Source organism: Microtus pennsylvanicus, chromosome 20 (genome assembly GCF_037038515.1).
Source record: "Microtus pennsylvanicus isolate mMicPen1 chromosome 20, mMicPen1.hap1, whole genome shotgun sequence".
Taxonomy (NCBI): Eukaryota; Metazoa; Chordata; class Mammalia; order Rodentia; family Cricetidae; genus Microtus; species Microtus pennsylvanicus.
In genome coordinates, this window is record NC_134598.1 from 30,722,784 (window position 1) to 30,849,409 (window position 126,626).

Consider the following 126,626-nt stretch of genomic DNA (forward strand, 5'->3'; position numbering starts at 1 on the left):
GACCAAATCAGACCGCATAAAAGATGCCCATGTTTAATCCAGTACTCCTGGGTGGCACCGGGAAAGCATAGTGAGGGGAAGAGAGAGAAGGAAAGACCAGTAAAATCCAGAGACTATGTGTTTATTCTGGGAGTGGGGACACAGCCTAAGTAGCCTGTGGGAGTGGTCCTGACCCTCCCTGGGGAGGGGTCACCGCTTGGTAGGCTTTCCCAGAGGTGGAGTCTGGACCAAGGCAACTCCCAGGGGAGGAGGCTTGGGTGCCAGGGGCTGGGATGAGGCCCCCCCACCTGAATATAATATGCACTGATCTCAGAGGCCAGGAGAAGGTATGTGGGTCCCCAGGAGCTTGATTTACAAGGGTTTGCGAGCCACCCAACATGGATGCCTGAATCTGCACTTGGATCTTCTGGAAGAACCAGAAGTGCTTGCAACCAATGAATGAGTCATCTCTCTGCTCCCAAATTATAATTTTTAAATTTGGTTGCACAATTTCCCACACAGCTTTTTTTTTTATATACCCTGCCTCTTTTAGTCGACCGTACCCAACTCCCCCTTCTCCCCATTTCCCTCCCGCACAACTAACCCTCTTCTTAAACCTTTCCATCTTCACTATCCCCTGCTCTGCTTTCAGATCACCTATATCCTGTGACCCTCTTCCCATAAGATAGCCCCTCTTGCAGCCTTCTTCTAGCTCCCCGGCTCTTTCTGGAACCCCAAGTTGAATGCACAAAATTAGCAACGAGCAGCTAGGACGCACAGAGGAAGGCGAGCGCACAGCCTTTGTTTTTCTGTTCCTGGGCTACCTCACTCAATATATTTGTTCCATTTCCACCCATATCCTTCAAATTTCATCATTTCATCTACCGTCACAGATGTATGTGTCAGATCTACGTTATCCATTTATCAGTGGATGGACGGATGGGCTGGTTCTGCTTCCTGGCTATTGTGGGTCGAATGGCAGTGGAGACAGGTGAGTATCTCTGCAGTAGGCTGTACGGGCCTCTGGGTTTATGCCCAGGAGTGGAATAGCTGGGTCATACGGTAGCTCTATTTCTGGCTGTTTGAGGTATTGCCACACTGATTTCCATAGTGGGTGCACCAGTTTAAACTCCCACCGACAGTGAGAAAGCATTTATCTCCGTTCGATTTCTCAATGATAGTCATTCTGACAGGGGTGAAATGGAATCTCAAGACAGTTTTAATTTGCATTTTCTTGGTGGCTAAGAATGTTGAACGATTTTTAGAAGTGTTTATTAACTGTTCTCATTTTTTTTCTTCTGAGAATTTTCGGTTCAGTTCTATAGCTCTTTTGGCGGGGGTGTTTGTTCTCTTGATGTTTGTGGGGTTTTTAGTTCTTTGTGTGTTCTTGATTTCAGTTCTCTGTTAGATGTATACCTAGCACAGGCTTTCTGTAGGTTGCCTCTTCTCTTCATTTGATTGGCAGTTTCCTTCGCTGCACATAAGATTTATAGTTTCACGAGGTCTCGTTTGTCAATTGTTGGCCTTATTTCCAGGGTTCCGTAGAAAGTCATTATCTATGCCCGTATGTTAAAGCCTACCCATACTTTCTCTCCCAACAGTTCCAGAATATCAGGTTTTACGCTGAGGTTTTCAATCCATTTGGAGTTGATTTGGTGTAGGACGAGAGCCAAGGGGCTGGTTTCACTCCATGTGAATATCTAGTTTCCCCAAAACCATTTGTCGAAGATGTTGCCCTTCCTCCAATGGGTGTTTCTGGTATCTTTATCTGGTGGCTGTAATCGCACGCTCTTAAATCCTCCTCGGTGAGGTTTGTGCCTCGGCTTTTGTTTTGTTTTTAGGCTGTTGTGGATGGGATTGCTCACCCGATTTCTTTCTCAGTGTGTTTGATGTCGGTGTATGTCTTAGTTAGGGCTTTTATCGCTGCGAAGAGATGCCATGACCACGGCAGCTCTTGTAAGGAAAACATTTCATTGGAGTGGAGGCTTACAGTGTCAGAGGTTCAGTCCATTATCATCATGATGGGGACCGTGGTGGCGTGCGGGCAGACATGGTGCTAGGGTTGAGAGCGCTACATCTTGCATTTACCAGGAAGTCAGCTGAGACACTGGGCAGTATCCCTAAGCATAGGAAACCTCTCAAAGCCCACCCCCACAGTGACACACTTCCTCCAACAAGGCCATGCCCACTCCAACACCTCCTAATAATGCCATTCTCTATGAGATTATGGGGGCCAATTACATTCAGACTACCACCGTATATAGAAAGGTAAATATTTTTTTAATTTTTTTTTTTTGCTAATTTTGAATCTAGCTAGTTTGTTGGAAGTGTTGATTAGTTCTAGGAGTTTTCTGGTAGAGTTTTTTTTTTTGTTTGTTTGTTTGTTTGAAGGAGGCAGGTTTTGAGATAGGGTTTCTCTATGTAGCCCTGGAACTCGCTCTGTAGACCAGGCTGGTCTTGAACTCATAGAACTCATACAACTCTGTAGAACGTATAGAACTCTATAGACCAGGTTGGTCTTGAACTCACAGCCTGCCTCTGTCTCCCAAGTGCTGGTATTAACGGCGTGGGCCACCACTGCCTGGCTCCAGGGGAGTTTTAAAGTCTCCTACTTGTAGTATTCCATCATCTGCAAACACAGATGCTTTGATTCTGCCCTGCTTTTAACCCTTTCATTCGCGTGTCTTATTGCCGTAACTAAGACTTTGAACACTGTATTTAACGGCAGTGGAGGCAGTGGACCGCCATTCCTGACCCGCTTTTTACTCAAATGGGATTTCTTTGAGTTTTCTCCACTTGGTGTGGTTTTTTTGCTCGGCCATTGTCACTTGTTTTTATTGGTTTGTTTGGACTGTAGCCATTGGATCCCAGAGTTTAATCTCCTTGAGGTTTTTTGTTGTTGTTGTTCTTGCATTTCTTTTGCTGATGATTTCAAACCTTAATCCATTGTTGCTAGAAAGAATATATGGAGTTCTTTCAATTTTCCTAAAGTTGTTGAGATTTGCTTTGTGCCCCATTCTGAGGTTTGTTTTAGAGAAACTCCCATGGACTGCTGAGAAGAACGTCTGTGCCGCATCACTTGGACACAATGGTCTCTAGCTATCTGTTAGGTCCATTTGCTCTACAACGTGCATTGGGTCCAACATTTCTGATCATTTTTTTGTCTGTTCTGGTGGAAGCTCCACCCCAGCCCCTGGTGTCCCAAGAGTCTGGAACGTTCTGGTGGAAGCTCCACCCCAATCCCCTTCCCCCCATCTCTCTCTCCTTAAACCCTGTCTCATCTCAGAAAACCCACCAAAACACGCTTGATATAGGAAGTCCTTCTGTCTGTCTGTTGCTTTTATTGGTTAGTGAATCAAGAAACTAGCTTGGCCTGATAGGGCACAGTAGTGCTACTAATCTGAATGCTGGGAGGAGGAAGGCGGAGTCAGGAGATGCCATGGAGTGGCTGCTGGGAATAGATGAGCTGGAACCTTGCCAGGTAGGCCACAAGCCTCGTGGTAAAATATAAAATAATAGAAATGGGTTAATTTAATATGTAACAGCTTACTAGGAATATGCTATAGTGATTGGCCAAGCAGTGATTTAATTAATAATACAGTTTTGTGTATTTATTTGGGGAGCCTGAGCAGCCGACCTTGTATAACACATACTCCTCCCCCAGAGACACTTAAGACCACTCCCACAGCGTATTTAAACTGCCCTCCCCCGAGACACATGGTTTTTCCGTCTCTCTTCCCTGTCTCCTCTCCGGGATCACTTTACCCATTAAACCTAGACTTTTTTTTGATTAGGTTTGGCTTGGCCTGATTTGGACTGCTGTGTCAGCAGAGAGGTTAATCAGGGCGCAAAAACTTTTTACTGTTCATTGGGGAAAGTTAGGCATTGAAGTCATCTACTGTTATCGTGGAGTATATAATCCGTGGCTTGATGTCTTCTAGTTCTATTTACGAAATTGGGTGTACTTGAGTCTGGTGTGTATATTTTGAATTGTCCTCTTCAGGGATTATTTCCTTCACCAAAATGAAGGGACTTTATCTTTTCTGATTAATTTTGGCATGAAGTCTGTTTAGTCAGATAGAACTGTGGTCCTGCTGGTGTCCTGGTCCCATTAATTTAGAATACCTTTCTCCATCCCTTTAGGGCAATGTATGTCCTTGAAGGTGAGGCGTTTGGACAACAAAAAGATGGGTCCTGTTTTGATGGAGGAAGGTCAATTGGTTAAATAAAAAGAAACTGCTTGGTCCTCATTGGTTAGAAGATAGGTGGGAGGAGTAAACAGAACAGAACGCTGGGAGGAAGAGGAAGTGAGCTCAGACTCCACAGCTCTCCTCTCCGGAGCAGATGCCTCAGAGAGACACCATGCTCCCAGCTCCGACCCAGAAAGGACTTAGGCTAGAATCTTCCCGGTAAGACCGGTGCTCACAGATTATTAGAGATGGGTTGATTGGGATATCAGAATTAGCCAGTAAGGGCTAGAGCTAAAGCGCCAAGCAGTGATTAAAAGAATACAGTGTCCGTGTAATTATTTCGGGGCATAAGCTAGCCGAGCAGGCGGCTGGGGTGTTGGGGACGCAGCCCCGCTGCCGCTCATATTACTACACTGTTTTCTAATCCGTTCAGATAGTCTGTGTTTTTTGAAGAGAGAAATGAGGGGCTTAATATTTAATTCCCGACATTTTAGGGTTTTGTAGTGTTCATTCTTAGTCCCAATTCACATAGCTGCCATTTTTCTTGTCATTTACGTCCCCCTTGGGTGTGCTTGCCCTTCTTCACCCGAAGTATTCCTTCTAGTATTTTCTGAAGGGCCAGTTTGGCTTGACTTAGTCTGAACTTTATCATGGAAGGTTTTGGTTTCTCTTCCCATTAGATGAGTAGTTTTTCCAGGCAAAGTAGTTTTTAGGTTGACAGCCATGTTCTCTTGGGACTTGAAGCACCTTGCTCCCAGTCCTTCTGGCTTTCAGACACCAAGAGAGAAGCTGCCTTTGTGTGTGACTTAGGCCTTCTCAAGTGCAGTTCTCAATACCCTCGCTTCGCTTTAATGTTTGACTAGGATATGGTGTGTGAGTTTCTTCCCTAATCTGTGTGGCATCCTATGTGCCTTTTATATGGGAACTAGCATCGTTTCCTCTAAAAGTGGGAAGATTTCTTTGACGCTTTTATTGAAGTTATATTCTATGCCTTTGATCTGAATTCATCTCCCTCTTTTAGGTTGTATGATATGTAGATTTTGTCTTTTCATGGTATAGTAGAGTTCCTGCATACTCCATTCATGGGTTTTTAAAACTTCTTATTATTTTCTTCAATTGAAAAATGATCCAATTCTAGCTTGTCTTCAAATCCAAATCACCTGCTTTCTACACAACCCATCCTGTTAGTCAGGCTTTCCACTAAATTTGCTTGCTTTGTTTTCTAGTTAGAATTCTCGAAGCGTTCATCTCTAGTTTTGTTTCGCGTTGGGTATTCTCCAGTGTTTTTATTTCCTTATTGAATTCAATTTCCTAAATTGTCCTCATTATTCCATTCAGCCAGTTCTTATTTATGTGTGTTGTTGGACTTCACTTGAGAGTTTAATCCTGTCTTCTCTAAGTTAATCCAAGCGCTTATTCACGGCTCCTTTGAATAACTCTTTGAACATGTTTACAATTGTTCTTCTAAATTCTGTCTTGTATAAGTGATTCTCACAGGAGACAAACACGGGGTTGATGTTCTTTGTGGGAGGGGCATATCGTCTTGGTTTTTCATATTGCTTGCATGCTGTGATGGGGAGCTGGGCATCTAGAGTCAGAATATTGTTGTGTATTTTAATGCAGTTTTTTTATTCCAATGGGCCTGAATTCCAAGGTGAGGTAACAGGCTGGGCAATTTTGGAAGAGTCTCAAGGGGATGGAGCTGAGGAGACAGGGTCTCTTACCAGAACCCCATGCGTGACTAGAGGGACTACTGAGGCAGGGCAGCAGGCCAGGTATCTTGGGAAAGTCTGGAGTGGGCAGGGCTCTTACTGGGGCGAGCCATGAGCTGCGTGCCTGAGGATGTCCCAGGATGAACCACGTCAAGGCCCTTGAAACATGCCCGAGATCTTGTGAGTGGCCAGGGAAAGGGAGCTGGGTAAATCTAGCAGGTACCTGGAGCTCAGGAGGGTAGAGACCAAAGGCATGGAGCGGGTAACCACCGCAGGCCCTTGCTTTCTGCCTCTGCAGAATCTCACCATAGTGTTCCTTATCCTCCTGTCCCTCCCATGGGTCCCTAACAGGCACCTGGTATGCTCAGTTGCCTTCCTTCATGCTTGTGCCTTGATTGCCTGAAATGGCCTTGGGACAGAGAAGAAACAATTGCCTCTTGCCAAGACGACTACTGGACATGTATGACCAGCAGACATGTATGTGGATGTGTGGACCTAAGGTGGATAAATAACATGGTTTCCATTCCAGGATCCACAGCATCCCTTAAGGGAGAGCCTAGATGGCCCTCTGTAGACATGGAGAAAGGAGGCAGAGAGATGAGTAACTTAACCCAAGTCACACAGATAAGAGGCTGGATGCCATCGGGTCCAGGTAGCTTAAAGTTTAAAGGCCTAACCACTAGTCTACACTACCACTTCCACCTTTTTTTTTTTTTTTTTTGGTTTTTCGAGACAGGGTTTCTCTGTGGTTTTGGTTCCTGTCCTGGAACTAGCTCTTGTAGACTAGGCTGGTCTCGAACTCACAGAGATCCTCCTGCCTCTGCCTCCCGGACTTCCACCCTTCAAATCCTTCATGGTCACACTGGTCACCTGAGGATCTCACCTTATACCCCACTTCCATTCCCAGACTTCTTGGCATGGCTCAGGAGGTTACTGAGAGTTGTCCCAAACCCTGTCCAGTCACCTTCCCACTCTGCTGCCATCTCTACTGTTTACAGACTGTGGAACTTTATAGCACAACTTAGCCCGTTTCCCATCAGGACCCTCGACGGTCTCATGGCTTCACTCAATTCTCACTAGGACCTGGCCATCAGAGACCAGCGCTCAGAATGTAATAAAACGCAGCGTTTTCCTGTAAAGCCAGATGGTAAAGAACCTTTGGCTTGATGGGCCAAAGTCTCTCTCCCAGACAATCAGCAGTTAGAACCTGAATGTTTGAACCTCCCAGAAAAAGCTCAGCCTTTATCCCCAAGGTATTGGGTGGTGGTGGTGGGGTATTAGTGCACACGGGTAGAACTCTTACAAAAGGGACCCTGGAGAGTCGTAACCAATTCCAACTTGTTAGGACACACTGAAAAGACACCATAGGCACGAATCTGAGAACCCTTACCAAACACCTAGCACGGGTTCTTTGAACACCCCAGCTCCCCAAAATGTGAGGAATAACTTTCTGCTGTTTGTAAGCAATTCATAGTAGGGTATTTTGTTGTAGCAGCCCAGGGGGGCTAAGCTAGGCAGCCGCACACAACACAAAGAAAAATGGACATGGCGGATCTCTGTGAGTTCGAGGCCAGCCTGGTCTACAAGAGCTAGTTCCAGGACAGGCTCCAAAACCACAGAGAAACCCTGTCTCGAAACCCCCCCCCCCCCAAAAAAAAGAACATGGCTGGCCGCCAGTAAGATTTTATTACGGCCACAGAAATTTGCATTTTAAGTAATTTCCATGTGTCATGAAATTGTTTAATCTTTTGTTGTTGTAAACATTTAAAAATGCAAAAAAAACTTTCTTAGCTCCCGGGTCGTCTGTATAAAAACAGGGGCTGGACTCGATCTGGTGAGCAGGCTGCAGGGGGCCGACTCCGGGTTTAGGGTGCCACCCGGCACAGAGGAAAGGCTTCACCAACCTAAGAGGAGCAGTCACGAGAGAGCAGATGTGTAGGGGCCGTGAGGGGCGAGCACCTGGGCTGCCATAGGATGTGTGAGCCGAACAGACGTGTCCAATAGAAGATGGGCCGAGAACCCAATACCCTCTGAGCATTGGCTGTGGGCACCGCTAGGTGTCTCTCCCTCAGGCTATGGGCTCTCCATAGACTGAGACTGCATGTCCCATTTGTCCCTAGGTTGAGTAGGGCTCAGAGAGGTTAAGGCACCCGTCCAGGCAACACTGCACAGCTTCTATGTGGCGGAGTGGGGATGTGAACCCGCCTATTACAGGATATAAAAGACTATACTTTTCCCACAGCCGCCATTGACTGGGAATCTTCACTGAAAACCCACTATGTGAATGATGCCACGTTGGTGGGCTAAACCACTTACCTTTGACCTTGTCAAGTGTAGCGTTGTCTAGTAGGAAACCAGATACTCCATTGAACAATTACAGCTGGGATTGAGACCTCCTACCCCCAGAACCCTTGGGAAGGGCCCCGAGTTTACAATCCTAGCCCGTCTTGGGGAACTTGGAGGAAGTAATGTCTAAACTGAGACTGAGGCGTGCCAGAGAAGGAAGGGCTGGGGAAAGCAGGAAGCAGGATCACCACACTAACCCACAGTTTTGCCTGTGTGACCAGGAGGCTAGCCTGTGCCCCAGTATTCCTGAAATAGGTTGTGCGGTTTGTGGCCTTTGTTGCTGAGTCCCCTTCCCAGGTCAGTCCCTGTGGTGCCCTTGGCTGCTACCCTCCCTCCTCCTGAATGGCTTCCACATTTCTGTGTCCCAGCCCCCTGGAGACAGAAATCAGTCCGGTCTCGGACTTTATCATCGCGGACTTGAAGTTATTCTATTAACTGGAGAACTGATTGTGGCGGAGGGAGGGGGCGTCCTAGGGAGGGGTGCTATCTGGAGTTGGGTTTCCTGCCCTTCCAGGCTCCTTACTTCCTCCCTGGAGCTGCAGGCAAAAATCCTTCCTTTGTCTTGCTTGGAGAGTCCTGCCCACCTCCACAGAGGCGGTGCTGTCTTCCCAAGGGATGCTGGGAATGTTCTCTCAGCACCTCAAGCTGTTCTCCCTGCCCTCCACGCCAACCTCCATGACAGCCATTCCTAGTTTACAAATGAGAAAACAGAGTAACTCATCCAAGCCATGATGCTGGGAATCAGAGGCAGGCCCGTCTAAACCGCAAATCAGTTACTCCATTCTGAGCTGGGGACAGGAGGTGGAAGTTAAACGTCCCCAGCAGCTGGGTCCATAGAAGAGAGTCAACCTCAGCAGAGGCAACCCTTTCTGGTTACCTCTCCTCATCTGAGGGTGTATGCTTCTTGTGTGTTCTTCCAGAGTGAGAGAATTAGACAAGATTGGCTATGTCCATACATACCCCAGGCACCCTCAAATACACAAGGGTCCTTCATGAGAGAAACATAGGAGACCAAAAGGCCAGGGTTACTGTGCTTGGTAAAAGATATGGGACCCCACTAGGGTCTACTAGAATAGAGGACACAGACTTGGGGCCCCACCCACTGCTTGACCTGTGATAGATCTAGGAGAAAGCCCTGGATTGCGCTCTCTCTCTCTCTCTCTCTCTCTCTCTCTCTCTCTCTCTCTCTCTCTCTCTCTCTGGATTTCTTTGATAACTGAGCAGGCTCTTAGGAGAGAAGAGACAGAAGCAGCAACTGAGGACAAAGGAAAAGAGATGTTCTGTGTTGGAAAACAGCGACGTTTAAGTCAAAGTGAATTTTGTTCACTAAGCAAGATAACTTCCCAAGAGGTGTCGGCTTAGCCCTTTGGAGTGCCTGCTCCTGCCGTCAGGGAAATTAAGTACCTGGGTATTCAGTGTCTCTCTGTAATCAAGGCCTTGTTTTCTGAGTCCAGAATCCAGGGACAGAACCATTACAGGGAGTCTTTGGTTCTGCAACCCCTGACCCTCCTCCATGGGTGGATATACAAGCGAGCACGCTGACCTGCTGACTCGCACCCAGAGGAAAGCAAAGGACCGGAGCCCCGCCTTCAGGAAGCCCTGAGCCCAGAGCAGCAAAACCGTGCTTCCTCTTCCCTTCACTCCCTGTGCCCCAAAGGTCACTGTGGGCTGGCATGCCCTGCCCCCACCCCAGCAAGGGCCCAGAGCAGCTCCTATCCCCCCCCCCCCTCCAGCCAACAGCCCCCAGCTGCGACACAGCCACCTCTCTAACCCACCTGTTCCCAGTGGACTCGTTACTCTGGGCACTTCTGCTCTTAGAGACAAAGAAAACAACAACAACAATAAAATCCATGGTCCAAGGGTCAGATGCTGCCCGGCCCGGAAGTGCGCTTCTGGTCCAGGGGACGACAGTGGGTAGTGCAGTGGGCAGCCCTGGAAAGAGGAAATCCTCTTTGGCGTCCAAAGCACAGATTGTGAAGAACAAGCGTCCACCCTATGGTGATGACTGGACGTCAGGAAGCTGTGGTTGCCTCGCCGAGGCCCAGCTTCTGGGTGTGCTGGAAAGAACGAATGGGGTGGGAATGGATGGAGGCTGGGAAGGTTCAGCGGCAGAGTGGACTAGATGGCGCAGGTGTAGCGCCCATAGGATTCCAGTTAACAAGGCTCCCGCGGGAAAAGATGGAGCAGGTGGAACGGATTGGACCTTCAGTGGGTCCAGGCCAAGACGTTAGGGAGTTACATGGCTGGGTTTTAACGTTTGTCTTTCTTAGATTTAGACTTGATACTATACACTCTAAACCTAGCATTTGGGTTCCTGGTCCCACCCTTCTGCCACCCCCATGTTCCCCAGTCCCTGCCACTCCCATGCCCACATTATACAAATCCTAAAATTCTGTGCATCTTGGCCTTTCATGTAGTTGGTAACGAATTAGCATACCCTGGGAATAGTCACCTCCGTTGGTGAGAAGTTTGGAAATGTGACAAGTGTTTTTTTTTTGTTTGTTTTTTGTTCTGTTTTGTTTTGTTTTAAAGTGGGACCAGCCAGCTAATTGCACAAGCTATACAAAAGGCAAAGTGTCTGATTTCTCACCTCCAGGACTGTCAGGTCCTGTTCTGTTTGGCTGGAGACTGAATTCATGCTGCCAGGGTTGCCATGGAAGAGTCCGCATGCCGCTCTAATTTGAGCGCCTGTGGGTCCCACTTTTCCTAATCCTAATGACTCTTAATTAGGGTCAAATTTACCCCTGCAAAGACATTTGGAGATGCCTAGAGACAGCGCTGATTGTCACCATTTGGGGCGAGGAAGCACTCCTGACATCTACCGAGTGGGTAGAGATCAGAAGTGTGGCTAAATCAGCATCTGTGTGTAAAGTCGGCCAGCCCCATGGTGGAAGCGCTGAGACTGGAAACTCTAGACTAGACCAAGACCTGAACCAAGAAGAGAAAACGCAGTGAACTGTGAGGAGAGGTTAGGAAGATCTGCGGGAGGCAGCTGCTCTCAGGAGCAGTCGGTGTCAGGAAGAAACCCGGGATTTTCACGAGTTTGCCGATTTTAATTAGCTCCCGATGGTGAGTTAGCATTGCCGTGTTTTGCTCCTAATGATAAATCCGTCAACCCAAAACTCATCACCAGAAGCCTGGACTTGTCTAGGTTCTGACGAGAGTGCCTGTGTTCATCAGTTCAGAAAGGCCCCTGACTTATTTATTACCTTGCAGCCCTGATGGTTGAAATTGAAATTTTGATTTTTCAAGAACAATGATAAACGGTAATAGAATCTTGGGAGGAGTACCGATTATCTTTACAAAAATTCATAGACATAGTTGTGGAGCATAGAGTTTTGAACCTATTAACATATACACAATGTAAGTGTGTGATTGGGCATGTGCGTGCATGTGTGTGTGTGTTCTCTCACAAGGTAGCCCAGGCTACCCTCAGACTCCCCGTCCTCTGCCTCCGTAATGCTGGGATAGCAAGAGCACACCACCGCTCTTAATTTTATTAGCTTTACAGGAATGTCTGAAATACTCAGGAGTTTTCAGTTAGTTAATTTGTAGTCGGCCAATTAGTGCAGAAGGTAAGATCCCAAACCAGGACCCTGGAGCCCAAGTTTTACAGCTTCAAACTTAGTTCTGATATTATTAGCTAAACAGCCCGTTGAGAATTATCCTTGGTGCCTCAGTTTCCCTGGGAGCAAATCGGAGATAACAGACTGGAACGTGAGGTAGGCCTGCCCTGAGAATTAAATGGTTAACTGTGGAAATTGTTGAGGGCGGTGTCTGAACACCATAGGGGCTGTGTTGGCTAGCAAATCTATCAAAACTACCAAATCTATCACAAAAACAAACAAAACAACAAAACAAATGTGAAGTTGGTAAGTCTGGTGGAACCAGCCAGAAACGAGCCTCCCATTGCCCCATATTAAGATTCTATAAGAAGCACAAGGGTCATAAAAAGCAACTCCAGACCCTAAAAGGTACAACAAGGATTTCAAACCGTCTACTCCAATAAACTGAATACTGCCTTTAAAATGGGGTGTTCCAAAGCAGCTTTTTTTTTTTTGCATCCCAGTGCTGCCCCCCCCCCCCCGGCAAATTAAAAAACTCTCAAAGGCCAAGTTCATTTGCAAGGAAATCCCCCCCCCCCCCCCCCCCCCCCGTCTTTTAGCTTGCTGGGGCTTTAGAGGGGGCGGAGGAGGAGGTGGGGGAAGTCACAACAAGCTCACCTCTTGTGCGACTCTCGCCTCAACCCCAAATCCTAGCAGCTCCACTCACTCAGATTTTCATATTGGCTTTCAACCCAAGATTACAAATTCTGGGGACTTGGTGGTCCAGTAAGGCTTCGAAACATTTTTATTTGAACGATTGTATGACTTCTTTAAGGTGTTTGAGAGCCCCAAGAATCATTACATTATCAGAAAACTTGTTTTATTCTGATAAGGTCTCACTGGGTACCCCAGGCTGTCTTCAAACTCATAACCTCTCTGTTTCAACCTCCCACGGGCTGGGATTACAGACGTGGCCCGCTGTTGACAGACATTCTTTATTAGTGCATGTCCATTACACAAACAATGAATTTTATTATAATATTTTGTCACATGTGTGCTTTTACAATGCGCTTTGATCATAGTCACGCACCAATGCCCGCCCCCCTGCATGTCTCTTTTCTCTAACGCTCACAGTATGACACTCCTCAGAAGACAGTCATAAAACGCTTGACCTATGAATCACACTGTTGAGACTCTGCAGCAGACCCAAGTGCCAGACTAGGACGGGCTTTCTCATCCCACCCACGGGGTTGCAGACCAAAGGGCAACCCCTCATCTCAGCAGCAAGGGGAAGTCGGTGCAAGAGCGAAGCCATAGCTCCTGAGCAGCCCTCTCTGAGCTGGAGAAGAAGCTCCTTGATCCTCTGATTCGGTGCTAAATTCTCATCCATTCCTGAACTTTCTGTTCCAAAGAGCAAGGTGGGTCATTTGGAGTAGCCAGAGGGGCTGAGAAATGGCTCCGTGGTTCAGGGCACTTGCTGCTCTTGCAGAGGACCGGTGTTCGGTTCCCAGTACTCATGGAGGATCGCTCACAATAGCCTGAATCTCTAGTTCCAGGGGATCTGTCATCCTCTTCTGGACTCGGTTGTCGCCTGCAAGCATGCAGTGTGCATGCAGACATGCAGCCGTATATATCTTACATATATAAATGTAAAATCGGCAAATCTTTAAGAAACACACTAAAAGACCAGTTTTCTTGAATAGGTTTCACAACACTGAGAATATACTAAAACTCACGGAACTGCGTACTTTATATAGATAAATTCTATAGCATACAAATACATCTTAATAAAGCTAATATATAGCCGGGCGATGGTGGCGCATGCCTTTAATCCCAGCACTCGGGAGGCAGAGGCAGGCGGATCTCTGTGAGTTCGAGACCAGCCTGGTCTACAGAGCTAGTTCCAGGACAGGCTCCAAAGCCACAAAGAAACCCTGTCTTGAAAAACAAAAAACAAGAAACAAAAAAAAAATAAAGCTAATATATGAAGAGACGGCACGGAAGGAGAAAGGGGAGGGCGAGGGAGAAAGGAAGGAGGGAGGCGAGGGGAAAGGATGGTAGAGACATGACTAAAACACAGGGCTGTCATGGACAGTGCCGTCAGGTGCTGAAGCAGCAGCCTGGGTGTGGATGGCTTTGGAGGCCACAAGAATGTGACTCACATTCACGGACTGGGCCCATTGGAGGATCCTAAGCAGAAGGCTGATGCAGTCTGATTACCAAGACAACTTTGCCTTGCACGGAGTCTGGCGAGGGCGCAATTCTAGACTGGAGGACTCAGGTTTCCCAAAGGTTCTCTAAGAGGTGAAAGCAGGGAAGACTACCTTCCCATCTGCAGCCTCATCCCTCTGCCTGTAGGCCTCCCTCACTTCTCAGCGTTCTTCAGCTTTGTACCTAAGGGAAGGAGATCTGAAAACACTAGCCAAGATCACCACCAGATGGCTATCTAGCCCATTCTCTCTGCTTGGTTTGGAAATGGGACAACTCAGTAGGTGGAACACGTACTTGCCTGGTGAGCACAAGAACGCGAGTGGACGCCCCTGACCCCACTGAAATAAAAGCCAGACATGACGGGGTGTACTTGTAATCCCAGCCCCTGGGAGGCAGAGACAGGTAGATCTGTGAAGCTTGCTGGCTGGCCAGCCTTGTCTACTTAATGAATTCCAGGCTAGGGAGAGACCCTGTCTCACAAAAAAGGTGAATGGTGCCGGGCAGTGGTGGCGCAGGCCTTTAATTCTAGCCCTTGGGGGGGCAGAGGCAGGCAGATCCCTGTGAATTTGAGGCCATCTTGGTCTACAGAGTGAGTTCCAGCACTGTTTCACAGAGAAACCCTGTCTCGGAGAACAGCAACAACACCAAAGAAGACAAAAGGCACCTGAAATTGTCTTCTGGCCTCCACATGAAGACTCCCCCCACCCCACACCTTTGAGTCTCCCCCTCCCCCCAAACATATACACACACAAAAAGAAACAAGGCAACTCGGCTTTATTCACCGCCTAATTTTTGTGGCACAAATCACTCGGGAAAGGGGCTTATGCTACAGATGCGAATCTGAGTTTCTGGGTGGAGCCAGAGACTGGAGAAATCTACATCAATATTAACATGTAAAAGAAGCCAGTTGGTACAGGCAGGACAGAAATCCTTCCCCACCAGGGCTACATTCAAAGTCTAGAGCATGGAGACATACCTGTGACATGCAAATGGGGGGCAGATTAATATTACAGAGATGACCTATGGTCAGGAGCCTCGAGGGCCAGAGGTTTTTTAAGCTGTTTCTTCCAGTCACAAGCTTACTCCCTTTCTAGGGATCGCTTTCCCTTCCTTAATAACTTGTCTCGATTTCCATGTCTAACCATGTGTTCCTTGTCCAATTCTGTGGCCTAGGACCCAAGAGCCTGGAAAGTTTCAGACAGGCTGGCACTCAGCTACTAGGTAACAGTTAGTAGCAGAGGTAACAGCTAGGAAGCAGAGGTAACAGCTAGGAAGCAGAGGTAACAGCTAGGTAGCAGAGGTAACTTTCCAGGCAACTGCCTCAGCCATGAGTGCAGCCAGAGCCCCCACCCCAGCAAGCTTTGGAGGCCGGAAAGGCCAACAGTGAAAAATGATTTTCTTCATGACTAGTTAGTCACGGCGACACAGGAAGTAAGCATGCACATTCATGAAATCGAGAAAGCAAACCTCTGGAAGGAAGTGCGCGTGGCTCATGCCCATCACGCCCTGAAGATTAGTCATTCTCTCGGTGCTGCTCCACAGGGACAGAGGCCCTCCCTGCTGATGAACCAAGTGGGCCCGTTGTGCCGCTCAACATGACCAGGTGTCTCCATCTAAAAGTCGAACCGAGACGTGTCCCACTCACTGGCACAAGTATCAACTCTATTCTGGGGGAAGATGTCTTGAGTCCTGTTGTTCATCCAACTGAGGAGACCCTTTAAGGGAAAGAGTAAACAATTGCGGGGGTTTGGGTAGGAAATGAGTATTCCTAGAATTTAAATAGCTGACCAATAGCACAAGTGCCCCCAAAACCCATTAAAATGACACAGGGTTTTTTTTTTTGCTAATTAGTTACCTGACACCCACCCCCAATGTTGTGATTGCCTTCTTCTCTGAATGACATCAAAACTGGTTATTCGTGGGGAGGGGAGGGAAGACAATCTGACTTTCCCTTCGGATGACTTCTTCCTGTCAATGTCAATAGCTCAGAGACGTCTCTTCATGCTCTAGATCCCCTCAGGGGCCATGTTTCATCAGCAGGATCCAATACAACTTCTCTCTGAGTGTCTTGACAGCAGCTGGTCCAGCTGGCCAGCTCTGTGTCCCTGCCAGTCTAGAACCCAGGTGTCACTGTCCCTGAGCAGGGAGCAGAGCTGCTTCCCATTCAAATTCTTCCTCTTAGGATCAAAGTCAAAACAGAATGTTCTAGAAGGCACCAGCCCAAGCAGGGGATTAAGGTAGGGTGTCTAAGAATTTGATAAGAACCGACTTTATACGTGGGACTGAGTGGCTTCTATTCAAGCCTAGAACCCATAGGATCTCATTTCCTTTTCTAAGCCCCCATTGCTCTGTTTAAACTGTTTGCCTTCAAATTGAGAGAATATGCACACTCTGGGTACAAAGCACACCCTTGGAGCAAATCCAAAGCCCTGGGCCACTTCTTCACCTTGTTTGCTGTGGTCTGAATGGCTAGTTCAGATGACATCGTGTGTGTGTGTGTGTGTGTGTGTGTGTGTGTGTGTGTGTGTGCTGGTATCGGTCCGCTCATAAAATGGGCTGTTTCACAGTATGATCAATACAAGGCCTACTTGGTGGCCCACAAACATAACATAATTGATAGGTTCATGGCCATGCTCCATGGAGAAAAACGAAGGCTATGAAATTACAGGCTATGTCAACATGACTCCGAAGCCACCAATCAATCTAATAAACAACAAGATGAAAATCCATCAAACGGGGTATTTAGGGAACTCACTTGTGTAGACCATACTGCAAAACAACCCACTCCTCCAGTCGTCTACTAACTAGCCAGGCCGTGTGAAGGCATCCGCGAAGGGAGCTATAAAACAGGGGTTTGACGGTGAGAAGCCATCATGCCTCCTCCCCTGTCTGTGGTCAGGTCAATTCTTGGTGTATTTTTAGCAAACAGAAATTGAACGGCCTTTCTCTGAAGTCTGTCCCAGGGTCCAATTAGAAATGCCTTTGTGTTCATAACCACCCTTGTGTGGCAATCTCAGCCCATTTCCTATAATTTGCTCGTCCATGAAGATGGAAAACAGCTGGGCATTTGTGTTAATCATTCTTATGTTCAGATACAGGCACACCGTGCCATCGTCTTTCCATGTTGAAGGACCCTAGCCCCCTAGCTGGTTTTCCCAGGATGTCTTTTTTTTTATTCTTAAGCTCTTAGTGTGGCTTTCCATAGCCTATGGACTTCATTGTTTTTCTAATGCAAAGCTCCACATCGAGTTATTTAATATGGTTTTGCTCAGCCTCAGGAAAGCTAAAAGACCCCTTCTCAGTCTTCAGACTGTCCAGTCTTGACCACAGGCTGGATTTAAAAGTCCACTTTGGTGGTCATGGAGGCATTTCCCTGACCCCTCAGTCTTACCTGCTGTAGGACTATGGTTTGTACCCTGTCAGTTGTATTTTAATAAAACACTGATTGGTTAGTAGCCAGGCAGAAAGTATAGGTGGGACAACCAGGCAGGAAGTAGAGACGGGGCGACAAGAACAGGAGGATTCTGGGAAGAGGAAAGCTTGGTTGGTAGTTGTGACCCAGCCACAGAAGAAGTAAGATGTGACTGCCTCTCTGACAAAGGTACCAAGCCACGTGGCTAGCATAGACATAAATAATGGGCTAATATAAGTTATAAGAGTTAATAAGAAGCCTGAGTTAATGGGCCAATCAGTTTATAACTAATGTAGACCTTCTGTGTGATTTCTTTGGGACTTAAATGATTGCGGGAACTGGGCAGGACAGAAACCCTGACAACACTTACCACTTTTTCTTCAATAAAGATTTTTCTTCCTGATGTTTTTGGTAAACTACTTCATTGGAGAGTTTTAGGGTATCACTTCCTCTGCCAATACAGTAACACATCCCCCCAAGCCTGGCACCCCTGTGACTAACAAGCATATTCTAGCCCCAGAGAAAGACTATTGACAGCCCTAAACCAATACCTGAGCCTCTTGCCAGCATTTTCCCTTCCCAGCTGCATCAGACCCAGAAGCACTCCACACACACAGCAGGGCTAGCCTGATGTATTGATACACAATACACAAAAAATGACAAAGACTCAGATTTGGATCATGTCAGAATTCCTCAGTCTTGGCACTGGTAAAATGAAACCTGACAACCTTTAAAAATATATACATATATGTATATGAGTATGTGTGTGTGTCTCTCTCTGTGTATGTGTGTGTGTGTGTGTGTGTGTGTGTGTATGAGTATTTTGCCTGCATGTGTCTGCAGAGACCAGAAGAGGGCATTAGATCCCCTGAAACTGGTGTCATGCATGGGTACTGGGAACCAAACTCTGGTCCCCTCTGCAAGAGCAACAAGTGCTCCTAACTGCTGAACCATCCCTCCAACTCTGGCTTTCCCATATGCTGAAGGACAATTGACAGCTATGGGTTCTGCCCTCTAAATGCCAGCAGAGCCCCCCCCCCTCTCTCTCTCATTTGTTTTGTTTTTAAGACAGGTTTTTTTTTTTTTTTTCCCCCTCTGGAACGGCTGTTCCAGAACTCGCTTTTTAGACCAGGCAGGCCTTGAAGTCCTGTCTTTTGCTTTCCAAATGATTGGGATTAAAAAAGCGTGAGTCACCACTGCCTGATTCTAGCAGTATTTCTGTCTCCAACTGTGCCAAATAAAAACACCTCCATAAAAACACCTCCAGACTCTACCAAGGACCCCCAGCTGTGACCTACTGTTCTGATTAAGCCCTTCCTCTAGGCTAGTCTCTCTCTCTCTCCCCTTTCTCTCTTTGCTTGTTTTTTTTTTTTTTTTTTAGACAGCATTTGGATGAAGCTTTGGAGCCTGTCCTGGAACTCGCTCTGTAGACCAGGTTGGCCTTGAACTCAGAGATCTGAGTGCTGGGATTAAAGACATGCGCTACCACCGCTGGGCTAGTCTCTTAAGACACAGATTATATTGGTTCAAAATGAAGATGCTCATGGCGGACCCTCACTCTTCATTCACCGTCTGGAATCCGACGGACTGATGAGATTTGCCCAGCGATGGGATCTAATGTCATTCTTGGAGATCAACATGATCATAGCCACCTTCAGTGGTCTCCGTGTGACCGTGCATGGTCTTCAGTATCACAGAGCTACCCAGGGGCCTGTCCTATAGGCCTGAGATCTCCCTCTCCACGTGCAGCAGCCTCTTCTCTAGAGAGGCACAGGACCGGTAATGTCTCATCACCCTCTTCATTTACAGGGTGGAGAGTTCACCTTGTAAGAACACTCAGGGCTGGGGATGGAAGCCCAAGGGCTTGCCCTTGCTAGCTAGGCAAGTGCTCTCCCACTGAGCGACACCTCCAACACCCTTCTGTTGTTTGTTTGCTTGATTGACCCTATTATCCTTCTGTCTCTACCTCCACCTAGAGCTGGGGTCAGCAGTAGGCACCACTGTGCCAGCTGAGGACTTTATAATCTTGAAATAAAATCTTAACCATTGCAGGCAGAACTGTATACACAATAAATAAACCTGAAAAATAAAATCTTAACCTCTGTTCTACTGAGGCAGCTGAGAGGAAAGCCCCTGGTTCAGAATCCCCAGCCCAGCACTGACCTTAAAACATCTCATTCATGCGGATGGCAGTTCCCCGTGTGTCTTTATTAAGCTGCTCCTCACCCTCCCCGTTCTTTGGAGTTTCACTTCCCCGGGTATCATCTGTCCTTGCAATGCTCTCATACCCCTGATGTCCTCTTAATTTTCTCTCTCCGAGCTCTGACCCACGTGGCCCTCTGGAGTCTGGTCCAGTGGCCTGCTGGAGTCTCCTTTCCCTTACTCTGTCCACTGTTAACCGTGGTGGCCTGGTCAGTCCCGAGGCCCCTCCCCGAGGCCCTTCCTGTGTGATTCCCATCAACCTACCAGGGAGCCTGGGTGGTAGGATTATGGAAAAAGAGAAAATGGGGCTGCCAAGAAACTGTCCGCTTCCCAGTGAGAAGCAGATGAGGAAGGCCGGAAGATTGCTGGCCTCCCTCTCCTTCACAGCTCTATTAAACGGACACCTACTTTGTTCCCATGCGTTAGGTGTCTTCTTGTAAAGAGTATCCTTTGGCTTCACTGTTTCTGTTAGGGCCGGGTCCCTCTTTTCTTTATCTGACAGACTGGAGTGTCCCCCCCGCTATATTGTTGCTATGTAAATGTTTGCTAATAGCATCCTTTTCTTCCTCCTCATCTTTGAGTCTACTCCTATAGACCCCTTTGATTTTTTTTTTTTTTCAGTGCAAATGCTATCTCCGGCCAGACAGGTCAGCTCTTGCTTTCTACCCAACTATTGAAGTCACTGGGGACCACCCCACCTTAGCTTCGTATAAGCATTTCCTGAAGCCCCCTCAAGTCTCTCTCTATCTGTCCCACCTCTGACGTGGGAAGAACTGGAAGCCACCTTGCATCTGCGTTAAGTGGTCCTGCCCACAAGGGCACCAGAGGAGTTTCACTTCCATCGGGGGAGGAAAGGACATCCTGTCCCTGCGGACCCTTAATCCCCCCCACTGCTCTCCAATAGGCTTTTTCTGGCCAAGATCTTGAGCAGTTGGAAATGTGCCTTCCTGCAGCTCTCCGGCTTTATCTGGCTGACTGCTTCCCTTCCTTCCTCAGCACCCTGAATGTTATCATGTGGCCACTGCCACCCAGTCCTCGGGTTCTTTTCTTAAAAGATGGGAGACGTGTGGACATGCCTAAGGTCTGAGTCAGACTCAGGAGAGAGGCAAGAGTTGGCGACGATCGGAGAGATGAAGCCCTAGAGGAGATAAGAGAACATGGTTCCTGAGAGTAGGAACAGGGTCTTCAGAGGTGCGAAGGACAGGAAGGAGGTGGGTGTGATCTGGACAAGCTGGTGACAGAGGGGCAAGACTGTTCTAAGGTCCTCATCTAGTGCAGTAGGAGGCAGAATGACGAGGTGCACTGGGTCAAACATTGGCTGGCTCAGTGGTACCTGGTGACCCAGAGTTGGGTGGAGGCACTGCTGTTGGAGGAGCCAAGTTTGGGGGCTTGGAGATCATGAGTTTGGGAAACAGAGTGAAGCCCAAACCATCAAGCAGTGGGCAGGAGGGAAGGCAAGCAAATGAGATTAGGAGACATGGCTTGAGTGTTTTACAAGAAAACCAAAAAAGGCTAAACATTTGTGGTCTCAAGATTTAAGGTCGGATTAAGATTCCTAGTTTTCGCATCGGATGAGTAAAACCTTCCTTTACAAGCCCCACCCCAAGAATAAGTCTTGGGTGACCTGGGTGGTAATTTGCTCCATATCCCATCTCCAAGGGCCCTGCCAGGCACTGAGCTCCCAACTTCACTTGCCTTTATTTCTCTCTCTTGGCATCTTGATTGTTTTGTTCCACAGCCAGGTAATGACGTCTGTCTTTCCATCCTTCTATGACATCTTCAGATGCTTCAGGTTGGTCCTACACAGCATCCTCCTTCCTCAGCGTAGACGATTGTCACCCAGCTGACTTTGGTCTTAAGAGCTTGTTTGGAGGTCCTAGCAGGGAAGTGTAGCTACTCGAACACCCTCGACCGAAGACCGGTCCTCCTCTATTTGGGGAAGGTTGCCCTCATCAACCAAGTGTGCAGCTTCGGGAAGGACACACATGGAGCGGTGAGGGAGGAAGGGGAAGCCCACCTAGCCATCCAGATCAGCCGAATCAGCCCTGGGGATCAATGGGGTGACAGATGTCGCAGCCAGATCGCCCTCACATCCGTGATTTTGGTCTTGAATGAGAGATGCAGGAGCCCTACATGAAATTGTGTAAAGCAGCGGCTCTCAACCTGTGGGTGACAATCCTTTGGGGGGGGTCGAATGACCCTATCACAGGGTTCACATAAGACCATTGGGAGACACAGATATTTACATTATGGTTCATAACAGTAGGAACATTATAGTTATAAAGTAGCAATGAAATAATTTTACAGTCGGAGGTCACGACAACGTGAAGAACGGTGTGAAAGGGTCTCAGCATGAGGAAGGCTGAGAACCACTGACATCAAAGATGTCAGCCATTGGGATGACTAGGACAGGAAGGCGGGTCTGAAGTGACTTTGGGAACTGAGGAGAGCGCCTTCTCTTCCTGGACTAGGACTTCCCGTAAACCAGGCAGTGGCAGCCAGCACCGCTTACCGTCAGCTGGTGGTTTAACTGTTGTCTCTTAGGAAGAAAGACATCCCCACGTGTGAGCGTGCATTTGCAAACCACGCAGAATTGCTTATTTTTGTGTGGTAGTCTGGAAGTTCAACAGTTTGCACCCAAGAAGTCTAATCTAACACAAACGAGGACCTCTGACTGCCCCTTCACCCTCTGTTCATCTCCTCTCCCATCTGTTCATTCAATACTTTTTAATTCCGCACATAATATCCCACCTATTACACATGGAGTATTATACTGATTCCCCTGTTGGTACTATTTCTTTCTTCATTTTAACCCATCCTACTTACTTTATTATAAAAGGGGGCAGGTAAAGACTGAGTTCCTACCATGCTCTGGGCATTAGGTTAAACGCTGTTCAGAGCAAGTCCGCATCTCATTCAATTTTCACAACCGCCTCCTCAGTCAGGAGCTGGGACTAGCTTAGACACGGAAACCATGAGGACAGAAAGGCTAAGTTGCTCACTCAGTGTCACACAGCAAGGAAGAAGAGGAGCCAGGCATCGAACCCTGGTGTGTCTGTTTCTCAGACTTTGTGTCTTTAAGTGCTACACTTTACTACTCATTGGCCAACATAGTAAGGAACGAACCGGACTCTTTTGTCCTGGTCCTCAGAGCAGGCATTGACATCCTTCAGACCCATAACTGCCTCGTTTCTCCTTCTGGCTCTGTTGCTTTTGGCTGAATACCATGGCAACCTGAAGTAACCCAGGGTCCTCTGGCCCACATTCTTGCCAGGCTTGCCAGACCACTGTGTGTCACTTACACATTACATCACTGTCCTGGTCCCGAGTGGAGAAGCCAGAAAGCCTCTCTTCACGTTTACGTATAGACCTTTCAGTCTGTCCATCTGTCAACATGAGGTTTCCTTGAACTGTCTTCTACCTCTTCTCCATTCAGATTCCTGTTCTGACTTTCTGTGTCTCTTCTGGACCGTGGCTTCCCTCTGAACTTGGAAAACCCAAGGCTGCCTTGGGCTTGACAACCATCATGCCCTGCCTCACTGGGTCCTTCAGCCCATCCCTGAAGACACTCTTCCCTTTCTCTGGGATACGGGATCCTTTTTCAGAGATCACCTGCCTATTGAGAAATTGGAAATATTCTCTGATCACACATCCAGGGAGACACAGAGGCCATTTCGTTTCCCTCCCTCCCACCCTTTCTCCCTTCCTTCTCAAAGATCTAAAATTCTTCCCAGTGGGTTTGGTCTAGTGAAGTCTGAGCAGGCTCACACAGGCAACTGAGGGAAAGAGGCAGTTAGTGCACTCAGTTAGCGCATGCTCAGGATGAGGAGAGGACGTCTGTGGGTACCACTTTGTGGATCCTCCGTGTGATGGTTGGCCATTTCCTCCCCCAGATCTCCAGTGTTCTTCCGTTCCTCTTCTCTGGTAGGAGAGAGCTTATGATCTAAAAAAAGGTTCCCTCCACGCAGAGAAGCCCTTCTCAGCCACGCTGTTCCTCTTCTAAACCAAGAACCACCGGTGCAGTGGGAAGGGAAGCGATCAGGAGACCAAGTTTGTGAATGTGGCTTCGCTGCCTAGCTGCATGTTTTCTGTGTGCAGTCTCTCTGAGCCTGGGCTTCTCAAGCTAAATGTAAGAGACCATCCAACATTGTAAGGCAAAGTGTCTTAGCACTGGATTTCTCTGGATTTTTCTAAGCCCCCAGTCTCGAAGACAATGGCACGAAGAAGCCTTTCCGGTGGATACCTTGACTCCTAAAGGGGATGCTAAGACACACAAGCAGGCTGGTTTCCAGAAAGAAGCAACTTCAGTGAGAAGGTGGAGGTAGGGATATGGGACTGCCTGGCTCCCCCTCCGTCCCATGGGGATGGTTGCATATGTCACAACCTTCAGCGCACAATGCAAATGCCATTCAACGCCTCACGTCCACTTCCCACTCGGTTGCCACTTTTAACTCCCTTCTGGGTAGAAATTCTAAAATCACACCAGGCTGTAACTGAGCAGTTTTAAAGTCAAATGATATATTTGTTAACAAAGATATACAAAACATTTATATTTATAGTATTCTTCCACACATTCAAAATGACCTCTGGGGTTGTGTTAAATGTTAATTTGCTACAAGCTAGAATTACCAGAGAAGGTGATTGAGGACCTTGTTCTCAATTGAGGAACTATCTAGAACAGGTTGGACCATGAGCATTTTGGGGCAGGGGTTGTTTTGAATGTTGACCAGGGTGGGAAGATCCACCCTGAGTGAGGGAGGCACGATTTCCTAGGGTGGACCTGTGTAGGAGCCAGGAAAGCTAGCGGAGCAGCAGCAGGAGGTAGCAAGGCTGTATTCACTTCTCTTTGCTCCTCTGTTGGAGGTCCTGTGACTGACCGCTCGGGTCCCCAGTGATGGACTGGAATCCGGAATTGCAAACTCAATAAAGCTCCGTATCTCCCAAGTTTCTTTTGGTTAGGTTGTTTCTATCATAGCAACAGAAGTGAAGCTAAGGCGATCTCTTTATAAAAAGGAGACATTAATAAAAGGGTGTTGATAATGGTTCTCAGCAGATATCTCTTTCTTTCTAGAGCTTTGCTTACATAGGCAAGTCGAGGGCTAAGGGTGAGTAAGGAGGGCTTGAGGGAGGGACTTTTGACTACAGTAGCACAGTCAAGCAATATGGATACTTCTCCTTGATTCCAGAGTCCAGAGTTGATTTGCAGGCTGCAGAACGTCATCATGGACTCAACTCTTCTTCTCTCTCCCAGCCACCTTCTCCATGCTGCCTTTCTTCTTATATGCATTACCTCGTGTCTGTAATATGATTGTTCCAGCTGCATATCCTCACGTGTAAGGAACCCAGTGAGAAGGGAAAACGAATAAAAGACACATTCCCTCTCTTTCCCCCATAGGACTTTCTTATCAAAGAAGGAAATCCTCACGGAAGCGCCTTGTAAGCTTTGTGTTGCGTTTGCTAGTCTAGAAGTGAGTGTATGTTGTCTCTAGTTGAATCATAAGTAAAGGGGCCGGAGATGCCCATTAGGGTTCGTTCCCCAGAGCTAAGCAGATTGCAGCCCTTGGTGGCGACTGGGTAGAGAACAATACCAGCCACAACAGTGTGATCCCAAGTCTGGTTTGCCCAAAACAAAGACCGGGTTAAGTGAAAACATACATGCTTCCAATGTAAAGTAGACATATGTTTTATGCATGAGCTAGGAAATAAGAAACAAATGGACGGAGATAAACTCGGGAGGCATGCATAGATAGCTCAAGCTGGCAGGCCCCGAGCGTCTACTTAGAGCAAGTGAGACGTTCAATCGTGAAAACAAGAAAACTGGCCACAGGTGGACAGAGCTTGTGAGGATTCTGCTAGTGAGCAGAATGACCATGATCACGAAGGTGGAGAGGTAGAAAGATGGGGGTATCTGCTTGGCACCCATTCTTAGGGATGCGCCCTCTTTCCTTTTGCCTGCATAAAGCTCTGTTTTTGTCAGTCCTATGCCTTCAAGGTTATAGCTTCTGTCACCCTCCTCTACGTGAGCCTGGAGCAGAAGCAGATTAATGGATCAGAGTTCATCCACAGCCATGCCTACACAAAGAACCGTTACAAGTTTTGCCACGCACCGCGCCCCCGTGTCTGCGCTCTGTGCGCTGGCACCCAGTTCATGAGCTTTGGGCAAGGGGGCTGGAGGTTAAAATACACAGACAGAGAGATAGCGACACGGGTCATCCTTGAATTCCCCAAGAATGCACCCTTTATTGTGTTCAGGGGCAGATTATATAGAGATAGCCACGCCCCAGCCAAACCCACCAGAAACCACTCTCCTGCCATCAGGAACTCCTGAAGGTCTCGTGCTCAGAGCAGCTGTAGGCACTCAGATCAGGGGATTACAAGAAATTCAGGATCTGGGGTCTCACTACTCCCAACAAAGTTTTTGCTAGTGAACGTCTGTATCTGTGCTCAGTCCCAGGGCCTATATTTTCAACTCTTCTTTTTTATTCATTGATGTAACCCATAAATCCCCCTGAGAGTATTAGGTGAGCCGGGAACTACTGAAATTTTGGAGATGGAAGAACAAACAGAACTAACAATGTCCCTGGCGCCAAGGAGAACACAGTCTAGTGAGGAAGACCCTGATGATGAAAAAGTCAATAAGGTAATTACAGGTGAGTAACAATGTCTCCAGGCAGAAACGTTAGGGAGAACTCTAAGTTAGCATAGCATGGTCCTTCCAGGAATCTTTCCGTCTCACTTTTTTTTTCTTTGTTTTGTTTTGTTTTGTTTTTCAAGACAGGGTTTCTCTGTCACTTTGGAGCCTGTCCTGGAACTAGCTCTTGTAGGCCAGGCTGGCCACGAACTCACTGAGACCCGCCTGCCTCTGCCTCCTGAGTGCTGGGATGAAAGGCAAGCGCCACTACCCCTCAGTTTCCTTATCACTTTTTAAAAGCCAGAGCCAAAGTCAGTTTCTGCTGCATTCAATCCATGCCTTCTAACAGTCACGTGGGACAAAAGAAAACCATCAGGAAGCATCAGCCTCCCAATCACAAGCCTTTCTTATCCCAAATCCATGTGCCCCATCTCTTGATAACTAATGTGATTTACTGAGGATGTACTAATAGACGTGGACCACTGATCTAAGGAAAAGGTGTATTGGGCGAAGATGGGAGTTATCTGTCTTGTCATGGCCGACTAAATAACAGAGCTTTCCCGTATTAAATCTGACTTGTCCTAGGCAGGGCAGCGTGAGTCATTTCTCCAGGATCTGACGTCATCCCTGGATGAGCTGATGACTCCAGACAGACACAGACAGAGCTTGGGCTGAAGCAATGTAGCCTCGTACCAGCCCCTGGAATAGCTGACCTGAGAAGTCTGTGTATCTTAGCCATCATCTTTCAATGCTGGAGGCTACATATGAAGTCATGAAAATCTCATCGCAGTAACAAGAAAAGCGAGGCCTCAGGAAGGTGTGACCCAAGAGCCTGGCCAGAAGTTACACAGCCTGTTGGTATTTGGTACCTGCCTAAGACTCAGATTGGCAACTCCGACCCAGCCTGGGTGAAGAGCTCATCTGTGCATTTTCTTTGGGGCCTTGGCAATGAACCCAGCTACCACCATGGGGCAAAACACCTTAAGACAAAGTGTTTTGTTCATTCAATCCTCCGTGGCTGGTCCCTAGCACTCTGGAGTAGATAGATGGGGCAGGAGGGGTGGGTTTGAATGGCATGGCGAAGAGCTTGGCTTCTTGTAAGCGTGGAAAGTGCCTCAGTGTGGGACTGCAAGGAAGGGGCTGTCAACCTTTCTTTCTGCCTGTCTCCGAGAAATGTTTGCCTCAATCCTGTGTGAGTGGAGTGGTTTTGACAAGAAGCCTGACAAGATGGAGGCAATAAGATTCTCACTTTGAAAGGGAGAGGGAGAGAGAAAGAGGGAGGGAGGGAGGGAGGGAGAGAGAGAGAGAGAGAGAGAGAGAGAGAGAGAGAGAGATTCCACCTTCAAACTATCTGTGGGCTAGCCTGAAAGGTGTGCACAAATCAAACCCCCTCCAGGCATTTTTCTTTATTGTCCTCCTCATCATCTTCCTTTCTGTTTCCCAGGCCAATGGGCAGAACTTCCTGTTGGTGTCTCAAGGCCTCTGTCACCTTGACTTTGTTCCTGGCTCCGTAGAGACTTGGAAAAACAATAGTGATTTGTGAACTGCCACCAGCCGGTTGGAAACCGCTGAGCAACTTGGGATAGAGGACTCTCAACTGCTCTGAAACCTCATTTTCTAACTAAATTCATGAAAGTAAAACAAAACAAAATTTAAATAGAAAAACCCGTCTAGTCAGACAAGGAAGCAAAATTTCCAAAGAGAGAAAGTGTATCACCAAGACCCAAGCATCGAAATGTATTTGAAAAATTGTATGTATATTCTCTTTTCAGCCTGCTGACTGTCGCTTTGACGATTACTGGATTCCTACAAGCTGACTCCTCTTTGGCTTCGGGGCTGTCTAGGTTAGCTGAGACACCAGGCCGTGCAGGTACACGGCATGCCCTGCCTTGTGTATGATCTCTGCATGAAAAATCACTTTTATTTCTCCTCTCCTGGTGTGTAAGTTGCTGTGGAACAATGCAAGCATGTTCCGAATCCATGAAAGGGGCAATGTGTTCAGATTCTATTCTCAGGACACAGTTTGCTTCTCTCAATGGGAGGATTGATGCACAATAAGAAACAGCCCCGTTGAACCGGCTCCTGTATGCCTTTTGCTAGCTCCGCAGCAATTATTCTGTGGCTACTATAGAGTTCTCCTCTTCTTTGTTCCTGCCCCAAGCAAATACAAAGTGTTATATTCATCACCAACAACAGGTATTTGCCTTTTGCATGCCACCCAGCGGCACCAGCCATCGGCATGAAGTTATTTCCCACAATCATTAACCTTTGTGAGACCCAGGTTTCCAATCTCAAAACTGAGAATAACAAAGTACACATGACTGCCTGTGGATTTTGGTGGGGTGGAGCCGGGAGCACGATGCCTCCTGAGAGATTGCCTCTGGCTGGAGGTTGCCCATCCAGATGCCTCCCAGCCTGGATGGGCCACCCTTGCTCTGGTGGCTCTCCACCAGGGATGACAACAGCCAGAGCTGCTGCATCAGCCTCAGGAGGAACTCCTACACCCTCCATCTGAGCTGTAGCCCATGACACCAGGAGCCCCATCAGACATTTTATGCTCTCACCGGAATGCCTTTCAGTGGAAAGAGAAGCTAGATTCAAAAATGCTCAAAGTGTAAAACCATTACTGCCTAACAGTTGACAGACTGGTCCCGGTTCTCCCTGCATTGGTGAGTTTTTCCATCAGTACTAACAGTGTGGCCGTATATCGGAGATGACAAGGGCATCGCTTGTCACCAATGAATAAGGCCTCAAAAGAGAACAAGACTTAAATTTGTTTTCACAAACATCTATTCATTTTTATAAAGCCGTTCGTGCCCTAAAATGGAATTTACATATAAAAAAATGTTCTCACTGCCTAATGGCTTAAAAATCATTTCGATGCCAGAAAAGGGCTTAAAAAGTCTAGTTTCCAGGGTCCGATAGACTGAGTGTGAATCCTGTGCTCCATTTCGAGCTGTGTGAGTCGGATGTACTGCACGCCTCTTTGAGTCCCAGCTTCCTCATCTGTGAACTGGGGAAACAATATTTACATTGCAAAGTCACCAGGAGAACTCGAGAAGGGGCTTGTAAAAGATGCAGCAAGATGACTAACCAGCGCTGAATAAATAATAACCGTTTCCATCTTTGGCTCGGCTTCCTCTAAACAGCCCTAATTAGGTCTGAGCTGTCTCTGCTAGGGTTCCACCACCAGTCATTCATCACTATGTTTTGTCGCACAGCACAACCTTTTCCTGCACTTGAGCAACGCCTTTGGTGTACTTTTTTTTTTTAAAGAAAAATAAATAAATAAAATCATGTTAAGGGCAGATTTAAATGGTATATTGCTCCAAATTATTTAATCAGAGAATTACAGTTAAACTTTTCTGTAACTATAAAACCCTACTCTGAATGTTTAACAGGACAAGCTGGACTTGCACAGTTCAGCCTAAGGGCACAGGGGTGTGAGCTGGGATTGACCCTGACCACAAGGAGATGATCACGCTGACCTTCTCGGTGGCTGCTCTTTGGCGTGTGACCCTCTAGTTTTCTTGTTACTCTGTGATGTCACTTGGCTCTCAGAGGCATCACTTATGAGTCACTTAGGAGTGAAATCTATCCATATCCCTTTCACACAAGCCTTCGATGGCGGCAGTAGCACCATTTTGTTCCAATAGGATGATGAATCCAAACACAGACATGACCATGAAAATCTCTCACTGTCTCTGTCCACGGGATAGGCAATGGCCTAGTTGGCTTTCCATTGCTGTGATAAAAATAACTTGGGGAGGAAAGGGATTATTTAGCTTACAGATCACAATCCGTCATGAAGAAAGCGTAAGGCAAGAACCTGGAAGCAGGAGCTGAAGCAGAGGCCATGAAGGGACGCTGCTTATTGGCGTGGTCCCCATGGCCTACTCAGTCTGCTTTCTTAGACAGCCCAGTACCACCAGACATGTCATTGAGGGACAATGCCAATCTGAGGGAGGCATTTTCTCAGCTGAGGTCCCCTTTACCCAAGTGACCCTACTTTCTGTCATGCAGGCAAACAGTCAAACCAGCAAAGATGATTTCAAATGATACAGACTAGACTAGTAGAACCTCTTAACACCATTGCCAGACTGTAAACATGCACGCGTGCCTGTGTGCGCACATGCGCACAAACACACACACACAAGCTTTAACTTTTAGATCTACGAGGATCTGTAGACTCGGTTTAGGAAAATGGGTGTGTTTGTCAGGCCTGTGAGCTTTGGCATTAAGAAGTCTGGATTTAAAGCTATTGCGTGGTGGAGGAATTCACTCACTCCATAAACGCATCATGAACAGTTACTTTTTCAGGTACTGTGGATCTAGGGGGAGACAGAGGCTGCAAGGTGACTGTTCTCTTGGGGCTTCGGTTCTAATGTCCAGCGAGACAATGCAATTAAACTTCTCCCCAAATCTATGCTGCTGTATAAATAAAAGTATAAGCATACTAATTGACTGGATGGGTTTGCTTTGGATCAGTTGAGCAGGAAATGTCCCTGCCTCCATGTAATAGATCAGCCAGCATTCATCTAATAGGATAACCAACCCACCACACAGGCCTACTGAGCACCTGAAAAGTAGCAAATGCAGCTGAGAAACAGAAATTCTTAAGTCTTAGTTAACTTTAACACAAATACATTTAAGTAGAAATATAGCTACTTCAAAGACCACCAGGCAACACAGTTTTAGTGGATATTTTGTAACAGCGATAGAGATGGGGTGTATTCATTCTAAATAGTCCAGCAGTTCCCACTAATTACCCAACCCTGGCCTGTGGCTGGTTTTGCTCAGCCACCCTGGACGAAGCAGGGCTTGCACCTTTCCAGTATATGGGCTAATCAAAAGCCTAGCCTGTGGGATGCTTGGGTGTATTTTCACTTCGTCATTCCCAGCTTTCTGCATGGGAGAGACATCACAAAGTGAAGCTGTCCCCTTATAAATGTATTACGGTACCAGAATGAATTTTTTTTTATGCACTGGTGCAGAGATCCACGCCACCCTCCATAAGCCCATTAAGAGGCTGCCAGGCACCCTGCATGCAGAAAGTCTGGGAACTGCACATTCCATCTCTCCTTCGAGCTGCCAAGCCCTATGGAAGCCCAACCAGGACAATTAAGGGTTTTTTACTAGCGATGCCTTAATGGTATGCCCAGTGGAAATATGTATCTTGGCACAGCCGAGCCTCCTGTCTCCCATCACCTTCTTACTGCAGCTGGAATTGGCATGGCAGCCGTGGAAAACGGGCACCAATTGCCTTTACATTCCTCATGAATCGCCGGTTCTGTCCAGGAGCGTAGCTCACCTCTGAAGTCTGCAGACATAACGGACGGTGTCTTTCCCATGTCCATTTTTCCCCAGCGGCTAAAAGAGGGCTAGAAATTCTCCCTGGGGCTGCTGTGAGGTTTCTCTCTTTTCTCCTCTTTCTCTGCCCTCTCCAAACATATAACTTCCCGGGAGTAACACACTTTCAAAAGTCTCTCACATAGCTTCCCAAAAACTCACAGCAAATATGCACGCATCTTGATGGTGATTCTGGCCCACACGGGGGAGTTAATGAAATCAGGTGTGTGTGTCTTAAACACTTGCCTGAGTCCCCTGGCACTCACAGAGTCTAGTGAACTAGGCCTTTCGTGGTCTGGGTCCTGCCTGTACCGACACTTTTGTCACTGTCTCCACCCCCATTGCTGTGCCCAACAGTACCAACTTGCTGAGAACACACGCAACTTGCACCTTTGCTTTTTGCCTGTGTTGTTGCCCACCCAGAAGGCTCTTCTGTCTTGTGTGCCTTCCGGTACAGTTCCTCCCAAACATCCAGGACAGCGGGCATCTGATGCAGGTAGCTTTCTCTTCACTCCAAGAATGACTCCGCCCGGTGCTCTTGCCGTGCCCTCTACCCTATCTATGTATCTCACTTGTCTTCCTTTGTTGCATTTCTTTGCCTTGCCCGTCTTTCCTCTCTTGGTCTGTGGGAACGGACACAGACGAGCCCGTTCCACCTTGAACTGGAGGTCAGAGAGTTTGAGCTTGCTTTTGCCTCTCTCACCATTGTTGACAGCAGGGGTGGCTACAATGGAGAGATTCTGACCTAGGGTGTGGCTAATAAGCATTTTGTCTGCTCCGCGTGGGCCGAGGTTTGGAGAATCCAAGCCTATTCCCTGTGTCATGTTCATGACATCTGTTGCCTCCCCCTTCCCGACGTCTGGCCCTTCCAAGAGGCTTCCACGCTGTCTACTGTAAGTGAAGCCCCTGCAGCGTTGCTAACCATCATCCCTCCTGTCTTGTTGGCTTCCTGACTCCTTTTAGGACCTGATACCCTAAGAGCCAGGACAGCAAGATGCTTGATCTCTCCTGCTTTCCCCCTCCTCTTCCTTTAAGGAAAAGGAATGGCTGGATGTGTTTACAAACAGTATTTATGCATTCCCATACCATCCATCAGGAGATGGTCAATGGTTTCTAAGATCTTGACGTACCTGGGGTGAGCCAACTCATCATGAGTTTCTTTGAAGTAGCAATGAGTCAGAGGGTGTGCGAGCAAGCCCATCCTCGGATCCATATCAAAGGCAGCAGCATTTAACGAAGATTTCAAATGGAAGACGCTGAGGCACAAGGGATGTGGCGGGTGGTGACAGCATTTCCTGGCGACCATACCTAGGTTTTCCCTCTCTTCAGCTCTGACTCCCTAAAAAACTGCTAAAAGCATATCTAGTCTTGTTGGGAGGAGGAGAGGGTTATTGTTAGGGGGAGGGACACAGGAGAAGGTAAGAGAGGATGAATATAAAAATACATTATATAAATGTAGGGAAATCCCATAATAAAACCCATTTATATTAGCGCATAAATATATGCTAATAGAACATTTTAGAATCGCCTGTCTACCTACTGTACATGGTAAAAAGATGGGTGGAATTTCTTGAAACACTGAGCCTCATACAAGCAAAATAGAACACAGATGTTGGTTTCGAATAACATTGTCGACGGGATCTGGAATTTTCTTCAGCTGTAGAAAGAGAACCGGACTCAGAACCAGAGTCCTAGGTATGAGCCTGGACTCTAAAGCTGAAAGGTGACTTTGGGCAGGAATTCCAAACGTCATCTAATCTGCTTTGGTCCTTCTTGTTAAAGAGATGCTATTCTACCCACAGCTCCCAACCGGTGGGGCGCGACGCCCCTGGAGGTCGCATATCAGATACCCTGCATACCAGATAGTTACATACAATTCATAACAGTAGCAAAATTGCAGCTATGAAGTAGCAACAAAATAATTTTATAGTGGGAAGGTCACCACAAGAGGAGGAACAGTATTAAGGGGCTGCAGCATTGGAAGGTCGAGAACCACTGACCTAGAGTCTCAGTGGCTCCTCAGGAAGGCATCAGACTGTAAGGTACCAGGTGTAATGGTTTGTTACTGCAAACGCCATTGAGATCCACTCTCTATAGCATAAAAGGACAACAGGAAGTCAAATGCCATTAATACCCTTGCACACTGTGTGTGCGGGGGGGGGCATGTGCATCTGTGTGCGCATACACATGTGTGAGCATGCATGCGATTGTGTGTGTGTGTGGTGCATGCTTGCCCATGCATACATATGTGTGCATGCACATGAGTGTGTGCATGTGCACACATATGTGTATGCGTGTAGATGGGTGGGTGATCATGCATGTGTGTATGTATGCATGTATGTGTGTGTGTGTAATGTTATACGTGTTATGGGTTCCTTGCTTTCATTTTTTTTCCCATGAGAAGAGAACCCAACTGGGTAAAAGCTAACTGTTGAATGAAGGACCAGACGAGTCCTTGAACAAAATGCTGTGGAAATTTGGAGCAGTGACCTGGAATGTTGCAACACTTTTTTTGACCTTCAGGCCTCCCCCTCCCCAAATCATCTCCTACCAGACACATACATATTTTCAACAAATAAATAGAACAAGCAAGTGGTAACTAAGGTTGAATTGGGAGCCAAATTGCTTAGGTTCAAATCTCAGCTGTGCTGGTGAGCTAGAATTTGTTTCAGCCCTTTGTAAAAGCTGGGAACATACTAGCCCTCAGGGCTGTTGAGAGGATTGCGTGTATATGAAGGTACCCATCTGGCTGACATTTGACACGTGCTTTCTGTGAATAGTAAGTTGTTCCTCTGACCCAGTCACTGGTCTTGTCCACATTACTCGAGGAATCTCACTTCCTCCCAGCTAGGGCAGGAGATGCTTCAGCAGATGCCAGAACCTTCTCCATAGTCCAGCAGCCATGTCTGTTGCTGCTTTTCTCTCCAGAAGCTCTGCTTGCTCTCACAGCTTGTGGTGGTTTGAAAGAAAATAGCCCCCTAAAGGAAGTGGCACTATTAGGAGGAGTGGCCTTGTTGGAGTAGGTGTGGCCTTGCTGGAGGAAGTGGGTTCCTGTGGAGGAGGGCTTTGAGGTTTCACAGACGGTCAAGATACCACCCAGTGTCTCAGTCCACTTCCTGTTGCCTTCTGAACAAGATGTACCCAGCATCACGTCTGCCTGCATGCCACCGTGCTCTCCACCACGATGATAATGGACTGAACCTCTGAACTGTAAGCCACCACCTCAATTAAATGTTATCATTTATAAGAGCTGCCAGGGTCATGGGGTCTCTTCACAGCAAGAGAAAGCCTAACTAAGACACAGCTTCACCCTTCTCCCCAGGCCAGGCATGTCTTTCCTTCCCTCAGAACCATTATCAGACATGTCTTTGTATGCATTCCGCTTGTTTTCATGACTTGTATTCTCGGCTGTAGCCCTGCAGGCCTTATGCCCATTGTCAGTATTCAGTGACTGTCAGATGAACAATATGGCCGGAAGTGACATCACAGGCCCGAGGTTGAACTGCCTGGAGGAAGAGGCTTTCAATGATCACTAATTTGGATAGCAGTGCAGTGATTAAGATCGCACATCACAGAACTAAACTACTCAGGTATAAATCCCAAAGCGGACACTCACTTCCGCTGTGACTTTTGGCGGATGCCACGATCTCAAGTGCTTTGGTTTTCCTAACACACGGAGTGGAGTTCACACGAATCTTTGGTGTGGTTTTATATTATGAGGGTCATCTCACTGACTTTGTGGCACCTCCCGGCCCTTAGCTCAACGCGCCTCGGGCATTGCTATTGCCATCACACACAGAACGAAACGCTTCTTGTACAAAGGCCCAAGGTGTAGCAAATGTGGAAATATTTCCCCATTCCACCCCAGCAGTCTGCCTCCATATGGAGCAAAGGCCATTGCTCTAGTCAGAACTCCTCCAGGGGTTCTGTAAATACAGAATACCTTAAGTGGTATCAACAGAGACATGGGCCACCTTATAGATTAGACACACAAACTTCCCTGTCTGTGTCAATACATACCAGTCTTCTTTGTCCCCTTCGACACCTGCCTGGCACTTTGGTTTATTGATCACGATGATCAATTTGCTCAATACCATTCTGGGAGCCACTCAGGCCTTTCCAGCTTCTCTCCATTATACACATTCTGCAGGGATGTGACGTTAGATTCCAGGAGAGCGTGGCAGTAGGGTGAAGCCCTGGATAAGACACAAATCCCATCGACGAGAAGCATTCATCCCCATGTTCAAGAACCCCGGCTGCACAGTATCACCCTTGGGTTTTGTTACTGAAGCCGTGGGCTGGAAGGTCAGGTTTGAGATGAAACAGGAAAGCTGAGGAGGGAGCTGTGGACTTCACTGACAACTGGCCATGAGTCATACAGAACAGAGGAGTTATCGCCATAAAGATTTGCCTGTGGACAGTCAAATTACATTATTGTAATTTGCCAAAAATACCTTGTGTCGGTTAGGAGAGACTGAGTCACGCTGTCGTGACAAATGGCCCTGCCTCCTGCCTCAGGAACACTGAATTGTCTAACCAGTGCGTACTGGTTTTTTGCTCTGCTGTTGTTGCTGGAGACTGGATCAAGGGCCTTGCTTACGGTAGGCAAGCACTCTAACATTCGGCTGCGTTTCCAGCCGTGTCTATGCACGGGTGTGCGTCTAAGACTCCACCCCTGCCCCCCCAACTTCTTAATGATCGTTCCCTAGAGTTCCTAGGCCTCCTAGGGATTGCATGCAGGACTCATCAGGTCTCCGGTGTTCACAGTTTCCCAGCAGAACACAGTGGTGACATTGAGGTCCGGCGTGCCTGTGACCTTCAGGGATACGGTCTACAAACCAGTACTTTCTGTTGACGGGCTCACGTCTCATTGACGTGAACCACCGGTGACAAGCAACCTAGGGAAGGGAGGGTTTACTTTTGCCTAGAGTTTGAGGGAGCACAGTCCATCAGAGTGCTGGGAGCACGGAGGAGCAGATATCACAACGCACATGTAGTTAGGAAACAGAGAGAATGATGGTAAGTCCTGTAGCCTCCTTTTTCCCTTTTTTTTTTTCAGTCCCCCAGTCTGTGGTATGGTACCACCCACACCAGAAAACAGGGTGGGTCTTTCTTGCCCAGTGAGACTTCTCTAGAAACACCTTCCTGGCCACACCCAGGGTTTGTCTCTGGGGAGATTCCAAACCCAGTCAAACTGAGAGTGACGACGAGCCGTCATAGACTCGATCTCTTTTATCCCCTCACCAGCCCCTGAGGTAGGCATTTCCACTATGTACACTCGACAGATGAAGAAAGAGAGGCAGCAACACACTAAATGACTCGTTGCCCCAAGATTTTCAAAGATTAGAAGCCAGACAGCCAAGTTCCAAAGGTGGATGTAACCACTGGACCAACTGATGGAAGAAACGTCCTGTCCAGCTTTCCTCTTCCCCGACCTCAACCCTCTAGCTGCCGTAACTCACCACAACACCCTCTGTATCCTAAAAGAGAATCCCCAGTCCTCTGTCAGGCTCCATTCATTTAGGCCAGCGTTCAGTTCAAAGAAATGGTACCACACGGGGAGCTCCTGGGACCCTCAGTTCCTTTACTAGACCTGACCTGAAAGCTTGTCATTAAAACCAGGCCTGTTGACATGGTTGAAGGCTCTGCCTCTGCTAAGATGTCGGTTTCACTGTTTTAAATGCTATGCATTACACAGAGAAAGCTCTCCGACGAGGCCCGGGAGCTACACTAATCTGTGCACACAGAAAGAGCGAGGTTGCCACGATGGGGATGGAACACCATGAAAGGAGTCTTGTCCTCTCCTGCTGCCCCAACACACACACACACACACACACACACACACACACACACACACAAACACACACACACACCACACACACACACATTGAAATTATATGAATATTCACAATTTTTTTAAAGTAAAAAAGCAAACATAAGGGATTGTGTGTGATATAACAGCAAAAATTTCTGGTTTTGAGCATCCAGTCTCTAGGATTAATTCTTAGGGAAAAGTGGATCCTTTGGCAATAAAGGGCTGGAGAGAAGACCCTGGAAGGGAAAAGTTGAGGAGAACCATTGGGGCAATATTTCTCTCTCTCTCTCTCTCTCTCTCTCTCTCTCTCTCTCTCTCTCTCTCTCTCTCTCTCGGTTTTTTGAGACAGGGTTTCTCTGTAGCTTTGGAGCCTGTCTTGGAACTAGCTCTTGTAGACCAGTCTGGCCTCAAACTCACAGAGATCCGCCTGCCTCTGCCTCCTGAGTGCTGGGATTAAAGACATGCATCACCACCACCCAGCTATTCTCTTTCTCTTAAAAGTACATTTGGTGAGCTTGAAGAAAGCTACAGGTTGTTCGGAGAGCCAGTACTTGTCCCCTGACCCCGTGTGATCTGTCGCTCTCAGAAGAATAGTAAGTCCAGGAAAACTTGCCTATTGGAAGCAAACAGCCTCAGAATCAGGAATGGGAGGGGTGCTAACCAGACACAGACTCTCCACACGGTGGCCGAGATGGTGACTTCATACCTTCTAATGGGTCAGCACCCACGAGCTTGGCGTCACCTACAAAATCATCAGAAATGTGTAAAACTATTTTCAGGCTCGGTGTGCTAGGCAGATATGAAGCATAAATAAATTTAGAGTTTGTATTTGGGTCCCATTTCCAGGTGGACCTCTTTCTGCTGAGAGCACTGTGGCTTGTGGGTCTCCATTTTAACAGCAGCTCCTTCTGTCTTAGGCAAGATCTCGGAGGGCAGGTGGACAGACACTTGGAGTAACTTTCTAGGGGACCCTGCGGTCCTGCAGTGTGGGACCAATGTGCTAATGATGAAGGTGGTGGTTGAGACCCTGGGACTAAAATCCCTGCCAAATGAAGCTGGCTACAAACTCTGACCCCAGGAGCTGTGAGGTCAGTGTTTCACGGTGCGGGGTATGGAAGTGTTGAAAAAGAAGAAAGTAGCCAAGGTGAGTATCAGTGACAGGCTAGGAAAGCAACGCACATTAGAATAACGCAGTGAACAGCTAGACCAGTTCAGCGGAAGGATCACCCAAGTGCTTCAATGAGGAAGACCAGCGTGGGCCCCAAGGACATGGGGAGGGTTTAAGAGAGTCCTTTCCACCTTCAATTGTGGACACAAAAGAGCTTTTCCTGCCCGGTCATTAGCCTGTCACGTGTCCAACAGCCCCACTTTTCTTTCGGATTTACGATGTGAATCGACCACACTGTTCAAAACCAGTCACAGAGTGGCCACACTGGGGAGTTGTCATGCTTTCTACAGAGTTGTTCAGAAGAAAGCTACCAGGAGTCCTAGGGGGCCGAGACCAGACACTGAAGGACAAGGCAATGGTGTGGTTCCCAGGCATGAGTGACCACGGCTCTGAGTGAATCATGGGTGGCCCCTGGAGGTGGAAGATGTTTAGTCCCCTCAGATCTCACCTGTCACGCTTTTTCTTTTCCTCGACTCTCCCTGATTCTTGATGTGCAAAGGCTGTGGCTTAGCTGGGACCTGTGCTTATCTGTGACATTTCTGCCAAAGGTTTGGCCCTCCCTGTGGGTCTTTTCTATCTCCTTGACAGACTACACAAAAGTTGGGGAAAGTCTTTTTCTGGCTGGTTTTTTTTTTTTAAACTATTATAATCTTTCTCAGAGCCAGTCAGCACAGAAAAGTCCCACTGCCTCAGAGCTTGTAAGGATGCAGAGAGCACAAAGAGAAAGGAAATACCAGAATTTGGGAGCAACTATGACTAGACGATAGTTCTCCTCTTAACAATCTAATTCTTGAGCAAAGATTTAGCTACTCTCATTTGGCCAACTTATGGGGGGGGGGAACACTACCCAGGAGGCTCTTGGCAGAACCATCAGAAAGGTCCCCTAGAGTGAGCTTGGGAGTAGGCAGGTTCTTGACACACACAGCCCAGAGCATGGACCTGCAGAGAAATCTGAGAACAAAAGCCATCTCACAGGGCCTGGGAAGAGGGAAGTTGGGGGGCTTCTCCCGGTCTACAAATACCACCCCACCCCCAGTGTGAGAGTACAGCCAGCAGCCTGTGCACTGGGAGCCAAGACAGGAGCACAAGCTCTTTGATCAGAGGCAGAGCTAAGGGGTGAGCCAGGTGTGGCCTGGTAAAATCACAACTACGGTTGAGCGGAGACGCGCAGCTTCCGATTCTGGTGTTCCTGAAGGTAGTTTAGGGGGGATGGATAGGGTTGTGACTCCACCCAGGAAGAGCACACCAGCTTCTACGCCTGAGCTCCAAGATGAAGTGGTGATATTGAATGTCCCCTGTTCATGAAATAGAAAGCTTCCTGCAATACATCTCCCATGTTTGGGGTTTATCTGCCAAATGAATACTTCCCTTCAAATGTTGCCCTCTGGGGTGGTTTCCAGAGGACACAAAGCACCTTGATGGAACCTCATTCCCGTCCAGATCAACTTTAATGGTTGGGCTTGCTTAAGTGGAAGGTTGGAGGGCTGACCTCACTCACGCTAGAACTCTTGCAAAATGGACGCCGCCTCGTTCTGTGTCTCACACCCGTGTTCAACCTACACGGCCAGGCAGCTGTGAGCGGGGACTGTTGATTTATGTGAACTCTGGGCGAAGGGTTTGGTTCCTCCGAGGGCCTGTGCGTTTCTGTGAGGCAGTGGTCAGTTCCATTCACGACAGACTTGTTTTCAGTCCTGAGAGACCGCCTTTGTGTAAATGTGGGACATGTTCATTTGGGGGCGAACGGAAACGTCCCCAACTTGTGGTGGTTAAGAGGATACATCTGAAAAACAGAATGGAATAAGTGTAGCTCCCCAGAGGGACAGGTGGAGGGCTCCCACTTCCTGCCAGTTCAGTGGGAAACAATGAGGGGAGCGAGAAGGGAGGGGGGGGGATACGGAGCCCTCCCTTCTGTGTCTGGCCTTAGACACCGACTTCTGATAAGATCCTGGAAAACAAGCAGCGTTTCTAACAGCCTGTTTGCCCTCTTCAGCTGAGAAAACAGCATGAGCCAAAGCTAGGGACAGGGGCGACCTCTATTGTGAATGTGGCCAGGCCGGACTGATTGTCGCCAAACGGCAGGGCCCGAAATGACTGAGATAAGGAATATAATAACATTTTCACATGAACCTTGCATTCTTACCTCTTCTAGAGGAAAGGATATCCCTGCAGGAAGGAGGAAGTGGGGCCCTGCCCATGTCCGACCACGGGGCCCCGGACTGCATTGTCCAGGCCTTCGTGGGGACTCAGGAAGAGGGTACGGAAGTTTCGACAGGAAAACAGAGAAAAGTTCAAACGTAAACAGCTTCCAAAAAAATTTACCAATAGCACAGTGGATTTCCTCTCTGGTCCTTTGCCTGCCCCAATGCATCTCTGGGCTGGCAGATTTTAATCTTGGCTTCTGTTCACCTTGGTAACCTCCAGCCAGGCTAGAGTTGTGCTGTTTCCCTCACAAGTCAGGGGGATGTGTTTTCTATGCAATGGAGACAAAAAAACAATCTCTTTCCAGAGACTGTATCCTGCCTGGCTTGTGGAGTCTGTTCTCTCTTTTCCATTGGAGGGCAGGAGCTTCCCCAAGTCCCCATGTGGTGTGGGGGAGCTCGCTGTGAGCAGGGTTTAAATAAACCCAGTGGTCCTGCTCCCCTTCCTAAGGCAAGGATTTAGTTGGGCTGCCCAATTTTGGCCAGAGATGTTTTTTGAGAGTTTCACGCCCAAAGAACATTCGGAGAGTTGAATCCATCCTCCCCAAAGGTTCCAGAGGGGTTGGGATTTCCCTCCCCACACCCAGTGGTCTTTCCTCTCATGAGAAGCTGGATGGTGACTCTGGGTATAAGGTTAGAAAGATAAAGGATGTGACAGGAAGAAAAAGTTCCACTGATAAATCCGAAATTCAGCAACAATAACAACAACAACAAAAGTCCACAATACAAGAGACGGCGATTTTCAGAGAATCTATTCCACTCAGCCCCATCCCTTTGTACAAAACCGAAATGACTTTCTTAGGGGAGCTGCGAAGGTGGGTGATGGGGAAAAAATAAAAGATAAGTGTTATCAGACTCAGTGCTGAGAGCAGAGGGAGAAAGTCTATGCAAGGGCAGACCCTTATCGGAGGGAGGTTCTCTCCGCTTTCCCGGAGACCGAAAGCCTTACAGCTCTAGCTAAGAACTGCCAAGACGCTTCTAAAGTGGTTTTAATAGGGGCTGCTAGGCACTAAAAGGAGCATCCATTACTTCTCAGATAGAGCCGATCACACATTTCAGGAGCGAACAGTTACAGGGAATAGACAGACTTCTGCGATGCTGCCATTACGGGAAATCAACACATCCCTGTCCCCTCAAATAGCTCTTCAGCTCAAGTGTCTCTGACAGGCCCTCTGCGGAGAAGCTCCAAGCGGGCTGCTGGAGCATTGGAAGGGAGAGCTCTTTCTGAATTGCTTCTCCCCCCCCCCCCACAGAATAATTGACTACCATTATGTTCATGCAGGGACCAGTTCTCCGCGGAGGCACGTGAAGCAAACGGTGGCTCGTTCTTGAGGATGTCCTACCCACTACAGAAAGCTATTGTGTGCTGCTCTGAAGGCGATGGGAGAACAGTGCATAAAAACCCAAGGTGAGCCACGAGGGTGACCTTGAGTTATGCAGTCGGTTTAAAGCCGATTCAGGAAGTTCTGCCATGAGTAAGACCTGCATTCTTAGAAAACAGGATGTGAAGAATGTATTCCTGTCTCACACACACACACACACATTGGACAACTGATGATTTCTTCCATTCACCCATCCACGCATCTGTCCATCCATCCATGCATCTACCCACCCACCGACTCATTCATCCAGCCATCTACCCATCTATTCATCCACCCATCCACCCACCCATTTACCCATCCATCCATCCATTTACCCATCCATCCATCCATCATCTACCCATCCATCCATCCATCCATCCACCCATCCACTCATCCATCCACCCATCCATCCACTCATCCATCCATCCACCCATCCATCCATCCATTTATCCATCCATCCATCCATCTACCCATCCATCCATCCATCCACTCATCCATCCATCCACCCATCCACCCACCCACCCATCCATCCATCCATCCTACCATGCACACCTTCTTTTATATGAGATGCTGGGCACTAAATTAAAATTTAAGGACAGTTCGGTGTGAGCCTCAGTACATTTAGCAGCAAGGTGCTCTCCCTACTTCCTCAGAGAGGACCCTGGAGACCTCATGCTGCGAGAGCTCACCCTCCTCTGTGTCAGATGGTGGTTCTTGTGTCATTTGTCACATTTTAATTCTGCAATGACCACTACAGCTGTGTGGGAGCGTGAGTTCAGTGATGTGTGACGTACAGACTCCAGCTCCAGAAGCTGACACCTAGAGAACCACGGCCAGCGAGATTTGTGGGAGTTTCGGGCTGACTGAAGCTGGCCTTGCAGAGGCCGAGGAGGTGCTTGGTTCCATAACAGAGAGCAGCGTGGGTGGGCCTTTCTCTCTACGTGAAGCCCGACTGTTGCCTTCAACTCGGATGTGAGTTTTCTTGAGAATAACAATCAGAAGAAGGACTGCTCTGGGCAGTCACTGTAGCCAAGCAGCGTGGCATTTTCTGAGAGCAAGCAATAGCCAAGGTGGACATGGCCTTAAATTTAGAGAGATGAAGGCCTGGCATCGGCAAGAAGGGGTCAAAATAGATTCTTTTTACTTGACAGTCTCTTCTTAAATAATTCTGTTCCACTACATTATAAAGAATGTTTTTGCCACTGAAACCTTGGACATCTATGAAGTCCACGGGCCTTCACTAGTATGCTCACATGACCCGGACTCTTCCTGATGGAGAAGGGTCACTCAGGCTCATTCCTTTTTCTCATAGTGTTGTTCCTAGGCTGCTGAGAGGGAGGGCCAGTTTTCAAGCGCTGTGCTCAGTATTTCGCTCAGGGTCCCTCGTCCATCGTAACGACTCAAGAGGCCGTTCTTACACTCATCACTATTTTACAGACATGGAAGCTGAGGTTCAGGGAGGTTGATAAGTTTAAGAGAAACAAACCCTTCCGTGGGTAAGTCTGAAGTTCGTTTGACACTGTTACTCCCAGGCACGGGGGAAGCAGGCAAATAAGACAGTTGACACCTGGTTCGGCGTGGGCACTAAGCAGCCAGATGGGTGCCAGGCCAGGAAGCTAAGGCAAGATACCAACCCCGCCCCTCCCCCCCAAGTGGGTGATTAGTGTGACCAAGCCAGCAATGAGTTGGCCAAGAGGGCAAGGAGCTAGCATTTTGCTATGCTGAGGACCATCCTGGCTTATCCAGCCCTGCCAGGACATACAGAGAAGCCCCTTCCTGTTGGCAGGCTGCATGGTAGTGAAACAGTTACTGAACTGGAGAGTGCAGGGTCAGTTTGACCTTTACAGACTGTTACACAGTCTGTGTGCTTTGGAAGTGTGTGTGAATGTGTGAATGTGTATGAGTGTATGTGGTATGTGTGTGTATAAGTGTGTGTGAATGTGTGTGTGTGGTATGTGTGAGTGTGTGTAAGCATGTGTGTCAGTGGTGTGCTTATGAGTGTGAGTAGTTCATGTGTCTGAGTGGTGTGTGTGAGTGTGTGTGAATGTATTGTGTGGTGTGTGTATGAGTGTGTGCGAGGGGTGCATGTGTGTGTGTGTGCTGCAAGTGGTTTATTGACTCTTTTGGGGGGGGGGATTTTTTTTGAGACAGGGTTTCTCCGTAGCTTTTGGTTCCTGTCCTGGATCTAGCTCTTGTAGACCAGGCTGGCCTCGAACTCACAGAGATCCGCCTGCCTCTGCCTCCCGAGTGTTGGGATTAAAGGCGTGCGCCACCACCGCCCGGCTTATTGACTCTTGATATTTGCCGACTTCCTCACCTTCATCTCAGACCATGAGGTCAGTAGCGTTCTGACCGCTCTCCTCCTACAGAGGAAGAAACAGGCGCAGAGACTCCTGTATTTGCTTCCAAGTGCCACAGTAAATACGGCAGAGGACAACTCTGAACCACCGACCTGGCTCCAGAACCCTAGCTGCCGGCTAGAATGTGGTTTGAAATACGTGCCGACACTAAGACACTAACTGGGAGAGGAAAGATGAAAAAGCAAGCAAACAGATTTTCCAGCTTGTCCTCTTGAGTTTGTGTTCTCCAGGGCAAAAGCCCGCCCTTTTCCCAGGCTTATCCCAGCCCCCTCTACTCCCCACTGCCTGCCAACACGAAAGCTGCAGGCAGCTTCCCGAGCCTGGCATTGCCTTGTGCCTGCATTTGCCACTTTGCTGTCACCCACCTGGGCCCAGGAGACATTGGATGTCTATGATTTCCCAGTTAGACTATTCATAAAAACGGCACGCGTTTAGGGTCCGAGGTGAAAGAAGCAAGACATGAACGGTAGAAAGGGAGAGAAGTTGGGAAGAGAAGGAGAATCGGTGGGGAGCAGCAGAGGGCAACGCAATCAGGATACAGACAGTATGTACAGGTGTGAAAATACCAATGGGGGGGGCGTGTTGGGTGTAATTAACATATGCTAATTAACAGAAGCCAGCGGTGGAAACTCAAGTCCCAGCCCACCCTAACTCCCCTCTTCCTTAAACAGGGGTGAAAGGTCATCATCATTACTCCGACAAGGCGTTTTTTGTAGATGTGGGGGATGGGGGGCAGGTGGGCTCATTCCCCTTGTGAGCCTGTACTGGGACCAAATTGAAGTAGACGGGCTCACAGTGAGGCAAAGCAATCAGGGGCAACATTAAAGCTTCAACAACTGTGTAAGACATGAAATGTATACTTGGACTGGGGGAGGTGTCCTGGTTATTAAATGAAATTCTTTGCAATTCCCTACAAACTTCCGAAATGGTGGAAACCTTATTATATACACCATATTGTCTTTATAACTCATCTACTGGAATTTTTGCTTTAGAGGCAAGCCGGCAGCTGAGAGACACCCTGAACCTTTCCTGTGCGTCTCTGCGGGAATGGGGAACTCCTTTCAGGGACTAATCGCCAAAGCCAGTTTATGAGCCCACTTGGGAAAAGATTTTATATTGCTCTATTGTCACGTTTTATTTTGATCTAAAATAGAAACACCTTTCCCACCCTTATCCAGATGATACGGCTGTTCCCAGATGGAATTCACCAGGGACTCAATATTTCCCTCTACAAAGAAAATAATTAGCAACAATCTCGGAAGGCAAGGCCTTTGGTGTATCCACAACAATAAATCATTAAAGTAACGACACAGCCTCCCAAGGCGAGCTTACTTATTTGCCTATTTAGAAGAGTTTGTTTAAGGAATTTGCAAAGAGAATGCTAACTATACATCCTACTTTGATAAGAATCATGTGTTTAGCTGGGTAGTGGTGGTGCACGCCTTTAATCCCAGCACTCAGGAGGCAGAGGCAGGTGGATCTCTGTGAGTTCGAGGCCAGCCTTGTCTACAGAGCTAGTTCCAGGACAGGCTCCAAAGCTAGAGTGAAACCCCATCTTGGAAAAAAAAAAGAGAGAGGGAATCATGTGTTTGTATGTAAGAAAATTATAGGCATGTACCATGTGTGATTTTTATTTTTTTTCTTATTAATGTTAATTGAAAAGAACTCAGTTCTTATTATCACTGGGTTAAATCTTAAGAACATGGTAGGGCTCTTTATAATTTTGTATATATAGGACAAGGTATAGTTTTTTAATCATAAAAAGTTATTTCCATTCTGAAAATGGCACCATTGTGTATCCCTCTGTCAGGTGAAGAAAATGAGGAGGAAGGGGGGCCTACCTGGGTCTGCTGATGTATCGAGGTATCCAGTTCTTGGAACATCCCTAATTCTGTTCCTAGAGCCCCAGGTAGATGAGATCCCAGCAGATCACAAGTGTAGTGACCTGGAAAAGAGCCATAAAAATAGGAAACAGGGAGCCTGGAGGTTCAGCATCCAACCCTGTCGTTGTTGGTGACTTTGGACAGGAAGTTTAGCTATCCTAGACTTTAGGGTTTAACTTATTTCAGGTTGTTGTTGTTGTTTTGTGCCCCCCCATCACAGAATGTCAGAGGCAGGGTAATATAAAAACAATAGAAACATATTTCTCATATTTATGCAAACTGGGAAGTCCCATATCAAGATGCTAGCATATAGTGCCTCTTGTTTCTCTCTCTGTCTCTGTCTCTGTCTCTCTCTCTCTCTCTCTGTGTGTGTGTGTTTTTCAACACAGGGTTTCTCTGTGTAGCCTTGGCTGCCCTGAAACTTGCTGTATAGACCAGTGCTGGCCTTGAACTCACAGATATCCACCTGCTTCTGCCTCCCAAGTGTTAGGATCAAGGCATGAGCTACCACCACCTGGAGTTACACATCTCATAGCATAAAAGGGGGGATGATTGTATTGTTTCTTCAGGAACCTACTTTTGCCATAATAAATCTACCCATGAGGACCAAGCCCTTACAATCTGGTCACTTTGGGGGTGTTCTAACTCTCAATGGTATCGACTGGGGGTATTCCTAACACCAACCTTGAGGGCGTGTTGAAACCCCAGCAGTTCCTTGCCCTGAAGTAAAGCAACTAACTGTACTAAATAGTCCCTGGTAGCCTTGGCATGTTGTGGCTCTATGAACTCACCTGGGTAAATTGTAATATCAAAATATATAGTTGTGAAGTAGGTGGTGTGAATGAAGAGGCCTACAAAATTGCCAAACAAGAGCTTGGCCGTGAAACAGAACAAAATGGCCAGTGGCAGTGGCTTTTGTTTCCTGGCAACCGTGTGGTCCCTGACCCTGGAGGGGGTGGGTTCACAGAGGGTGGGTATCAGGTAGGAAACAGAGGTCGCTACTCAGCTGTCGGGGTCAATCTTAAAAGACACAGGCTTTGGGAAGGAGAAAGTGGCCGTGCGCAGGGTGATGTTGGTCACGAGAGAGAAGGGTAGGGACAGGAAGCAGTGGTTAATTTCCAGGAGCTTGCCTTTCTATAGCGAGAGGGAAGACCCACATGAGGTCTCTCGCAGTGGAGAGTGCCGCGTAGTTGGGCAGATGGAATACTAGGAAAAGGGAGCCAAAGGCAGAAGTCAGAAACACGCCTTTCAGGTCTTCAGAGCAAGCCTCAGGGATGTGGAGTGTCCAGGTGGCAGAAGGGAAGCCAGCTGAGCTCCGCCTTCTTCTTAGACGTTACAGAAGATTCTCTTTCCAGTCATGCCCATAAATCCATGGGGCAGCCACCGCCCAGCCTCTCCAATGAGAAGAGTCTTAGACTGCCTTATTTCTTCTTGGTCTATGTGTGGTCAGTAGGAAACAAGGTGTTGGCACCATTTGGAGTCCTGGTCTCCAGCTGCTCTTCCCTGCTAGAGATCTTTCCTTTCCTTCTGATTTGAGTTACTGAAAGCTGTGTCAAAGTTGTTTACCAGCTCTGCTTCACGAGCACATGAGCACGTGTTGCCTTGGCCTTGAGGATCAGAGGAGAAGGTTTTCACCCGTTGGCCCACCTGACTGTGGTGGGTATGTAAGCCTCCATGGTGTTATTGAAGAAAGGGCTTCTTACCAGTAACTAGAGGACGTGTGTCTCTGTATGTTTCAATCTCCAGCCCCTTGCCCGAAGCTCGGGAACTGTATGGTAGCGCATAGAACACAGACAGGGGGTGTGCGCGGCAACAAAGAAGTTCCTCTAGGTCACTAGTTCTCAACCTTCCTAAGGCTGTGTCCTTTTGTACAGTTCCTCGTGTTGCAGTGACCCCCCCCCCACCATACAATTGTTTTCATAGCTGCAAATTTGCTGCTGTTATGAATCATAACGTAGATGCCTGTGTTTTCTGATGGTCTTAGGTGCCCCCTGTGGAAGGGTTGTTTGAACCCCAAAGAGTTGTGACCCACAGGTTGAGAACCTCTCTCTCTCTCTCTCTCTCTCTCTCTCTCTCTCTCTCTCTCTCTCTCTCTCTCTCTCTCTCTCTCTCTCTCTCTCCCTCTCAAGCTAACCTAAAAGGCAGGCTTAAGAGCTGACAGAGCAAGAAAGAGGCCGGCAGAAGTTCTGAGGAGCGGCTGCTTAGCTGGTTGGAGGCCAAATTGGTCCCACACATCTCAGAAACAGATGCTGTTTTCAGGGGTTCCAAGGCCAAAAGGCTGAGCTGCTGGCCTGGGAGCAGGACAGAAGGAGGTGCTGAGCTCTCCCAGAGCACAATAAGAAGCGACCCCTCTTAGCCCACTGGAGTGTCGATAGCCAGCCTCTGACCCTGCATCTCACAGTCCCTCCCTGGAGTCTTGAGGAGGGAAGAAAGCCAGGAAGCAACCCTGATAGGAATTTTCATCTTTGCCTTAGCTGATTATTTGGAGCGGCGAGGGGTCGTGGGGGTGAGGGGAACAGATTGTTTTCAACCAGAAACGGCTGATACCTTCCAAGAGCAAGTTTAAATTTCTTCCACACCCCCTCCCAACCACCACACCACTATCACAGAAATGGAAGCAGATGAGTTCAATTTTAAGAATAAGGAAAACCAGACAATTTATTAGCCACCTTGAGTTCTGGCTCGAACATTCCCATCTCACTGAATTAAGTATAAAAACACGGCTGCCATGAACCCTGTGAAGACGAAGTCCCCAGAGCTTTGAATGCACTTAATCAGGGCACACACGTAGAGGGCAGACAGCCCTCAGGGGCAGCTTCTAGCAGGAAGCCGTGTTGGAACTGTGGGGTAGAGGAGGGGTTACGTAGGCAGGGGAACCCCCCCTCCTGCCCTCCCTGGAAGAAGAGGGCTTGTCCACTGGGGGTGAGTTAGACTGGAAGACTGGAAAGGACCAGCGAATGGTCTCAGAAGAAGGTGGGGGGGTCAGGCACCCAGGGCAGTTCAGCTCCCATTAAGTTACCTAGCTCCCTCCCCGCAGTCAAATGGGTGTGAAAACAGAAACAAAAAGAGTGGATTTCCCCCCAACAGATTAGACAAACAGAGATGCTGAAGATAAGACACGGAAATGGAGAGGGAACCTACAGCCCAGGCAGCTGGAGACCAACAGTGCTGCCCGCCCCTGCTAAATTCTAGAACCCTCTGGGCCACCAGGCATTCCTGGGCCCAGACAGTTTCCCCAGATCTGCACAGGGTGACTGAGTACTAAAAACGACATGAAGAGATTGGTATGCTTCTGGTCGATTCTGGGGACCTGGGAGTACAGCATCCGAATTCCCATTGGCTCTGGGCATGAGGTGGCATCTCTAAGAAGTCTCCTGGCTCTGCGGAACGTAGTGGTGCTAGAGCAGAGAGGATGGACCCTCGCCTATATACAACATCTGGCCTTCTCTCCATTCCTGCATCCAGACACTTGCTCTACATGCCCGGTGCGTCTGTTCAGAATATAACAAAGATCTTTTATCAAGTCTTTGTGCTCTTGTTGGATCTTCTTGACATTTTAAAAAAAATGATCTGTTTACTTTTGTTTTATGTGCCTTGGCATTTTGCCTGCATGTATGTACGTCTGTGTGAGGGTGCCAGATCCCTTGAAATATAGTTACAGATAGTTGTGAGCTTCCATCTGGGGTACAGGGAATTGAACCTGGGTCCTCTGGGAAAACAGCCATTGCTCTTAATGGCTGAGCCACCTCTCCAATCCCTCAATTTATTTTTTGAATTTTGTGTATGTGTGAGGGTGGGTACCTGAAGATACCAGAAGAAGGTATGGGATCCCTTGGGAATAGGGGTTACATGTGTTTCTGAGTTTCCCAATGTGGATGCTGGGAGCCAAACTCGGGTCTTCTGGAAAAGCAAGAAGGGCTTTTAATCACCAAGCCATCTCTCTCTTTCATCCTCTCTACTCCTCACCTCTCTGACGAGATTTTTTCCTTTTTTCTTTTTTGTTCAATCAATCCCCAGTACTAGGAAAATAAAAACTAGTCACCCTCAAGCTCCCAGCACTCCTCTCATCGTGGCCTTTACCGTTTATCAACCGGGAGATAGTTCAGTGGTTAAGAGCACTTTTGTTATTGCAGAAGGACCAGGTTCTATTCCCAGCACCCACATGGTAACTCACAACTGTCTGTAACTCCAGTTACAAGAGCTCAGATGCCCTCTTCCGGCCTCCACAGGCACCACACACACACACACACACACACACACACACACACACACGGAGTACACAGATCATCTTTAAACAGCGCTTTAAAAAAAAAAACAGTACAAAATAAGCCAGATCATGTCTATACTCTACATAAAACCCTTTGCTAGATGACTTATTCCTATCTTGCTTTTAACAAAAGCAAATGTCCTTCTACGCCTTCAAGACCACAATCTTATCCCTCCATTGTCACCTTTCCCCGCTCTCTCATCCCTCTTCTCCGATGTCCCCATGAGGCCACCTCTCCTCAAGTCTCTCCTGGACTTTCCCGAGCATCACTTCCTATCCAATCCGTCCTCGGGAAGACTTACCCCCAAGCAACACTGTCGACCAGCACTGATGGGGTCACTTTCTAGCGTATCAATGTGTCCATTCCTCTCATGGCTCCTGTTTAGTCTGAGTTTTTTCTCATTTGTTTGATGTCTGTGTCATTCATTAGCATCTGAGTTCTTGGAAGGCAGAAGCTTGCCCTTGAATAATGCCTACTGAAAAGAAGGCACACAAGGAATGAGTCCCCATTAGATGGGCATGCGGACAAGTGAATGAATAAACAGATGCCTCTTTTTTTTTTTCTTTTTTTGGTTTTTCGAGACAGGGTTTCTCTGTGGTTTTTTGGAGCCTGTCCTGGAACTAGCTCTTGTAGACCAGGCTGGTCTTGAACTCACAGAGATATGCCTGCCTCTGCCTCCCGAGTGCTGGGATTAAAGGCGTGCGCCACCACCGCCCGGCCAGATGCCTCTTTTACTAACGGTAGAGCAAGGTGACAGAATGACTATTGACGTAAACGTGTGCATTATATGATTAGCACCGGGGCTGCTGATGGATAAGAGACGAAATGTGGGAAAGGGGGAGTTTGTCCTGCAGCCCCCTAACTGAGATACGTGCAGTAGAAATAGCCTTCCTAGAAGCTCTATAAGACTAAGCAGCCTCAGTAAGGCATGCTGGCTTTACCTGGGAAATTGGAAATATTCCCTAGATCCAAATTTAGTCCAACAGTTCTGTTGTGGTTTGGATCTCGAATGTTCCCCCTAAGACGTTGCCCTCATGGTGGGGCTATTGGGAGGTGTCCAGCAGTAAAAGGTTGTGAGGTGATTGAAAGGGATTGCACAGTCCCTGTCCCTTCTGCCTCCTCTCCTTGGCTCCCTGGCCACATGGTGAGCAAGTTCCACTGCACAATCCCACCCTGATGTGTTGGCTTGCCGCGGAACCCTGAGCCACAAGGCCGGTTAACCACAGACTGCAGCTCCAAACCTGTGAGAAAACAGCAAGCCTTTCTAACGAGTTGATTACTTCAGGCCTGTTGTTATAGTGACGGAAAATTAACTAACACAAGCTCAGTAACAATCAGCCATGGGCATTTGCTGTCATAAAACACTCTGGACACAGGAAGATGAGCACACTTGGTCCTCGCCCTCAGAGCACAAAGCCTAGTAGAGGAACCCATCACACAGACACTGAATTAGAATGCAAAGGGTTAGGCATGGGAAAAGCCAGAAGAAACACCCAGAACAACTCCCGAGGAGGGATGCCTTGGCTTTCCTCGACGAGGGTGAGACCAACTTTGTATAAGAGCTGGCATCTCACGGTGCCCTGAAGCTAAACAGGATTTTGCTTTTAAGATTTATTTTTTTTTAATTTTTAAATTATGTGTATGAGTGTGCATCTGTACTTGTGTGTTTGTGCAAGTGAGTACAATGACCTCAGAGGCTAGAAAATGCGGTCAGATCCCCCTGGAGCTGGAGTTACATGTAGCTGTAAGCCATTCAATATTTATATGGATGTTGGGACTGAACTCACAGAAGCAATTCAGTTGAGCAGATCATTGTAGTGTTACTGTGCCTAAGAGATCTGCTTGCATATCTCCCAGGATATACTATAGACATGTTGCCTGAAGGGAGAAAAAAATCACATCTACTAAAGCTGTATTTGACAAAATGCCTACAAAAGAGCTAAGGAAATGAGGTTTGGCTGTAAATGCAGCTATGGCCTGGAAGAAGAATGTCTCGGGAGTGGAACCCTCCATTCCAGTTCAGGAGACTCGTACGATCAAAAAGCTGCAATCAGCCTCAACAACAGGGCTCTGGTGACCTGTTCTTAGTCTGTATTTGTGCCATATGGCTAACCAAGAAAAAAAATTCTGAGACGGGGGATGGCTCAACGGACAGGCTTGGTCCCTGGGCTTGTGTGGAGAGTTAAGAGGATATGCTGGAAGAAGCCTTTGAAGGTATGAAGACAGAAAGGAAGGAGACCTGAGTTCGCACTCAGGATGTGACCTTGATTCTTTCTGGTACCTACGTCTGTAGGGATAAGTCCCGCCCCTTAGGGGGCGTGTTCGCCTCGGGCTAATGTCTGCCTATAAATTTGGCGAGCAGGCTCCAAGCGGTTAATTCTGCTTTCCTGGTCTCCGCGGGAATGGTGGTTCTGTAAGTCTATTTCTACATTAAAACTATATATATTTTTACAATCTGTCTGCATTCGTTTACGCCGCTACATATATCCTGTCGTAGTTCGCATGAGCCTTAAGGTCTCTGCGATAGATGGTTTGCAAAAATGGCCAGTTTCTCCCATTATGGCTTTTTGGTCCATCTTTGCTACACAGTTTGACTTTCTATCAAGAGGTGGGATGTCTCAAGAAGAAGAAGAAGACATTCCTTTAAATCAAGGTTAGTCCCATGGCATGATGTGACGCAAAGACTCTAGTACAAGTGGCACTATGTTTGAGTCTGAGCCAGTGGGTCTCAACTGTGGGCTGTGCCTGCTTCAGGGTCAAATGACTCTTTTTGCAAGGGTCGCCTAAGACCGTCAGAAAACACAGACATTAACACTACGATTCATAACAGTAGTGAAATTCCAGTTATGAAGTAGCAATGAAAATAATGTTATGATTGGGGGTGACCACAACATGAGGAACTGTATTAAAAGGGTCGCAGCATTAGGAAGACCGAGGACCACTGCGCTAAAGAAACATTTAAAAGAGAACACTTTGTTGGCAAGCGAAATTTGAGGCTTTCTGTCAGGCTGCATGTTAAAGTGCCCAGTGCCGTCTGTTTCTCCTCCTACCTCCTAATGGCAAGGATTACTGGCTGTGCCACCCAACCTTCCTGGAGTGTCATTTGCCCTGGCAACACCCTGGTAAGGATTGACTTGGAGGACTCCAAGCACCGCGGGGAAACAACTTGTGTGACTCAGTTGTCCCTCCCTCCTGGAGCCACTCACTGAGTTGCGAGTTCCCAAGTTCTCCTAGTCCCCGGTAACTCAGCTGTTCGTTCCTCTGCTATTGGTCAGTGAACAGCTGCTGGGTGCCAGGTACGGTGCAGGACACAGTGTGTCAAGGAGGAGGTGTAGGCTAGGTCAGGAGAGACAGGATGCGACACTCTACATGGAGAGGGGCTTCGCTTGCTCTCAGCATCTTTCTGGTAACATTGCACACACCTCTAGGATTCCTCAGAGGTGGCTCCATCCTGAAGGTACAGAATTTCACACCTAGGAGAACTGGGTTTCTTCCCAACGTCATTTGTAACAACAGTCATGGAGAAGACCAGCCCCACAGACAGCAGCTAGGGGTCACATCTATCCTGACCCCATGATAGGGGTCAGAGTCCCTTACCATGGAGTCTTCATGGGGCCTGGGCATCTTTGGGGACCTGAGCCTGAGACAGAACTGAAATTGGAGCTGGAGCCTTGGCTTTGGCCCATGGAGCCAGCGCCTTTGGTCATGAAGACACAGCATCCTGTATGGCATGGAGCAGGCGATGTAGATTAAAAAAAAAAAAAGCCCATGGAGCATGTGGCTTTTCCTTTCACAGGTAAAGAGGCTGAACCCAAGAAAGATGATGGAAGAGATGATAGAAGTTAGTGCCAGAACCAGAGCCCTGGTTTTGCATTTTCTCTTCCTCGTCCTGATTTGTTTGTTTGTTTGTTTGTTTATATCCTCTTGTATAATGTACAGAACGGCAAAAAAAATTAAATTTAGATAAAGAAACAAAAAGTCTGGATTTTAATTCCAACCCATTATTCATTAGCTATGTGATCTTTAGTTCAAAACTCTTATCTTTGCTCCTTGATTGAAGCAAAGCAGGATTAATAATCTAAGCATCAATGGGGTTCATCTATTGCATGGAACTCTTTAGATTGTGGGCGATGCACATAGCCCCCAATAATGATACCTTTCTTTTTCTCCTTGAGTACCTATCCATGGTATTTATTCAAGGAAAGGCGGGAAATGCCATATTGTCATCCTCCTAAAAAGCATTCATTGACATTTTCTAAGAGGACATGTCATTGCTTCACCCTGGCAACTCCTGCTACCTCTTTGCATGGAACCTCTTTGGGTCATGGAACCCTGTCTGAGAGCAGTAGGAAGAAGGGACGGAATGGCAGACACCTGAACACAGAAAAGCTGGGGCAGGGTGATCTGGGTTTTCAGATGGAGATGCTGCAGCAACCTGGAAGCCCAGCCTTTCGCTGTGTGCAGTTGAAGGAGGAGACATGGTTATTACATGCAGTTGAACAAGGAGGCAGAGAGTTAGATGATCTCAGTAGGGGCAGCCTCTCTCTGCAGGGAAGCAGTCTTAGGCCATGAACATGGTAAGTGTAGGGGGCACTGTGTAACGCTATCAATATCCGCACATGGACCGGGGAGGTTTTACCATTTCCCTAAGCCAAACCCAGGGAAGGGCTTGCCATTTCTTGTGAGTCTAAGGCAATGGGATCCTTGGCAAGGTCATGGTCATGTCAAACACACATTCACTTATATTTTCACGCAATCCCTACAATCTCCTGTCTTCAGATCTCTAACAGTGGCTTACGAAGTCAGTTAATTCAAGGTGGTCCAACAGCATGGTATCAGCCAGCATCCTTACCCGTAAACCCAGGCAGTCTACAAAATGACCTTTCTCGTCATCTTTACCTTGGGCTATTGTAGCTTCATCTGTGTCCCAGGTACATAGTGGGCCTCGAGACAACGTTGTAACATTGCTTAGCCAACATATACTCCTATGGGAACTCAATACCTGCCTCCTCCAAATAGTCTTCAGAGTTATTATTTTTTCGTTTTTTATTTTTGTGTGTGTGTGTGTGTAGGAATGTATAGAGGTCCAAACTAGCATCAGGTATCTTTCTCAACCTCTTCCTAGCTTTTATATTAAGGTAAGGTTTTTCGCTGAACAGGGAGCTTGCTTTCAGCTATTAGGGAAGCCAGCTAGCTCCAGGGATTCTACCTCCTGCTGGCTGGGTGAGCTGCCTTGTTTGCCCAGCTTTTAACATTGGTCCTGGGGATCCAAACTCCAAGCCTCATTGTGAGCCTTTCCCACCCTCCTTCTCTAGTTATTCCCAAGCCAGAAGAATACCAGGTTCTACACTGTCCACATAAAGACACTGTCCCCTCTTCTCTGTGCTGGGCCCCATAGAGCAGCCTGGCTCTACCTACTACGTCGCTGGTCACGGCTTCTTTCCTCGCAGTTTTCTCTCTTGATCCTGCCCTCACAGACCACTGAGTCAGCCCTAGCAGGCTGTGGAGGAGGAGGGACCCCATCACCGTGCTCATGGTATGGAGTGTCTCTGTGTTCAGAAGCCCCTCATCTGGAGATCCCCCTGTCAGTCTGGTTGGCCTGAGACCTTTCTAAGTAGCTACTGTCATTTGAATGTCAGGGCTCTTTCAAATGGGGCACGATGCCAAAGTCTAACCCCTTAGCTTTCTCCATTGTTAAAGGGTGGGTCTTGAAACTTCAAGCCATAACTTTCCCCCATCTTTGCCTTAAACCCATAGCATGTCATCTTGACTTCCATGGTATTTCCTGACTTTCTGGTGATTAGAGAGAGATGGAGACAGAGAGAGAGAAAGATACAGAGAGAGAAAGATGAGAGAGAGAGAGAGAGAGAGAGAGAGAGAGAGAGAGAGAGAGAGAAAGAGAGAGAGAGAGACTGCAGTTTTCTGTAAAGCCTGGTCGTACACCTTCTAGGATCAAGACAAAAGAGAAAAGCCCCCGTTTTCTTGACTTACATGTCTCAAATCCAAACCAGCTGTTAGCATTCATACTCAAGGCATCCCCGAGTGCTGAGCCCATCGGTACTGTGTGCGCTAATCACACGTACGCCACGTAGGAAGTGATTTTGACTAGTCTGGGCAGGCTCTCTACTGGGTTATTCTGGAAATGACGGCAGCAACTCACAGGTTGGGGACTTGGGATGCTGTCACTTTGGGCTTTTTCTTCCTTCTTACTAATGACACACCACGTGTGGATTTGGGGGCGGGCCCGGGAGAACAGAGTGTAATCAGTTTCAATCTACTTAAACATTTAAACACCCGAACTTAGTTGTAACTGCCCCCCCCCCCCCCCCCCCCCCCGTGAGCTGTTCTTCTCTGCGGACGGTTCTCATCCGTACCACACCACTGTGAAACTTCGCCAGCCACCACTCCTATTCTATGGACTGTAGGTAAATTTGGCAACGACAAAATGAGCCTGGCCAGCGAGATGGTTAACGGGTAAAAAGTGAGGTTGCTCAGTGGGTCAAAGCGTCTGCCATGTAAGCACAATGACTAAAGCTCATATAAAAAGCTATCATGGCGCACGCATTGATAATCCAAGACACTTCTACCATAAGACAGAAGGCAGAGACAGGGGAATCAGCCAGCAACATCTCATGGGTTCTCAAGCCGAGAAGACACAGAGTAGTGACAGAAACTAGAGGGACCAAGACTCAAAATGAGGTGGAAGGAGAGAACTGACTTAAAATGTTGTCGTCTGAACGATACCTATGCAGGCACGTACACAAACACAGAGCGGATAAATGAAAAATTAAATTGTCACTTTATGAGTAGACCTTAAGGTGATAGATAAGGGATTTATAAGGGAGTGATTTACATAAGCAACTCAAAGTCCTAACAGAATCGGCTGAACAATTTCTTTCTCAGATGCGTTCAACTGAAGGATTTTCCTTGGGTATCTGTGCTGAATGAATGAATGATGAAGGATAGGACTGCTTGGAGGAGTGCACGGGATAAGGGAAGAGGAAGCCCCCCCCCCAAAAAAAAGCGCGTAAAGGAAGCAAAAAAAAAAAAAGGAAGACCGTGGAATCTTGGGTGTGACAATAACACACGCATCTAGGACTGCCCAGAATAGGAACAACTGGAGAGCCACCATAAACGGGCTGTCCATGCATGCTTAAGCATTGCCAGGGCATAAATGATGGTGATTTGTGTTGAGACGAACAGAAACCGAGGTCAAAGCATTAATTTGCTAACAAGAAATTGTTCTGGTACCCGCAGAAAGATGTAACTGCAATATCATTTCCACGTTGTTCATGCCGCATGATCCCAGGCAAATGTGGGTCTCTGAGTCTTGCCTTGGCTATACTTGTGTTGTTAGTTTGTATTTCATTCATTTACTTAATGAAACAGGGTCTGGCCCAATAGCCAAGGCTGACTTAACACTCATGGTCCAGCTGCCCCAGCTTCCTGGGTCTCGGTAGTCCAGGCGTGTGCCACCACATCAGGCCCAGCTTTAGGTCTGTTTTAACGGGCGTGCACAGCAGGAGGAGACGCACAAAGAAGTTGGGATAGTCTGGTAAGTCTGAGTGTGAAAGGAGGAGTATCGCTTCCCACATCCCACGAATCCGAGAGGAGGGTGGAACCCAGCTGCCTCAGACGGTGTGACCGTCTGCAGAGTGGGGACAGAAGGCTTTCTAGCCATTTCCCAGATGTGACGGATAGTGTCTACTACAGCACAAAGGTCACATTTCCCTCTCCAAGAATCTGACCCACAGGGCAGAGACAAATTATCCAATTAAAGAATTTGACAGGTAGGAACAAATTGCTCAATGGGCCCCCAGCAAGTTCAAACACAATAGTGTATGGGTAAGGAGAAACGGTCCAGGTGGTTTATCTGGTTGATCTTGGAAGGCTGCTAGGAGGAAACCGGATGTGAGAGGGGTGAGGAACGGGGAAGACATTTACCTTCCAGTGTGTGTGTGTTTCAAGGACAAAGGTGATCTGGATAGAGCCTTGGAGAAATGCAGATTCCTGAGTTTGACATCAGCCTCCCAGGGGTGAGGCCCGTGCAAGCAGCTGTGATGTGAAACCAGGCTTACAGCCCATCAGGAGTGAGGCCCAGGTATGCTCAGAAACTATGAATAAAGTCTCGAAGGGGGTCTCAGGGCTGTGACTGGAAGAGCCAGCTGGTTTTCACCTCTTCAGAAGACCAAAGAAGACAAACCAAATGAGGCATAGTTCACTTTGAAGATGAAATTCGTGGACGTGAAGGTTGTTAAAGATGCCAACATTTTCATCTGTTTTGACACAATAAAGGCTTGCTTTGGAACAAGGAAGCAAACCCTATAAAAGTCAAGCCCTTCCCAGCACGGTGGTATATGCTCCTAATCCCAACACTTGGGAGGCTGAGGCAGGAGGACCAGAAATCTGAGATAAGCCTGGGTGGGCTGTGAAACCAAACCCTATCTCAAAATTTCCAAAGGCAGCAGGGCGGTGGTGGCGTACACCTTTAATCCCAGCACTCGGGAGGCAGAGGCAGGCGGATCTCTGTGAGTTCAAGACCAGCCTGGTCTACAAGAGCTAGTTCCAGGACAGGCTCCAAAAAACCACAGAGAAACCCTGTCTCGAAAAACCAAAAAAAAAAAAAAAAAAGTTTCCAAAGGCAAGCCTAAAGCAAACCAAAATGAAACAAGTAAACACGCCACATCCCCCAAAGGAACAACAGCAATCAAAAAGGATGCATAATCCCGTTGGATAAACTTGTGGTAGACAAATGTTTCCTGGAAAGAACCAAAACGGAAATGACTTTCAATTGTCCAGACCGTATGGTCTCTGTCAGGGCTTCCATTCATTCCCTTGTAGAGCAAACACAATGCTAGACAGTGTATAAATAAATACGCATATCTATATCCCGGGAAAACTTTATGGATGCCAAAATGTAACGTGTATGCTATAAAATGTGACCTTTTAAAAATTATGTTTTCAGCCATTTAAAAATGTAAATTCTTGGGCTTGGGATGTAGCAGATTATTTAATACATACAAAGCCTTGGACTTGACCCTTGGCATCACAAAAATAAATGAAAGCAAACAGATTCTTATTATTTCTAGTAGCCAAGAGATGGGAACATCTCAAATGCCAATCAGTGGCATCTACATATACTGGAAAAGTCTTTGGTTTTAGTCTTAAGGACATTGTGCTAAGTGAAATAAGCCAGGGGAGGAGAGACAATGATGGTGTAATTCCACTTACAGGAAGCATCCCATCCAATCCATAGGAGCAAGAAGTAGAAAGAGACCTTCCAAAGGCTCGGGGCGGGGTAAGTGTGGGGGCAAGGTCGCACTTAATGGTGACAGCCGTTAAGTACACTTTTACAAGATGAATGTATTCTGGGGGATCAGCCTCCTAACAAAGTAAACACACTCAACATGACTGAACTAGACCTTTCAAACAGGTACATTTTACCACTTTATTTTCTCAAAGCTACAATTACAGAAAGAAAAAGAAATTCTTCCACTTAAGCCTGGCAGATCTTGCTGTATCTCCCCCCACCTAAACTACAAAGGAAAATAAGAATCTTCTTCAGTGTAGCTACACAGGAACAGGCAGTAGACTCCTGAGACAATCCGAATCCAAGCCCATGCTTCTCAGCGTCCCCAGCAAATCCTGTAACCACAAGGGTGGGAGGCCAGCTCCCACGAGGCCACCTACAAGTCTATAAAACATGTTTAAAGTGCCTTTAAATGAAATTCACAAACATTTAAAAATCCCACTCCGTAATACATGTTGTTTTAAATGTAAATTTGGCTTTCACTGTTGAAAAAAAAATCAATAGAAATGGGTGCTTGTTCCAGCTCAGCGAAGCCGGACAGTTCAGAGGGACACGGTAGGACCGGGTCCTGCAGTGAACACGTTCCCCGGAGTGAATCGCCTTCTCGTTGCCCCATTGGACTGTTCATTCCCAAGCATTAAACTCTCCCGCACCCCTAATACTGAAGTCTTTCTAAAGCAATGTTGGCCGACCACGGTGTGGTTTCTCCCCAGAACCACCAATCCCCAAGCGTCTACTATTACTCATTCTGGTTCTAAAATAATTTGATTTTTTCTCCACTTCTAACTATGCTTTTAAAAATCTATCTGCAATTCTCCCCTATCTATCTATCTATCTATCTATCTATCTATCTATCTATCTATCTATCTATCTATCTATCTATCTATCTATCTATCTACCTACCTATCTACCTATTGGTTTGTTTGTTTATTTCAGTGCCGAGGATTGAATTTACGGTTTGTACATGCTAGGCAACTACTTTACCTCGGAGATAAATCTCTAGCGAGACTGGTGCAGACTTCGAGAGCTTTCTTTCTGAGCTGCTGTAGAGGCCTTTGTGTCCCTAACCCCCCAGCAATCCTCCCCAAGAGAGGAATGTACCACTTACAAATGACCTGCCTTGACACATAGACACATCCTTTCCAGGGGCCCTGAAGACAACCTGTGGGTTTTGCCTGATGCGATGGTACATGCACCCACCCTGTAGCATCACACGGAGCAGCTCATCCCTGGCCCTAAAAGTCCTGTTCTGCCTATCCATTCCCTCCTTGTCCCCAACCCCCGTGACCACAACTTTCTCCCTGCCTCCATAGTTCCACCTTTTCTGGAAGAGCTGGAACCATACCACAGTCTTCAGACTGGCTTCTCTCAGACACGAACTCTTTAAAATAAAAAGGCAACATGAGTTCCTAAGCACCTGGGCTTCTGAGTTGGATGGTACGATTACATTCTACATTCAGTTCACGCGGACAGCTGGCTCGTATAGGGACACACACAGTCTCAGCTCTGCTGAGTGACAGGAGAAGCCAGCTAGGCATTTTAAACGATAACCTCCAAAATGGAAAATTAGCGGTGGAAAAATCAGGGTTTGATCAACAGACTCCTTTCTCATAACCAATCCTTCTGTTTCACCTCTTACCAGTTTCTGCTCAGAGCACTGGGGAGCCTGGTCCCAACCAGGAGGTCACACACACATCAGTTATTAAGCAAAGACGCTGGCCCTGTTTAACAGGGTGTTCAGATAGGCATTGGGGGAGGGGGAGGTGGTATTTACTTCCATGAACCTAATCCCTCGGACCTTTAATAGCAAGGAGATACTTAAAAAACTAGCAATCATTCAGACACATCACAAATACTAGGCAATGTCAGTATGTGGTCTTTCTGACCTGGAGACTGCTGTGGCCAGTCTTCAAGGTCCCTCCACCCCCATCCCAACCTGATGATTCTGTTATCCCGGGGTTGACAATCATACCAGACACAACGGGAAGAGGGGAACAAGGGGCAGACGTGGTAAGGCCCAGCAATTAGAATTCTAACAATACACCCCTACCCCCGCTGAACGTTCAGGTTTGAAACCCACTGATCTGAAGTCCTATTGAGTGAGGGCATGGGGCTGGAAGGTTCTGGAAGGCTGTGAGTTTGAAGCAGAAGCTGGGGCTAGGAAACTGTGCGGAGGGCTTATTAATAAGAGACCCATTCCCCCCTGCAGCCTCAGAGCCATGTCCAAGTCTCCAATCAGATCCTGGCCAGTGTTCTCAGGGGTGGGGAGTCCAGACTTGAGACCACAGGGTGCTCCTTCCGGAGTTTCCAGCCATCTGGAGCGCCTAAGTGGGCACAAGACGGTGGTGTCTGTTAAGCTACTTTACCTGCCTCTTTCTTTTATTTCTGGTTGTGAGTCTAGTCTTTAAGGGCTGAGCCATCTCCCCAGCCCTAGCTGGCTCTGTCTCAAGAAACCTGAGGCTCTTTAAAAAAGTTTTCCGCAAAGAGGACCGACCCTAACTCTAAAATTGGCTTTAAATTATTACTATTATTATTAGGTATATTGTTGCTGTTAAATAAGTCCCCGACAGCATCTCTAGGAAGCTGCTTTTGTGAACACCCTAAATCTTTTCACCCTAATTTGCCTGGTCTGCAATAAAAGCAGCCCAGTGCCCAGAGCATCCAAGCCCTGAACCCCACTCGCGATCCCTCCTGCCCCCAACTCTTCCATGCCTATGGACACAGAACAGCACGCCCAGCTCCCTTGCAGGCCAACTCTGCAGGGCACAATCCCAGGGTGATGCCCAGCTCAGGCACCCGGGTGCACGGGAGCTGACGGAGCCCGCCGTGTGGAGGGGCGGCGGCCTTGCCGGCGGGTCCCCAGGCTCCTCCCCTGGGGTGGCCGAGCAGGAAGCGGGGCGGGCGCGGCGCGGGGGCGCGCGGGGCGTGCGGGCGGGCGCGGGGCCCGGCGCCGGGGGTATGCGCGGGTCTGGGCGGGCAGCCCCGGCGCACAGCCGCGGCCCGGGCGCGCGGCGCGGGGCGGAAAAGCCTGTTTACACAGACTGCACACCGCCTGGGGAATAATGCAGTAAAGGAAGTGAGCAGGCTCGGCCTGACTGCTCCAACTTCCTGCTCTCACACACAGCAGAGGAAAAAAAAAAAGAGGAGCGAGAGAAAGAAAAAAAGGGGGAAAAATCAGGATCTCATTACAAGAGCAACAGACCGTCTGCAGACGCCTGTCAGCATGGAAAGTCGGGGGCTTTCGCCCGGGTCCTCCTAGAAATCTCCCCAAGAAGACTCCCAAACGCTCCCCCACATCTGGGTAGGTTGCAGGACTGTTTGCCTGTTGCTCCAGTGCTTGCAAAGTTTTCTTCTTGGTAGTTTTTTTCCCCCTTTTCCCCCTTCTTTCTTTTCTTTGGCTGGTGGGGGTGGGGCGGTGGGCGCTGTGGGGTGGGTTGTGGACTGTGGTGGGGGAGGATGGGGGTGCGTCCCCGTGGGGGAGGATGCTGCGCGCCGTCACCGCCACCACCGCCACCGCAGGAGCTCATGCGTTGGCCTGGCTCATGCGTGGCTGCGCTGCGAAGCCAAGGAAAGGGTCACCCGGCGTGCAAGCTCCCGCACCCCTGCAGGCTGGCGAGCGAGGCTCCAGGGCCCTGGGATTGAGGATGGTGGCCGGAGCGGGCTGCGTGGCTGGAGGCTGACCTCCAGCCGGGGTTGCGGTCGGGATCCCTTCATGATGGGCACCAAGTCGCGGGTGCTCAGATCCAGGGACAGCACAGGGATGGAGTGGAGGTGAAGGACGTGGGCCGTGGAGATGTGGGGCCTGGGGCTGCGCGTCCACTCTCGCTGGGCAGGTGACCCCCGCCCAGGTCACCGCCCCAGGCGCACGCCCAGTCAAACGGACATTTAAAAGCCGGCCGAGTCTAATGGTCTGGATTCGGGTTTGGGAGACTGGCCGGGCAAGGGATGCTCTTGAAGTTCTCAGTTCTTTAACTTCCAACTCGCTGCTGGCCTGTACTGTTGCTGGAACTTTTTATTTTATTTTATTTTTAGGAGGAGGGGGGGTTAAATTGGGAGCGAGCGCTAAAAAAAAAATTAAAAGGTCTCTGGTTTGTTACGTTTTCTGAACCGAATCATTCCGAGGCTAAGCTGCTGTTACGCGGTGGGGTGGGGGGAGCAGCAAGAAAGGCTATTTCAGAAACTGCAAAAGGGGCTTTTTAGAAGGAAAAAAAACGAGTGTCGGGAGAGTTTCTGGCTTGTCTGGAAACGGCAAGACTAATTGCCGTGCGCTTCCGCTTTGAAACTGGCTGCAGACAGCATCTTGAAAATGACTCACTGAGGAGCTCACAAAGAAACTGTGGTTTGCTGCTTCTCAGGTTTATGTATTTGTGCCTTTTACAGTTTCCTTTGTAGTGTTCGAGGGTCCCCCGCCCCTTCCCCGCCGGCCCCCTCTCTCCCTCCCTCCCTGCTTTGAAAGCCCCTCGCTGGCCTTTAACTCCCTGCAGTCCTCTGCCCGAGGTGGGGGCAGTTGGGGGTGGTGAGGGGGAGGCCGAGTTGTTTTGGACTTGGCTGGGGAGAGGGTTAAAGGGATTCTGCTGCTGCAGGGGGAAAAATGTTCCTTGAATTTTCCACTGGCGGCCGCAGGAAGAGAGCCCCTTTAGTCATTGCTAAGTAATGTCTGCACACACACACCGACTAATCTCATTGGGAGTTTCCGCTGCTCCGCACAGGAGGGGTTTTGTGCAAGCCGCTGTCAGCCTGCGGAGCAGGCGCTGCGGAGCGAGGCGAGTCACCGCCTTATTGACTTAGAGGTGCCTCCTCCACCCCGCCAGTCTTTCCAGGGCAGTCTCCAGAAACTTGGAAGTCTCTTTGGCCATTTTGGTTCTCAAGTCGAACATGCTTTTCCTGTGTGCCTGCATGTGTGTGTGCGCGTGGGTTCTGTTTTGTTTTCTGTTGTCCAATCAACTCTTTCACACACACACACACACACACACACACACACACACACACACACACACACACACACACACACACACGCCTGCCCATCCTCTCCCATCTGTGCCTCGGCTTTGTTGTGGTGGTGGTGGGGGGGTGGTGGAGGGAGGAGTTGGGAAACCCAGCATGTTCCGGGATCTATTAATGAACCTAAATCGATTTCTGAGCCTGATTGCCCAACACAATATTCTCTGGTCTCTCTCCTTTTCCCTCTCTCTGTGGCACACGTTTATTTGGAAAAGGTCAGTTATGAGTTTGAATTTATGAGGATTATAAAATTACAGGCTGTGTTAGGAGGGCATGCAGGTCAGACAGTTAAGGAGACTGTCGGACAGAAGTGTCCCAAGCTTCCAGTAATGACTCCGCTTGCAAAACCCCCAGAGCACAAAAAGTGGTGGCCTTTTCCATGCCAAATATAGCTCAGGCCCTCTGGCTTTTTCTTGTTCTCTTTCTTTTTTCCTTTCTTTCTTTCTTTCTTTCTTTCTTTCTTTCTTTCTTTCTTTCTTTCTTTCCTTCCTTCCTTTCTTTCTTTCTTTCTTTCTTTCTTCCTCCTCTTCCTTCCTCCCTCTCTCCCTCCCCCTTTCTCTCTCTGCCTTTAAATGTTGACTGTTGAAATGGGTAGAGTTGCTAAAAAGGACAAAGAATTTTCCAGAACCCCACTGGAAGCATGGGGGGCCCCTTTCTTGACAAGGACATTCTGCCTCTCCCCCCCTTGTAAGGTGTTGCCGTGACTCCTCCAGTGGCAAATGGATCCTGAAACCAACCCAGCCACTCCACCCTATGCGAGTCAGTGGGCTTAGGTCAGGATTTCCTTGGCACCTTTTCTAGAGGGTGGTCAGTGAATGGTTGATGCTGAGTGGCCGAATTGGACAACAGAACGTTGTTCTTCTAGCTGACTTCCAAGCGGGCATCCTCCTGCTGGAGAGTTCCCCAGAGGTCCAGGTTGCGAACACTTCCCTCTGAGCCAGTGGTTCTCAGCCTTCCTAATGCTGCGAATCTTTAATACAGTTCCTGTGATGATCCCCCACCACCACTACAACCACAAAATTATTTTCATTGCTACTTCACAATGGCAGTTTTGCTACTCTTAGGAATCGTAATATCAATATCTGACACGTGACCCCAAGGGGTTGCGACCCACAGGTTGAGAACCACGGTTCTGATCAGAAAGGAGGACAGCGAAGTCTGAGTTGTTGAAGGGGCCCGAGATCTGCTTCTGTGGTTTTCAACCAGAATGATTTTGCCTACAGGGGTACAACTGGCATCTACCAACCCTGATACTGTTACTCATCCAGCAATGTCCAGGACACTTCCCCATAAGTAATCCACGAGCCCCATGTGTTAGTAGTGCTTACACCAAGCCTCTCTCCTTCCCCTTAGTGATGCTGGTGATAAAGGCTCTCGCAGGCATTGGCTCAACAAATAAATGGGCATCAGAAGCCCTCAGTGGTCCGTCTCGTTATGACAACAAGCTGTTAACGCTTGCTTCTGTCCTTGTCTGTCTCTCTCTCTCTGCCTTGTCCCATTCCTGTCTGTCTTCTTCTCCGTGCCACAGAATGACAGACAGATCCTGACCTTGTGACTGACTTTTGTGAGCTGAATTTTTGAGCCTCCCTAAGCACCCAGTCTTCCTCACACAACCAGCGCTGAAGCCTAGTAGCCGGGAAGAGCAGTATTTGGATGAGGGAGATCAGTTTTTTTTTTTAAATCAACCCCACTGAATTTTGAAGTCACCTAAGCATTTATTTAAAAAAACTCCCCCTTTTGTCTCATTTCATTCAAAACTGCTAATGTACAGTATATGCAACTCTGAGGTCATCCATTAAAATTTATGTTTGTCGTAACTTTTTGGAACTTAAATCTTTTCCTGAAATTGGTTTTAGAGGACTTCCGGGCAGTGTGTGTAGTTAAGATATTCCTGCCCAGTGATCGGACGCTGGATTTTTGCGTGTTCTGTACCATCCAATTCTAATTCTATAGACGGTATCGCCAGACGTTACAAGACATAACCTATGGACAAGCCCAAGGCACATAATTGGATGTGACTTCCTGAAGCGAGGTGAGTTACCCCTCGGCAGTGACTTAGTCCTCTGTCCCTTCCAGGCCTCAGGCTCCTCATTGCACATAAAGAGCAGTGTGCTCTCTGTCTACCTGATTCTACCCTGGTGAGCCCCTCCTCGGCCTGCTTTTTCCTCACTTGTGTTCATGAATAGCATGAAGCCCGTCACGTTCATCCAAAAGCCTTGTATGTTCTGGGCTGATGTTTCCCGTGCAGCGGTCACCTTAGCTCCTCTTGGCTGTCGCAGGGTGGTTTAGAGCAGGTTGGAACCACACCTGTCAGAAGCCATCTATCTCCTAAAGGCTACTTTTTCTGTTTTTCTTGGTTGTGAGAAATATCACAAATTACCCTAGGAAAACATAGAAAGCCACAAAGACAACAATGGACGTTGCCAGAAATCCCGCTGCTAACATTTCATTGTATATGTTTGTAGTCTTTTGAAACGTGTGTTGTGTACACAGACACACAGGAACGCATGTGCTCGGAGGGTTTTATTGGAGCCACGGCATCCTTTTAAAAAGAGCTGATTTCCACATAGCATCCCCCATGGTACATTTTAATAATGAGGACCGAGACTCAAGTTGCCAAACATTGAGCCTGTATTTATTGAGGATGGGTTGACATGATTTCTCATGAGCCGGGTCTTGTGCTCTGTCTTCTGTAATGTCTTAAGAATGCAGCCCTCTTGAAAGATTGAGTTCCTATGTGCTGTGAATTCTGGGATTTTGATGAGTCTCTCTGTGATTTAAGTGTGAGTCATGATTTGCAAGAGAGTGTGGCGCTGTAGTAACAGGAAGTGGGGGCACTCCACACCAGGACAGAATGCTTAGATGAAGGGAGAGAGTGGAGGCTGGGTTGAAAAACCCACCCTGGGATGACCCCACTGCGGAGGAGAGGAAGACCCGCATAGACAACTCTTAGATATTGCTGTATCCACACTCTCCAAACTTTGGTGTTTTAAATTGACTTAAAAAAACATCAATATTACTATGATATTACTATTGTATTATACTGTATTACACACACACACACACACACACACACACACACACACACACACACACATATAATAATACTATAATATTACCGGCCATGGGCATGACCAGTTTGACTTGAGGTCATTCAGCTTTTGGATTGAAACCATGGCAGTGGCACCATGATGACTCTGTTTTTGCCACTTTGAGTGCAGAGTCAACAAATTAAGTTACCATGTTTGTGTGTTTAGCTTTCTGTTAACAAATCCGGAAGGCCTCCAAAGATGGTTGTTCCTTCTGTCTTTTGGGTAACCGCTCCTAAAATAATTTAACCCTCTCTGAGCTCTTCTTCCACTACCAGAATTAAAATAGCCTTGTCCTTTTTCCTGGAAATTCACGCACACGTCAGCAGTTTCAGGATAAACTTGGCAGTGGTCGGCTTCAGCCGAAGGTGATTTGGGCTGAATTATCACTAGGCGTGAACTCTGGCAACTTTACTGATTGGGAGTAATTTGCATTTCCTGGGAAGAATTACTGAACTATTTGAAAAGTTAAATGGAATTCTTTTTGTAACTTAGCTGAGAATGTTGCTCGGCTGTTTTTAAAGTCATCAGAGTGATTGGTGGTCATAACATTCGAATATGAACCAAGCTAAAATGAGTTTGCTCAGAAGTGGTTCAAAGCCTCTAGTGTCTAAGTATTTCTAAAGCGTCTGGAGCTCAGGTGTTCCCGTTTAGCCACGAATCCGGCAGGAATCACGGGGTGGGTAGAAAACACAAATGTCCGGATGCTACTTCCGTAAGACTGGTTAGGTTAGGGCTCTCAAACAAAAACACAAGACCCCTGACATATGTTTCACCTTTAGCAAAAAGAGAATAAGAGTTTTGGGGCATGGTGGTATGTACCTTTGACCCCAGCATTTGGGCAGTCGAGGCAGGCTGGTTTCTTGTCTCAGAGTGAGAGCCTGTCACAGACAACAAACAAAAGCAAACGAAAGAAGACTTTAGTTTACATACGCCCCAACACACGGATCTTAAATATAGTTGTATACATCCATGTATCTAGCTTCTCTAAATGAAGACTATATTTCCATCACTTCAGAGTACTCCCGGAGGGCTTTTGTTTGTTTTAATTGCAGTGGGGACGGTTTCATGATTCTACCCAGCAGATCCGTGAAACCCAGGACGCCTTGATAAATCACCGTAGTGCTTTAACATCACACAGGGAAGGGAGGAATCTCTTCTAGTTTATTCCATGTACAAAGTATTTAGCCAGTGTTCTAGGAAAACTAAAAGTATTGCTTTAAAACTAACTGGGTTGAGGGGGTATTACTTGATCATTCTGTGTGTCAGTTCCTCTGGCTGGACTGAAATGGACGGACTTCACGTTCAAGTCCTAAGTCCTATAGTCCTCCTCCTCCTCCTCCTCCTCCTCCTCCTCCTCCTCCTCCTCCTCCTCCTCCTCCTCCTCCTCCTCCTCCTCCTTCTTCTTCTTCTTCTCTCTCTCTCTCTCTCTCTCTCTCTCTTTCTCTCTCTCTCTCTCTCTCTCAAATCGAGACTCTGCTTATGAAAGAAAACAGGGTATTTTGCCCCTCTCTCCAGCATCTTCTCTACCCCCCTTCTTTCTTTAGCTCTCTCTCAGGTCACCTGTCACCTCCCTGGGGGAGGCTGTGCTGGTCTTTCTTTAGTCCTCCCCTGGGACCCCAACCCTCTGTAGAGGCTTTATTCTCAGGTTTCCTCATTACCCAAATTCTTGCTCTCTGAACCCAGGAGCTAGACAGCTTTAGGTGTGTGTTTCTGGAGACTGGCTGTTATTCCTAAATACCTACTAATACTCCTCATTCCGAGCTCTGAAACCAAGACTATGTGACGATATGTTGTGCAGACCCTCTGACCAGGTAGCTTGAGAGAGTGAGGGATCGTTGCCTGTGCGTATGACAGGATCTGCTCTGTCTGTGGTGCCCATCCGGCTGGGAGCTCGCTTTGGGCCCACATCTGTTTTTCTCATAAAGAGAACGAGAAACAGTGCCTGTATCATAGGTTTGCTTTTTATATTATTTTTTTATTTTTTTCAAGATGGGGTTTCTCTGTGTAGCCCTGGCTGTCCTGGCACTTGCTCTGTAGACCAGGCTGACTTCAAATTCACAGAGATCCACCTGCCTCTGCCTGCCGAGCGCTGGGATTAAAGGCACCACCCGGCTCCCATAGTTTTTATTTAAACTTCCAAGGAAAGGGTCTGTTCAGAAACAGGGCTAGGTTGTTACTCTTGGGACAGACTTGACTTTGATTTTAGTCTCAGTGTTAGACCGAGAATGGTCGGCGACACCTCGAAATACATTCATAGAAAGTGCTTTCTCGCCAGAATTTACCAATTCTAAAGACACTGTGGTCTTTTATTTTTATTTATTTTTTTTATTTTTTATTTTTTTTAAATATTTATTTATTTATTATGTGTATAGCATTCCTTCCACTTGTGCCTGCAAGCCAGAAGGGGGCGCCAGGTCTCATTATAGATGGCTGTAAGCCACCATGTGGTTGCTGGGAATTGAACTCAGGACCTCTGGAAGAGCAGTCAGTGCTCTTAACCTCTGAGCCATCTCTCCAGCCCCCACTGTGGTCTTTTATGGAAGATTTCATGACAAGATTCTCACAGTGGCCCTGGATAATCCGTTTTGAGTCTTGCTGTGTTCGGTGGAAAGACTTTCTTCACCTGAAGCAACTGCACATACAGTGTTTGTCTGTAACCCTTTGAAATCAATGATGTTTCTGTAAAATAGCAGGAGAGATGGGCTGAAGACAGCTCATTGTTTTGGAGAAGGACTAATTACCTTACTGTTTTCACCTCTGTTTTGCCAGGGAGCCCTTTGTTGGGGTCAAGTCTGGGTTACCCGGAATGTATGATCAAGCAGGTCCTCCACCCCCGGTCCTGCCACCATGGTCTTAGTCAGAAAAGAGTGGCCAAAACGAGCCTCAAGGTTTGCCCCGGGGCCAGCTCCCCAGTATGTCTAGGAATTAACTGGGAGATCTCACTGCCCACCCCCATAGCTTGTCATCCTCAAAACGTCACCCATACTCAGAGCTCTCATCTCAGGAATACGGTAAACAAGAAACAGGGCTGTTGGTATTGGGTGACTATCTTAACCCTGGACGTTAAGAACACCTCACTGGAAGGCTTCACGGAACCCAGAACTGGAGTGTCCCCATATTGTCCCCTTCTTGGAGTTTGTTAGATTTGCCTTTAGAGGTGGAAATGTAAGCTGTCCTGATTGGGATTGATTTATTTATTATTTATTTTAATGGATTGGAATAGGAGGGGAGCATGCCTATGTGTTTGTCTGGGTAGATAGTGGTTGAGAGAACCTGGCAGGATAGGACCTCAGAAAAAGTGACCAAAACAACTCCTCCTCCTCCTCCTCCTCTGTAGGGGGCCAGCCTGCCTGTGTGAGAGTTGAGTCCTCTTCTCTACCTAGGGAGGTGTGCCTAAGGGAATGTTGTTTATGGCTGCTGCACTTCTCCACACGGAAGAGTCATTGTTTCAATATCGGAAGTCAGGCGAGAGCCTGGATTTACACTGTAACTTTCAGGAAAGGAAAAGGCTTAGATTCCCCGTGACGCCAGGGAGTCCTAGTGTGAACACGTAAAGGAGGCACCCAGGCAGTCGGTGCTGTCTGCAGGGTTAAGTAGAAGATTCGCTCGCTACCTTAGTTTCCTTGAATGATCTCGGATCTGAACTCTTGGTGTCCGGGACTCAGGAGCATTGATAAGGAAGTTATTTCTGCCACTGTTCATCTCTGCTTCACCCTCAGAGGCCTTTTAGACCAGAGGACGTTAGGTTCTCTCTGTCTCTTTCTTTCTCTCCCCGTGCCTCTCCTCCTCCCTTCTCCTGTCTCTTAAAACAAAATATATTTTGAACAGTACCTCCAAGTGCTCCTAGGCAGAACTGCACGGCCTACCCAGTGTCTTGCAGAGGTGGACGCACTCTGATGGCCGAGGCAAAAGCAGTGGTCAGCCAGCCACCTGGTTTTGGCGAGTCTCTAGGTTTTGATGAATTCATTTAATCCACCACTTTACTGTTCCCTATTCTGAGTTTATGATATGTGGGTAGACAGAACAATGTGCGTGATACAAAAATGATCTCATAGTGACTTATTTTGATCACCAAGATCCCCGAATCAAGAAGGACGGCGCTAGCGTTCTGTGGTTTTCAGAAGACGGAAGGTGGGAATGGGATATGGATCAGTTGGGAGAATGCCTAACTGACACACGGGACCCAGGGTCGCATCCCTAGCACCAGGCTAACTAGGTGTGGTAGCACAGCTTGGTTATCCCAGTGCTCTGGAAAAAAAAGCAGGAGGATCAGAAGTTTAAGGTCATACTTGGCTACATAGTTATTTCAAGGCCAACCTGGGCTACACCCGAAACAGACCCTGTCTCAAAAAGAGCAATGTAACAACAGACAGCAGCAGAGAGTAGCAACACCAAAAACAGTATTAGACCGAGAATGTTGTCCGTAAAAGAGCAGAAACTGTCCTGGGGGAATGACTTCATAGATAAAGTGTTTGCTTGCCTTGCTACCAAGATTTGATCCCTACGTCCCACGTTGAAAAGATAGGGTGTGGTGGCATCTGCTTTTAATCCCAGCACAGGGGAGGCAGAGATAGGCCAATCGCTGAGGGGCTCACTGGCCCGTCAGTCCTTATTCCGTAAGGTGGATGCTATTCCTGAGAGATGACATCTGAGGTTCTCTCGCCTCGGTGTGCGCTTGCACACCAATGTGTACACACACACACACACATGCACACCGCCTGCACGCACACAGGAACTTTAAGACCTTATAAGAGATTATAAATTCACTACTAAATTAGAATGTTTCACTGTTCCAAAGGGTAATTTTCTTGAGTAAGGGGGGACTATAGTCTAAATCCGGTGCTGGCTGTTTCTATAGCTAATATATTCATGCTGAGAAAAGAAACAGCATCAAGTTGTGTGTGGTGTTAGCAAAAGGGCCAACTCCAGGATTGGCAGACTCCTGCATAGGAGTTCCAGGAGGTGGCACTGCTTTGGGATGAGGGTCTGTGTTTGACACGGGCGTCATCCTTTTCACTAGATGGTTTTGATGACCGTCATGTAGCATTATTCATGAGATGGGAGTGGGAGGCCCCTTGGCAACAGTGTTCACAACACTGTTTACTTAGTCAGTGCATTTTGATGATGAGTTTTTGGAAGGTTCGAGGCGTAAGGCATTGGAGAAGGCTTCAATTTTGAAGTCACGGGCTGTTTTCTACAGCGTCCACCAAGGACAGCAAGATAGTTTATGTGTGTCCCACTTACTGTTCCATTTCACTTAGTGGTGTGGGTTCACGTGCCAGGCGTGGTTTAAAATAGACATCCGTGAAGAGTTGCGTGGCCTCTGGCTTACTTACGTCAACACCTCTGAGTTTTACTTCATGTTAAAAGGAGCTTTATTAGAAGTTAATTTATCCTTGGAAGGCAGTCTCCACACGTGAGACAACAGCTGGGGCACACCTGGCTAGATTTGATGTCCACGCAGGAAAATGCAAGAGAAACACATACGTGTGGGCCAGGGAAGCTGATGGGGCCAGTCTCCACCTTCCTGACTTCAGATGCCACCAAACCTCCACGGGTGTCCCCCACATGAGCAGGCAACAACACACTGAGGACTCTAGCTAGCCTCTCTTCCAAATAGAATCTGAAGACCAGAGCATTAGCATCTGGAATTTGCAGTTCCTGAACTGTGAAACACCTTTGCTTTGAGAAAGGTACTGAAGCTGAAGTGGCCACAGCCTCAGAGCCTGGAAACTCCCAACTTCTAGCACAGGTAACCACTCTGTCCGGGGCTCTCTATGCTTCTCAAAAACCCAAACACGATATCTCCAGCAACCCCTTGTTCGTAGATACCAGTAACACACAACGCTTTATGTGAGGATACTGTCTGTCTCTAGCAGCACCAGGGACCAGCTAATGACAGCTCTGTGTGACTCAGTTTCCACACTGGCTAGCGTTTTATTTAAGCAAAAGCAAAAGGTTTCTAATACTGTTAGCCCCCTGTAAAAAAAAAAAATCAGTAGTTCCAAGGTGCTATATAGAAACATTTAAATCTTAATCTTATACTTCCAAACAAAGACAAGATCAGCCAGCTGATTTCTTTTTCTTTCTTTATCTATGGACCATTAAGAACCAAGAGACTTTAAAATAGTTACAGTGGAGTTAGTCCCTGGAGAGAGAAAGGTTACTTACTAGTCTAAGAAGACTGAGATCTGTCTGAGACAGGCTTTTTGTTGTTGTTGTTGTTATTCCATTGATTATGATAGTGGTGAAGGCTGTGGTGTGTGTGTGTGTCTGTCTGTGTCTGTGTGTCTGTGTATGCGGGTCAGAAACAGAGACACGGAGATAAACACTTGAGAAATAATCGTTTTAGCTTTTACGGAGAAGACAAGATTCTAGGCTTCCATGGTAGACATGGCCTTTCTCCTTTGCCAGGGCTTCTCTGGAAGAAGCTGCAAGGATGTGGTCGGGGATTCCTATTGCTCAATCCGGTTCCCTAGAAAACTGTAGTCCAGTGCTTCGCATATTTGGGAAGCAGATCTTGATGGCCGTTAATGTACTGGGGATAAACAACCTGCCTGTTGCCTGTGACACCCACAGCGGCCTTGGAAGGACAGGGGTAGTCGGATTCTTATGGAGACAGGACCCAGGAGGAAGGAGAGGACCTCTAAGTGTCTCCGAGAATCTCTAAGTGCCATGTCAGAGGTGGTCAGACCAGGTGCAGCTCGCCAGGAGAAGAAGAAGGTACCCGGATGGCTGGGTACTGCTCTGCCAGGAAATGCCTGATTGTCCCTGCATCACATCTAGGATGTCCAGCCCAGCTGTGCAGACTTCCCATCCCCAGAATCCCACAGGGGTCCTTTAGAGAGGAAGGGATTGGGAGGCAGCTCACACCTAACCCCACCTGGGACCCCTTCCTTCCTAGGTTTGCACCAGGCTTCCTGACCCTGTTCAGCACCCTCTGTGCGCAGGAGCAAGAGGGGGCAGACAAGCCCAGAGAGGTCACTTGTAAGCAGGGTGCCATTGGTGGCGAAGGATCAGGGCTGGGACTTTTAGCTGGAGGAGCTGACGTGACTTTTCTCTTACTCAGTGTTTCAGTTCGTTCACCCCCACCCCCACCCCATGTTTCCATTGGGTGGTGCTACAGGAATTCCTACCTTTTGCCTCAGGAGTTTCCCCCTTCCCAGAAAGACGCCCCTGCAGCATAATAGGAGGAAGTCCTGATTTAGAAAGGTTTTACAGTTTCAACACAATGGGAGAGCCGGAGGATGCTCTGGCAGGAAGCGCCTTGGTTTCTGGATGTGGAAAACCCACCATCATTTTGTGGCATGCAGAAGCGTTCTCACTGCACTGGGATTGTGTTTTTACCTCTCCCAGCCGCCCCTCTAGCACAGTAAGGCTTTCAAGTTTATCTGAAAGATTCCGGTGTTCCATCTTCCAGAAGTGGCGTGGAAGATTGCCTCTATTTTATTTATTTATTTTTGTTGTTTTTTTTGAAAAGCCATCTTCAGGTATCTAAGAGAATAAAGGCTTCCTGATGGTAATGCAAACACAGATGTAAGAATACCCCTTTCTCAAGGTGTCAGCTGTAGGCTGGAGTCTGCTTACTGGAAGGACCCCGTATTTGTTACTTTGTTACTTTGTTGTTCCTATTTGTGGCGCTTGGGGGAATTAACCCATGGTCACAAGTTTGCTGGGACTGTGCTAACATTTAGCTCGGTACCCAACCTGGAAAATACTTTCTGTCTTTAAAGAAAAAAAAAAACCTTTCATTTTGCCCCCACTCCTGTGAAGAGTGGCCTTCCCTTCTCTAGATGGGGAGCCTGAAGGGGAGCTACCAGTGTCCCTGCCTTGGGCCAGATAAACTCAAAGGCTTGATAGGCACCAGGTTTTGTTGATATCCCTACTCCCAATGCCCACCCCCCACCTCAATGCACAAGACTGAGTTTATTAAGCTAGAAATTTTGGGGAAAAATTTGCCATTCCAGCCAAGGGCTCTGAAACGCACAGATAAAGAGTGTTGAGGAGCCATGCCGGCTGCCTTACACGGAAGCTCAAATTTCAGGGCATTTGGCAAGGTTTTAGTAAGCTGATTATCTGTCTCTGTGTGATGGGAAGTCACCAAGGCTGCTCGGGTGCCAGGTCCCTTCCAAGGTCTACTGTCCACACGTCGCGGGCTCCCAGGCTGTCCCTCTCCACACAGGGAACAGGTCCCATGGTCCGTTTCTGAGTACCATGAAGAGCTCATGTTTAGGGTTAGGTTTCCTCTACCTCCGTCTTCTGGTTCCACAGGCCTGGTGTCCACACTTCAGATAAGAGGACCAGTCTCTCCGAGTTCTGGAGTTCACCAAGGCTCATGGCCTGATTTGTCATGAAGGGCCGACCTTCAGCTAGGCCTGGTGGCACAGGCCTGAAATCCCAGCTACACAGGAGGCTGAGGCAGGGGGATTGCAATTTCAATCAGTGTCATTTTAGGCTCCCTAATGAATTCAGTGTCAGTCTTTAACTTACCCAGATTTTGACTTAAAATTTAAAGAAGTGAACGGAGAAAGAACTAGGCCCACCTGCCAATGGTTCTTTGCCCAGTGTGACTCCAAGGTTCAGTTCCCCATTAAAAGAATCCCATTGGGTGAACCTAGCATGTCTGTCTGTTTTTCTCTCTCTCTCTGTCTCTCTGTCATCCATCCATCCATCCATCCACCCACTCACCCATCTGTCTATTTCTATCTCTGTTCATTGATGAAATTGGTTAAAATAAATGGTGGCAGAAAGGCTCAGATTCTTATTTTTTCTTTTCTTTTCTTCTTTTCTTTCTTTTTTTTTTTGAGACAGGGTCTCTCTATGCAACCTGGGCTGCCCAAGAACTCCCTCTGTAGACCAGGCTAGCCTTGAACTCACAGAGATCCACCTGCCTCTGCCTCTGAGTGCTCAGACTCTTTCATCAAGCAGCCCAGGCAGAGTACCTGGAGTCACGGAGTGGTGGGGTGGGAAATGAAGGACACCTCTGTCCTTTATCCTGCTGAGGCTGTCACAGCCAGCATCTAGGGCAGTGGTCCTCAATCTTCCTAACGCTGCGACCCCTTAATACAATTCCTCATGTGGTGACTGTTAGCCATAAAATTATTTTTGTTGCTACCTCTTAACTTTTATGCCACTGCTATGAATCATAATGTAAATACCTGTGTTTTCCCATGGTCTTAGGTGACCCCCATTAAAGGGTCATTTGACCCCCCCCCCCAAGGGGTCGTGGTCCACAGGTTGAGAACCTGCTTTAGCGTGGCAATATGCGTTGCGTTGTGATTAGAGCCCCGGACTTGGGAGCAGATATTTCTTGGTTGGGGTCTGTCTGCTCTTCTGCTTCCTGTGTGGCCAGATGCGTCTGTCTTCGTGTTTCTCAGTCAAGGCTTCCTGGTGGACAGGGCTGACAGGGAGTGTGAACACGTCCTCTGTGTGCTAAACACCATGCTTGGCACACAAAGTCATCGACGGTTAACCCTTAAAAGAAAGGCTCCCGTGAGGGTGGAGGTGTGGGTCTGAGCCTTGTTCCTATGAAACGTGTGGTTCTCAGTATTGGCAATCAAGGAGAATGCAGCTCGTGTTTCCTCGGACCAGGCCTCTTGATTTGGAACCTACTTACAGGTTCCTTTTAGAACCCCACAGACCCTGCTGACATGGCACATACAAACAGGCACATGTTTGTATCTACATGCATAGAGATGTATATAGTGTTTTCTCCCAGAGAGTTCTCAAAACGGTCCGTGGGTCAAATACACAAGGAAGACTCTTCTGTGCATCTGTGTGTTCACATCTGTTTTAGGCATGTGAGCATGTGTTTTAAGTGGACTCTATGAGACTTCTGCTGCCTCACAGCTTTTGACCTGTAAGAACAATACTTTTATGTAGTTCAACCCAGTAGGCCGTGATACCGAGGAAAACGTAACTTGGAATAGCCTCACAATGGGACTGCCTGGAGCGAGGTCTGTATTTACAGCTTCCTTTCCTGTTCCTCTGCACCAAAAGCCTGGCGAGTTAAAATTCATCAGGCCGCTTGTAAATCTATTTACTTAAAAAGACATCTGTTGTATCTTGTGTTGTGCCGTCGTCTTGAATTTTCACTAGAGACTCGACTGAAGTCATGGGATCGATGGCTTGGGCGAAGCTGAAAGTCCTAAGGCCATTCTTAGCCGTCACGCGCGGGCGCTCCTTTGGAGGACAGTTGGATGGTCGTGTGGAGGGTTAACATGGAGCTGACACATAGACCAAATGAAACCAGAGCTGCAGTTACAAAGTGGGGCACATGTGGGAGGCCAGGTTTCCTGTGGCCCATTTTCCAGTTTCCTGCCTGCAACCTGCAGAAGAAGAGGAAGCTGTGAGAGAACCCGCTGATGGGGGCTGTGCCTCCAGCCAGAAATAAGACTCGTGCGAAGGGCCTGGACAATGAAAACAATCCCACCATAAAGTAAATGTTCAGGTTTTCATCCGCAAATGGCTGGAAAGGAACAGCCTTTCTCTTGAAAGAAAAACACGGCCCACATCCCTGGGGTAGGGGGTGGGGGCAGGGCAGCTGTACCCACCCTGCAAGAACCTCTGTGTTTTACAGCCCCTCTCGTCTTTCAAGACATGGTCTGCTTTGTTAGCCTGGTTGGTTATCTGGAAAGGCCCCCCCCCCCCAAGTTCTGTGGTTTCTCGCTCTGTGTCCCGGACCTGTGGATACAGGGAGGGGGGATTGGACAACCCAGAGGCTGCAGCCTCCCTTGCAAAATCTAGGCGACTAATTGGTTTCTTTCTTTGATCTAGCTGCCCCATAACACTGTGGTCTGTTGTTTTCCAATAAGAGAGTAAGTGCAGGTTTGAGTGTGGAAGAGACCTTGCGTGCTCTGTTTGTGTGGCTGGCGTCCCGGAGGGTGCACGCGGGACTCAGGTGATCAGAAGACACTGAGAAAGTGGAGAATGCCTTATTTCTCCCATGAGGGTGATTGCTAAATGGCTGAGACCTTGAACTGTTATTAAGCATCTATGAAGTCAGATACTTCCATCCCCTCAGAAAGAAATTGAGATTTAAAAAAAATTGGGATTATCACACACCTGTTTAGTGGGGGCTTATTTTTTATCATGTGCTGTGTTGGAAGTGCTGGAGAGGCTAATGCAGTACTGGCTCAAATACTTAGCCCGCCTAGGGAAGCCTTGCTTCGTACAAGGCAGAAAGGATGGCATTATGTAAGCTTCGCTGCAGCTGATAGCATGCAGGCTATTATTCTGCGCTCCAGGGCTATACCAGTTAGAATTTCCTTGCATCTTTGAGGTTCATAGGTGTGTGCTCCTCGACATGAGATATTTATTTATCCTGTAGGTGACCCACCTCTTCTCCAGGCCCAGAAAGAACAAGTTGTACCGTAAAAAAACGTTGGGACGTTTGCCATATTAGAGATCAAAGAGGAGCCGCGTGAGGTGGTCTACGGAGAGGTCTGAAGACGTGGGATAAGATAGGACTGGGTTGTGCCCTGCTGGGGTGGGGTGGGAAGTGGATGAATTTGCGGATGTTGGAGGAAGGAGAAAGACATGGTCCCAGTGGAGGCAACGTAGCCATCCATTGGGTTTCCCAAAGAAAACACACTTGTTCATGAGCCACCAGCAAACCAGTTGAGCCGCTGCTAACTTACTCACAGATGACACAGCTTCAGGGGAGCTGGGCAGTTTGTGTAGACAGCGGATTGCAGTTCTGTTGTGACAGTGGCTGTCAGTGATTCCTCCTGAAAATTCTCTCAGACGGAAGAATCATTTTTAAAACATGGCAAACTGTCGTGCGTAGTCTAGTGGATAAATTGCTGGGCTGAGCAGTGCCCACTTCTCTTTGCTGTTCTCTCGTTGGTTTTTCAAACACAAACCATCTACAGCGTATTTACAGACCAGATGAGAACACAGACATTGGTTGTCCCGTGGGAAGAGCTTTGGGGGAACATGAACCCCTTGACTTCATATATTTGCTTTTCATTGTGATGGTTGGCAGTGGCTAAAATGTTTCTTGAAAATAAATGGTAATAATCTTAGGCTCATCTCAGAAAAAAATACTTACCTAACGGCGGTTCTCAACCTGTGGGTTGTTACCCTTTAGGGGATCAAACAACCCTTTCTAGGGCTAGCCTAAGATCATCAGAAAGCACAAATAGTTACATTATGATTCACAACAGTAGCAAAATTATAGTTTTGAAGTAACAATGAAATAATTGTATGGTTGGGGGTCACCACAACAGTGTTAGGAAGATTGAGACCCACTGCCTAAGAGAAAAAGGCTTCAGAGTTTGCAGGTGTTGTGTGTTTATGTACTTATCAAGTTACCTCTTCACACCTTAAAGTTACCTGTCCTGGGTTCTGGCAGGCCCCAGATGTTTTCCTGTTCTTCGACTTGAGTGGGCTTGTGGTTTCTGCCCATCCCCTTGGATTGCAGTGACGTGGCTACCCTGGGCCCCTTCCTCACTGGACAAGGAGTCCAGCCTGGTCCACATAGGGCGTTCCAGGGCAGCTACATAGTGAGACCCTGTCTCAAATCAAAGCAGAAAGGGTAAAAGAAAAACGTCAAAGAGGGTCTTTTGACCCTCCCATCAGCTACCTCAGCAGCTGCAGAAGCAAAGCTGACGTGCTAAGAGAAACTTCAGGTGTCCGTCAATAGAAACAAAAAACCAGCCAAAACAAGGAAGAACAAGCAAGTAAGCCAGGTTTGGGATTGATTTCTAAGAAAGGCTGCCCAAACCTTTGGCTTTGAGTGAGGCGTCTCCGGCCAATTCACAGGACATCTGGCGCCACCTTGTGGCAGATGGCAAGAAGGGCGCCCTCTGACAAATGGGCCTGCGTTTCTGAGGGGGAGGGGGCGAGGAGATGGTGCCTGGCTCCCAAGTTGGCAGTCTCCCCTTAGTGCCTGTGGGTTGGCAGCAGGGGTGGTCAGTCTGTCCCATCTGCAGCTTCTTTCACTTTGTGAGTCTGTTCTGGTTTTTTTTTTTTGAAGCAAGAAAAACAACTAGGAAGAATAAAAATCATTTTGTGTTTACTTTTTTATTTTTTAAACTGAGTGTTGAAACACAGAGGTAGGGAACACTCAGAGTATACAGACACGCCCCCGCCCCCTGCAGTGCCAATGGCTCAACTCTTTCACCGAGTCCTCTCCACCTCTTTGCTCTGTCTGTCGCCCTAACAGGCTGGCATAGGGAACCCCCATAGGTTATGTCACCCACAGACTGAGATTTGTTATGTTAGAGCACTGCCTAATAAATGATAAATTACAGTTTATTAGTAACTAATTTATTAACTAATAAATTATAGTTTATTAGTAACATTGTAACAACAATAATTCCACAAGGCAGGCGTCTTTATCCTCTTGTCACCGTCAGTGCTGCCACCAACACCATTATAACTACCATCACTATTACCATGACAACCACCATCACCATTATAACTACCACCACTATTACCATGACAACCACCATCACCATTATAACTACCATCACTATTACCATGACAACCACCATCACCATTATAACCACCACCATCACCATCACCATTATAACTACCATCACTATTACCATGACAACCACCATCACCATCACTATTACCATGACAACCACCATCACCATCACTATTACCATGACAACCACCATCACCACCACTATTACCATGACAACCACCATCATCACCATTATTACCATGACAACCACCATCACCATTATAACCACCACCATCACCATCACCATTATAACCACCACCATCACCATCACCATTATAACCACCACCATCACCATCACCATTATAACCACTACCATCACCATTATAACTACCATCATCACCATTATAACCACCACCATCACCATTATAACCACCACCATCACCATTATAACCACCACCATCACCATTATAACCACTACCATCACCATTATAACTATCATCATCACTATTATAACCACTAACATCTCCATTATAACCACCACCATCACCATCACCATTATAACCACCACCATCACCATTATAACTACCATCATCACTATTATAACCACTAACATCTCCATTATAACTACCATCATCACTATTATAACCACTAACATCTCCATTATAACCACCACCACCACCATCACCATTATAACCACCACCATCACCATCATAACCACTACCATCACCATTATAACTACTACCATCACCATTATAACTACCATCATCACTATTATAACCACCACCATCTCCATTATAACCACCACCATCACCATCATAACCAGTACTATCACCATTATAACCACCATCACCGTTACAACCATCACCATGAGTCCCATCACTCCTGCTCCTCCTGTCCCCTCATCCATCTTTAGGGGTTTTCTGTAGCCCTGTCTTCTGACTTACTGTGTCATTTAAGTCCTTTTGTTTAATGATGCGTTCCAAATGACTAGACAGCATCTTGGCATAAGATAGGGCAGAGAGAGAGAGAGAGAGAGAGAGGAAGAAAGGGAAGCAATGGAAGGAAACGAGAGCCAGAGAATGGAAAGAATTGATGTTTCTATTCTGGTTGGGTATAGTATATAGACATCTTATTTAAAAGAATCTACATTGATGTACTCATAGCTTTCACTTTAGTTTTTTCTTTTTATTACCTTTGTTTATTCTTGCTGTGTGTGTGTGTGTGTGTACATACACTCGTACGCGTCTGGGAACACGTGCCACGGCATGCGTGTGGAGGTCAGATGGCATTTTGTTAGAGCTGATTCTCTCCTTCCACTGTGTGGCTGTCGGAGCTGGAATCAGGATGCCAGACTGTTGGCTAAAGCGCCTTTACCCGCCCGCCGAGCTGTCTCGCTGGCCCTGTCTTGTTTTGTTTTTGTTTTTGTTTTGTTTTGTGAGATGTGGACAGGTTTCAGCAAACATCATCTGCCACGTGTGAAGGTAATTGCTCATTTGAATAGGCCGGGAGAGGCTTGGCTTTTGCCTCTGAATTCCATATCATCCTTCAAGAACTCCGGGTCCTGAGCCTTTTATACCCTGCTTTGCCTTTTACACGCAAGGGAAGAGGACAGTACAAAGTGTGTAGTAAAGAAAGATAGGTTGTCAACACGGCTAATGTATCAGGCTCCTTCCTGCCTCGTTAAAGGAGGTTATTCAAACCTGATGAGCATTTTATTTTGTTATTGTAATCATTTAATTGGCATGGTAATTGTATGTATTTATGGGGTGCGATGTGATGTTTTGATACTTGTGTACTGTGTGACGATAAAATCGGCGGCATTAGTACGCCAAACATTTGTCGTCCCTGTGTGGTGAGACTCCAACCCCATCTTCTGACTACCTAGAAATCCGAAATACATCACTACTGGCTTAGCCACCCCGCTGTGCAGCAGACCCAGGACTTAGTTCTTCGGTCTGCTGTGACTTAGTGTCTGTTCTGACGGGCCTCCGCCTCTCCCCTCTGTTTTCCCCAGGCTCTGGGAACTATTCGTCTGTACTCTTCTTCTTTGAGACAAGCTTCTTAAGACTGTGCTTGGATGGAGTATGCAGCGCTTGGCTCTCTGAACCTGACTTATCCATGTAACATAATGCCCTCCAGGTCGATGGCGAGGTTATCATTTTAATAACCGAACAGCATTGTGTATCTTGCATACCTATCTAATGTACTTACCCATCTGTTGATTGACAAGGTGGTTGATTCCATGACTCGACTGTGGTGACTAAGGCTGCCATAAACACAGAGGTGAAGAGGTCTCTTTAGCATATGGAGGCCATCTCGTTTGAATACGTGCCTCAGAGTGGGATGGCTGCATTGAGATTTCTAGACTCCTCCGTGGGCTTTCCTTCTGTAGCAGTGATGATGTGTGTAAGGATGTTCATGCCCACACTGGACAAGGTGATCTAACAAGATCTCCATTCCAACAAGACCTGGCCTGGACATTCTAAAGTAAAAGGAGCTCTGGAGAGGGCTGGTGAGTTCAGTGGCTTCTGCATGTATTTTCTTTATTCAGAGTCAGCTCTGTAGACGTAGGAAAGGCCATTGTGGGAAGGAAGAACCTTGCAGGCAGCAGGCTGGAAGCAAACTCAGAGGACTATGGCAAGTCGGGACAGCCATTCTGTGGCAAGAGTGATGCTGTATGGGAGGGAAGGGCATAGAAGACACCGAGGGGCTGGTGGGGTGGCACAGTGGATGCGGTGCTCTGTCCCTGAGAACCAGCTGCACGGAATTTTCCTCTGACTTCCGTTTATACATTCTTAAGCTACAGTGCGCACCTGCAGCCCCCTCACAGCGATTTTTTTTTACAGGATGGTAATACCTGATAAAATTCCATATATTCAAAATAAGGTCTGGGCAGGGCAAGAGAAGCATTTTCTAATTGGCCAATTAACAAACGACAGCCACGAAGTGTGTTGTGTTTTCTCCTCGTGACATGGTCATTATTAGAGGCTGGGAAGGGTGGGGATGCTGGATAAAGGAGGTTCTGGATAAGGGAGGTTTGACTGCAGAGACCAGTGCACATACCTGGAGAAGCAAGTTCAGTTCTAGGGACTCTATGCTTAATAATAATCGATTTTTTAAAAATCTTATGAAGAGGTAGAAGACAGAAGTCTGAGGCTCCAAAAATAAAGAGGCAGGAATTCACCTCTTGATTTGATGGGTGCCATTTGTGTGTGCTGACATATCCTGACCCAACAAAAACCAAAGTAGGGAGAAAAAAAAGAAAACACACACACACACACACACACACACACACACACACACACTCACACACACACACACACACACACACACACCAAAGCCTAGACTGCCTGCCCAGGAATGGATGTGGGAGCTCTTGTCACATTGTCACGTTGCTCGCATTTCTTTCAAGTGTTCAATTCATTGGAAGCTAGCAGGTCTGGGCAGCCAGCCAAATGAATGTCAGCTGATGACACATTGTAACATAAAGCAGGCTTGGCTGCCAGGACATTGTATCAATGCGTTGTTACAATATGATACAGTCTTGTGCATATGATGTAGCCGTACAAATGTTTGCTGTGGTCTTATAGCCAACATCCAGCAATATAGCTAACACCCCGGGGCTAAGCTTTCTTGAATTCTTCTCTAGGAAGTACTACAGAAAACTGAGTTAAGTACAGCACCCACAGTTCTTAGAGTGTACCCCCAGGTGCATACCTCAGAACTTTTTCTCTTCCTGGGCATTCCAAACGACACGTATTGTAGCTGGGAGGAGGGCGGCACATGACGCATGGTTGCGTGTGAAAACGGCTGCAAGTTACAAAACTTAATGCCATCATTAAAATGAGTAGAATAAATGGGGGTCAAAGAAATAGAGCTCGTGCCCTTGAGGGGAGAGGACAAGAGTTGTGTCCTCCACTGGTGGCCCACCTGTGTCTGGTCTGAGCTCTCTGGTCCCATGAAACACGGCTGGATGATGGGGGTTCAGCGCCTCCTTGTGCCTCTGTGACACCCCCACCCCCTCCCCAGGACAACTTCTACAGCGGTGGGACTATGAGGTGGCTAAAAGAGAAATCGTGTCTGGCACTCACCACCAAGTAGTGTGTGGCTTGGGCTCCCAGCACCAAGTAGAACTCGGTGTGAATCAGTCATCAAAACTGGGGCGCCTAGCAGGACAAAGCAGCAGCTAGACTTTGAGGAGGAGCAAGTTTGTGTGTGCTGGGCGGGACGCTTTAGTTACCTCCAGGGAGCTCGGTTGCTCGCAGCAACTTGCATGATTCCTTCTTGCTCCAGCTTGCTGCCTCCCAAGCTGGGCTCTGGCCTGAGAGTTGTTGGGTGGCTCATACTCTTGCCTTCTCTGGACCCATTTCCCCCATTTCCATCTATATCCCCTGGTCTGTTCTCTTTCTGTCCTTTCATGCCCCTCTGAGCCCCAGAGGACATCCTAGGGAAGGGAAGAGCACATATGTGTGATGTTGTAGTAGTCAGTTTTTTTCTGTAGTGGCGCCGTGTAACAAACTGGCCCAATCAGCTCATTCACTGTGGCATTTATTTTACTTACGTTTCTGTTTCTTCAGACTGGGTCCAGGCCAGCCCTTGATAAAGTTCAGGTCAGCTCTGTGTCTCATCACTTCAACCCAGTATTTTGCTAACTAGATAAAGACACATGGCCAAGCCCAACTCTCAGTGTGCTGATGACATAGGGACCTACTGCACTGTGGTGCCGCCTGGCCCCTTAAAGGAGCAAAGCAAGGAAGATTTGAGAATAAATTCTATCGTATTCTTGGTATCCAGACTGTGGCCAAAGCTTTGGACAATCACCGATTTTAAATAAGGTGGAAACGTTTAGTAGCTGTGCAAAGGACCCTGCTCGAAGGGGCAGAAAGAGGCGGATGGTTTGGAAAGTTTCACAGAGAGCTCTAGGGACCGAGGAAGCCACATGGAACCCCCTCTCCCCAACCCCAGGTTGTGCTGAGCCCCTCTTTCCTGTGCCCAGGTTGGAGCTCATAGAAAGACTTCTAGGGGACCCCCCAAGAACCTGGGGAGACCATGGTATAAAATACACAGGCACCTTTGCTGTGTTCTGTCTCCCGTGGGACAATACTGGTTCCTGGCAGTTAAAGGTTCGGGGTTGCTGGTTATGGTCCCATCTGGGAGTGAGCGAACGAGCGAGCGAGGGGGGGGGGCAGGCCTAGCCCTTGCCTTTCTGCAGAACTCCAAACTGGCTGACATCTCTCTGCCTCTCCAGGAAAGTTCCTCTGAGTGGCCACTACGTTTCAAAGATATTTAAACAACTCACTGCCAGAAGGTTTGGCCAGAGACACCCAAGAATTTGAACCGTGTGTGGCTTATTTGAGCTCACTGGGAGTTGGAGCTGTGACATTGCGCATCCTGCCAGGAGCCCTTACAGAGCTCAGGAGTTGCTGGTGTGGTTTGAAGTCAGAAGCGGTGGGCCGACTCTCCCAAACCCAGTGACCACTGTGGTGAAGGCGGACCTCTTTAAGAATACCCCCTTTAAAGACTTAGAAATAAAACGCCCCGTGGGTGTTTGTATCATGTTCTTAGTCTGGATTTTCTTTAACAGAGACACCCACGTGGCCCTCATGTTGCTCAGAGAAACAATAGGATTCTTTCTTCTGCCTGGGCCTGTGAGAGGAAGCAGGAAGTGAATGCTTGTAAGGGGTGACTGGGGGCTTTCATATGGCAAGGGGGTTGACTGCTGTTAGGATCAGGGCCCTGGCCTTCATGGCCAGGCGCTCTCCCACTGAGCAATACTCCAACCCTCTGGAACCTGCTGGAAGAGGCAGAAAGATGTCAGCCAGTTTGAAGGTCTGTCTGCCTCAAGGGAACTGCTGGGCCTGCCTCTCTCTCTGGCTCCTTGGTCGCCTGGAAGCTGCTCTGTGAAGGGCAATGGAGCAGCCAAGGGACTCACTGTAGAAAACGCCTCAAGGCCATTGTTCTGTCTTCCGGGCATCTTTCTTGCTGCCCCTCATTGCTCTCAGCCTGGGCTGTCGCAAGGACCCCAATGTCTCCTTGCTGCCATATGGGGGTCCCCTCATTCTGTTGGCTGGTCTCCATCTCACGTGGCTTTTGTACATCTTGAGGTAGAAGCCTGGCGTCCACCTTGGGGTCTTTACTGAGCTTTCTCTGCTCAACATCAAAATCCCATCTGCCCCGGTCAAAACACCCTCGGTGTTTGCTCATGACATTTGGCCTGCAGGAAAGCGTTTCCTAATTACATGGATGATGATGAAAAAAGTGGGTGGGGCTGGAAAGCTGGCTGTGCGTCTCAGGGTGCCTGCCAGCAAGCCGGACAACCCAAGTTCAGTTCCCAGGACCCCGTGGAAGGAAAGAACGGACTGTTGCAAGTTGTCCACACACATGCCACACATATGTATGCATGGGTGCACATGGGTGCACACACAATAAGTGTGATAAAACATGGGGATAATTTTTTATGAATACACTCAGCTGATCAAAATTCAGAACCTCCCATGCTCCCGCTTGGATTCCCACCAGTATGGATGCGTTGGAGTTCACCAGGTTCCAAGAGCTAGAGAACAGTGTGTTAGGAGGAATGAACGCCAGAGTCTGTGCTATGGGCACAGGCAGAGGATGACATCTTTGTGGGATTTCCTCTCCTGATGGGACAAACCCTTCCGACCTGTGTACTTGAGACTGGGGGGCTGGAGCGACTGACAAGTGTCTGGGGAGTTAACGTCCTCTTCTCTTGGCAATGACCGAGTCTTTACGTTCATCAGCGTCTGCTGACTGGGCATCAGCTCTATGTAAGCACTGTCCTGGGTTCTGAGATTGTGAACCGTGCAAAGAGTGGCCAAGTCCCTTCCCTGAAATGCTGGCTGGGTCATAGTTCAACCAAGGGATGCGGAGTCCTCATTACCCCAGGCCCCTGTGTAAATCATTTAGCCGCAGCGGGTGCTCATGGCCACATTTCAACAAGTAAAGGCTGGAGAGTGACCAAAGACACAGTTGTTGTGATGGGCGGGAAAAGATAGAGCTAAGCCAAGGAAGGGTTGGATGGGGACTTAACTGCGTTGTTGGTTCCTTTAGTTTGTTTATTCTGTGTAGTTCCCAGTGCCGGGTGACTTGAATGATTCATATGTAACAAATTCCAGGATCCCGGGGCACCGCTCTTGTGTTTCTGGATCAAAGCTGCTTGCAATGGGGCAAGTCCAAGTCTGTGTGTAGTTAGGCGGTCCATTGGGATGGAGCGGAAAGAGCTCTCTATGACGGCTCTGTGCGGTAGAGCCGTGGGTAGCCCTTGGCCTGCAGGCCCCACCTCTGACCTACCTGCCTTCCCCACCTTCTCCAGGTATGGAGAGTGCAATCACGCTGTGGCAGTTCCTTTTGCACTTGTTGCTGGACCAGAAACATGAGCACCTCATCTGCTGGACGTCTAACGACGGCGAGTTCAAGCTCCTCAAGGCGGAAGAAGTGGCCAAGCTGTGGGGCCTCCGCAAGAACAAGACGAACATGAATTACGACAAGCTGAGCAGAGCCCTGAGATACTATTACGACAAGGTAAAGCAACCCTCAGCCCCATGGGGGGCGGGAGGAGGAGGTGGGAGAACGCCTCTCCTCGTTCATTGATGGAGCAGATGAGCCAGTGCTGTGGATCAAATTGGAAAATGGGCGGTGGCTCAGAGGCAGTTCAGCCAATGAAATGCTTATCCTGTAGGCGCAGGATTTAAATGCCAGCTCTGGAGTCCACCAAAAGGCCTGGCGTGGTGGAATATGTGATTCCAGGACTCACGGGCCAGCCTTGCTGGTCTGTCAGTTCCAAGCCACTTAGAGACCCTGCTTCAAAAAAAAAAAAAAAAGATTGATGTTTGGAACCCGATGAATGATGGTCACATGCACACCTGTGACCGTGTGTACAAACAACACACAGAAACCCAAGGAAATGGGGGTTGCTTATACTTTCGATTTTGAGAAAAACCTGTGATGACTTTGCCTCCTGTGGAAACCGTTAGGATGTTATGGGGACTCAGATCTTGTCCCCCACCTTCTCAGGTGTAATTTGCTGAAGAAGGCTGCTGGCAGCAGGGTAAGGTGTCAGGAGGCTCTGGGGACAGAATCAGAATTCAAGTCTGGGAAATCCGTCTGTTCTTTCTGGATGGGGGTGCAGCCAGAAGAGAAGAGCCTTTCCTGGGAAATGATAGTTTGGGGTGCAGTATTTGACCCCTGTGTGCTGGGGGTTGAACCCAGGGCTTTGTGCATGCTGAGCAAGTGTTCCAGCAGTGAGTTACACTCCCAGCCCTGGCTGGACACCTTATTACTATTAAGGACCTGGCATCTCAGTATCCCTGCTTGTGAAATGGGAATCATGGCCATTCCCAACCTAGGGTCTCAGTGAGGATCCACTGAGCTATTGCATGCTAAGTCCTTATATCTGTGCTTGCCGTGGACATTTGACTTGTTAGTAACTTCCCTAGTTAGAAGCAAAGACAGTATTAAGAAGGTGAGAGACACAGCACTATAATTTAAAAAAAATACTAATTTTATGTATATGGGTGTTTTGCTTGCATGTATGTCTGTGTACCACATGTGTGCAATACCCGTGGAGGCCAGAAGAGGGCGATGGATTCCCAAGACTGGAGTTACAGGCAGTAAGGTGCTACCATATGGGAGCTGGGAATTGAACTTGGGCCTTGGAAAGAGCAGTCAGTGCTCTTAACCATTGAGCCATCTCTCCAGCTTCTAGAGTACTTTTTAAAGTCAATCACAGCACAGTTGCCAAAGCCAGGACGGTTGGCGTGAGTGTAATTAATTTCCCACCAATTAGTGAGTGTGCTTGGTAGGGCAAAATCCCTTCTATTTTGGATAAATGTATCAGATCTGTAATTATTGGGCATTTCCGTCTGAGCCTCTGCTTCCCGGACATAAAAGCTGAGAGTCCCAGTAAACAAAGTCAGCTTTTGTTCTGGGTTCACTATTCGTATGGAAAGGTGAATTTAAAACTGATTTTAACTATTGGTTCCTGATCTATATTTAGCACCTTCTGTCTGCAAACCTCTTTGGAATCGAGGACAGAAGGATCACACGTTTCAGGAAGTGACGACGTCATTAATTATAAGGAGCTCCGTTCTGTCCTCCTAATTGCATGTGATTATGTCATTGGCGAACCAAAGGTGCTTCCCATTAATGTGGCAATTAATTAATCCCGGCTTAATGCAGAGTCCTGCGAAGATGTAAAGGCACTTCTCAGCTAATTGCACTGTCTGGAAGCCAAGCAGATGGCGTCTTGTTTGCATTTTCCCCAGGTTCTATGTTCTGCCATGGGAACTGGGGGCCCCCACAGGAAAACAGTCTGCCTTGCCTGCTGGCAGGGAGCCCGGAAGCTTGGCCTTTCCATTGTTTTAAATCAAGGTGTCGAAGAAAAGAGGGCTTGCCTCAGTGCCTGGCACCGGAGTCACCTCTTCACGGCTCGGGCATTGCACCTGAGGGTGTACGTAATGTCCCGTCAGCAGGAAGGGGTCTGTGTCCTGGGCTGGGGAGTGACTGTCGGTGGCGGGCAGTGTGGCTGTTGTTGAGCCAGCACCTGGCCCAGCGCTCTGGAGAGAGCCGTGTCAGGCTGGAGAGACGACGGTAAAGTGTCTCCCTCACAAGGTGAGACTCTGGAGAGGCGCTGGGCACGATGGCTTCCGCTTGCAGTCCCAGCGCTGAAAGACAGAGACGGTAATCCTTGGGGCTCCCTGGCCAGCTGGCCCAGCCTGATAGGTGAGCGCCAGGCCAGAGAGGGACCCTGTCCCAGAGGAGGTGACTGGTGTTCCTAAGGATGACACCTGAAGTCCTCTGGTCTCCACGTGCATGTGTTGTGTACACACACACACACACACACACACACACACACACACACACCTGTATGTACACACAAGTATACATACTCACAAGTACACATTCATACACAAGTACAATTCACATACACACACACACAAGTCCATATGTATATGCACACTTGTACATATATACACACAAGTATAATATATATACACACACAAGCACACATGAATATACACACATGTATGCACAAATACAATCCTCATCCACATAAACACAAGCACACACATGCATATGCAAGTACAGTATACATACACACAAGCACACAGATATGTACACACATATACAATTTGCACACATACAAACGTAGATGCAAACACAAGTACATAAACATATGTATACACAAGCACAATATACATACACAAGCACACATACATGTGTACACGTGTGTACACATAAGTATAATTCTCATACACACAAACACATACATGCGCACACATTTTTTAAAAATATTTATTTATTTATTTATTTATTTATTTATTTATTATGTATACAGTATTTTATCTACATGTATTCCTGCAGGCCAGAAGAGGGCACCAGACCTTATTACAGATGGTTGTGAGCCACCATGTGGTTGCTGGGAATTGAACTCAGGACCTTTTGAAGAGCAGGCAATGCTCTTAACCACTGAGCTATCTCTCCAGCCCTGCACACATTTTTTTAAAGGTAGTTTCATTGCTGTCAGGGGGCATATTGCGGCTTTCTGTTAGGTATCTAGGGACCTGGCCTGGCGCGGGCACTTCCTATTGAACTAGATGACTTTAAACTAAATGACACTCCATGAGACAGGTCCTGGCCCAGCCCTCCTATCCGAGGCAGAACATGGGGCCTTGGTTAGGAGACTACTCTAGCCCAAGCAGCCAGTGAATGGTGGGGCCTGGCGGCAGCTCCATATCATTCTTTTTTTTTTTTTTTAAAAGATATATTTATTTATTTATTAAGTATACAACATTCTGTCTCCATGTATGCCCGCACGCCAGAGGAGGGCACCAGATCTCAGTACAGATGGTTGTGAGCCACCATGTGGTTGCTGGGAATCGAACTCAGGACCTCTGGAAGAGCAGCCAGTGCTCTTAACCACTGAGCCATCTCTCCAGCCCTCCATATCATTCTTTAACACAAACCTTGACTTCTACTTTAGAATCCCTGAGTTCAGGTAGGCTGCCCCTGTGCTGTTCTAACCTCAGGAGTTTTTTTTAAAATCAAGAGCTGTAATATTGAAAAGTCCAAACAAATGCCACGTATTAGCTTAAGCCCAAACTCTGGGGCCCTGGTGACCACCGTGGCCAGCTTGCTAGACTTGTCCCCTTTCCCTCTTTCTGGGGGCAGAGCATGATCCAGTCATATGACTTTGAAGCAACCCAAGAACTGAGACTCGCAGTAAAGTCAGGGGCTTCTGCTGCCTCTCCTGTCTGAGTGCGTTGTTCAGGCTCAGCCACAGAAAGGTTTGCCCACATAGGTGTTCATGCCCGTGTTCCCAGGACAGCTGACTCTGATCTGCAACACTCCCAAGCGACGAGAAGCACTCGCCCGCCTCTGCCTGTCTTTGTTGCTCTTACAGAACACGCGAGGCTGGGTAGTGTATAAAGAAAGGAGTTCTGGAGATTCGGAAGCATAGCAGTGGCTCTGCAAAGGACAGCTAGAGGATGGTGTTACGGCAGGAGCCCGCATTAGAAGTAGACCAAGGGGGGCCCATTCTCTTATAACAACCCACTCTCATTGGAGCATCTCCTCCCACCCTCAGTGACGTGACACTTGGCTGCACGGCACGGTCCACTTTTGACTTCTAAACTCTGGGGACACGCTCCAGCCATAGCCACTGACTCTCAATCCAGTTATTTATTTATTTATTTATTTTGGTTTTTCGAGACAGGGTTTCTCTGTGGCTTTGGAGCCTGTCCTGGAACTAGCTCTGTAGATCAGGCTGGTCTCGAACTCACAGAGATCCACCTGCCTCTGCCTTCCGAGTGCTGGGATTAAAGGCGTGCACCACCATCACCAGGCTCAATCCATTTTAAAAAGAAAAGAGGAGGAGGATGGAATGGGGGGGGATGGAAAGGGAAGAAAGGAAGGAGGTGAGAGGAGGTGGGAAGGAGGTGCAGAAGAGCCAAGAGGGAAGAGCAGGAGGAAAGCGTCACTAAGATCATTTATTTTGCGTCTTCTGGCTAACACGTCCAGTTTCCCCAGAAGCACTCTGATGGGCTAGGTCAGTGAAACTGGTTCACACCTCTGATGTCTGATAGCATGAGACTGGCCGTCATGGCTGGCATAAATGTCACACCTCTCATGGAAGGGCCGCTTGGATCAGGGTCTCTCAGTGGATGTGAAGCCTTGGGCCGCACGGGCATGGTGTGATGCGCCCCTCCCTGCTCTGTTTTTCAGGCAAGGAAGGGGGAGTGATTGCAGACTCAGGCTGGTCCCCTCTGCTTCTCGGTGTCCCTGTGACTGCCGTCCACTCCCTCCTTCCTCACACTCAGCCCGTGAGTGGCATAAATCTGCGGCTGTCTCCCTCAGCAGCCACGGCAGTTTTTATCGGTTGTCTTTTCTGGCCTTCTCTAGCTCGCCTCCTTTCCCTGGTGGCTGGAAATGCACATCCCTTGGTTTGTCCTAATAGGGAAGTTTCTCTGCCAGAGCAGACAAGCCCGTGAATAGCATTATTTTCATATGGTATATGTCGTATTTTTAGCTTGTTCCGGCATATTAAAAGTGTAGCAGAGGAGAAATGTGGACATGTATATAAGATACACACAAGACCCCGAGGGAAGATACCGCATGTATTTGTGACAACTGGCAGTGTCCCTTCGAAACACATGCCCTCCAGCCCCCAGGTTGGATAGAGAGGTAGGTAGGCATGGTGAGGTGTTGAGAGCAGTGAGACCCTAGATCCTGAATTTCTTGGAATCCCCTGATCTGAGTGCCTACAGCTGCTCTGAGCACGAGACCTTCAGGAGTTCCTGATGGCAGGAGAGTGGTTTCTGGTGGGTTTGGCTGGGGCGTGGCTATCTCTATATAATCTGCCCCTGAACACAATAAAGGGGGCATTCTTGGGGAATTCAAGGATGATCCGTGTCTCTCTCTCTCTCTCTCTCTCTCTCTCTCTCTCTCTCTCTCTCTCTCTCTCTCTCTCTCTCTCTCTCTCTCTCTCTCTCTCTCTCTCTCTCTCTCTCTCTCTCTCTCTCTCTCTCTCTCTGTGCGTGTGTCTGTGTATTTTAACCTCCAGCCCCCTTGCCCGAAGCTCATGAACTGGGTGCCAGCGCACAAAGCGCAGACAGGGCGGCGCGGTGCGCGGCAATTGGAGGTCTCCGCTGAGATAGCGGCAGTGAGGGGTTTGGATTAGCTGTCTGTTTTGGAGACCAACTGGGGGAGGGTCCGTCTCTCCGGGCCTGCCTTAGCCTCTTTTTTAATAAATGTGTTTATTTACATGTGAGTAGGTTTGTATGTCTTAGTAGTGTGTGCGCATGTGTGTGGGTACTAATGGAAGCTAGAGGTCAATGGGGGCTCTACCTGGCTCACTCTCTACGTCATTTTTTGAGACGCAGTCTCTAGATGAGCCTCAGGGATCCTTCTGACTCTATCTCCCCAGGTTGCAAATGCACACCAGAAATCAGAACTGAGGTTCACTTTACTGACAGAACCATCCCATCCCCATTCCTCTACCCCATTTCCCTCCTGGTACTGAGGACTGGGCCCTCACATGCTAAGCAAGTACCCTCTCCTTTGTATGCAAAAAGAGAAAGACAACAGAATCTATTCGAGGGGTCATGGCGGATAGGCTCGGTGGCACCTGCCCACCCTCCTGACACCGTGCCCAGCACTTGACATGTAAGACAAAGCCTTAGCCAGAGTCATGACATGGGTCACCATATTTCCCTACCACTAATTTTAAAGTTTTGGGTGGATGCAGAGGAGGAAAGTGAACCCTTGTACCAACCTCTGGAATAGGTGTGTGGAGAGAAACCGCTCCCATCTAGGCAGTGTCGGGAGCCCTTTGGTCGCTGTTCACAGCCGAGAGCGGCCAGCAACTATACCAGATGCTCGTTTCTACGTAGTTAGGCTGTTCTGAAAACCCTCACACATTTGAACACCCCTCCTGTCCCTCGGCTATTTTCTTTGAAAATGTCCCTCCCTCCTCTTACGTGGTTCAGAGGCTTATGGGACCGGGGACAGAGACACACAAGTCATCCCCACCCCCCAAAACTGTGAGAAGTGCTAGCATAGACATGGTGCCAGGTCTTTTGGAAGAGGGAGGTAAGGAGAGAAAACTACGGGAGGCCAAGGTACTTGACCTAGGGTTCCTGGGCTCAACCCGAGTCCAGCTGTTGCCAGGCTGGGAGAAGGAAACAATTTGTGGGAAGATAGGACATGCGTGTGTTTGATCTTTCCCAGGGCAGAATATTTGCTTAGGGACTGAGGTTGAGATGAGACTGGGGGGGGGTGTAGAGAGAGAGAAGCATGGGGCATCTCATGTTGCACTCGGTGAGAGCCGATAAAGGCTGGAAAGCGAGAAGGAGCCAGGACTGGATTTGGATCCGCATCTCCTCCGGGGCTCCTCTGCATTGGATTTCACACGCTGCTCTGATCTTTTTGGCCAGTTACTGAGCAGGCTTTTTCCACACTGGGTGAACTGGCCTCGTCATGACATCAGATCCAGGGCCTGCTGCAGCCCGCCTCTCCAGCACGCAGGGGGCAGGGATGGCTGGAGCTCAGGGAAGCAGCTGCTCAGGGAAGCTGACGACATCCACCTCGGTTGCTACATGAGAAGACCCGGAAGCTTATTCAGTCCCTTATCCTTTCCCGTCCGGCAGACCTTTTGTCTCTGTTGTCGTTGGCAGCGAATGTTCATCCATCCCAGGGTGAGACTGGAAATCCTGCCAGTTCCCTTCTCATCCGCAGATGAAAATGACGATAGCAATAGGCAGTCCTCTGGTCGCCACAGCAACGTCCCAGCCGATCCTCCCAGGGCACCGAGTGATCTTCACCTAATTGGAAGGAAATTAGGGGGAGCAGTCCAGGCAGAGCCACTGGCAGCAAATCCCAGGAAGTCGAATGGATCACCTTCCTTAGCTTAATTGGGTAATTCATTTTAAATGGGTGTGCGATCATGATGAGAAAATGTTGGTATTAATAACATATATCTGAAGTCAGCTGCCTGTGCCGAAAAGCCTGGCTCTGGTGGAGTCTTTTAATACCCCAAAATAAATTTAGAGAATATAAAAGGATATGTTTTCACAGTGGAGACAGAACAAGAGTTCAGCAAGTGTTCCCACCCTGGAACTTTCTAGAATGTCTGTCTGGGCTGTTGTCATAGTGTTCTGCCTATGGTTGAGATTCTTTCTGCCTGGCCCTGGCCTGTGTATGAGAACCTGAGTGATCCATTAAGTGTCTTTGTACCATGTCAGCTCTCTAGATCGGGGGTGGGGGTGGGGAGGGACAACAGATGGTACCTGGGCTTCTGTCCAGAGGCCAAGGAGGGTAACCAGGACTTCCCTGCATGAATTTGGCCCTGGAAGCTGCCCGGAGACCTGTATGTAGCTGAGCTCTCTTTTGGAGGGCTTCCAGGCTGGCCACCTTGCCCCCGGAGATGACAGCCAGCCTAAGAAGTCAGGCTGCGGGAGTGCAAGGGACCGGATACCACGCGTTAAATTCGGGGGTGCTTTCTGTCTTGCCCATGCTTCCAAGCCAGTGTTCCTGTAGCACTCTGCATTCCCCCAAATAAGGTGGTTGCTAAGAAACAGGATGAGGCAGTCTCTAGAGCCGCTGCCATGGGTGCCCAGCTGCCGGGGCTCTCACAGCCTTGCCAAATTGCTGCATCAGGCGCTTACCCTAGCCCACACCGAGTCCCCCTTGGCAGGCACCGGCGTTCCTGCTCTGGGCTCTTAGCTGCGGGAAAATTTAGGGATTGTGTAGACAAACTGACAAAAAAAACCCCCGCTAATGTTCACATCACACCCTCCCACCACCCACCAGCCACCAGCTGCTCCTCTGGGCAGCCTCTCCCCCACTTCCCTCACGGGCTCAGCTCCTACCCCAGATGGTAACGCCAGGAGGGAAGCTCACGTGTATGGGGCATGCTGGGCCGGGTTCTGTGCTAGGCATTGCACACCTGCTAACAGTTGTCCGGCTCCCAGGACACCTGGCCTTGTGGCCAGTGACGGACCCATTCTAGAGGTGGAGATAATGAGTCCCAGGGGATTTTGAGTAGCACACCCAAGATGCAGCAGCTGCTAGGGTCAAGCTTCAACCTAGGCATTTTAGCCGCAGGGCTATAGGTGGGAAAAGAGAAGTTAGGGATCCCACGGGTGTAGATTGCTGGGGGGCCCTGTGAGTGCTAAGTCTTAAGGACTCCGAGCTAGCTGAGAATGGGAGGGGTGGGTTGGATTACCCCTACTTCTAGAACATGCTTTCTAAAGGAAGCCAGGGTGAGGGCTGGGGAGATGGCTCAGGGGCCAAGACCACTTCCTGCTCTTCTGGAGAACCCAGGATTTCCAGGTTTCTGGCACACAGATGGGGGCTCCCAATCATCTATGACTTCAGTCCCCAGGGGATCTGACACCCTCTTCTGGTCTCTGTGGACACTAGACTCTCTTGTGGTGCCCATGTGTAGATGCAGGCAAAACTACTCCTGCACATCAAATAAAAATAAATAAGTCTCAAAATGAAACAAGAAATTATCAAGCCGGGCGCAGTAGTGTACACGTTTACCCAGTGTACAGGGAGTAGAAGCAGACAGTATGAAGACAGTCTAGTGAATGTCGTGAGTTCCAGGCCAGCCAAAGGTGCATAATGAGACCCTGTTTCAGAGATGGGGGGATGGGGGCAGGCAGGAAGCCAGGTTGGCATTCCCCTCCTGTCTACGGTTGTACCACTCTGGCCCTGGGAAATCCCCAAACTCTCCTTACCATCTGGCCTCACTCTACTGGTTATGAACCTTCCTACCTCTGGGCCTCATCATTAGCCCCGCCCACCTGGCCTGCCTGCTCCCTTCTGACTGTTCCTCAGCACACTGTGTTTAGACTCTGTCTTCCCTGTCCCGTTCCCCTTCCTCTCTCTGCGTCTCCTTCACTGGGCCCCTGCCTGTTCTGTCTTGACATTGCCACCATCTCCACAGTGTCTGCTGTGGTGGCTTCCTGTCACTGGAGAAGTGTGGGCGAGGCGGAGCCGGCACCCTCCGTAGCATAGGAGGAAAGCTGTCGTTGTGAAATGTCAGCACGGAAGAAACCACCTCGCCCTGCCCACCGCACCTCTGACAAATGGTGATGCTAAATAGAAAGTATCTTAGTTAGTTTTCTATTCCTGGGGAAAAATACTGTAACCAAAAGCAACTTGAGGAGAAAAAAGGCTTATTTCTCTCAGGAAGGGAAGTCAGGGCAGGGACCCGGAGGCAGGAGCGGATGCAGAGCCCATGGAGGAACACTGCCTACTGGTTTGTTTCCCCGTGACTGGCTCACCTTGCTGTCTTACACCTCTCCTGACTACCTGCCCAAGGGGGCACCGCCCACAGGAGGCTGCGCTCTCCCACATCAATCATTAATCAGGAAAAATGCCCCACAGATTTTCTACAGGCAATCGGATGGAGATTCCTTTACCCACAGGACCCTAGCTTGTGTCGAATAGACACAAAGCAAGCCAGGACAGTGCCGGAGGCTGAGCCCTAGGCTCTGTCTCCAGTATGGAATGTCAAAAATCTGGCAAAGCTGGGGTAAGAGTATTTCTGTCCACCTGTGGCCCTAATGTCCCCATGCCAGCTGCTATTATTAGAGTTGTCCACTCAAAATGGAGAACCGTTGTAGTTAGTCCCCAGTCCAACCCGGGGAGGGTTTCTGCTGGCAGAGTAGTCTTATGGTTCAGTTTAATTGAGGACAAACACCCTTACAGGAATGTTCTAAGGGAGCCAGGATGGAGTTAGGACTGAACCTAGCAAGCAGCATCCGCGAAGTGAGCAGGGGAGAAAGACGCCCTCAGCATCCAGCTCCCAGGGAGGGGTTTCCCGCCCTGCCAGACCAACAAGAAGAGGGGTTCTCAGGGTGCCGTGGTGGCTCAGGCAGTGAGTGGCAAGAGCCCTCGCAGTGTTAAGTTACTGCGTCTGGCGAGCCGATTCGCACAGCAGTTTACTAACGCCAGAAAAATAAAGAAATCTTAACCCAAACCACAAGAAAACCTCCCAGCCGGGAGCTGGTGGAGACGGCCAACTCTGAGCCAAAGTCAGGGTGTGTTATTCTTAGAAGTTTGCGATGGTGTGTGTGTGTGTGTGTGTGTGTGTGTGTGTGTGCGCATGCGTGCATGGGCTCCAAATGTACCAGTTAGACAAAAGGAGTCCCGGCTCTGCCCAGCCTGGTGCCAGGCCAGCATCCAGTGCGGAAGACGTGTATGCTGGGCACTCCACAGAGGCAGCAGCTCTGCTGAGCACAGGTAATTTAAGAAGCACCCCAAGGCTGCGGTAACAGATACCCCCAGACTTGGTAGTTCGAAGCAACAGAACTTTAGTTGTCCTCTCCCCCAAAGGAAGCCGTAAGTCTAAAGCAAGATATCAGCTGGGCCCTTGGATGGTTTCAGGGAAGACCCTCCCTCTTCCAGCATGGTGGCCATCCTTGGTTTCACACAGCTGGAAGCGCCATTCTCTGTGTCCGCCTTCACCCGTGTGTCCTTCCTGCGTGCCCCTCCCTGTCCTCTTCTTATAGGACACTAGTCACTGTGCTTCCTGCTCACCCCGAGTCTCAACACCCTTGGCCAGTTTCACCAGCAGAGGTCTTGTTTCCAAATAAGGTCACATTCTAAGGCTCTGAGTAGGCCTGAGTTCTAGGGGGAATACCATTTACCCACCACGCTGTAGGAGTAGAGGAGGCCACCTAGTTAGAAGCAGCTCAGGTTGAGGGGTCAAGGAATCTTTTAATAAGTGCTCCTTGGGGGTAAGTGTGAGAGGACCCTTACCTAAAAACAAATCTGTAGCTGATTCTAATCAAGCTCACGAACTGCTTGGGGCCCTGGCAGTGCACAGGCCCCAGGCTGAGACGAGTCAGGACCTGCACTGCCCACCTCGCTACCATCTGGAGGCTTACAGAACTCACTCTGGTTCCGTTTGGCAGAGCCTGGGCATTTCCAGGGGAAGGTGTCTCTTGGGGTTTTTGTGGGCCGGTTTGCCGGTTAAGGACAGGGGACAATGAGGGTGGCTCCTGTAGGCGTTGTGTTCTAACTCCGGAGAGGGGACACCTCAGGAAAGCCAGCCGGCCTCCCGTCTGTACGCTACCTGGATGGTGACCTTATGTGGGGTGCTGGCTGGGAAGCCGGTAACTTAGCGACATGCCACCCCTGCTGCTGGGCTGTGGGAGCTCAGAGCAAAGCTTTGGGGCGCTCATCTGTGAAATGGGTGTGAGTGTGTGTGAGGCTCCTTCACAGGCGTTAGAGCGAGGTGCCTGCCCGCTAAGGAATTCTGGTTGGCCCGCAGCAGATTGACAGAACACTGTGTTCAATGGCCACTGTCGGCCAAGCAGAATTTAGCTGTGTGCAGTCATGTTTACTGTCATGTTTCAAGGACTCTGAGAGCAAGGCCCCGACGCGTACGAGCCTCTAAAAGCAAACCCATGAGCTGTTTTCCCTCCCTGTTTTAAGGTTGACAAACTGAGGTCTATGGAAGTTGAATGATGATCCCAGGCGATACTAAGTGGAGAGGCTGGGATTTGACCCCAGGTCTGGCTAGGCTACTGTTATTTCAGGTAATGTTTGCTTCATCAGTGCTGAGCCTAACTATGCAAACCGCTGGTCACGAAGCCACACCAAGCCGTGTGTAGTGGACGTTAGTGGCTAGTCAAGGATGGCTTTGCTGGGTCCCAGAACCTCATGCCAGGGTGTCTTATGAAAAAGTACCTCGATGCCCCAGGGATGGGCAGAAGCAGTTCTGTTTGTGGTGATGAGAGTGAACCTCCCCACAGGGAGGCAGAAGGAGCCTTTCTTCAGCAAGGACCTTGCTTCTGTACCAAGGAGCCCATTCCTAGGCCCCTGCCAGCAAACCCCACTGCTGCTTTGGAATACAGAGGATACAGAGGTTCACCGTTAGTAGCAGCTGCCTTCTGGAAGTGGGCGTGGTTGCTGAGCAGAAACGTCTCAGGCCTAGCTGTGACTACGCCCGGTTTAGACTTCAGGGACAGTTACAAGCCACGTGACTTGGGCTCCATGTCAATTTGATAAAGAACATATACTAAATATATAGCATGTAAAAAATGCAGACTGAAAAAGATTATAATCAGTTACTTTATAGTATCCATTTTTAAGACTAATTTCTTTCTCCTATAAACACACATGCATATTTATGTGCACACACACATACATATTAACATTATTTCACTGAAATGATGGAACATCCCATGGGGACTGTGATTTTTCACTTAAGTAATATGTAAAGACACAAGAGGTGACAACATTGTGGCTCTCTGAAACAGCGACATGATCCACTCAGTGGCAGCTCCAATATTTAATTTACCTCTCTATGGTAGAAAACTGGATCAAACCGCCCTCTCCACAGACCAGCAGTGACTCTTGACTTCTTCATCTCTAAGGCAGCCGGGGAGAACGCACCTTGTAAGGTGGCTGCGTTCATGGCAGGCGATGGCCTGCGTGTGCGCTTTATCACCTCTTTCCTTTACCCTTCTCCCCCACAGCTCATTCCACATCTACTGTGGGAATGTGTCTGTGTCCCCAGAGATCCATCGTCCTGTGTCTGCCGGCACTCAAGCTCTGGTTCCCGATGCCAGGGACCTCAGTGAGAGACCCCCCAGGGTCAGCAGCCTCTAGTGACCTCCTGTTGGAGCCACAGCCACTGTTAAGAGGCCAGGCTGTGCCTCCTTGTCTGGCAACACATTTCCTGCTTCAAGAGGCATCCAGAGCAGTTGGCATCTTCTGGGTGTCTGGTTCTTGTCTGCACCTCCTCCTAGGACCTGACGTGCGGCGTCTCTGCCATAGGCTGCCATCCCTGTTTGTGTGAATCCCGAGATTCATCAATGCAGCGGTGGCTTCCCGATGGCCACTGCACTCCCCCCAACCCTCCCAGAATTGGATCATTTGAGGTTTTCTCCATGGTGAATGTCAAATGGTGACTGCGTTCAGCATGATATACCACACACCTCTTTTCTTTCTGCATCCAACTAAATAAAACAACACCATGTTCCCCTGCTTGGTTGAGGTGTATAAACCAGATGCAATCGGGCTGCTGAGTCGTGGGCCATGGAACCCAGAGCTGTGGATAGAGCGTGTAGAATATGCACAGCCTACTAGGAGGTTCGATTTGGCTATTAACCTGTCATCCGGGCTAAGAGCAGGTAGCGTTAATAGATTAGTATTGGCTAAAGGGGAGTGGGAAATAAGGATGATAACACTAATGCTGATAAATATTTTGGGCTTTTATTGGGTATTTAGATGAATGGGCCCATCCCATTCTACAGGTGAGGATGTCAGATCATGTGACTGGAAAGAGACTGGGTGGCATTTAAACCGAATCCAAGCAGCAGCCTTGAAGTAGTATCAAGTGGATATTTATGGGAAAGGTCCTCCTACTTTGTCCCCCTTTCCGGCTGTGTTCCCAGCACAAGGCTGAGAGAAGTCCCAGCTGGCGTAGGAAGCTTCTGTACAACTTTCCCTCCTGCCTGTGTGAGCTGCTGATATTTCTCAGGGCTGAATACAGGGCAGGGAAGTGGCAAGGTCGGAGGGCAAGAGGCTGCAATCCCAGGGAACCCTCAGAGGATGCAGCGGAAGTTAAGGGAGCTGGGCCAGGAAGAATGATGAAAACCCCATTGAGAAAACGGGTTGGAGAACAAGTCTGAACACATGGAAGCCTGACCCATTACTTTAGATCAAGATTGAGGTGCCAGACCTGCAAAGCATGTTCCACACAGACGGGGTGCACACAGACGGGGTGCGCACAGTCGGGGTGCGCACAGACAGGGTACACACAGACGGGGTGCGCACAGACAGGGTACACACAGACGGGGTGCACACAGTCGGGGTGTGCATAGACGGGGTGCGCACAGACAGGGTACACACAGACGGGGTGCGCACAGACAGGGTACACACAGACGGGGTGCACACAGTCGGGGTGCGCACAGACAGGGTACACACAGACGGGGTACACACAGTCGGGGTGTGCACAGACGGGGTGCGCACAGTCGGGGTGCGCACAGACAGGGTACACACAGACGGGGTGCGCACAGTCGGGGTGCGCACAGACAGGGTACACACAGACGGGATGCGCACAGTCGGGGTGCGCACAGACAGGGTACACACAGTCGGGGTGCGCACAGACAGGGTACACACAGACGGGGTGCGCACAGACAGGGTACACACAGACGGGGTGCGCACAGACAGGGTACACACAGATGGGGTGCGCACAGTCGGGGTGCGCACAGACAGGGTACACACAGACGGGGTGCGCACAGACGGGGTGCGCACAGACAGGGTACACACAGACGGGGTGCGCACAGTCGGGGTGCGCACAGACAGGGTACACACAGACGGGGTGCACACAGTCGGGGTGCGCACAGACGGGGTACACACAGACGGGGTGCGCACAGTCGGGGTGTGCATAGATGGGGTGCGCACAGACGGGGTGCGCACAGACGGGGTGCGCACAGTCGGGGTGCGCACAGACAGGGTACACACAGACGGGGTGCGCACAGACAGGGTGCGCACAGACAGGGTACACACAGACGGGGTGCACACAGACAGGGTGAGCCTCCTGTGTCAAACTGATGAAACAGAAGTGTATGGAGCTCTCTAAGAAACTGTGACATTGTAGGGGGTTGCATGTGGTGACAGCATCTATGTAGATTTTAGCTTAAAAAATTCCATGGCGGCTGGCTGGGCGTGGTGGCACATGCCTTCAGTTCCAACACTCACGGGGCAGAAACAGACTGATCCCTCTTGAGTTCCAGGCCAGTGTGGTTTACCTAGTGAGTTCTAGACCAGCCAGAGCCACATGGTAAGACTGGGGATTGTGGAAGAGGGGGCGGAAAGGGCCCTGTAAGAGCCGGAAGTTGGAAAAGATTGCTGCAAAAGTGTCTTCGGGATATGGCTGGTGCCCTCAAGAGCTCACTGCAGCTCTTGACTGATCCACCAGCATTTCCTCATGAAAGAGAAAAGAATCACGGGGCCCCACCCCTCCCTAAGGAATGATTGAGTTGCCACTAGTCGGGGAAATGGGTCACTGTTCTCAGTACTGTAGCCGCTGGTATGTTGCCCATGCCCCAACAACAAACTCACACCCTATTTCATACAGACAGCTGTGTTAGATTCAGTAGATCACACACACACACACACACACACACACACACACACACACACACACACACACACAATGAGAGAGTGGGAGAAGGGTTTCAGCAGGGAGAGGAGGGGAGATGACAGGGTAACAGGGAAAGAGACTAAAGTCATCATATCCATGCGTGAAACTGTGAGGCAAAGCACACATAGACATCCATATGTCTGAGACATGTATGAAATGAACAGTGGCCTCTGGCTTCATGCGAGGGTCCTTGTTCTCTATAGTCCAATTCATATGCTACACAAATGCTTATTGAGCTCATCTGAATATTATCCTAATGTAACTAGGAAGGTAATTCCATCGCAGAAGTATCTCTATGTGTGTACACAAATAATAGATAGTATATACACATATATTTAAGTCATAAAAGTTTGGGAAAAGCCTCATCTGTCCACTATGCTTAGACATGATTTTGAGAATCCGGCAGATACAGAACGGAGAGGATTTGAAAAGGTGTGCCTGTACCGACCATGTATACACGTCTGTCTTTGTCAATATTCGGTATACTGACCCTGTACGTGGCATTAACATTGTGTTAAGAGACAGAAGGGATATGGAGATAGTTTGAAGTTTGGGGGGCGGCACAGACTTTCTATGTATCCTGTATCACCTTCTGTAAGAGACCTGAGCAGCTGCAGTGTCCAGAGGCTATCCCCCCACCCCCATATACACACACAGACAGTGAGGTAGGAGTTGGCAGTTTTTAGGGTTATTTACACAGCCCTGTCCTCTTCAAAGGGAGAAGGCAGTGTTTGCACCCCCACATTAAAGCACGGTTATGGGCACACATGTTCCTGTAGGTGAGCCTGTGGTCTGTCAGGGTTTGTAGGCCGTGCTGGGGAGATGGAGGTCAGCTTGTTGGGGAGGAAGTGAGCTGGTATTCTGTGCCTTTACCTGTCAAAATGCCCACACTTCAGGTTCCTACCCCGTGGAAATGACAGCATGATGTAGCAGTAGGGACATTTCCAAGTCCAGATGTCATTTTCCGGGTATCGCTGTTGGTGTTGTGTGTCGGCTGCAGGGGATTCCTGCTTCCCTTTCTCTGAAGTTGGCCTTGGCCTTGCTGCCTGAGACTCACCAGACAGGGCCTGGCCGTGAGTCACATTCTGCATTTCATGGGAGATTATTCGGTGGCTTATTCCCTGCAAAGAAAGGAGGCAGATGTACGCAACTGTGTCTTTGAAACCACAGAAAGTCCCTTGGCTCAACTGGACACACACTGGCCGTTTGTCGGGTCGCCAGGCAACAGGGGGTAACAAATGCTAAGTGAGTCTGGTATGGAAGGGGTGAGAAGCAGGCGTCTTCAGAATATCTTCACCTCTTACCATAAGAGCCCTACCCAAGGGCTGATCTGCTTCGGCTGACGTAAATCACCTTCTATTCTGGCCAAGTGCTCAGGAGCCAGATGTTTCCAAGTATGAGTGTCTGATGGCATGTAATTTATAGTCCGTGAACCTAAGTTTCCTCATCTGTCCTGTGGGGTAATGCTTTCACAGAAGACGAGCTTTGAGGTCTTAGGGCAGTGCCCGGCAAATGCACGCTCGGCAAACCCTAACTGCTATCGTTGCCTGTGCCGTGTTTTCCCAGCCTACTTGGTAGGATGTGTTTTGTGGCAACAGTGGTGAGGTCTGCAAACATCCAAGGTCCCTCTGATTCCTGGGATCTGCCCTGGAAGAAAAGGAAGAGCTCTTGCTTTAGCTGCTGCCCCAGCCCACTGTGGCTACCTACTTGCTTTTCCTTGCCAGTTTCTGTCAGAGATGCTAAGCCCCTGACAGACTGGGATGCATCTCTGATGCATGGACCCTGCCCTTCCTTCCCCATCCTTGCCTGGCGTCATCCTCAGCCTTCCCTGAGAACCTAGACAACAAAGAAGACCCTAAGAGATAAACTTTTAAAAAGATTTTTATTTATGTCTGTGTGATTATATGCCGCATGTGCGGGTGTCCGATGAGGTCAGAAGAGGGCATCGGATCCCCTAGAGATTGAGTTCCAGGTGGTTGTGAGCTACCCAATATGGGTGCTAGCAACCTAACTCAGGTCTTCCAAAAGAACAACCTGTGCCCTCAGCCATTGAGTAATCTCTCGAGACCCCCCAAAAAGTCATTTTCATCCCATCATAGCCCTCAATTATTTGTTGACTTACTCATGAATATAGTAATGATCCCTCTGGTCCAATAATTAAAATATTTACATTTTTTAAAGTTAGTTTGTGAGATCAGTCAGTTGAAGTAAGAGTTCCTCGGTCCCTCCTGTGTAATTATTTAGGCTCAATAAATTTGCTCAATTTAGATGGCTATGCAAAGTGGCCGAGAAGAAAAGAGTTTTCTCCCAAAGAGGAAGGTATTAGGCGCTATAAATAAAATAAAATGTAATACATATAACATACATAGTAGCGGTATTAGCGGAGGAAGTTCGACACTGCACACGCCTTTATGATGGGAATGACCTGGGTCAGGCAGACCCAGGAGTCTCCTGTTTCATCTTTTCCTAGAGGGAGCTGGTTCTCCTGGCATGATCTCTACCCCGGCCTGGTGCTGTTCTCAATAGAGACACCCCCCCACCCCCAAGCAGCTGGCAGAACCTTCTTGTTCCTCCATTCCTCTGAAGATTTGTCATCATAGGGTGTGTGGAAGTGGAGTCAGCTAGAGTCGTGGGATTTGGGGGGCGGTGAGTTGCAGCCAGAGCCCCAGCACACCGGCCATGGGACTGTTCAACTTTGACACTCATCTGACCTGTCCCTTGGGAAGGGCACACCTGTGTGCTGTGTGGGCAAGGTCTCTCTTTGTCTGGGGTTCATGTGTTAGGGATCTCCTGCATAGGGACCTTGCACGCCTCCTGTGAAAACTTGCCCCCAGGGAATTTCTCCTTGAACATCTCGGTGACTGGGCCCCTTTCTCCCGTTGTTGAAAGGGTGAAAAATATGAAACAAACTATGAGGTAGCAGGCCAGAAGCTAATGTGCTCATACCTAGGCCAAGCCATGACCTCCCAAGATACCTCCATCGGGGGATATTGTGCTTCCTCTTAGCACAAGTACAGCCTGGCAGTCTGGGGCTGTGGCTCCATCCCCATGCTCGCTTGTCTTGGCAGGGGAAGGGTGCTACCTTCCTCCCTCCATGTGGGCTGCTGTGGGATTTAGACACCAGATGGCTGGACTCATCAATAAAGTCTTCCTCAGATGGTTTATTTCGCAAGGTTGAGGAGGAAGGGTTTCTAAGGAAACCTTCAGGGTCCTTTTCCCATAGGATAGTGCTGGCTTTCTGAGCCAGAGGGAAGCCATCTTTTTCTCCCTGAAGTACCTAGGACTTAGATGTTGCGGGAGGTCCTTCCGCTCCTCCAGCCAATAGCCGCCGAGAGACCACGCCCCAATGGGCTGGTATCCCATCCTCGTCGCCACTCTCAGCAGCTATTGGCTGGAGGAGCGGAAGGATGTTCCGCAACACTTAGATTCAACCACAGGGCAAGACCTGCGGCAAGCGTTTGCCAGACCACCATGAAAATGGGTAGGCTCTGCAGGACCGCTCTCCCGGCTCCACTAGCCTTAAGAACAGCATAGCCTCCCATATAAAATCCGCTTTCTCACGGGCTGAAAAAACTTTTGCCTTGACAGTGGTTTTCATCTTTCATTTACATCCTAATGTTAGAGGAACGGGGCCCTAACTGAAGAGCCAGACGCAGACACTGGCAACTAAGAACACGAAACGAATGCCATAAATATCCAAGCAGGCAGCTTCTTCCCCTCCAGCGGCTTTCTTGCCAGAAACGGCTGCCCGAATGGAGAAAATGTTGGGTTGCCGGGTAGCACTAACGTACATTATTTCTCTGAGGCTCTGCAGCAGAATCCTTCCCTGCTATTATTTTCATTGTGCTCTCTGGGCTCCCAGCCGCAGGTAAGGCAGTACTGTCCTGGGGTGAAGGGAGCACACCCTTGCTGTATGAGTCACTGCAGCCCTAGAAGTTTATTTTCCAGTTCTCAGAACCTTTGGTTTTCGCGTGTGTCTGTGGCGTGCACGCATGCCCGGGCATACATGGTATGTGGGTGCGTGCACATACAAGTGTGTGTAGACAGAGAGTTGACCTCAGATATCTTCTTTGGTTATTCCCCCCACTCTACCTAGTGAGGCAAGAATTCTTGCTGAACGTGGAAATCATGGATTCAGGCTAGCTTAGCTAGCCAGCTTGCGCTAGAGAGCCTCTGTATCCCAAGTGCTGGCTGGCCACAGCACCTGGCCAGCTTTCTCGTGGGTGCGGAGGACCTGAAATCCAGCCCCCCGTGCTGGCCGCTTATTCACCGGGCCGTCTCCCCTCCCCCAGCTCTCTTTCCCGACTGTAAAACAAGAATGGCAAAACCTGCTTGTAGGATTACTGTGCCAGTTCCGTGAGCTAAGGCGTGAGTCATCTCAGCCACACGATATGTGCTAACTCAGTGGTAGCTTTCGCTATTGCAATATGATCGCAAACAATGGGAGAACCATTGCCAAAGATCGGAGAGCGCATCATTATTGGGCGGTGGGACCAAGGTACAAAAGCGTGAGCCTTCGGGCTCTGACGTCATGCCTCTTAGCCACGCTGTGGACGTTGGAAATATTTCGGCCCTTCTGCCCTCGTTTCATCATTCCAGGGCATCCCTCCTTTTGCGTCTCTGCCTCACCCATTTCAAATGTCCGCTTTTGTATTCGCAGAACATTATCAAGAAGGTGATCGGGCAGAAGTTTGTGTACAAGTTCGTCTCTTTCCCAGACATCCTCAAAATGGATCCCCATGCGGTGGAGATCAGCCGGGAGAGCCTCCTGCTGCAGGACAGCGACTGTAAGGTGTCCCCTGAAGGCCGAGAGGTCCACAAGCAGGGCTTGTCTGCCCTGAAGAGCACAAGCCGCAACGAGTACATCCACTCGGGTCTGTACTCATCCTTCACCATCAACTCCCTGCAGAACCCTCCTGAGGCCTTCAAGGCCATCAAGACAGAGAAACTGGAGGAGCCCTGTGACGACAGCCCCCCTGTGGAAGAAGTCAGGACTGTGATCAGGTTTGTGACCAATAAAACCGACAAGCACATCACCAGACCCGTGGTGTCCCTGCCTTCCACCTCCGAGGCCGCGGCAGCATCCGCTTTCCTGGCCTCGTCTGTCTCAGCCAAGATCTCCTCTTTAATGTTGCCAAATGCGGCCAGCGTGTCGTCTGCGTCACCCTCCTCATCTCGGTCCCCATCCCTGTCCCCCAACTCTCCCCTCCCTTCTGAACACAGAAGCCTCTTCCTCGAGGCGGCCTGCCATGACTCGGATTCTCTGGAACCCTTAAATCTGTCATCGGGCTCCAAAACCAAGTCTCCATCTCTTCCCCCAAAAGGCAAAAAACCCAAAAGCTTGGAAATCTCCGCACCTCAACTGTTGCTCTCGGGCACCGACATCGGCTCCATCGCCCTCAACAGCCCAGCCCTCCCCTCAGGATCCCTCACTCCGGCCTTCTTCACCGCACAGGTAAACACTATTCCTGTGGTCCTAGTGGGAAGAAGGAAGAGCCACCCCCAGAGTCCTCAAGAATTATCCCTTGGCCAGTGTCCCAAAGGCACTGAGTATACCGAGAGGCACCCACAAGAAAAGGCTTGGTATCCTGGCAACAGAGGGACCTTGGCTCCTTGTGACCCAGAGTAACCTCAGATGGATCATGCCCATAGGCTGTGAGGGTGGGGAGATCTCTGGGGACATTTGCACTTTTGGGGGCTTTTCGGGCCTTAGGGAGTTTTGATGATGTAATTTTCGGGAGGCACTCAGAAGTGTCCTGAAGAGAGAAGTCTGTGTTCACAGATAGCAGTGTGGAACTGCCTGTGTCGTGCTCACCTTTAACAAGAAGCCTTTAACAAGGGTCACGCGCAGCAGGAAAGTCCCCACCAAAAGCAGGGGTGCTGAGGGAAACTCAGGTCCCACCGTGAGGAGAGGAGAGCAAACTCAGAGTGTACAACAAGTCTAAGCTGCTCTGAGCCCCTGGAGAAGGTGGCCTTTTTCTTTCCTCCCCTGTAAAAGTGTCACAGTGGTGTCTGGTTCAGCTGCAGGACAGACAGAAAAGAAGCTGTCCCAGGCCAGATCAGACGCATGTTAGTGGCAAAGGTTAGCAGCATTGGCTTAGACCCTACGTCTGCCTCCCCAGCTTCCTAGACATGGGACGGGGCAGCTGCTCTCTGAGTGGTGCCGTATAGTGACGGTACATTGGGATGGTGGCCATGCTACCCTAGCTAGCTAGCCAGCTCCAACTAACTGGCAGGCATTATCGTCCTGGAGCTTTGTGCCTCCACGTGGGGTCACGCTGTAGGTGGGCCAGAAGTCTGGACTCTGCCTCTGTCGTTGCAATAGCTGTCTTTGCTGGCCCCAGCGGTAGACACCGAATTCTTTGCATGTGCCAGACATTCGGCACACACCATGCCTTTTGCCATCCAGGTCTTAGCAGGTCCCCCGGTGTGGGTATTTTTCATTGTGACTGCCTGGCTGAGGTGACCGGGGTACAGAGGGTGAAGTACCTTGACTTGGTTCCATAGCTGTAAGTAGGAGGGGTGAATTTGGACCTATTTTGTCTGCATCCAGCATCCACCCTGCAGCTAGACACCCTCTGCCATCCCACGGGGGAGAGTGGGGAGGGAACCAGCTGTTTCGCTCCGACAGCAGACCATGGTTTCTGCAGACCAGATGCCAACACCTCTCTGCTACTTTACTTCGCAGGGCTTCCCCTTCCCAGGGGTGAGACATGGTAGCTTATTTTTGTGAAGTGGCAGTCATAGCCCTCCTTACTGAGGAGAGGCCCCAGGACTCTGATAGGTTGGAATGGGCACAAGCAATCCAAAATTAGCATTCCCTAACAAAGCCAGGCTGCCTGGCAACACGCAAGAAACTGCCTCTGAAGTAGCGGCTCAGGCAAGCCTCGGGTCTGAGGCACCAGGTGGACAGTTTGGCTTTAGTGTTTAAGACTGCAAAGCTAAGAGTGGTTGACAGGCAGGCCAGGTCACGTCCAGTTTCAGCGTCTGTGTTCTCCTTTGCCGCGCACCGTGCCCCCGTGTCTGTGTTCTGTGCACTGGCACCCAGTTCGCGAGCTTCGGGCAAGGGGGCTGGAGGTTAAAATACACAGACACACACAGATAGAGAGACAGCGACACGGGTCATCCTTGAATTCCCCAAGAATGCACCCTTTATTGTGTTCAGGGGCAGATTATATAGATTATATATAGCCCCAGCTAAACCCACCAGAAACCACTCTTCTGCCATCAGGAACTCCTGAAGGTCTCGTGCTCAGAGCAGCTGTAGGCACTCAGATCAGGGGAGAACAAGTTGTTTATAAGAAATCCAGGATCTGGGGTCTCACTGCTCCCAACACTCCATGACTATTTCGGGGGGGAAATTGCCCAGGCATCTACTGTGGCTTTGGTCCTAGCTACTGTGAACTTAGTGGGGTGGACCTCTCAGAGGGGTTGAGGGTGGCAGAGCTGGGGTGAGGAGCCAAGGGACCTTGAGCTGAGCTAGGGACCCTAGCATGTGGACAAAGAGATAGAGGACTCTGGTCTAGAACCTGGAGAGAATGCTTCGGGAAGCCAGGCTTCTCTGACAGAGGTGTGCCTCGGGCGTCTGGGAGTCAAGCTGAGAGGTCTCTATTTTCACTGAGTGAGTGTCAGGGAATTAAAGAATGGGCCCAGGCTTTCTGGGGAGAGACAGTGTTTGGAAGGAGGCTGCTTGGGAACAGAGTAGAGCCTCAGGACCTAAATGCCACCAGATATTCCTTTATGTTCCTAGAGTGTGGGCCTTGCTCCTCATGTGTGGCTGTGGGTCTCCTTGGCGAAGGCGGCACTTTTGATGGGCACAGGGAGAAGGGTAGGAAAGTCTGAAGGATGCGGGGCAGACAGAGAGCCATGGACCAGGACACGCAGGTGCAACCCATCCGGACGGGACCAGCTTCTGTAGTTAAAGGTCACGTGCCTAAGGTCTTGAGGAGACCTAGTATGGAGTGGCGTTGAAAGGGGAGGAAGAGAAAGGCGACCCTTGTGGGAACTCCCTTTTCCTTGTAAATGAATGCCTGTTGGATTTGGTGTCTCTGTCACGTGGGTCAGGAACGCCTACGGCCATTGGCTAAGATGGGCATTCCCAGGTGGAGGGAGGTTGGTTGGTGCGAGAGTAGCGGTGTTTATGACAGATTGGTCCCAGGTGGAGGGAAAGAAGCAGCGTGGGTTCTGCTTGTAGTTTTACCCCCCCCCCCCCCGCAGGCGCTTGCCCTCCTGGAGGGCAGGCGGACACACAGAGGAGGCTCTGCCATGTCCTGAGATAACCCAGGCAAAGCTCTTGAGGAAGTTCCCCTCCAAGCTACCAAGTAGTTCTTTTAAGGCCACAGGATCTCCAGGGAGAACAGCACTCGGAGGAGGAGTGAATGAAGTCATTTCACAATGCTTATTTGCATAAATTAGAGAAGACATTTCAACTGTATTGCCACGAGGCGCAGAAGGGATTCTAAGTACATCCTGTATTCCTTGGTAACCAATGTGCACAAACACCCAAACCCAGAGGGAAATGTAAATTCTAGGCTACGGGAACAGAAAACCCCCATTTTACATACTGCCCAGAGGTGTGAGCCTGTGGTCTTGGCTGGGGGGGAGGTAGCTGTCCTTTATGGCTTAGAAGATTGTGTAGACTCTGAGAAGTCTTCTCTGAGGCTAAACCGACAGGCCCTTATGTTGGGGTATTAAATGTTAACGTGACACGTTGTGGTTCGAGCCTGGCTCCGGTGTATCATGTAAATATTAGCTCTCGGGTCACCTGAGTCCATGGACTGGAGCCCAACACGCCTGCACAGAAGGTTTCACAGAAGCTTTTGTAAGCAGTTGAGAATCCTCCCATGAATAAAGTCCGTTCAATGGGTACGCCAGGTACACGTTATACTTATTACTGATGCACTAGTAAAATATTCAAAACTATTAAGGCTTAGCATGACTCATGTCTTTCAGGCTTGACATTTCTGGGTGTTGGTCATATATATATAGTTTGAGATGGGTTACATTATCTTCCCAGCAACCCAGCAATAATAGCATGCATTTTCGTCCTTCCCATTTGACAGACTGAGATCCAGAGAGGCTAGGCTGCTTGTCTGAGGTCGTCAAGCTAGTGAGCAGAGGCTCTGACATGGGAGCCCCGACAGAGCTCATTTTAACTGTGAGCCAGCTGGCCTAGCACACTTGTGGATTTGCTTGCGACCAACAAAGAAAGCGGAGCACTGATTCAAAACACGTATTTATCCCAGTGACCTCGCCGGCCATTCCGTATGCAGAAGGGAATGCCACGGCACCAAAGACTCGGATAATTTAGCTTAAATCTGCTCCCCCTTCAGCACTTCGGCTGGAAGCCCACCGGGTGTTCGTCTCTACCCCGTACAACAGAGTGAACCTTTCACTTTAGGTTTGAGCGCGAATGCGCTGGATAATTGCTGAAGCTGCTGAGGCCGGTTCTAGGAAAAAACAACACAGCAGCATCCAGCATGATGCAATCTGAAATGCTGGCGCCTTCGCTGGGTGCTCACACAAAGAATCTTATTGAGGGGCTCCTTCTGGTCACCAGAGGTGCAGACACCCGGGGCCAAGGAGCTTGCCTCTGCTGAGAATAAAAGCTGTGCACATTTTACTGGCTTGGGCGGGTTGTTTCTCCTGCCCTTTAGCTGGCTTGTGGGCCAGGACTCCTGCCGAGGGTGGGCGAGCAAATGCCAGTCCTGTCACTTGTAAGAAATGCTCGGCTCTGGCTCTCCAAGGCCCGCCTTCCATTGCCACGGCCGTGAATTCCTCCCAGCCCCACGTCCAGGGTGAAGTCTGCAAAACCAGCCCAGCGGTTCCCAATGAGCTGCTACGGGCCACGCTAATAGAATTTCAGTTATTAAAGGGCTGAGGAGATTGTAACGCTCATGTGTGTGCCCGTGGAGGTAACAGGCGTCTGCTGTGGCCCAGTAGTTTGATAAGAAACGAGGCCCCATCCCGGGGTGCTATTTTGTCTGTACACTTCTTTGTTTACTGGGAGCGGGGGAAGGGGTTGAAGGAGCTCTTCTGGCCAGCTGCTGCAAACCTGCCTTTTCCACTAGAATGTTTAGGCAGGGTGACTTGCCTAAGACTTGTGGACAAAACTAGTATAAGAAAATGATAACGGCTCCTAGCCGTGCAAATGTAACCCAGAGTTGCCCAGTTTCCCAGGGATGGCAAGGTTTGGTTCATTGTCCATGGCTAGTGCACCTATCTGGTTACCCAGCTACTCTTGTCAAGGCTGGCGTGAGGTGAGCCCTATCAAGACCTGCCTGTTGCCTTGTCTTCTAGACACCAAATGGCCTGCTGCTGACCCCGAGTCCGCTGCTCTCCAGCATACACTTCTGGAGCAGCCTTAGCCCCGTCGCGCCGCTGAGTCCTGCCAGGCTGCAAGGGCCAAACACACTTTTCCAGGTAAGAGTTTGGAACCAGCTTTGCAACATGGGTCAGCCACGGCTTTTTTCTAAATTCTACACAGGCTTGGTTACTATGTTAAGTCTCCAGCCAGACTATGGTGGTGGTGCATGCCTTTAGTCCCAGCACTTGGGTGGCAGAGGAAGGCAGATCTCTGTGAGTTCGAGGCCAGCCTGGTCTACAAGAGCTAGTTCCAGGACAGGCGCCAGAGAAACCCTGTCTCAAAAAACCAAAAGAAAAAAAAAGTTTCCAAGGGGACTTCTTAAGGCCTGGGCTGCAGGGCCTTTTAGAAGCAGACATTTTCACTGAGGCAGAGATGTGCTCATGTCAGGAACCCAGGCATGGCTTCTTCAAGTTTCTGGATATTTGCATATGACCAGAAACATTGGAAATTTGCTGCAGAAATTATTTAAAAATTTAAAAAATAGTTTCTATACAAAGCTCAATATGATGCCAACTCGCCAATATATCCATATCAGAATACATTTTTTTTTTTTTGGTTTTTTGAGACAGGGTTTCTCTGTGGTTTTGGAGCCTGTCCTGGAACTAGCTCTGTAGACCAGGCTGGTCTCGAACTCACAGAGATCCGCCTGCCTCTGCCTCCCGAGTGCTGGGATTAAAGGCATGCGCCACCATCGCCCGACCAGAATACATTTTAAAAGTAAAAAACAGTGAACAGTTTTTCCAAACTGGAGCAGAGGTCACCTGCATCATTTTACACATTATAATCAGGTTCTAATTTTGTAATAAGATATATGCAGCAAATGGTTAAAGAATAATGAAGACCTCCCTGAGATAGGTGAACACATACATTATTCATACAGGTTCTAGAATCTTCCAGGACTCTTATTCGCTATCATGTGGAGGTCAGTATTTCCTCTGAGTCCCAAAGGTAGCTGTTCACCAACCCAAGGTGTTACTCCTTTGAGTATGTGAATACAGGCAGGGGCAGGAATGAAGCAGAGGCGGACAGAGTGCCAGCTCCTTGTTCCCCTAACTCTAGCTTGGTCTTATCTAGCTTGCTTCCCCTGCCCTAGTATGGCTCATGCCAAACTGACTGTCGCTCCTTGCTCCCACTGCCTTTAGCATGTTATATTATGACTGCCTGTGGACCTGGCAAACTCGGCTAGAGAGTGGGCCCCCAAAGGACGGGAACCATATTCTGGTCACTGTGTATCTCCTGGGATCTAGCGCAGGCATCGACTGGTGCACAAACGCCAGTCATTACTGATAACCCCTGACGAGACGCCAAAGCACAGATGTCAGGAAAGGGTGTTAGGCGTTCAAGTCCCTCCTCTCAGTTGGTCATTTTGCTTATCAAGGTTACTATTTGCTGAGCTCCCCTCTGCAGGAACACATGGATACACAATAGGATTTAGGGTCTAGCAGGAAGAATGGGCGGGCCACAGAGGTTTTGATTGCTATCATGCATCTCTGATTTCCTAGCGGGCTCGGAGTAGGGTGTCATGAGGTGAGTATTCCCTGGAGTAACCGTGTTTCCTTTCCTCCCTGGCCCCCATTTCCATCACAGCTCAGTTCCGGTCAGGCACAGGGAACATGGTGATTGTTGGAATTTTCACCTGAAGTGGTAAATTCTAGTGGAAGCGGAGCAGGAAGGAGTGGCGTGACTACAGCAGCTCCTTGGGCGTAGGACTGCCATAGCTAGAGAATCTAACATGGGGCGTTTGTAGAGATCAGTGACTACTGGAATCTACTGAATAAGCAGCTTCTCATTTCCGCCGCTATCGGGAGTTCTGCCGTCCGACTGGTGCATGATTTGGTGACCTCCTTAGGAAAGTCACAAGGAGCAAATGGAATTCTGTCTCTATTCCAGGATTCCCAGTTGATTGATAGCCTGGACCTCTGGGAGCAGGAAGCTACCCACATCCCCACACCCAGAGGTTCTGTGACGTCAGCATGCGCCTAGTCACATGGCTAGTGTGTCAAGCAAAGATGCTAGGCCTACCCCATGACCTCAGATTCATGAGGTCTTGGACAGGGTCTGATAAAACATTTTATTCACGTTTCTAATGGTGCTCTAGTGTAGGAACTATATTTTGAGGACTGTTGCGGACTAGGGATCCTAATTTACACTTCAAATTCTGCAGATTCCTGCATATAAAGGCCATCTTCAAAAAATTTCAATTTTAATTTCACCAAAACAAACCTGTTTTCACCCCAAGAGCCGTTCAAAAACCAGCTGGGAAGGTTGGAAGGGGGCTACAACTTAGCTTGGATGGCTGACAGGTTGCATGGCCTGAGGTTCCTGAGTTATGGCTGGATCGATGAGACCACAGGAAGCAACTCTGTCCCTTTTAGAATATTATTACTCTTCTCATAAGAAGAGCAATGGAGTGTGGTCAAAGTTAGAGGTGGCCGTCTTAAAGATGATAAAACAACAACCACACTAAGAGGAATGAGACTTCCAACTAAAAATAAGAGATATCAAAATGGATTTCTCAGAATTCAGATTACTATAGTGCCCCTTCAAAATTAATAAAAATAATGAACCTCATTTACATACACTGGGCATTCGTGAAGGAAAGAGAAAACACAGTCTACCGCATGTTTTACGCAGAGTGGGCAAGTTTTCTGTGTGAATTTTGGAAAAGCAAATTTGAAACCCACAGGGAAGGACTTAATGGGGCTGAGGCATTCCTGCACAGAGGATCCCACGAGACAAGTATTTATCTGCCTGTCTATCTTAGAGGGAAAGGGACTGGTACAGGGTCAGACACTGTAGCTCTGGCTAGCCTGGAACTCACTTTGTTGCCCAGGCTGGCCTTAAACTCACAGCGGTCCTCCTGCCTCGGCATCTGGAATAGTTGGGATTACAGGTGTGCACAAGCATCGTTAGACCACGATCAGAGCAGATGTGGCAGAATTCCAGCCAAGAAGGGAGAAGAGGCATGTTTCCTTAGCTGCAATGTCCCTGGTGGAGAGAGAGAGGTGCCAAAGCCATGGCTGAGCGTGAATCAAGAGCCTGATCTATAAATACAGTGCAAGTCAGTCTGGCTGGCCAGGTGATCAAATTTGGAATGCACCTCACGGGTAGCAACAAGGTGTAGCAACGAGGACTTCGAAGGTCACACGATAATAATGTCCGGAGGAGTGCTGGTTCCAGCTGCGCCTGCCTTCCTAATCCGGCCTCTCACAGACTCAGAGCCCCAAAGAGCAGGTTCTGTGAGGCTTTGGAGTCAGACATCTGAAAGTGGTTGTTGCTGTCAAGTTCAGGGAAGGGACCGGAGAAAAGGGGGGAAGTGTCTGGGGAATGCTGTAAGTAAAGAAAGGGCTGTGGTGGAAGAAAAACCAATAAACATGCTAGGAAAAACAAACAATCCAAAAAAAAGCCAATCAAGAGAAGTATGACAACTGTGTGCATATACAGGCATTTCTAATTAAAGTGCTGAAAAAAGACGATGCCTTTACATCACCTGTCAGGTGGTGGCTGGGTACCAAAAGGAGAAAAAATGCAACTGTTCTTAGTGGAAGCTCAAGGCCAGTTCTGCTGTCCACCTGAAGCCACCGTGCAAGCGGTGACAAGGACACGGACCTTGGCTTAGACAGTCTAAACTGCATTCGGCTAGATCTAGGAAGGCGGCTGAAACCAAGTCCCACAAAATGTAAAGATCCCAAAGCTGCAGAGAGACAGGAAGCCTTACATATACCAGTCAACATTAAAATAGTAGCCGGGCAGTTTGGTCTAGCTGGAGATAAGACTTGGCTTTGCTTATGAGCTATGACCTTTAGCTAATTGGAACCTGGCTGAGTTGTTTCTCTCGTTTACAATGTGAGGCTAAGAAAGCTTACTTTCTATCCCTAGCCGCCCAACGAGATGGCAGCCCTTGAGAAGAAGGCATTGGATGTGTTACCAAAATAGTTTGAAAATGAAAAAGGAAAAGGATTTACTCATTCTTCAAATATTTATTGGACTACTAACATGTGCCAGGCTCCATAGTTTGATATTTAGTGCTGAAGTTTAATATTTAACTTTCCTGGACTAAAGAGGGATTAGGCTCGAACAGCACCTGGTAGATCAGCTGGACACACTTCATCTTTGGCAGCGCAGAGCTCCAGCCGTGAGCAGTCACACACTCGAGATGGTTTTACTTTCTCCTTCATTAGGATTGTGGCGGAGGGATTTGTCCACGCCATGAAGTCAAACCATAATGCTTCCATTCTACCCCGCCCCACTCTAGTTACCAACAATGCGGAGGTCTCTCTGTGTCCGTCTGCGGCTGTGACCTAATGCCTTGCTCTTAAGTCAGTGAGAGTACGGTCCGCATCTCCAGGATCAAGACAGTCTCTCCTTTACAAAAAGTTTCATTTTCGTTTTAACCATGTGTTTCTGTGCCTGCGTGCCCCCAGATCGCTGGCTCTGACATTAGTTTTGAGCCATGTGATGTGGGTGCTGGAGCCAAGTTCAGGCCCTCTGTTACGAGAGCAGTCAGGGGAGTCGGGGGTGGGGATGTATAGCACATTCCTATCCAAACAATTAAAATAAATAAAATGGGTTAGAGAGAGAGAGAGAGCGAGCGCGAGAGAGCGCGCAGTCAGCATTGTCAACTGCTGAGCTATCTGTCCGGCTCCCTGGTCCTCATTTTAAACAAGCACTGATGGCCGATTTTGCCATGCTGTGGCAAACGGACAGCAGATTTCAAACTTGGAGATCGCTGACTCGTGTAAGGAATCCTGGTTTCCAGTCTCACCCCCTTAGTATGTGAAGTAGACCAGTGTGCTATACATTCTAGAACCTCTAAGACAGTAGTGGAATGTGCCGTCAGCAATGTGTAAAGTCCATCTGAAGACCTCAGGGACACAGCAGCACAGGGGCATTTCCTGGGCCTCCCGCGGTTGCTCATTGCTCTAGGTAACCTTTGTAGAAGAGATGGGCAGCCAGCTCCCAGCGCTGGATGCTGAGAACTACCTCCATTGGTGCCTATGCGTGAGAGGAATGCAAGCTCCCCAAGGAAACCGCCACAATTACTGAATGTCTCTTGTCCCTTACAGTTCCCCACACTGCTCAATGGTCACATGCCGGTGCCGCTCCCCAGTTTGGACAGAGCTCCGTCCCCGGTACTGCTTTCTTCCAGCTCTCAGAAGTCATGATGACCGCAGGAATCATGACCGTCGTCGTTGTTGTCACCGTCGCAGCCACCGCCACCGCCGCCGCCATCGGCAGCAACTAGGCATTCAAAACTCATGAAGTCAGTTTGTCCCCATGGGCTAGTTTACCTGTGTCATGAGAAGGACATTGTGGAACCCTGTTAATTTGGCTTGCACTTTTCATAACACGGATCATCTAGATATATGTTAGCATTTTAAAAAACCAATTTTATATATTCAGCTCTATATGAAAGTGTTTTGCATTAAGTGGATTTTAATGTTTTTGTTTTTCTATCCTTTGAGCTCTGAAGTGTTGAACACTGACAGTGGAGAACCTTTCTTAATGTTTTCTATGTAACTAATAAGGATGTGAAGCTGTTTATCCCCTTAATTCTGCATACGCTGAACTCTGCTTGTATACACGATATAACCAGCTGTGCCTTCCTTTTGCATTTAGTTTTATGTACATGATTTGTGTATTTCTAGTATTAAGAGAAAATGTTTGAAGGACAATACAGCATCAAACAGCTCTCGGAAGAATGTTATTCTCACAGGTAGAGAACATGAACGCCTCCTCCTACCACTGTAAGAACTGCCTTAGGACCTCTCTTGAACTGAAATTTAGTATATGTAATGTCCAAGTAATGTTTTTATAAGAATGAACGAAGCCATATTTAGACAATAAACGTTCTTTTAAAGAACATGTTCCAAAGTGCACTTTTTAAAAGATGAACTTTTGAGTGGGCCAGCCGCTGAGCCAATTACAGCGGCCTCTCTACTCTGGGATACTGAAACTCCATTAAGTCCACACCAGCAGATCTCTTAAAGGTATACCCCAGGTTTACGTATCCTTACCCCTGCTCTCTTGAGATCCTCTACCACAACCGTCTGGTATCGTTATCACTGCTAGGAGTTAGGCTTTCTTTAGAGTGACCTGACAACTAATATTTAAAAATCGAATGTTTCAGGGCTGAGGGTGTAGCTCAGTAGGGTGTGTGTCTAGCGTGTGCTGAGGCTCTGGGTACAAGCCCCAGAAAAGGGGGGCGGGAACCAAGCCAAGAATTAGCCGTGCTCACAGACGGTGATGAGCGCAAACCACAGAGAAATGACTGGATTACATACACCAGGTATCTATCTTCCTGTGTGTAGGTACAGTTTGGGATAAAGGGAACAAAGCGTACTACACAGAACTGGAGGAGCTCAAGGCCATGCTAGAGGGAAACATCTGGGATGCGCACTTTGTGTATCTAATTGATGCTGAGAAGAAAGCAGTCTGATAGGAGAAAACTCTTCAGGAGCCTGACTACGGAAGTGCCTGTGCGCCCGCCGGATGGTCTGTGGGGAAAGCGGATGGTCTGTGGGGAAAGCGTCACATGCTGTGGGCCAGGGCTGTGAAGGCGGCCCCTCCTCTGGGCATGCCTGCACGTAAGGGCAAGTGCAGGTGCAAGACGATGAACTGCAAGTACTTTCAATTTAAGGTCAGGTGAGCTGTAACACTTGTCTTCAAGTACAAAAAAAACAAAAAAAAAAAACAAAAAACAAAAAAAAAACCCTAAGCTGAAAAGTGCCTGCCTCCACAGGTGTTCCCAACCAGGATAAGAGGATTTAGAAAAAATAAAAAAAGCAAGCTTGTGAAACATGTGAAATTAAAAAAATCTAAAATTATATTTAGATACTAGATACTTATAAGTTGAGACTTTCTACTGAAACTGACCCTCTTTCTAAGGGGAGGGGGGTGTCTTTACTAAGGGAGAAAGCCTCTGTCTGTAGAGCCATGGAAACAGCTCCAAACCCATAAATAGACATTCCTGCCGTTCCCTCCCGGTAAAGAACAAATGTGCACTAAAATAAAAAGGCGCTGCTTCAGGGAGCTGTAATTAGGGAAAGGGATGTCAGAGCCAGGAGGCGCTTTGAGCACGCTTCCTCCTGGCTCTCCGCTGGCCGAGGCAGGCGCACAGGACCAGGTGCACGACTGGTCCAAATCTTAGGTCAGGAAACAAGGCTGCGGTGTCTAGAAGTGCTCGGTGAGAGTGCAGTCGGTGTGCAAGACCCTCATGGAGAAACCAAAGGAGCTCATGCCCAGGGGTCTCAACCAGCATCCTTTGCTGTTTGGAAATGGCCAATGACTATAAATCTGGCTGCTGTTTTCTTCCAGCTGCTGTGATTATCCTATATTATAGATTTATTGATTAGGAGTGGGAAAATACTGTAGTTCTTGGTGGATCTAAATACTTCCTGGAGAGAAGAGAACTGGAGGTATGGAGACTAACTCGGCTTCCCTGTCTTCTGTGTTTCTAACAGGATTAATTTAGCCAGAAAACAGATTCCAAAGAACATTGACATTTCTTTTTCTTATGCTTGCCTCATCACTGCTAAACTGCTAAGTTCAGCTATCTAAATAAGTTGGTAATGCTAGCTGAAGTCGGGGCTCTAGAACCTGACGGCGGAAGCTGAACTCGGGTCTCTGCACGCAGCTTCTCTGGCTGCAAAGTCTCACCCACTTCCATACGGGTGGCTTTTTGTTTACTGCAATGCTGTTTTGTTGAACAAATACTTTGTAATAAGAAGTGTGAAGAGGCAAGTGGGTTAGTTTACTTCCGTTTACTTACAATGATGCAAATGTCACTTTCCATGTAAACGAGTTGGATGAGCACACTTTGTTTCTGACCTGTAAATACCGCACGTCAGATGCTTTCTATACACATAAGGGTTACAGCACAGTAGAAGAGCATCTGCCTAGGATGTGAGACTCCAAATCCCAGCAATGCGCGCACACACACACACACACACACACACACACACACACACGCACGCACGCATGCACACACACCTTAAATAGGAGGAAGAATGAAATGCGTTTGAGGCTGAGCAATAGCTTAATGAGTAAGGGAGTATGAGGACCAAAACTCATACCCAGCACCCACATGAAAAGTAGGGCGCAACCGTGCATGTCCCTATAAATCCAGCCCTGTGGGGGGAGGGGGAGGGACAGAGCTGGGGCTCCTGGCCACCCGAACAGAACAGAACTGAAATCGGGAGGTTAGACTCAGTGAGAGACCATCTCAAGGAGGTGAAGCACGGGGCTGAGGGGGCATCCGACCTCATCTGGCTTCCCAGCTTGTGCGCATACACTGTATTCTCATTCTCTCTCTCTCTCTCTCTCTCTCTCTCTCTCTCTCTCTCTCTCTCTCTCTCTCTCTCTCACACACACACACACACACACACACAAAACCACCACCAAAACCAAAACAAGTTAGGTCAATTGCTGTCTGCACTGAGGAATGCGGAAATGAGGGGAAAGGTGGAAACTGATTTTTTCTATAAGCCATTTTATTTACAGATTCTTCCTTATTTTACTTCCAAGCTGACGTGTCTGTGTGTGTGTAAGAGAGAGAGAGAAAGAGAGAGACAGAGGGAGAGGATAGACATAGAACATTTGATAGCTTGATTATGGGTTAGTTCTCCGATTTTTAAGATAATTTTTGACTGCTGCATTTATCTTTGGTTCATTCACAGAGACAGGCCAAGTCAGTGTAAGTGGTATGTTTTACTTATCAACAGGGATTTCATCACTCCCGTGCCTTAACAAATGCTAGTATCTCTTTAAAATGTATCTGATGCAAGACACCATCCTTTCCTTCACAGGACTTCCGGTTCAGTGAGAGATGAGAAAGAGTGGTTGTGTATTGCTCTATTTTTAAGCACACGAACAAGAGACAGGAAGGCAGTAAAGGAGGAGGACACACAACCCAGTCTGCGGAAGGGCAGGGGAGGGTAGGGTACAGAAAAGGACTTCCAGAAGAATGAGTTGAGACCTGAGTGTTGGAAAAGAAGACAATGAAGAAAGCGCCAAGCAGAAGAAAGAGTTTTACAATATATGCGAGAGAAGAAACATTTAAGGAACTCAGAGAGCAAAGAATAAATCGTGGTAAGAGACTTACGTGGAATAATTAGCAGCAATGAATCACAAGTTTAGAAGAAAGGGGGAAGTTCCCAGGTAACTAAGGAGTAAGGAAAGGATGGTTGGCTAGGGGTCCCGAAGAGCCAACCAGTTGGACTGCTTCCAAAGCAACCTTCTAATGAGTTCCGATGTTTCCGGAAACAAGGATGCATGAACCCATTCCCAAACCCACAGAGTCCACACCACCACCATCCCATTCATTCATGATTTAACAGCCTGGGGAAACTGAAAGACAAGGTTGGATGCATGACCACCATCCCCAAACCCACAGAGTCCACACCACCACCATCCCATTCATTTATGATTTAACAGCCTGGGGAAACCGAAAGACAAGGTGGTAGAAGCTGTCACTACAGCTGGAGGCTGAGCTGAAGCCTTGGCGGCTCTTCGCTAGGGCTGGTCTAGGAGTTCAGAGCCTTGCAGGAGCCGTCTCCTGTCTGCAGCCCAGCTCAGCATCTTTGGGACACGGAGCTGTCCCAGGCAGACGTGGCAGACCCCGGTGCTCAGCGGCTTCATCTTCTCGCACATGTCCACCACCTGTCTGTGCTGCGGTAGGACTGAGGGGAGAGGACAGAAGGGACAGCCACCATAATTCCTATACCAGTCTTGTCCACCTGTCTTTCTCACAAGTGTACACTTGCACACCTAGGGGCTAGGTGTGCAACAAAATGTTTTAGATTTTTGGTCTCTACAAGAAGTATTAGTTTTCCCAGTAAACTGATTTCTCTTAGGGAAAAGCCTCAAATGAAAAGGTCTTCTGACCATCCCTGGTCAAGATTTCCTTCTTTTCACATCAAAATAGTTTTATAATTAGTGATTCACTTATATTCTTCCCGTTTTGGGGAAACAGATGTTGTCTCTAGTTTTTCTAGGTCAGAAGTGAGAAATCTTGACTAGGAATGATATGTAACAGCTTCCTTTCCATTGTAAGCCCAGGGTGCGAACTTAGCATCAGGAAAAGTTCCAGAAGGAACCCAAGTATTTGTGTCTAAAGTAATGCATTAAAATATTTAATTCTACCAAGCTAGTGAGCGTATATTGCCTCTTAACACTTTGATATGGATGAACATGTAAAACAGAGAAAAAATTAATTTAAGAATCTAGATTAGGCTGGGCAATGGTGATGCACACCTTTAATCCTAGTATACTCAGAAGGCAGAGGCAGGTGGTTGAGTTTGAGGCCAGCCTGGTCTACAGAGCGAGTTCCAGGACAGCCAAAGCTACACAGTGAAACCCTGTCTCGGGAAACCAAAGGCAGGGGTAGCAGATCTAGACTAGAATATTTAAAGACTAGAGCCACTGACGAAAATAATAAAGGGGGATGATATCTGGGGACAAATCTCTTAAAACCACACAAACTCAAAATAACCAGTATAGATAATATAATTACCAAACCAACTATATACATATATATCCTTCTTTTTTCATCGATAGTAGATAGACAAATAGATGAAAATCAAAATGGCCGACTAAATACAAAACAGTATGGTATTAGGAGAATTAAGACAAAGTCCTAAGGAGCGGAGAACACTTCCTTCACTCAGTCTGTTGCCATCAATGCCCAGTACCAAATCGAGGCAGATGCTGCCTGCAGACAAGAGGAAGGCCAAACCCATCATGAATTCAGGCAAAGACTCAACAAAAACACCAGCAAGCTGAATTCAGCAGCAGCATGTTTGGAGAATCTCAACAGCCCTAATGTGCCATCTAACAGGCCTTGACCCCTGACGTTTTTAGAGTCACAACACACAAAAACCTGGCAGATTCTGTAGCACTTCAAATTTCATAATTTTGAATGAGGGATGCTCAACTGCCACAATCTATGCACATACTCCAAACTTGGGGGGGGGGAGCAAATCTCTTGAAATCTGAGACATTTTTGGTCCCAAACATTCCCCTAAAGGACACTTAAACTTTAATTCACCACCAAACAGTTTCTTCCCAGAAAAGCAGTGCCGACTTAAGGAAAACAACAACAACAACAACAACAACAACCACAAAACCCAGTCAAGGTAATGAGGAAAACAACAAGACCATCCCAAACGTCGTGTCAGATGAAAAGCTTTAGAGAACCCAGTGTACTGACGATACCAAGGACAAGAAGGCCGGAATTCTCACACATCACCAGAAACTTCAGATACTGCGGGTGCTGCGGGAAGTGCAGTGGCTTCTCAGAGAGTAAAATACAGAATGGTGTCTGGCCAGCATGTTACTCCTCGTGTGCACACACCGCAGAGAGACGGAGACGGGAACTCACACACGCGTGCACACCGACGCTCACTGCGGCAGTTTTCACACTTGCTCAGTCATAACAGAACACGAGCCAGCCGTGAAGAGAAACTCTGAAACCAAACCAAATGGCACGGCTGCACACGCAAAAACGATCTAGAAGAGGGAAACTCACAGACAGTTGACAGTCGTGAGAGACTTGGAGGAGGACAGACGAAATTATTTTTTTTAAAGAGTTCAATTTTTGAAATAGACAATTTTGGAAATAAATCA

General features: G+C 48.4%; 1 protein-coding gene across 2 annotated transcripts; it reads left to right on the forward strand.

Moving 5' to 3' along the window:
• Nucleotides 1–62,857: 62,857 nt before the first annotated feature.
• Elk3 (ETS transcription factor ELK3) lies at nucleotides 62,858–120,864 on the forward strand. 2 transcript variants are annotated; one of them, XR_012908610.1, is made up of 6 exons: nucleotides 62,858–63,241; nucleotides 88,781–88,989; nucleotides 109,296–109,639; nucleotides 109,960–110,090; nucleotides 114,935–115,057; nucleotides 120,068–120,864. XR_012908610.1 is itself a non-coding variant. In XM_075954247.1 (5 exons), exons 2-5 carry the CDS (start codon nucleotides 88,783–88,785, stop codon nucleotides 120,164–120,166), a joined length of 1,224 nt encoding a protein of 407 aa, XP_075810362.1. In that variant the 5' UTR covers nucleotides 62,859–63,241; nucleotides 88,781–88,782; the 3' UTR covers nucleotides 120,167–120,864. The 2 variants fall into 2 exon arrangements, 1 of the variants encoding a protein (XP_075810362.1); XM_075954247.1 differs by having other exon boundaries at nucleotides 62,859–63,241; nucleotides 109,296–110,090.
• The last annotated feature ends 5,762 nt before the right edge of the window (nucleotides 120,865–126,626 follow it).

Excerpts from the sequence above, each read along its gene's own strand:
- Elk3 (XM_075954247.1), top strand. The coding sequence starts at position 88,783 with ATGGAGAGTGCAATCACGCTGTGGCAGTTCCTTTTGCACTTGTTGCTG. Across the intron at positions 110,091-114,934 it reads CGGCCTTCTTCACCGCACAG|ACACCAAATGGCCTGCTGCT; the intron begins GTAAACACTATT and ends CTTGTCTTCTAG. Across the intron at positions 115,058-120,067 it reads GGCCAAACACACTTTTCCAG|TTCCCCACACTGCTCAATGG; the intron begins GTAAGAGTTTGG and ends TGTCCCTTACAG.